The following is a 139,708-nucleotide window of genomic DNA, read 5'->3' as shown; positions in this document are numbered from 1 at the left end:
TCCTTATCAGGTCGACTGCCCGAGAGTCAAGTCGGCAACCTGGTTTGCCAGGCGCAGGGCTGAGTGGTCCTCATGGAGGTGCTCGTGGAGCAAGGGGGAGTTGTCGTGAGTACGCCCGACTCCGTTTTGTCGAGCGACGGTTGAGGTGACAGGTGAACAAGGACGGATGCTCGTCGACTCGAGGTTTTGCACCTCCTCCCGTGCTCCTTCGGCTGTGGTAGCCGCTTGTACCATGCAGATATGGCCCACCGGGGTGGGATAGTACTCCTCAATAACGGGCGCAGGCTCTAGTGGCGGCGCGCGTTGGACTGGATGAATTGCTCTGGCGAAGTTTGCTGGAAGCGGTGGAGGTGGCGGTGCACCAATGGCCAAAGTCCCTGGTATGGGAGGTGGCAGAGGTGTAGCCATGCCCGTATTTGCGTACGGGTGAGTCCCTGGTACCTGCTGAAATCCAGTGTTTGTAGCTGCCTGCTGGGTTCTTGCGATCTCGCTGTGCAGCTCTTTAAAGCGCCTGCAGTCCATAAGTGAATGACCAGGCTTGATGTTGCCTTGTTCATCCTTGTAGACGTGAAAGAGGCAGGGAGCCGCAAGCTGCTGGGCTCGGCTCGGCTGCCCTCCTTCACGTGGCTTCCGTTGCCACTGCGGTTTGCGCTTATCGGTTCCGGAGAATCCACCGGAGTGGCTCCTCCCGTCGCCGAAGCCAAAACCAGCTGCAACGAATTCCGGGGTGTTGGCTTATTCGAAAGCGTGGCCCTTGCTTTTCCTCCTACGCTCGTGGCCGCGGTCGTCATCGCCATCGGGGGATCGGCGTCACTCATTGCGTACCGAGTCTTCACCGTCGGCCCACCGGTTCGCTATCTCCATCAAGTAGTTGATGGTAGCAAGTCGGACTCGACCCAGTTCTTCTTGAGCTCGACTCGTCGGAGTCCCCGCTTGAATGCGTCGATTGCACTCTCGTTGGAGATCTCCTCGGCCGCGTGCTTGGTGTTGGTCCACCGCTGGATGTAGGAACGGATGGACTCGCCTTCTCGTTGAGAGCAAGCTCGGAGTTCCTCCAGGGAGACTGGACACTTGTATGTTGTCCTGAAATTACGAGTAAAAGCTTGCGCCAATTCGTCCCAGGAGGCGATTTCTCCACTGGGAAGGCTGTTTAGCCAAGTGCATGCCGGCCCCCTGAGTTGGAGCTGTATGCACTGCATGGCAGTGGTGCGGGAGCCACCCTGCAGTGGATTCCAGTGAGGTAGTCCTCCAACTAGGTTCTCAGCTCCAGGGTGCGGTCGTACTTGGCCAAGTCAGACGGCGGTTTGAAGTTTCGCGGCATCCGGGTGCGGCGGATGCGGCGACTGAAGCATGGTGCTCCGCATACCTCAGAGTTGAGGTCTGACTCGGAGGAGTAATCGCGACGATCGACTCGGCGATTGCGGTCGCGTTCTTTGACCCGAGGAGGCGTCTCCCGTGCTGGGCGGGGGTCTCGCCTCGGTCAGAGAGAACGGTGTTCGCGGCGGGTCGCGTCGGGAGGTGGAGTCCTGACCCGGCTTGTTCTTCGGTCACGAGGCTCCTGGCTGACGCAGGCTTGTTCAGGCCCTCCAGGATCTGCCTGTGGACGTCAGACCGCGGATCTCCTTCCGTCGGTTGGATCGTCCGAAGGTAGGTACCGGCCACGAGGATGGCAGCTTGCGGGACCGATAGGAAGCTCGACTCAAGGTTCCGAGTGGTTCGGTCGCCGGTCGGCGCCCTGTTCAGTCGGTTCCTGCGGTGAGTTTGCCTGCGAGGAGACGAGTCACGAGATGACTCGCTGAGCGAGTCCTCTCGAGTCCTTCGCCATGCTCGTTCTTCGTGCTGCCTCCTCGCCAGGTCGAGGTCCTGTCTTTCTTTGACCAGATCCCCACGGGCCTGGAGGAGCAACTGTTGAAGAGTTGCAACTCGGCGGCGGTAGGATTGGTTATGGCCACTCCAGAGTTGATGGCTTCCTGGACGCGAGCCGTCTCCTCTGGAGTGCAGTTATTTTGTGCCATCTGAGGATCTGCGGCTATCGTCATGAAGACCTGAGCAATGTTGCTCTGAGCCTCCGAGTTGTTGCCATCGTGGCAACTTTCCTGATCAGAGTAGTCGCCAACGTCGCTAGGGACGGGGCTTTCTGCTGGAAAAGACTGTTCCGAACCGGTGGAGAACAGATCAGGATCCGATTTCCTGACGCTGCTGGGGCGTGAGGTATCGGACGTCGAGAGTGACTTGACTGCCGCGAAGGGTCGAGGCTCCTCGAGTGGGGGCACGATGAGATCTGGGAATTGCAGGATTCCGGTCTCGTCGGTCTGTATGTGGTAATCTTCGAACGTGAGATCGACGCCAGACTGCAGCGAGTCGAAAGCCGCGCGTCTGGCCGTTGAATGAGCAGTGAAGCGGAAGGAGCCGAGAGTCATCGACTCCGCCTGAGTCGATGACCCGCCCGATGAAGATGAGGACACTGGAGTCGTAGATCCGACACACGTCCTCCCCACGGTCGGCGCCAATGACGAGTGGTTACCTTCGACAATGCCCATCTTGATGAGCTTTAGATCAGGGAGAAGACACGTAGAGTGCGTATCGGCGACTCCGTCGGTTAACAAGGGCATAAGGGACACGATTTACCCAGGTTCAGGGCCCTTGGAAGGTAATACCCCTACGTCCTGCTTGTCTGAGCTTGATATTGATGATGAGATTACAGTGGAGCCGCGGAGGCTAGGGTTCGCAGAGTTGATCTGGCGAGGATGGGTGTATGCGGTGTGCGCGTGGGAGTCCGATCTGCGTTGGCTCCCCCCTCCTAGTCCTTTATATATGGAGGAGTCTAGATCTCAGGGAGAGTCCAAGCCCATTACAATGGTAAGATATGCTAAGTTTAAAGCTTCCTTATCTTGAGTCGTCGAGATTGGCATGTTGACTCCAGGAGTTGTAGTCGTCCTTCTCATGGACCCCATAGTGGGCCATGATGGGTATCTTCGAGTTGAGTACGTGATTAGTCATAACCACGTCACTTGTCTACCCGCCCATCGTTGGGTCGTTGGCCACTGCATTGAACCGGCGTCTCCGGCTGGCATAGAGGCGAGGGGGGCATGTTGAGGACGTTGGGGCTTTGTTTTTGTTTTCAACAAGGTGCGTGGATCCGGTCACGACGGGCTTGCTATTATGCCATACGTGGATCGACGTACCTGATGCTGGTCAGTGTCGCTGCTTTTGGTCGCACCCTCGCCCAACGCAGATTTGGTTTGGGGATGGCAATCTCGGGAAGCCATTAAGGTGCTCCCGTGAACTATCCGGATCTGGGACTGGAAGGTGGTATCGACGGTCATCACATTCTTCACCCTTTTTTTTTGAGAAATCACATTCTTCATCTCGGTTCACCCTCGATGGTTAGTAACAGTTGCCTTGGTTTGGAGCTTGCTCATACTGCAGGATGTAATCGGTTGCTAATTAACTCAGATAGCATGGATGTCGTGGATGCTATGAATCGGGGGGAAATCAGCACCTCTCGGTGCGGCGGTACTTGATGATTGCTTCTACCTTGCTGCAGAATGTTCTAAGATCACTTTTGTTCATCGTCCCAGAGAAGCAAATGGTGTGGCTCATGAGTTAGCTCAGTTAGCTAAATTCTCCCCTCCTCTAGTTTGGTTGGATAATCCCCATGATAGTATTATACCTTTTCTCTTGAAAGATGTAAGAATTATTGAGAACGAATAAAGAGGTGTTTTACTTGGTAAAAAAAAAACAGTTGCCTTGCCGATCATCGTCAACAATACTCTGACAGTCTCCTGCAGATCATGCATCTTTCACCGAGTCCAACTCCAACCAAAAATTTCCCGAAAAAAACCCCCCAAAATACATACGGGCGCGGATACAGCCAGATCTGGAGCCCGGAAAAATAACGAGTGGCCCAGATAGCGGGAGACATGACACCCGAGACCCAAAAGCGCCTTTTCGCCCAGGCCCGTCAATCCTTCATAATCAGCCGCCCACAGTTTAACGTCTCTGATTATTATTATCGTTCCCTTCTCTTCACCAAAACCCTTGTCCCTGCGATCCCTGAAACCCTAGCCCCAACGCCGTCACATGGCGTCCCGGGGAGGTTACGACGGCGGCTCCGCCACGGGAGGCAAGATCCGTAGGCGCCCTCCCTCCCGCGCCGCGGCTGCGTCGCCCTACGCGCGCCCCGCTGCCGCTTCCGTTCCGGCGGCGCGCGGCGGCGAAGGAAGAAGCTGGCTCACCCGTCTCATCGCCAGCGGCGCCTCGCGCGTCCTCTCCTCCGTGTTTCGGAAGTCTCCTCCGCAGCTTGCCGCGTCGCCGCTTCCGGAGCCGCTCGATGCACAGCCTACGCGGCCGGAATCAGTCGAAGCACCACCCTCGCAACCGGAGTTGCTCGATGCGCCTCCCTCACCGCCTCCGCCGCCTCTAGGTTGGTGCCTTCGTGTGTTTTTGGCTTGCATTCTCCCGTACCGTTGTAGGCAGTTGATGTTTTCTGATCTCCGATTGGATTGTAGTGATTTCTATCATTTCGTAAATGCCACATCATCTCTAAGCTCTCCAGCTAATCAACTGTCTACGCGCACGGTAGATGATAAGTTGCTCGCGTGACTACCATTACTGTTTCGACCAGATTAGGGAGTTAGTATCTATAATTAGGGTGTAATCTATGTCCAGAGAATAGGAGATAATTCACACCATATGTTTTGTTATTGGTTCCGACCAAACTTACACAAGCTGTTTTTTGCATGTATAGAGGATGACATTCCGGAAGGAAAAGAATATTGTGGAGAGACTGCTAATGTAAGCTGGTTCCATAAATCTGTATTTATGTACTTGTGTTGCCTGTTGTTCTTTATCTAGATTGCTCACCAGTACACTAATTTGCCATTTATCCTGACTAAGATGGTGAGTGTAAGCTCTTTAAGTGATTATTATACTAATTTATCATTTATCCTGAGTAGAAACTTAGTCTAAGATCTTAATAAATACTATATATGAATTGCAAATACTTGATTCAGGTCGCCAAGCCAATACACTTTAACCACCATGCATGCAGAACCTTTGTATAACTAATACATTGCTTATCACTATATTTCGGAGGGATTCTCAAAAGTTAAAAGCTTTATCAATGCTACTTCTTTGAGCAGCTAATCATTTTCTTGTTCTTCGGTTACATTTTCGACATATCCCAACACTAATTATCTTACTTCTACAGCTTATTGAACCTTGTTTCCTGTACGATTGAGTTTACAAGCGTGTATTGTTTTGCATGCAGAATCTCTCTACTGTTAATCTTGAAAATTTCGTCAATGTTGGAGATGACATACCAAGTTCTGATTGCCATGGTGGTATGGATCTTGAAGAATTATTGAAGCAGAGGACCTTTACAAGGCAAGTATTTGATATTTTCAGGCTGTTATATACATATCGAGATCAGTATTAGTGTGGTACTCATCTCAATTTGATGTGTACTTTTTGAATATTCAGTTCAATGTTCTGCATGCTAAGGATAGGATATGTAGGAAATTCACAACGTGACCTTGTGATCCTGGAGTGACATGCACCAATAAGCCAATAACTAGAATGTTTCGTCCAATATGCTATAAAGAACTGTGTATTATCCTTGTCCAATTTCTTTTGATGCCCTAGTGAGATTTAATGGAATGTTCAGCCAATAAAGAAGCTTATATTTTTCATGTTGGTAGCAAATAAGTGTATTTCAGTGTCAATGCATGGGAATTAAGATGTGGAAGGTTCTCTATATTTGTTTGACATTAGTTGTTTGTAGGAAGGACAATTGCTCTTCTTGATAGGTATGTGCATCATGTTGTGTCGTTATTTGTATGGTATAGGGCATCATTTGCCATTGTTTTTGCACATTCCTCAAATCATCTTTTATGTTCTCATTTTCTCTCATGATACAGTAGAGAATGTATCCTTCTATAATTTTTTCTCACCATCCCTTGAGCACTTACAAATACCTTTTCTGCATGTCACACTTAGAATTCATGAGAAAAGTGCATGAGTATTTGGGGCAAACTGTGAGGAAGTTGTTGCATTTTATACAAAGGGAAATAAGCAAAGAATTGCTGCACTAGATTTCTATTACTTCTATGGGCAGTATATGCATTTTATTGTTGCAGTTTTTTAATCAACATGCAGTTATATATATGTAGGACATGAATTCAGTATCACTGCATTCATCTTTATAGGTTTGTCTGTTTCTGTAAGTCAAATCCATACTTTTTTATTCCCCTATCAAAGTGAATACGAATCTTTGCTTCTTTACTCTGGACATCTTGTTTTATGCATTATGGAAAGTACAAATATATAATTAATTTACGTACTGTGTTGCACATTGTTTTGCTTATCTCCAGAGTTTATAATAGATATTGTCAGAACTTACATATCTCTCTTGAATAATTATCTGTTATGTTTTGTAGGAGTGAGTTTGAATATCTGGCTGAGTTGTTGCGATCTAGAACTGTTGGATACAATACATTGCAGGAAGAAGCTAGTAATATCAAGCAAATGCGTTTAAAGGAGAAGGAAAATGGATCTAGAGACTTGCCTTTTGCTGTGAGTATGCAATTCATGTTGTCATTCTTCTCTTAAATGTTGAAACTGTTTCCTTTGTGCTGAGGACAATTGACAATTTCTAGCAAATTACCCATATACTATTGTATAATATCAAATTGCGTGGAATTTTGAACAGATACTGATCATATTGTTGATTCAGACTTTTTACCATGACCATGGATATTTCAAACTTTGGCACACTTGTTGCTTGTACCATTGATATGTCACTTTCTCTGTTAGCATGCTTAATGTAACTTGTGCTCTCCAACAGGATCAAGTTGCTTCACCTGCAGAACTTGCAAAGGCATATATGGGTTCAAGATGTTCAGAGGGGTTGCCATTACGTCTTAGATTGCATGACCCCTCCACTCTGCCTAAGAAATCAATAGATGCCATCACAACACAAAAAGCTAAATCTCCGAAGGCCCTACCTCTTCCAAGTTCAAGATCATATGCTTCCACGCCCTTTCCTCGTCTTGGAAGCAACTATATGACTCCTAATAAATCAGCAATACACAAAATGTCATCGTCTCCATATTTTAAGGTTTTATTTCTTTATTTACTTTTATTCAATACATCACCATTTTATGCTCACGGAATGCTTAAGAGTACATCCAATTTCATTTCACTCCTTATAAAATTGGAATAAGCAACCATAGATTACTTGGGAAGTCGAAGGAACAAGTAAGCTATCGAGTGTATGTTGTTCAATCTCCCTAAGAGTAGTACTGAAATGATTCAGCATTACTCTTTCAGTTGCATGCCACAATATCACCATCCTGTCTGTTTGTACTCTCCAGCGTAACTCAAGTTTTATCTGTGTTCTCAAGCATAATGTCCATCCATGTCTCATCTTTTCTAACTTGCGTTCACCAATATGTTCAGGGTCCTATTTCTTCCAGGGACATGTCTAGTACTGTATTGTCATCTTATCAGACTGCAAACAGTGTTCACACATTTGGCAGGCAGGTACTCACTATTGAATCACAATCTTGTTAAGTAGTACTCCATCTTTGCAAAATGTAGCTTGACCATACGATTTTAAACTGTGACCGTGAATTTCTTGGTACATTTTATGTTGATAGTTACAAAATCACAATCCAAATAAAGGGCTTTTGAATATGAATGCAATGCTGTCGAGTTATTATAAGCTAAATGTTTTTTTAGGTCCATGTAGTATGGGTAATTGTTGGTCAAAGATTTTGGACAGTCAAAATGCGCCCTACATTTTCCATTGGACGAAGTATATACGCTTTTTATTTGTTGTCAGGTCCTGGGCTATGCTGTTGACTTGCTGTCATACAATTTTTTATATCTAAATTTCATTTTTGGTGTTGTAATAAATTAGCCGATGAAATCTTAGTCTCTGAGTTCAACACTAAGTATGCATGTTCATTTTTATCGCTGGTTAATATCACCCCCTTCTGAATGAGCATTCATTCATAATTTCAGATTTTTGTTAACTTCACGCTGATGTCTTCATGTGTAAAATAAGCTCAATTACTGACAAAAAGTTATTATTTTAAAGTCTGTGAACACTAATTCTTGATACCCTGCAAGTCATGGTTATAATATGTATTATTGGTATTAAGGTATTAGAAACTACCGTTGTAGTCATATACTTTATAATTTCCAGGATCATTTCTCATTTATAGACTTTAAATATCTGAAGCAGCGAACTAAGTATTTCGACAAATTCACGATTTTACACAAAATGTCAAGTATTGTTCGTCTGCAGTGTCCAGTAAGACCTTTAACTCCGCCCAACTGGTAATCTGGTATTGGTTCAGTAGAAAGTTGTGAAAAGTATATATTCTCTCCCTATCAAACAGTATGTAAACATTGAATACAATAATTTTCATCACATTTACATCCAGCAATTTGGTTCTGGAAAAGGAGAACTACCTACCACTGGGCAGTGTGAGATGGATAGAAAAATTTGGACCCTTTTCATGGTTGGACAAAATGGTCTGGTTAGAAAGTCATCTAAGGTTTAGGGGTTAAATGGCTAATAGTTCAACTGCAGTTAAATTCACGAGCCTGTGTTGACAATTTAAAATAACATGACTACTGTACGGTTCTCCCAGTTTCTGTGATTAACTCATTGATATGTGCTTATTTTCTGGCGCTGCCTTTCACTGTTAGTAATTATTTATAATTTATAAATCCGCAGGTCCTGAAGAGGAAGAGTACTGCTCTCAACAATGAGACGGTCTCTGTTGGTCCCATACGCAAAATGCGGCAAAGATACAACAGAGTATCACCATTGCTGGAAACACGGCCTGGTTATCGTGGATTTCTTGGTAGTCATGCAAGCAAACTCGAGGAAAATTTTGAACACTCGTCACAAACTCAAAAGCGTCGGTGTCTGGATAAAATTGACGATGTGACTCAAGGTGTCTATGGTAACAGTTTTGGTCAGGCACCCGCTCAATCAACTGAGATGGCTGCGAAGATACTGAAGCAGCTTGATTCGCTTGTCCCATCACAGAAGGAAGGTGCATCAGAAATAATGCAAAAACATTGGAATACAATGGATGTTGAGGATTCTGTTTCCCGGAGAAAGGAAATATCAGGCAGCTTTTTGGAATCTTCTTCGTCAGGAGTCCAGGAGTATTCTTTACTGAACAACTTCAATGGTGCTGCCAAATGCACACCGGCTACAATAGATGTGAAGAATGTTGATGCTACATCAAACATATCTGCTGCTGTGGAAAGTAAATCATCCTCCGAACGAATAACTTCACCCAAGGTATGACCATATGGCTAAATATATGATGCTATCTTCTATACTCTACAGCTTCATTCTTGATATATATATATATGTATGCACTGATAATGTTTTTCTGATAGGACTCTCGGGAGCTGGACAACTACAGTGGCACTACGAAGGTTGCACTTCATCAAGCAAATGATAAAATTGAGAAAAGTCAGCCATCAATCTCAGAGCATGCTACTAAGAATTCTGCAACAATAAATAAGGAGAAGCCTTCAACATTCTCTTTGAGAAGCTATTCTCCCTCTAATCTTGTGTTATCAAGTGAAATTGACCGAAGCCAAATGTTGGCTTCATCGAATGGCTTCTCGTTCCCTGCCACGACTGCATTGGGTGCTCACTCGCAGGCCCCTCCAACGCCTACTATGGCGTCTCCGCCTGTACTACCTGTTGGGAAGCACCAATCTTCTGCTGTACCCGGTGTACCAGTTACTTCTGCGGAAACTGCTGCACGGTCAGTTTCTCATTGGGGTAGTTGGTAATGATTTTGTTGAGTTAGAAAGCATCTTTTAACACTGATGAAGTGTTTTCTTTTTGCCTGCACAATAAATAAAATTGGAATAATCACCATAAGTAGGTAGTGCAATGAAGAAATGCTACTTTTGTTTCCTCCCGTCATGTTAGAAAACCATAGTTTATTAGTCTTGAACACACCATTTGGTGTTTCACTTTTACAATTATTGGGATATCTGCTTATTTATTTAAACATGGCTCAGTTTGAACAATTAGTCTATTGGTGTGAAGCTTGCCATGTTATTCCACTTCTCCATTTAGCATGATAGGACACCTTATTTATTTAAACATGGTTGAATTGCATTGGAGCATTGACTTTTTTGTCCTTCCAGGATTGCCAAACAAGTTTCAGAAGCAGGCACAATTTCAAACAAACATGATAAGAAGTCAGATGCAGAAATTCCACCAATTTCTTCCAAGAGTGCTGAACATGTTGCATCTTTCACCAGTAACCATGTATTTAGTGTTGTCAGTTCGAAGCCTGCAACCTTAAGCAATGGGCTAGCACATTCATCGAAATCTACTACCTCTGCTGTTCTTCCATCTAATGGGTCGAACAACTCAGTTTTGTTTACAAATACTGGTGTGTCAACTTCATTTCCACAATTCTCGTTTCAATCTGGTTTCCAGACTTCATTGAATTCAGCGCAGCAATCTGGTGGTGTTCAGTTTAAAGCAGAGTCTATCATAGCAGCGCCATTCAGCATGCAGCGTAATTCAACTGGAGGCAGTCCAAGTAGTTCATCGACATTCTCACAAATATTTGCTGGCACAACTTCCCAATCTGTTGAAGCACCACCATCAGGAAGTGGCAGTGCCCCTTCCAGTTTCTCTCCAAAGTTCGGTGGTGCAAGTTTGTTAGCTGCACAGGACAAATCCAAGGAAGGAAGCAGCAGTACCCCATTTAATTTCTCTCCACAGTTTGGTAGTGTGGTTTCGGTCGCTTCTCTGGGCAAGTCCAATGTAACCTCACCTGAATCAGCATTGTTTTCTGGAAACAAGTGCGCCCAATCGGGAAATAACAATTTATTGTCCACACAGAGTTCAGCAAGTAAGTTCAACTTGGTACCTCCAGAAAAATCAAACATGGGAAATTTACCAAATTTTGCAAGTTCACCATTTGGTTCAGCACCTTTGAGCTCTAGCCCTTCCAATTCAAGCTCCATATTTCCTTTCACGGCTGCTTCTGGTTCAACCTCTCTGCCGACAACTGCGCCACTGCCTTTGCCAGCTAGTAGCTCTACTTTGGGAGCCAGTAAAGCATTCTCGGTGTCACCAATATTTGGCAGTAATTTGGCTACAACTGCTCCATCTTTGTTTGGCATGCAGAATACTGGTTCTGCTTTTTCGCCTTCCAGCTCAACCTCGAGTGCCGTATTCTCATTCACTGCGGCTACACCTACGATACCAGATCCATCACCCTCAACACCCCTATCTGGTCAAACGAGCCCAGCTGTTGGTTTGAGTACAGGAACTGATCAGATGAATGGAGGTTTAAGTACGGGCCCTTTATCGACCGCTCCACAGTTTAACTTTCAGAGCAATTCACCATCGGCTCCGGTTTTCAGCACACCAGCTACTCAATTCGCTTCCACAACACCAGCCTCACCAGGCATTTTCCAGTTTGGTCAGCAGAGTCAACCTTCCCCAGGTGGCTTCTCAATGGGCATTGTCAGGGACAATGACAAGTCTGGCAGAAGAATTATCAAAGCAAAGCGAAAGAAATAGGGCACTTTGATACTCTTTAGTTTATCAGAAGTGCATGGCATGCAGTCTATTTTGACTGGCTCGGGCGAATTGCTCTGGCTTTTCATGGCTCTGGGGCAGCGCGCAAGTATATCTTACCACATTTTTGCACAATATACACAGGAGTATATGCTGCGCTGGCGTAAGATGCCCCTGATTTTTTGCCTGTCTGAATTTTGGCACAGTAACTATGGTGGACTCCCTGTAGACTATCAGTGAACTGAATTTTGTTGTACGATTTATACCCTGATGTACCATTACAAAAAACATTTGTATATTGAAGTATTGTTTTAGGTATCTGTTCATTTTACTCGTATGATTCATATATTGTTTTAGGGAATCCGTTCATTTTACTTGCATGATTCTATCACCTCATTCATCGATATTTCTTTGATCGGACAATTGTTTTTTATTTGTACGAAAAAGATCTGATTTGTGCTTTGCAATACTGAAATCATTTTTGTTGGTTTTATTTCGTTCAGAATTCAGAATGGGAATTGGTTATTTAATAATGCTATTATTCCGGAAGTGTGGAATCGTGCCTACGTTGCTGTCTGGCGATGGTGTATTGTCCATAGTTCAGGCATGGAAATAAATAAATTTCTATATCATGAGGCTGCTTCTGTTTGCGCTGTATTTCTTCGAATCGCTCGAGTTGACGACTTGACGTAGGTTGTTGCCAGTACGAGGGGCTGCACTGAAGGTGTTAAGCATTTCATATGCTCGCACATTTCATATGCTCGAAGCTGAACGATGAGCATTTTGGAAATATGGAGCTTGTTAAGCATTTGATATGCACTGCAGGTGTTAAGCATTTCATATGAGTATTAACCGACCGTGCGTCTCCGTGCGAGGCAGGGCGCACTAGGCCACTCCCATACCCATGAGCCTTCTCTTGGATTGCACGCTCCTGTCCCCAGCCACCTCCTCTCCTTTCCCGCCAAAGCCCCGGCCTTCCAAACGCGCCCCCGATCCTGCTGCCATCCGATGCCGCGCCGCGCCCTCGGGACCGGGAGACGCTGCTCTCCGCGCCTTCCGCGCTTACCACGTCGCGGGGCGCGCCCTCGACGCCAACCCCGCCCTGATGCCCGCCCTCGCGGCCTGCGGGCGGCTGCTGACGGCCGCGGCAGAGGCTGAGCAGATCCACACCCTCCTCGTCAAGTCCGGCCTCCCTCGGTCCGTCTCAGGCGTCTACGCCTCCACCTCCCTTGCGCGCGTCTATGCGCGGCACGGCCGCCTTGCTGACGCGCGGAAGGTGTTTGACGGAATGCCGGAGACGACGGTGGTTTCTTGGAACGTGCTTCTTGATGGGTTTGTCAGGGCTGGGGACTTGGATGCCGCCTGGGAATTGTTTGTTGAAATGACGGAGCGGAATGTGGTTTCTTGGAATACTGTTATGGTTGGTTTTGCAAGGCTCGGGCGGGCGCAAGAGGCGGTGGAGTTGTTTGTTGAGATGACGACGGTTTATGGCTTGGTACCTGATGAAGCGACGATGGTTGGTTTCGTATCGGCTGTTCGCAATATAGGTCTTCTTGGACTCGGGAGGAGCGCACATGGTTATGTAATCCGGCGGGAGTTCTCACTGGACGGTGCTCTTGGTGTTGGTCTGATCAATATGTACACAAGGTGTGGGAGCATGACTGCAGCATACCTGTGCTTCTCAAGCGTCACCAGCAAGAATGTGGAGCACTGGACCTCTGCGATCGGGGGTTTCGCAGCACATGGTCACCCAGATATGGCACTGAGATTGTTTGCCGAGATGAGGGAATTAGGCATTGAGCCCAATGATGTCACCTTCGTGGCTGTCCTGAATGCCTGCAGCCATGGCGGTCTTGTTGACGAAGGTTTCAAGTACTTCAACATGATGAGGAAAATGGGCATTAGGCCATCTATCCAGCACTATGGTTGTCTGGTGGATCTTCTTGGACGTGCTGGGTTCTTGGAAGAAGCCTTCAATCTCGCCAGCAGTCTACCAAAAGATCCTGGTTTTGTGACATGGAGCTCACTACTAGCTGCCTGCCAGACCCATGGCAACGTTGACATGGCAGAGGTTGCTGCTCAGAAGTTGGCAGACGCAGAGCCAAACCATGGCAGCTCATATGTCTTGTTATCAAACGCCTATGCACGCGCTGGTCAATGGGAGGACTTGAAGAGGACGAGAAGTAGGATGGAGGCTCATAGGGCGGTGAAGAAACCTGGGCTCAGCTGGATCGAGGTTGATGGGAGTGTACATTCCTTTGGTACTGCAGACAAGTCACACACAGAAAACAAAGGTATCTATCAGATGTTGGAAAACTTGAAACTTAATTTGACATCAGCTGGGTATGAACCTGAAACATTTTCTCTTCCTGAAGTTTGATTCATGAGTTATTGCTGTTTGTATTGATTGTACATGTACTGTTTTCTGGAAGATTGCATTATCTTGTTAATAGAAATATAGCACACAGGAGATGCGTTCAAGGTCATAAGAACAAGGCACTATTGCTAGATGTTGTATTAACTTGATAAGTTTCATGTAGTTTTAAACATGAACTGCATTTACATATCTTGTGGATAGCACCTACTCAATTGGTCTTTGGTATTTCCCTCAACTATCATGAGCATGGCACATGAAAATACAGTCGTACTGTGAACTGTCACATTTGCCTATTAATAGTCACGTTATTATCTTGATCAGATCAAAAGTCTGTGATCTGATCAAGGGTCCAAGAGTCACTTATTTCTGCGTACTTTTAGGTTCTGCATAACCAATATTTCAAAGTGGACCTTAGCATGTCTACATTTGAACACAACACCCCAAATAGGGCCCAATTGTCTGATTTACACTATAAATTCCGCAGTATGCGAAAATCCATAATTTACTGTTTGACTCAAGGTCAACTTCCCTTCAAAAGAAAATATATGAGAGATCACTTCAGAGCAAGACAGAGAGAATCATCGCCTGTAGATGGTGGATGATTAGACAAACAGGTTAAATGCGTAGACAATATAACCTTAGTTTTTTCATAAACAATATAGACTGTTCTTTGCCTGTAACAAAGAGGCTTTTTAGTTTTGACATCAGCTACCTGAGTAGCTTATGAGGATCAGCCAATAATGAAGAGCCAAAAAACTAGAATGAACAATGATTGAGTTGGCACAGGATATGCTTCCCCTATTTTATACTCCCTCCGTCCCAAAATAAGTGACGTGGAATTGTAGATTCTTATACAAATCCGCGTCACTTATTTTGAGACGGAGGGAGTACCAAAGATTAATTTCCTCACCGCAAGAACAAAAAAGGAAGAAGAGACAAGCCCAACAGTATATTGTCAGAAATAGAATAAGTCTCTATTTGGATGCAAGAATTGGAATTGGTCTGTTGAATAGTAAACTCTTTGATTCTGCTCCTTCCGTAGGTTCCACATCACATAGGCTCCTAGGGTCATGACCCTTTCCTTTCGGATTCGGTGAGCCGAAACACAGTTGCCTGCACCATAGATCGACAGAGGATGCAGACAACACCTACTGCATCCCGGCCGGGAAACGATGTCTTAGACTATTGCAAACTTCCTTTGCAAAAGGGCAACGCAGGGAGAGGTGATTTGCACATTCCAGCACTTGATCACATAAACAACAGCCACTTAAACACACCTTTGCACAGAACCTCCTACGTTTATGTGCTAGCCTGGTAACGATTCTCACCTTTAATCTGAACCGTATGTTCTCGATCCGATGGACTAGTTTGCAAGTTTGCATTGAATGAGAGTTTTTTCACCGGATACGTCACCCGAATAGGGTAGGCAAAACTTTTGGCAAAGTATGTTAGTTCATAACCCGGAAGCATCTCCAAAGAGAGAGGATATCCTTGATGCCATTGATCTCTCCACCTCTCTGGAAACAAGAGCAACATCATCCGCGAATAGGGCATGCCCCGCAAAATCCATTCCTTAATTATCAATATGTGGATCGAATTTGAATTGAAATCTTGTGGTATACTATATCCATGTTGGGGCCAAGAATCTTATATCTTCTCTGCGAAAGCCACTCGGCACAGCGTGGCTAGACACCTTGCATTCAGCCCACATCCTAAAGGCACCAAGAAACCATCGCTTCCCACTGCTTTTTAGCAAAGATGGGCAAAAGCAGAGAGCAACATTAAGGCAAAGAATCAGTTGATTTCAACTGGGAATAACTTAGCCGGCGAGGGAAAGACCAGCGACTTTTTTTAATTGGCCACCACTCCCTCCCCCACTATAAATACACCACACCCAAATGCTGTTCAGACGCCGGGCACTCATCTCAGGTTACTTTGGAGTTTTTTCATGCATATCTTCGCTCCTGTGTCCACTATAGCAAAACCAAGACCACGCCGCAACAGAGCCCCTTTGCCGAGGAAACCGCCATGGATCAGTACTACAGAGGTCGTCTCCGGGCCTTCTCCAGAGCCACTCTTCTTGGCCTAGTCCTCTTCTCCGTGGTGACCTGGGTACCACACGCATTTTCTTGCCTAAGGACCTTCCTCTTCGTGTCAATCCCTTCTGCCGCCTCGGTGATCGCCACGCCGAAATGCCTCTTCGTCTTCTCCAACATCATTGTCGTCTTCCTCACCACCGAGTCGAAGCTCTCGCGGCTCTGCGCTCGATCTCTGACTTCGAGCAGTACTGTGACTTCGAGCAGTACAGAGGAGGATGGGATAGATGCGGTGGTACGCGAGCTTACGGTTTTCGCACAGCCGATGATCAAAGAGAAGCATCCTACAGAAGAGATCGTCAGAGATCAATTTGGAAAGGAGGAGGATGCATCATCAATCTCACTGCAAGTGGAAGATGAACGGGTAGAAGAGGTGATGAAGGAAGAAGAAGGTGAAGAGGAGGAGGAGGACGAGACGGGGCTGCCTACCGAGGAGCTCAACAGGAGGGTGGAAGACTTCATCGCCAGATTCAACATGGAGAGGCAGCTCGAGGAGGCAAGGATGATCGTGTGCTGCTGCTGATCTGAGGAGAGTAGATTATGTATATATATTACTATATGCATATGTTTGTGTCTGGTAGAATTTGGGCCTTGCCAAAGTTGGTTAATGTGCCTTATAGCCCTGTCACTGTAAGCAAGTTTGGAATAAAATGCTTTTGGTGTACTATGTTAATTATCGAACGTTTGCTATTATTCAGACAACTTAATTCTCAAGGATCCACGCCTCTGACGGTCGGTAATCGTGTATGCACTGTGTGTGGCGGTGGTGTACATATGTGCTTGTCTGTGTTATACCTGGTGTCTCAAAAAAGGTGACAGTAAGAAAATTTCCTTAGAGAACTTGTAAATTATACCTACCTTTTTCGCTCTTCTCCGTAAGTACGACACGTGTGCTATATGTATGGATTATATGGGAGAGCACAAGGTATGAAAAATTTCAGGACCAACTTGAATCAACTTGGAGAAAATATATATCAACTTGTTCTTCTAAGTGGGATGGAATATAGATACGGCGGTCACTAGCACACCGTAAACGCCGGAAGCAACGGGAAATTCTCTCGTACGTGCCTACACCTATCTCTAACACGTCTCCGTCGTAGTAAAAAGCCACAAGAATAATTTGGCAATGTACGATATGGAGTACGACTCCTCCACCTTTAACCGTATGATTTGAGATGGAATCTGAGTACCTGGAGCTTTCCAAGTCATGAAATCTAATCTTTGTATCATGTACAAGCTTTAAATTCCTTCGCATGCAAGGAGTTGTGTGGTTTGTGGCGACCGGAGAATAAAGAAAGGTGTGCCCTCAAAGATAAATATTCCGTCTGTTGCCGGCAACTTGCCCACATAGTTTTAAAAAATTCATGCATAAAGGTTTATGCTCTTTTGACCTCTTCAAACTAAAGTATGCTTCTGCACCTACTCATGTGAATCATGTATGGTTTCGAGTCACGTATAGAAGCATGGAAATAATGTTCAGAATGGATTCTATTTTTTACTCTCAATTTCACTTTCGTGATGCAATTGTTAAATTTCTACAAACTTAATTACCCCATTTAGACAAACTCGTGACACTGTTTTTCTATAATTATTTTTTCTGGATTTTGATAGGTTGAGCCCGCTCATCAGGCCTATTTTGCATGCCACATCCGAGGCGGTTTTGCCATGTGTCATCAAGGTCCTCGTGCAGGTGTTCCGGTGCGGGGAGGGTTTGGTTGCCGTCTCAAGCAATTGAGCAAAGGAGAAGACCCAAGTTTAATAATTACACAGAAGTTTGTACAAAGCAACTTCATGACGGCAACAATATTCACCAATGTGGAGTTTATTGGAGTTGTGTCAAATATTTTTACGCAGAGTTACAACTGGACTCAGTGTAGCAGACATAGTAGTGTTTGAGTGGAACACAGACATGTGTAACCTAGACTCCCTTATATATATACGAGGGAAACCGTGAAATGAAATTGAGATAGTCATGTCATAAATGGGGAGAAGCGACCGTAGTTAGAGCTGCGGGGATGTAGCTACAAGGTGAAACTCAGGAACTCATATCTTGTTAATTCAGATGTGCTTGTTCTTCGTACGAAGAGATGCAACCTTAATGATTATTTTAACACATACTATAAAAATTCTGAAAATAATTCATGACCTTGAGACAATGTATGTCTACCATGTCACAAATTGTCAAATCCAAATTTTGTATGTAGGTTGATGATAAACAAAAGAAAAAGTTGACTATGAATATTGCCAAAATGAAATCTGGAGCACGAGCATTACACTCGTGCTTTTCTTAGTCAGTTTTGTTGTTGTTTTTGTTTTGTGAGCTGTAAAATGAATTTGGATTTGAAATTTTGAAGCATGATAGAACTGCGACAATTAAAGTCCAATTTTTGTATTGGCGCTGTATCTGATGAAAACCACTTTTACAATGCAAAGTGTGCAAACTCTGTTAAAAAAATTCTCAAAAAATTACATATATTAGAGAAGTATGATGTTTTATATATGTGTATTTCAAGCCCACACTCAATTGCATTTAGTAGCAGTGAAAAAAAAACAAATTCAGTGTGAATAGTGGTCCTTCACTGTTTGACACTATTTATTAGTATATTTATATTTTTAGTTATTTCAAAAAGCATTTAGATTTTTATTTGAAATTTTGCACTTTTGTAGAGCGTCACACCTTCAATAAACGATATTTTTTAGAATTTTTTAAACCTCTAAACATGATTTTTTTTTTTGCGGTTTGCACCGTAAGAATGGATTTCAACGGATACGTTGACTTTTTAATCGATTTTTTGTGGGAACTTTTTTATTAACGTCGAAGGCGCTCTGCTAATCAATGTGGGCACCCCTAAATGTGCACATCCCCGCAAAAAGAGCACTAGTGCATTTAATATGCCCCCGCATTATGAGAGTTTGGAGATGGTACAAATACAAACAACTTTGTAGTGGAACGTTTCAACAAAATTATGATCCAAGTCCTCGGTTTAGAATTACGCGGTAGTCTAAACGTTTGAGTTTTTGCTCTTTCTGTAACCTCGACAAATTTAATCACGACAAAATGCTTCTGAATAATGAGTTTTTCTAAATTCAGTGGTGCCATTTTTTACAAAAAAAGAGCATAAATAACTTTAGCATACTGTCGTCCTTTAAGTAAGGGATGCAAGTGGGATCCTGCGAAAAGTCCAATTCTAATTCAATTGTCAAATCTCTTACTCCCTTCAACCCATATTACTTGTCGAAATATTACATGTATCTAGACGCTTTTTAAACATAGATATATTCATATTTGGACAAATTTGAGACAAGTAATATGAGTCGGAGGGAGTATTCAAAGTTTGAGCAAAGATTTCAGGTACTGATTAGAAATGGAGCGTTCGTGGATTCCGCTTCCGTCCCTGCCTTTGATCATGTTTCCACGGTTTCTCTCCCAAGCACCTAACCAAGTAACCATGCATTTTTATTTTTTTGCCATCGACCCATCTTTAGAACACATATGCGCCATGTTAAACGAATCATAACTCTTCTTTATTTAATCTTTAACATCCCAGGTACTAGTACGTACGTACGTACGTCGCACTGGCACTAGGTAGTGAAGCGGTAAAGCTAAAAAATAATCCAGCACAACTTTGGTGAATCTTCCCCTACCATAATATTCTTCTTTCCATGAAGTTACACGTTCTCCACTCTTCTATTCTTTGCAGCTAGGAAAAACACTTCATCGAATGTGACATTTGTGTAGAGGTCTAGAGGAGAATAGATTCTCTTTGACGAAGTAGAGGAAATAATTGGAATTAACTGGCCGATGCCGCCGATCCATTTGCGGGCCCGGGAGGAAATTGCACTTTGCCACTTTCACGGGTTTCGTTACACTCTCTTGCAAAGATTAACAGTACTATGATGATTTTATTTTTTTGCAGTTTCCATCGGTTTTTCATCTAAAAATTTGCAAAGAAGTCTAGTATTCCCTCCGATACATATCACTTGCCGCAGCTTTGTCGACATACGCATGTATCTAAACGCGCTTCATTGTGTAGGTACATGCGTATTTAGACAACTCTGCGACAAGTAATATGGATCGGAGGGAATACACCATTTAGCGTGGCTAACATCTAGCAAATCTGATGCTAGGACCCACAAGTCAGAGCACACACCTGACAACCGAGCTGAGCTTGCATGCTAGTTGCTAGGCCCCCAATCCCAGCTGGATCAGGTCTACACAAAAATCAAGTGCGGAATGTGATCTATCCTTAAACACATTTTGTTGGCCTCAAATACATTTCCAAAACGAGTGCAGAACGTGAATAATACCAGCCCAAGCAACCTAATTTAAGGTTACAAACCAAATAAATGTTGATCGACTACAAAATTCCACCCACAACCCTAATGATCTATCCTCAAAGAACCAACCTAATCGACTGAGTGCAAGAGAGGAGAACGAGAAGAGGTAGGTGAACGGCGCGAAGAAGGCTTCCCTGGGGTCCATCATCGACGAGAAGTTTGCCAAGCGTCGTCAACTCTTAAATTCTGACTACACTCAGACTCGCTGAGGAAGGGGGTAGTATTGACCGAAATGGCGGTTCTCCACATCCCACCTCCACCCTCGCTAGCCATGGTGGTTCCTCGTGATTCCGACGGCCATGGACTGCCTCCTCCAGTGGGATTTCTCCTTCGGGCTACGTCTAGCCTCCCAAGTGCGTCGTCGCTTCAACTCCTCGGTGAATCATCTTCCTGGCTCGCCGGGCCTCCCCTTCTTCCTCGTTGCTGCGTTCTCGGATTGTTCCTTTGCTCTGGATGTGGATTCTGTTGGCCTGGCTCTGCAATGTTGTCTTGGTGGTTCTGCGGAAGCTTTTGATGTGTGCCAGTTGAGCGATCATCGTTTCAAGTTTGCTGTGGCTTCAAATCGGATTGGGCATTTCATTCATGGACAGCCCGAATTTTACTTGCAGTGTTGGTCTTTTTCATGGCAAGGTTAGAACCTCGGTCTTCAATCGTATTGGTGCAGGACAATCTGATTGGTCCCCTGGCAAAACCAGATCTCATGGTAATACTGTTCAGAATGCAGCTGATTTGCTGAAAGGTTCGTTTGTGCCGGCTCGTCCTGTTGCTCTCAAATCAAAACTGGATGTCCTTGAGATTTCTCGGCAGTCAGATAACCTGGGCGTGGCCTCCGACTCCGGCGTGACGAACTTGGTCTTGGGATCCTTCTTGTTCCCGGTTTCTTCTCTGATAACGGTGATTTCTCCAACAGCCCCATTAAGATTTGGAACGTGTAATGAAGATTTGGAAATTTCCATTGATCACGTGCGGGATCTTAGGGACACAGGATATCCGCCTGTCGATATTCAAAAGATTGTGGGCCAATTTGATTATTTATGTGGAAACTGTCTTCAGCTGGGCCACAATAAGAAGTCCTGCGGAATCCTATTTGCTGTCTGGGCTGCTTTAAGCTGGGTCATGGGCTAGTTCGCTGTAGGGCTCGTAAAGCCCAGTTTGTGGTAAGGAAAGATAACGAAGTTTTGGTAACTGCGGCGTCTGAGGCGAACGCTTCGGCTTCCTCTGTATGCCCCATCTTGGATAAGCTTTTTTGCCCGCGGTGTCTGCTTGTAGGCCATGGGGTGGAATCATGTACAAGTGACCCGAGGTGTCAGTGGTGTTTCTGTTATGGGCACTCTTTTGTGGGGTGTCGTTCTTTGTTTTTTGGTAAGTCTGAGATTTGGAGGGAGAAAGAGAAAACAAAATTACCTGTTGGGACACTATGTGCCTCCCCGCTGAATACCCCTTCTTCCTCCGGCTCGAGCTCTCCGTTGGCAATCATGGCGAACTTTCCGACGAACCCCATCCCCTTCCTGCCTGGGGGCATGGCTGTCGACAACGGATCTCTGGACGGGGTGGTGCGGGCTGAGCTAGCACTCGATGGCTCTCCCCCTCTGCGCCATGTCAGGTTTGCCATTGCTGAGACCAACTTTGAGGTTTCCTTTCACCTTAGAGATCAAGCTAGAACTGCTATGCGTGCGGAGATGGAGGGCAATGGATTTGAGATCCTTGAAGTTTTTGATAGTGCTCTGGGTCTAGCTTTGGTTAAGTTCGGTGATGTGCTTCAGAGAGATGATGCTGTTCAGCATCTGTGGCCTATTGACGATTGGCCAGTGGCTGACCGCCTAGTTGTCAATTTTGTTAATCATGACGAGGGTCGAAATATGCGTGAGCCGCAGCTAGTTAGAGATACTTGGATCATGTTCCTTGCTTTTCCCCTTGATTACCAGAACAATTTTTGGATTGACAAAGCGACCTCCTTCTTTGGTAAGTTGGACATTTGGTGCAATCCACACGGAAATCCGTCTCATGTTCTGGCAAAGGTCTGGATCAAGGCTCAGAGGCTGGTCCCAAAAAGTATTGTAATGACGCAGATGGGTGGTCGTCGAAAGTCCTGGACTGTCCCTGTGTATATCTTACGCTCAAATGACTAGAACATGCAGACTCATGCTGGTATTGCTGAAGATTTTGAGGATCCCTCGCCTGCAAATGGTGTTCCTCACCCTTGGCATGGTCCTTACATCACGGCCCTGCAGCGTTTTCGCAACAGGGCACAACAGTGGCTTCAGGATCATGGCTTTGCTCCTGATGGTGGCGATGCTCAAGATGTCGAGGTTAATGCTGATGATGCTGAACTTTCCCCTGCAACTGGGCAGATTAATTTTCGTTCTTGGCTGCATGAGATGGGTCTTCAAGTTTCTGATGGTTTGGTGCCAGAAAACAATGTTACCGACAATCCTCTCTCTGCATGGCATGAGATGTTCAGTGACTCTAGTTCAGATTCTTCACTTGACATTGTCCCTACTGCTGGTGCTGATCTGGTTTTGTGTTTGGATGGGACGACAGAGTCGGCGTTTGATTTGGCTCGTTTTCAGCTGGCGTTCTCTGCATTTAAACTCTGGTTTGCTCCTGATCCTAGTTGGGGGTCTCGACAACTTCGCTGGGTACCGTCATGGCCGTTGGATTGCATCTTTTTTGATCTCCCCGTGAGTTATGCTCCTGCTCTTTTGGAACTGGCTGTTCATTGTGTTGCTAGGAGGATCTGTTATGAAGACAGTCCCACAGTAAACACATGTCTCTCTTTAGATGTGCCATCTTCCTCCTCAGTAACCATTACTGAGTTAACTGAGTCTATTGTTTCTCCTGTGGATGTCCCAAGTTCAGCAAGCGTCGCAAGTTCAATTAGCCTGCCAAAGCCCCTGTTTCACTGGATCCCTCCATGCTGCGAAGAAGTCCTTGTGCTAACAAATATGACGGCTTCAAAGTCCCTGTGGCAGGTGCTTCCAAGGCTCACTCCTCCCAAGTCAAAGAGAGACAGCAGTTTCAGGCACCACCGCCTCCTACTCCAGCGGTCCTTCTTCAGAACATTGCGACAATCTGTGTGGAGTTCCAGCTGAGGAAGTCACTATCCAAGCTCTCGAAGCTGAGGGAGATGTTGCTGATAACTCCGGCGCTGCTGTTTGAGCACTTCCCTGTGTGGCCTCTCTTTTTTAAGTATTTTGTGTTGGCACCTTTTTATTTTTATTATGCTTAAGAATTGGAGTGTGTTGAACTGGAATGTTCGTGGTTTAAATTCTGATGATAAGCGTGGTGTTCTTAGAACTCATACTGATGCCACCGGTTGCGCTATTGTTTGCCTGCAAGAGACCAAGTGCACTTCTTTTGATCACTCTTTTGTGCGAACCTTTTGCCCGAAGCGTTTGGATAAGTTTATGTTTATTCCTTCCTCTGGGGCCTCGGGGGGAATTATCACTATCTGGAATAGCAGTATTTTTTCTGGAATTGTTCTCTATGAGGAGATTTTTGGACTTGTGGTCCTGCTCACTTCAACTTAGTGTGGCACTGTTTTTTATCTTGCTAATATCTATGGACTTGTCAAGGGGAGGACCGTGAGAATTTTGTTGCATGGTTATATGGCCTGGATATTCCTCGGGACAGTCTGTGGTTATTGTTAGGTGATTTTAACTTCATTCGATCGCCTGATAACCGTAACATGCCAGGAGGATGTGCTCGGGGTATGCTCCTTTTCAATGATATTATAAGATCTTAGTTGCTTACTGAAATTCCTGTGAAGGGGCCCTCCTACACCTGGAGTAACATGCATGCTTCTCCCCTGCTGGAACACCTTGACTGGATATTTACCTCGGTTGATTGGATCTCAGTTTTTCCAAATACGTCTGCTTGTCCGCTGGCCAAACCTGTTTCCGACCATACTCCAATTCTTGTTCAGATTCAGTCCAAAGTGCCTAAGAGCAATCTCTTTCGTTTTGAGAATTTCTGGCCTTCTCATCCTGGTTTTTTAGACACTGTCAGAACTAGTTGGAGTCTTCCAGTCCGTGGACGTGATTCGGCTTCTGTGGTGGTTGCTAAGTTAAAAAAATGCGTGTCGAGGTCTTAAGAGCTGGAGCAGATCCTTGTCAAAACTCTCGATGTTGATTGCTAATTGTAATCAGGCCATCCTGCACATTGATAATATTGAGGATCAGAGGAGTCTCACGCGTCCTGAATATAATTTCAGAGTTATCATTAAGGCGCACTCCATTCGGCTCACCTCTTATAAGCAAGCTTTTTGGCGTAAGCGCTGCACAGTTAGATGGACCCAGCTGTGCGATGAAAACACCAAATATTTTCATGCAGTGGCCACTGAGAGGTACAGAAGAAATAGCATCGCACAAATTAAGATGTCTGATGGATCTATTGCTGAAACCCACATAGAAAAGGAAACTGCCTTTTTTCAAGTTTTCAGAGATCGGTTGGGACAGACCTGTAACCCAACCATGTTGTTTGATCTTCATGATCTTATTGAAAAGGTAGATGGCCTGTCTTGCTTATCAGATCCAGACTCCTTGGAGGAAATTGAGAATGTGGTTAAGAACCTCCCTGTTGACAAAGCGCCAGGGCCGGATGGCTTTAATGGTTTGTTTTTTAAGCTTTGCTGGCCAATCATTCGGGATGATGTTTGCAAGCTTTGTGCGGATTTTTTCGAGGGAAAGGTTGGTCTTAAGGCGCTCAATGACTCGTTCATTACTCTAGTGCCCAAGAAACTTGATCCTGAAACTACGAACGATTTCCGGCCAATCTCTTTGTTGAGCAGCTGCATCAAGATTATTACAAAAATCCTTGCTAACCGGCTTCAAGCTTGGATCCTTCAGCTCATACACAAGAACTAGTATGATTTTCTGAAGGGTCGCTCGATCCAAGATTGCCTAGCGTGGGCTTTTGAGTACATACATCAGTGTCAAGCTTCTGGCAAGGAAATTGTCATCCTGAAGTTAGATTTCGAAAAAGCTTTTGACACTATTGAACACTCGGTCATTCTGGATATTCTTAGGCATAAAGGCTTTGCTGCTAAGTGGTGTGCTTGGATTAAAGAGCTCTTTTCCTCCGGCTCTTCGTCTATCCTTCTAAATGGTGTCCCTGGCAGGCAGTTTCTTTGCAGACGCGGCGTGCGGCAAGGTGATCCTTTATCACCCCTGTTATTTGTTTTGGCGGCTGATCTCCTCCAAGACATTATTAATCGAGATTTCTCCCTCGTGCATTTTTCCTTGCCTATTCCTGCGGCTGGTTCAACTGATTTTCCAATTATCCAATATGCGGACGACACTATTCTTATTCTACCTGCTTGTGTGAGGCAGTTAGGACACCTCAAGTCTATACTCTCCGACTTTGCTGCCTCTACCGGACTGAAGGTTAATTTTCATAAGTCTCAGCTTATTCCAGTGAATCTTTCAGACCAGTAAGCTTCGATATTGGCAACGGAGTTGGGTGTGTCATTGGAGCAATGCCATTCACGTATCTGGGTCTCCCCTTGGGCACCACTCATCCAACAATTGCTGAATTCATGCCTCTTGTCGATCGTATTGAACGACACATGTCGAACACTTCAGCCATGCTATCTTATGGTGGCCGGGTTACAGTTCTGAATTCAGTTATATCCTCTTTGGCCACCTACACTATGTGCTCCTTGGAAGTGCCTGCGAAAATTATAGAGCATATTGACAGAGCACGTCGTCATCTTCTCTGGAGCAAACAAACTGATATTGGTGAGAAATGTCAGTCCCTGGCGGCATGGTATTTAGTTTGTCGCCCTAAAGATAGAGGTGGTTTTGGCGTTTTGAATTTGAAAATTCAGAACAAAGCCTTGCTCCTAAAACATTTGGACAAGTTTAATAACAAGAAAGATCTTCCATGGGTCCAACTATTATGGAATTCTTATTACACTGCTGTTGTACCCCATGTTGTTGCTCCTTGTGGCTCTTTTTGGTGGAGGGACATCTTCAAATTGAGTCCTATTTTTAGAGCTTCTCGAATTGCATTGTGGGAGCTGGTGACAGCTGCACCTTTTGGAAGGACTTGTGGAATGGGCATCTCTGGTCAGAGGATTTCCCCCGAGTCTTCTCCTTCACTCTCCAAGAGGATATTTCAATGAAAGATTTCATCAGTGACTTGCCTCAGGCTCGCTCTCTCCAGGCCCCTCTTTCTGTCTTAGCCTTTACTGAATTTACCACTCTTCAGCAAACTCTAGATCAGCTGGCTTTTACCCCTAGTGAGCATGATGCTTGGATCTACCAATGGCAGAAACCCTTCACTCCCAATCGGTTTTATGGTCACTACTTTGCCACGCTGCCCAAGCACCCGGTCATGTTGCATATTTGGAAATCAAAATGTGTTATGAAGCACAAAGTTTGCTTGGCTGTTCATGATGGATAGATTAAACACGAGGAACATGCTGAAGCGTAGGCACTATGCAATTACTTCCGGCTGGAATTGTTTGCTTTGCCCCTCCCCTCCTGAAGAGGATCTTGATCACCTCTTCTTCGCATGTCCCTTCAGCCAGCAATGTTGGAATGATCTGGGCATCCAGTGGCAGATGGGTTTGCCTTTGACTGAGCGCCTCCTAGCTGCGCATCTTGTTGGCATGAGGGCCTTTTTTTGGGAAGTTTTTGTCTTGGCTGCATGGGCACTTTGGAAAGTGCGTAATGCAAATCTTTTCGACCATATCCCGCCCTCTAAAGCCACCTGGAGGATCTTTCTTCAAACTGAGCTGAAGCTACTGGCCTACCGCTCCTCAAAGGAGAAATTCATAGCCTATCTTCACCACCTTCTGCAAGCTCTAGCTCTGTAATTTAGGGGGATGTTTCCCTGCTTCTTTGTTTTTTTGTTCTTGACTCACTAATGTAACTTGTACATTTCCGCTAACCTTTTAATACAAAGCGCAGTAGGAGCCTCTCCTGCTGTTTTTCCCGGTCAAAAAAAGAGGAAGGGGGGTAGTTTTGTTTGGTGTATGGATCCACCGGATCATGCTAAATCCTAGTTTGACTCGGTCACGAGAGCATGATCTAGTTGGGACGGCCAGCGTGGATAAGACTTCTCAGACCCATGTCAACCAAGCTAAATGGGGTATTAGACTTCCTTGAACTACTAATCATTGCAAAGGAGTTTAGTGAAACTAGTGAAAAGTGCAATTTCTTCATCGGCAGGGTCATTGCCTCCTCCTGAGCTCCTCCCTCTATAACAACGCATTTTCCTCCCGCTGCGCCTTCTACTCTCATGTATCATGCATAATCTTGGGTTAAGCTTGCATGGTCGGTCGAGTACATGCCACCGAGGTCTAATTATGTAAGGGCTACGGGGAATGGGTCTACATCGTTGCCATATCCAGCTCTAGTGTGTGACCAGATTCGTTGTCGCCGAACTCGATGCAGCGAGGTTGTTGCCTCAAATGTTGATGTTGAGACGCTATCGGACTTTGAGAGGCTTGATGTTATATACTCCCTTCGATCCATAATTAATAAGTGTCGCTGATTTAGTACATACGGATCGGAGGGAGTAGATGTTGGAAATATGCCCTAGAGGCAATAATAAATTTGTTATTATCATATTTCATTGTTCTTGATAAATGTTTATTGCCCATGCTATAATTGTATTGATTGGAAACTCAAATACATGTGTGGATAAATAAACAAATACCGTGTCCCTAATACGCCTCTACTAGATTAGCTCGTTGATTAAAGATGGTTAAGGTTTCCTAACCATAGACATGTGTTGTCATTTAATAACGAGGTCATATCATTAGGAGAATGATGTGATGGACAGACCCAAACCTAAACATAGCTTTTGATCGTGTCACTTAAGTTTAAGTTGCTTATGTTTTATTATGTCAAGTATTATTTCTTTAGACCATGAGATCATGCCACTCCCTAGTACCGGAAGAATACTTTGTGGGCATCAACCGTCATCTCGTAACTGGGTGATCATAAAGGTGTTTTTCAGGTATCCCAGAAGGTGCTTGTTGGGTTGTATGGATCAAGACTGGGATTTGTCACTCCTTGTGACGGAGAGATATCTCCGGGCCCTCTCGGTAATATAACATCCTAATGAGCTTGCAAGCATGTGACTAATGTGTTTAGTTGCGGGGGTATTATATTACGGAACGAGTAAAGAGAACTTGCCGGTAACGAGATTAAACTAGGTATGGCGATACCGACGATCAAATCTCGGGCAAGTAATATATCGCGAGACAAAGAGAATTGGATACTGGATTAATTGAATCCTCGACATAGCGGTTCAACCGATGAGATCTTCGTGGAATATGTGGGAACTATTATGGACATCCAGGTCCCGCTATTGGTTATTGATATTTGATCATGTCCACATGTTCTCGAACCCGTAGGGTCACACACTTAACGTTTCATGTTGCTTGGGTTAGATGAGATAAATGATGATGATATCGAATTATGATTCGGAGTCTTGGATGGGATCCTAGACGCAACGAGGAGCTCCGGAATGTTCCGGAGATAAAGATTTATATATGGAAAGTTGTTTTCAGGGTTCTGGAAAGTTTGGAATATTTCCCGGTTTTGACCGGGAAGCTTCTAGAAGGTTCCGGAGGGATCCGGAGGGTTCCACCTTGAGGCCCACCTATCCCTGGGCTAAATGGGCCTGTGAGGGAGCACCCTGGCCTTAATGGGCCGAGGGGCTAGCCCACAGGGCCCATGCGGCCAGGAGGAGAGTCCTGGCCGCATGAGAGTCCTGGCCGCCGGAGAGTCCTGGCCGCGGGATAGTCCTGGCCGGCCACGCCTCCTCTACCCCTATATAAATAGAAGGGGGGGCAAGGGAGAGAGACACCCCAAGCTTTCAGTTGGATCTCTCTCCCCTGAGCCCTCCTCTCCTCCTCTTCTCACGCGCACGGCGTAGCCCTGCCCGTGAGAATATTCACCATAGTCACCACGCCGTCGTGCTGCCGGGATCTCGTCTACCTCTCCCTCTCGCTTGCTGGATCGAGGAAGGAGGAGATAACGTGAAGCTGAACGTGTGGATACCAAGGAGGTGCTGTCCGTTCGGCACTGAGATTGATCTCATTGAAAGTTCCACTACACCAACAACGATCTCGTGATCGTAACGCTTAGCGGTCTACGAGGGTATGGTGTTCATGATCCCTCTCGTTACATACATCTAGTATATATATTCTTGGGTTTCTTCCGCACTTCTCGTAGGAAATTTTTTGTTTCCTATGCAACGAACCCAACAGTAGATTGTTTCAACATACTGAAAGCATGCATGTTTTTTGTCTTTTGCATTGTTGCCTATTCTTTTCTTTGAAAGGTGGTATTATATTAATCAAACGGCAGAGTTTTTACAATCATCCGCAAGAGATATCCTCAAAGAAGGAGGGACATCAGCACTTATCGCACCACCACAGGACACGCTAACACAGAATTTTGCTAACTCATGCGCCACACGATTATTCAGACATCCAGTGAACAAGGACCGGATGCCAGGATAAAAGGGCACCAGGTGCCGGATTTCTTTTATGATGGGACCAAGGTGCGAGCTTGTGGCGGAAGGATCAAGAATTGTGGAGATAAGAGTCTGATAGTCACTCTCAACCACAAGCAGCAGGTTACTGAATCCTCTAGCAAACTTGATGCCTTCTAGGCAGGCAATTCCTTCCGCCACAGTTGTGCAGTTTGACAATCAGCAACCCTGCTACTTTTTCTATTGCACAAGTTGTGAGCCATTTTGTCGACTTTTAGTTTGTTGCAATACATGAGAATTTGTTGCATAGATAGAATGTTTTGTTGTATGTGCCTATTTTTGAGATGTTGCCATGTCTTTGACAAACAGTGGAAAAATATAGAGCTCTTTCACGGTAGCCCGCATTTAATATGAGCCGTTTATTTATCCCGATCTAATGGTTATCATTGCTTGGTACTCCATCTCAATCCCACGGAGTACTGGGTGGAAAAACCAGGGAGTACCCCGAATTGGATGGCAAACTTTTAATTACGTTTGAACCTGAGGTCCTTGGGATTTTGATTTGCAATTAAGAAAAGAAAAAGAAATATGGTTATTCGGTCTTCCTTCCCGATCTAATCGAGGCGCTGGCGGAGGGGACGAGGGGCGGCCGCGCCGGCTGAGGGATGAAGGGGACGAGGGGCGGCGCCAGAGCTCGATGTCGCCCCGCTCCTCCATGCCGCGCCTTTCCCCGCCCCCGACAAGCCGCAACGAGTGCTCCCAGAGCTCCGCCTGCAGCCGTGCCCGACCTGCCCGCCGCCGTGCTCGAAGAAAATGGCCGGCTCTGCCGAGTGCCGCTGGCTGCCCCATGCTCCGCCCCAACGAAGCCTCCCGCCATGGCCTTCGTCTCAGGGTTGTCGTCTCCATGGTCATGGTCTGCATCGAGCCTGCCATGCCCTCCCCGCGCCGCACCAGACGCCGCCCAGCCCCCAGCAGCTGACCTTGCCCTCCACGCCGTCCGGCGCCACCAATTCCTCTGCCCCGCCCGTTGATCTGCTGCCCGTGCCTTCCGCCGCCCAGCGTTGCCCCACGCCCGCCCATGGTCTTCTTGGATGTGGATCGGGATGTGCAGGAGCGCGAGCACGGCGGCGTCGTGGGGGTGGCGGCAGCGCCCAGGCGGCGGGGTGGCGGCTGCGCGGAGGCGAAGCACAGGAGGTGCATGTCCCTAATCGGTCTGGGTCTGTGATAATCCGATCTATTTGATTAAGGGGTAAAAAAGACCAATGTACCCTTTTGATATCAGCTGTTAATGCCTTTGGTACTCCCATGTACGTTTTTGGAGGACCGGGTACCGTAAATTTTCTCAATATATATATACATATATATATATATATATGCACCAAATGTTGAAAAAATGTTGCATGTCGGATTTCCATGTTTGCAAAGAGCCAACTCGGGTATCTTGAACGAAAAAGCTATAGAAATCTCTGAAAAAATTTGAACGGTTGAATTTTTTGATTGTTTTGAATTACATTGGCGGCATCGTGTAAAGGTTCAGCTATATTGCTACAGAAAACGGTGTTTATCTACAGAACATATAATATCTTCCGACGGCGTCATGTACGTACACACATCACGGTCATGCACCACTCATCATAGCCGCAGAATTATGGATCAGTTGGTGCTTTGCCGTAGGTACGGTGGTGTCCGCCAGTGAAAAGGAGGGGACTCATGCATTTGTTGACCAGTTGCACGCGTTCTGCGGCAATATTCCAGCTACCAACTCTTTGTACTAGCTCGGTACCTCATGCACTCCAGCATGCTCTAGTGATGGGACTTTCACTAGCTTACAGCTTGCAACCAACGAGCGAGAAACTATTGGCGTGTTGTCCTAAACGCTCCAAGTTGTTGCTAGCTGCTGCATGTGCCCGACAAGATAAGGTATGTGAAATGTTGATTACCTGAAATGCTATGTTAACCTTTCTTAATTAATACAAGAAATTAACTAAATACGGAGTAGAACAAAAAGGTTACTACTGGTAGGACGAACTCCTTTTGTAGCTCGGGCTTCATGAGCCGGATTGTTTTTAAAAACTAAATCATATTTATAAGTTTTTAAAAATAATCTGAAAAATTATAATGTGCATAATTTGATTGAGAAATGTTTTTAGTTATGTTGCGCATGAAAAATATATTATAAAATTATAAATAAAAACATTGTTTTGCTATTATAAATTCACAATTAAATCTGTCGACTTATTTTTTTGTATACCATATCAGAGAGTAGATCACATCTTTCCAACCTCTCTACATTCATGCTGCCAAGTGGACACCTGTAAGACCGTACCACGGAATAGACGAAGGCATGAACGTACAAGTTTCTCACTTCCCTCACTCACTCCGAGGCCAAGCCTCGTCGTACGCTAATCGGATGACCAGTGAGCGGCAGCCGGCAAAGCAAGCGTGCAGTATAGGCACCGTAGGGCCAGCTTGCAACGAGTCCCAAAGGCAGAAACAATAAGCCGTCCATCGGTCATATCCTACCACAATCCCTTTGCGAAAGCAGCCAAAGCAGCATGCGGAAAACAGCTAGTACTAATTTTCTACTGTAGGAGTGAACAAATTAGCCGGCCGGTGAGGAACCCCTGGACAAAAAAGCCACACACAAAGATCTTCTAATAAGCTAACACCCTGACCACTGTTATATATACCCCTTCCGTGTACCACATTTAGCTTCGTGCCATCGTGTGTATTTTCTTTTCCAAGTCCTCTCCTGCACTTGCACAAAATCACAAGTTGATGAGCATATGGACATCCAAAGCTGCGTGAAGGCCTCTCTCCTGGCGCTAGGCCTGCTGTCACTGGCGACGTCGTTGCCGCACCTGTATTCCTGCCTACGGACCTTCCTCGTGGTGTCCCTGCCTTCCGTCGCCTCGGCCGTCACCGCGCCCAAGTGCCTCTTCGTCTTCTCCAACATCATCGTCGTCTTCCTCGTCGGCGAGTGCAAGCTCTCGCACGGCGGCAAGTCACCGGACATCGGCGACGACGACGTCCTGAACGACCAAAGGCAGGAACAAGAAGAAGAGTTCCACCAAGAGGAGCTGGTGATGGAGACTGCCTTAGGGGCATTGGTTGTCACCGGCGCGAGCGAACAAGAAGAGGAAGGCAACATGGCAGTTGTACAAGAAGAAGAGGGGTCCTTGGTAGTACTGCAAGAAGGTCATCATGTAGTGCAGATGGATCAAGATGAGGGGTCAATAATGGAGGTAAGAGTCGGGTTCACGCTAGAAGAGGAAGAGGAAAGCAGTGGCCTGCCGGCGGCGGACGAGCTGAACCGGCGAGTGGAGGACTTCATCGCGAGGTTCAACATGGAGAGGCAGCTGGAGGCCAGGATGCTCGTGTGCTGTTGTTGAGTTCATCACCAGATATTTTCTTTCCTTTTCTGTTAGGATCGACTTTGCCGCGTATCTCCTGCTCATCCTTCTCGATCACACTCTTCGGAGGAATCTTGAACAAAGCAGCGAGTTAAAATGACAGACGTTTAGATCACTTTGTTCCATTATTATTTTCTCCGGTAATTATTTATTTCGAACATTTTTTTTCCGTGAGAAGACGAAGGCTATATATTAAATCAACTAGCTCTTGCAGGACCATAAGTAAAACAAAATTATACATATGTCCATGCAGTAAGACGACCCCCTTTTGCTGCTGCACTCATCGGTGGCGCGTCGCGAGCAAAAATCGATGCTGTCTCTGGACTTCCGAACCACGTCGGAGCCAGTATATCGTTGTTGACATAGCAACCAAGTAGTCGCCGGTCGGAACCAAAAAAACACTGCAGGCGATAGTGATACGAGAAACATACTGATGTTTCGGAGAAAAAGGCGACAAAAAAGAGCTAGATGATCACCCCAGATCCAAAGAGAAAGATATGGGGATGCCTAGGCTCACTACATCCGCGACGGGGTCAAAGCTGACCGAGCAACGCCGACTAGAGGAGAAACACCTCTTGGTGTGGCGGTGGAGTTTGTGGGTGCATGACTCTACCCAGCAGAGTTCAAATTCTGATGCTCACAATTATGTTGTAGGGGTTTCCATTACAGTCTTTCCATAAAAAAAAGAGACTAGTGACCAGATGATGCCCTGACTTCTTGTATGCCACCGACGAGGTGGATCAAGAGCCGGAAAAACCTTATTCTTCTACTACATGGCATCTCTATATCCATTGTAGCGCCGTCTGCTAAGGAACCAAACCCTAATTCTCAAAGACCTAACAACCGCACCCCAGATTTGGGAAGTTCAACACTTGGCCTTTGCATGAAAACAGAAGGAAATATGTCTCTATGTACTTTCAACAAGCAACTACGATATATATATATATACACACCACAAAATAAAATACCCCCTCCGATCCATATGTATGTAGACACGTTTCATTATACATGTATGTGCGTGTCTAGACAAAACTGTGACAAGTAATTTGGAATCGGAGGAAGTACTTAGATCAAACACAATGCCTAGTGTATATAGATGGCAAAGGACAAGCCCGAGGAAAATTTAAATTACTAGCACAATGTATTGTTGCGTTGCTATAGACAAAAAGTGCACTCATGTATATTTAAACATGATGTTATATTATCTTGCGGAGTATTATCTTCCATCATATATCTATATTTGCTGGGTGCATGTATTGACGACCTCATGCCGATGTGAAAAAGCTTTGTACCTAGATTGAATCTTCTCCTGAAAATATTTACTAATTTTTTTGTTTTCCAGTTTGCTACTCTAGTAGCTCTATTTGGACGCATGGTTTCGTTGTGGGTAATGGAACATATAGATTGTCGTCCTTTTAGTTTAAAAAAAGGTAATTAAAAAGTTAACTCAGGACTTCTGAGTATGGTAACTCAAGACTTGTGATTACGATAACCCTTGAAAGCAATGTAAAACTTGCAAGAGTGAAAGTGTTCCTTTATGAATGCACCCACGCACATCTTGACGTGTACATTACCAACCACCGGATAAATTCTGAAATAAATCCAGGTAATGTGAGCGTCCATGTCGATTATAGAACTTTAACTTTGGTAGGTTGGTTCCACCGTCAAATCATCTGAGATATGCTCAGTTCACAATAAAATCTTATTTTTTAATACGAGCTTTTAGGCTTGTCAGTTGATAATGTGACAAAGATATTTCTTCTTTGAGTAGTGTCTTTAAGCCTCTCATAATGGGGGTTTTGAACACCTTATCTTAGGCATTTTTATTGATATTACATGCTTATCAAGGAAAAAATAGAAGAAAATTGTTTCCTTTACCGGAGGCTTAACTCTTGCACGTGAACATATACTCCGTCGAAGGACTCTAATTAATGAATGAAAGATCTTTAAAATAAAGTCCGTGAAAGGGGCAACCGTTCACGGAGTACTTCCTCCATTTCAAAACACAACTCATATAGATTTGTGCACTTGGACCAAGGCAGCTCTCGTTTCATGTGCCTGACCACCCATATTGAATTAATAATAAATGGATGTGAGTAATTATTGGCCGGGTGCAGGTACCAAGAGAAAAATGAGGTGTGTTTTGGAACAAATAAGAAAAATCTATATGAGTTGTGTTTTAGAACGGAGAGAGCATCAAATAGCATGACTCTAATTAATGAAGAAAGATCTTTAAAATAAAGTCCGTGGAAGGGGCCAACCGTTCACGATTGCGTTGGATGAATCACAACGGCGAAAAACAGATCCGACGATCATGAGCATTTTAGAAGTAGCTCTATTTTTATTTTTCTCTTAAATGAAATTTAAAGATCAGCCTGCCTTTTTCTGCTCTTCCCCACCGCCGTCTGGTCTAAACCCGACCCTGCAGTCTGCCTGCTGCCGCCATGCCCTAGAGCTGCCGCCGTGCCGTAGCTTAGGAATCACCGCCGGCGCCTCAACTCCTCCTTCTCTCGCCCGCCGCTCCCGCGACATCCCGTCCCTGCTGTCTCCGCCTCGTCGGCCATTTTTGACGTTGGTGCTTGAGGTACGAGATTTTCCACCCCGCACCGAACCCCGCAAATTCCGCACCGGCGCACCATATAGCGGTCTCCCCTCCTCCTTTTGGTCCATCTCGCTGCGGAGATCCCCAGCCCCCTCGCTCTTCTTCCTCCTCGCGCTGGCACCACTGGATTCCAGTAGCGCAAGCGCCGCCGGCGCCGGTTGATCTCCCCTTCGATTCTATTGCTGCCGAACCGTTCCTCCTCCCCGTTTTATCTCCCCTAATTCGCAACTGGGGCAAAATCAAGCTAGGGCGGCCGCCCTACCTAGCCCTATCGTGCTACTGAAGCGGATGGCCAATACCCGATCAGGAGCTGGGGCGCAAAAAGATGGAGCAGGGGACACTGGTGCTGGTACCAGCAGCACAAGGAAGGCGAGCGCCGCTACCAAAGCAAAAGCCCCCAAATCTGCAATGGCCTCCACCTCGTCTGCCAGTGAGCTGGAGTCTAGGAGCTCTGCGCGCCAAGCAAGTGATGTGCAGGAGCCAAACCTCAGGAGGTCGAGCCGAGAAACAAGGGGAAAGAACCCTAATCTAAAAGGCGCTGCCGGTCCTTCTACGCCGGTTTCACAGAAATCTACGAGGGGGGCTGATACCCCAAAATCCTCAGCAAAGAAGCTAAAAGGAGTAGCAGAATTGACAGCCAAGGCTAGTACCCCAAGAATGTCCAACAGAGTAAAGAACAGCAGTGTATCAGGTTCTACTGCTTCAAACGATTCAAATGGAATTTCTAGTCTGGTGGCTACTCCCAACAAGACTGCAAAAAGACAAATTGATGAACATGACTCAATGAAGAATAAACATGATGGCTCCGAGAGTGGTAGCAGGCCATTGAAGAAACAGAAAAGGCTGACCGGAAGGAACTATGCAAAACTCTTCAAGAAATGTTCTGAAGTAAATGAAATATCCCCAGGTACTGGATTTTCCTGTGAGTTTGAACTCATGTTTTGCTTGTCCAGTCAACTAGGATTGTAGACGCATTTTAGTTTGCCTGTCCCATATCCCAGTTGATCTGTTTGTGGCAATCAGCCATCTCTTTGACTTTGATCTTTGCTGCATGTAATGTTAATTAAAGCGACCAAGGGGAGACGTCCCCTGACATCTTTAAGTAAGTGTGCATGTCCTCGAACCTGGGTGGGCGCTTCTAGTGGTTCACAACCATGTGAGTCCACCATGCACCCGGGATACTTCTCATATAGATGCATCCTAGGTAGCTGAAGTTGCAAAGCTTGACCTGTTCTTGTGTGGCAGGTTTGGTTAGGATCAAGTGTTTTTTAGCTTGCTGAATGCTCCAAAACCAATGCATTATGGCTTTCCATGCAAAGCACACCTGTTGAACTAATTAATGAACTGTATGCTTCATTGGGGCTTACAGCTTATTCTCACCAAAATGTTAGGCACGACAATTTATGATGACATTGCGTTGTTTGTTTGTTTGTTTGTTCATTTTGGTCGGGAAGGGGGGGGGGGGTTAATCCAAATGCCATGGTCACTTTATCAATCTTTTTACTGATGTAGTTTCTGCTCCCAAAGTGGATGAGGGAAATATTTCCATGGCGCACACAGAAGATAATGTCTCTGTTTCGGTGTATGAAGAAAGTGACGCGCAAGAACAAGATAACCAGGCGCGTTTAAGTCAAGCCGTCAATAAAATTTCGAAAGGTTCTACTTCTGGCTTGCATGAAGCTCCCAACATGACATTGGAGACAGATTGGAATTCTGCTCCTGTTTCAGAGGTTTGTTCAACTATCTTCTATTCCCCAAGTTGCCGGTTTTGTGATTGCAGCCTTCATGAAATCAAGGCATTGCTGAAAGTAGCAGTGTTGTCTTCCTTCATCCACTGTTTGTCTTAACTGTGAGTCCTGACTAACAAAATAGACTGCTAGACACATTATTCAACAGATGAAGATACATCTTATGCTTTGTTTTTACCAACTTAGGTCCCTGAGTTCCTTTTTTAAGTATTATGTTTGATATCTTTTTTATCCTGTAACATGTTGGTTCCTTCAATTATGATGTTGGATTGTTTTTGCAGTCCTCTGTTTTTCTCTCTTATCATCCTTGCATGTGTATCAAATATCAAAGGACTTGAAGTTGCATCATCATTCTTGTGCAGGCGCTTATGCCTACTGATCTGTGCTCAGAAGTTAATGTGGCTGACAGCAGTCTTGCAATGGAAGCTAAAGAGCAAACTGATGGCTATTCGAAGTACTCCACTCACCCTTGCAAAAATGTTTGTTTCCATTTAGCTACATAGATGCTACCTTCATGTCACTGGACATTTATTTGGTAGCACAACTGATTCCGTCATTACGTCCTGCTTTGCAGCGAAAGCTTGGTACCAGAATCACCAAATAGTCCTAACTCCAATATTGATTCTAATGAGGTAGTTGTGTAGTACTTAAATAAGTCTTATAGCAACTTCATGCCACGCATGTTTCGTTTCATTTGTTTTTGTTTTTGTGGATGGAATTAGTAATTGGAACAAAATGTTCTTTGTATCCTACCATAGGCCAAGAAGTCAATTGAAGAAGATTATTCCATTAGGATTCAAGAGGCTTGTGCTTTGAAGCAGACTGAAGTTACCCAATGTGATGAAACAGATTGTGACGAACACATCTGTGTTGTTTGCAGAAGTGCGGAAACTCCAGGAATTCTTAAGTAAATCAATTTACACTATAATGTATCTGAGCTGTCCGTTTTTGTCCTCAGTTCCTTAATACTCCCTCTGTTTCAAAATAGTTGCACATGCAGTCTTTTAGAGATAAAAATAAGCCAAAGGGACAGATTACCACTTGATTTCTCTTTTCGTATTCCCATGCAATTTATTGCACCATGCATTTAATCGTCCTCCAATCTCTACTAAGCCCCACCTCCTTTCATCCAATAGAATTATTGCATTAAAATTGTTTGCCTAGGAAAAGTAAGAACACAATGGTTTATAGGCTTTGGAAATCTTAAATCTTAATGTACTCCCTCCGTCCCATAATTATTGTCTCAAATTAGCCCAAAAATGGATGTATCTATTCCTAAAAAGCTTCTAGATACATGTAATATTATTTCGACAAGAATTACAGGACGGAGGGAGTACAAGTATTTTGAGAAAACCTGCAAATCCTATATGTACAACTAATTTGAAACGGAGGGAGTAACAAAATAATGTAAATAGTGGCCCTAGCATAAAAAAGGAACATGATCATGCAAATTTGAAATGAAACATTTTCTTTTAGCAGCTTTTGTGCTAATTCAGTTAGTCACCCTGACAATTAATGACCCAATTCAGTTATTCTCAATATGTAAAGCTGTATTTCATTATTATTTACAATTTGGTAACAGGTCTTGTGATGGAAATGTCTGCAAAAGAAAGTTCCATATTTCTTGTCTGGGTTTTCCCTTGGAATGTTTCTCTCTTGGTATCTGGTTGTGCAGTATATGCTCTAAAGAAAGACTCCTGTCTGGTGTGTATACAGCCAGTGGGGGAGTTGAATCTTTGTGGGATGTCAAGGAGGGTATGCTTAACAAACACATATCAACTCATCTTGAATCATCTCCATCCATCTGTTAACACCATTGCTTTTCCACTATAGGAGTGCAGAACTGCAAGCAATATTTTGTGAAGTACAAGAATCTAGCTCATGTACATAATCGTTGGACTCCAGAAAGTGATATAGGTCATGATCTTGTCTCCAAATTTAGTAAGAAAAATCAAAAAGAAAAGGTTGTTACTATTTGATAAATTTATTTATTTGTGTTTGTAAGAGGAAGCTGCTAGCTCTGCACTCTGCAGAAGAGCAAAATCACGTCTGCTGATGACTGATGTGTTCCTTTTTTAATGTTATTTCTTAGACAATAATGTGGAGGCAGGAATGGGCTGAACCACACCGCTTATTGATGAAAAGATCACTTATGCCTCCAAAAGAAGCTGAAGAATTTTTTCATTCAACTGGCGATAAATTGGCATTTTGTAATGTCGAATGGTTAGTCAAATGGAAGGATCTCGGCTATGAGCATGCTACATGGGAACTTGATACTTCATCATTTTTATGTACGGGTGAGGCTGAGGAGCTCAAGAGGAACTATGAAAACCGCCATGAAGCTGCAAGAAAAGCTTCTGACACTGCAAAGATAAAGAAGGTATCCATTAGAGTTTAGAGAATAATTTTACATTTTGACTGACATGCCATAACGTTTTGGACAACCATACGTAGCCTATATATTTTGATTTGCTATCTATATATATCCACAATTGCACATAGCTTATTCTAGTCCACTTTACATAAATACTGAACCTTATAATATCTAACCCTTACAACTTAATATTTCTTTGTTCACCTGATTTTATTTTGTCAAGACGAGCAATTATGGAAATTCAGAAGCTTTAACAACTAGTTTTCTCATTCATTGTTGAAATCCACACCATTTAATTTTCTGTACAAGGATGTCTGCATGTTCAACTTATCTTTCTCTTTCTATGGTGTCACTTCACCTTCACTAGGTACAATTTATCTTTCACATATTAAACATGAGGTTTAATTCCGAATGCATTTTGTTTTAGTTCTTTACAACCTTTACATTTTGCGACTCCATACATCACACCCAGTATCAGCCTGAGTTTCTGCAATTTTGTTGTCTACTTGCACTTTAAGTTACCTTGATGAGGCATACATGTGTGTTGATATGGATACATAATTATAGAGGTACAATGTTGTCAAAAACTACACTACACGGACTGTTGGATACAATGAGTTTATGTGTACTTAGTGTAGGTTTGTTTTGAAACCAACCTTGCCCCACGAAGTATTTGGCTAGCATACTTTAAGTCAAGGTTGTGCTTGCCCATGACTTGCAATGTTGGCAAGCAAAATGAACTAGAGTGGGCAAAGAGGCATTGTCATGCCAAAAAATGGGCATCCATCCAAAAAAATATCTTTGACCGTGACTAGATGAATTAGAACGGTAGAGTTTGGCACCATCCAAGCATAGAAAGGAATGCAGAGAGCTTCTAGCCTCCTAGTTACCATGCTGTAAACCTAAATGCAAATACCCAAATCACAGGGTACTTTACATGACACAATAAATGACTAAATTACAGCTTATACTAGCAGCAGAGACATTTAGAAGGGAGAGGCAGGGGGGAGGGTGAGGGGCAGCAGCAAATGGAAGCGCGAGAACAGGCGACGACAACAGTTCAAGACAGATGAGTTCTAGGGTTTAGTAGTATTGTGTTAGGATTGGGTTTTTACTTGGTCTAAGTTACTTAATACTGGACACTATCCTTAGAATATTGAAAATTTAGTTAATTATTTTATAAATTAGAAGCCGTTGATGCTTACGGATACAGTATCGAGGAGTATAAAAAACTAATACGATACCCTGTATGGCACCTCGTGGAGCATCAGGGTAACGTAGCTGCAATTCAAATTTTCATGCTTGTACGTTCACTAGTACCATTCTGATTTACTGGCACTTTTTTGTTTTTCGAACCTTGGATCATAATGGGCTCATAATTACATAGTCGCTGCAGGGCCTAATCCCTGTCATGGCAGTGAGGCTTAGAGAACTTTTCTCACTCTATATGAACTTAATAAGGACATTTTCAAATTTTTTTCTGAAATGAAACCATGTATAGCTTAAAAATGTGACAATTTCGAGTGGCAGTAATACCATCTGTTGTCTTACAGGCTAAGCAAAGTCCATTTCAGAAACTTCGGAGGTTGCCAGACGGGTGTCCTCCTGGTTTAGATAACGTTCACTTGAGTTCGCTTAATCAGCTCCGTGAGTTCTGGCACAATTCTCGTGGCGCTATCTTAGTGGATGATCAGGTATGACCTAGCCCCGAAAAATATGTTCTGTTTCCTCCTTGAACTTAAATTCTCACTTGGAAAAAAACCTTAAGTTCTCACTGATATCGGATTTTGCTTCAATTTTATTTTTCCTACTCATTTCTTCTTGCTGGATGCTACTCCCTCCGTTCCTAAATACTTGTCCCTGTTTTAGTGCAAGTTTGCACTAGAACAGCGACAAGTATTTAGGAACGGTAGGGAGTATACCGGTAGTTGCTTATAGCCATAGGCATGTATAAATCTTTTAATTCACCAGTAAGACTATTATTCATGTAGTATTGTGGGAGACTGGAAGTTACAGTGGGGTGATTTGCCTATTCAACCCTGAAATACAAAACGGTTTGAATTGTAGGCTCTAACTATTAAAATAGTCCATTTTTCACCCTCAGGTAGTTTTACCAGTTGGTTGGGTAACATGGATGCCTTGTGTCCACGTCACTGACATGGAAAATCGAACACAAACACTGCAAGAACAAACTTCACTATTTCAGATAAAAACTGCCATAAAAAGTGCTAGACATGGAAGAATAATTGGTAGAAATAGATAACAAAAGTAATTTTATGACATGGCAGTGGCAGTGCATGGTGGACACGTGTGATCCATGCACCAAACCACTTGTGAAAGCACCCTAGAGTGAAAAGCGGACTGTTTTAATAGTTTAAGGATGTAATTCGGACGATTTTAGAGTTAAGTGGGCTTTTGCCAGAGTTCAGAGTTGAAGCTGCTGCCAGAGTTCAGTTTTGTTGTTTTCCTTTTCTGCCTCAAGGTTTAATTATTAAACTCATCTATTATACAGGAGCGTATAATTAAGACCGTTCTTTTCGCGATGTCCATATTGCCTGATGTCAGCTGCCCACTTCTTATTGTCTCTACTTCTGTCTCATTGTGGGAGGCCAAGTTCAATCGCTTGGCACCATACATCAATGTAGTTGTGTACAATGGGGAGAAAGACGTGCGTAAAACAATTCGTGATTTGGAGTTTTATGATAATGGTTCTATGATGTTGCAAGTTCTCTTGGCCCACCCTGATGCTATCCTGGAGGTAATAGTATTCTGTTAGTCTCAGCTCTGTAACTTACAATTTAATGGCATGCAAAAGATGCCTCCTGTTTCTTATTTGTTCAACATTATGCAATCCTGGAATTTAGCTATCAAATATATATATAGATCTTTTACTTTTCTTTGTTTGTTCCACTTTTAAACAGGACATCGAAACCATGAAATGCATTGTTTGGGAGGCGGTTATAGTTGATGATTGTCAAATCTCAAGAGTTTCAAAATGCCTTGAACAACTTAAGCATCTCCTCGCCGATTTTAGGATGGTTCTGTTGAGTTCCCCACTTAAGGTGCTGTCGCTAATTTTACCCTATAAAATTTCATTGGTACACAGGCCATGTTAACTCATGTTTTTTTGCAGGAAAATATTGTTGATTACATCAACTTGCTATCTTTTGTCAACTCTGAAGGAAATGATATGTCTAGCATTTCAAATGTTAATTCTATTGACACACCTGGCACCATAGCGATGCTGAAATCAAAACTCGCGCTTCACGTTGCATTTGAGCGGAAAGCAGACTCTTCGAAATTTTTGGAGTATTGGGTCCCTGCTCGGCTCTCACGAGTGCAGCTAGAAATCTACTGTTATACCTTACATTCAAACTCCTCAGCACTCCGATCACATTCGAAAACTGATAGTGTTGGCGCTCTTCGTGACATGCTTTTGTCCCTCCGGAAGGTTTGCTCTTAAATTATTGAGTATGCATGCTTTTTTTCTGCAGTAGGCAGTTAGATGGATTCTGCAATGGTACTCATTGTGCACAGCTACTGACTGTCTTACTGATCTTATCATGCAACAGTGCTGTGACCACCCTTATCTAGCAGATCAAATGCTGCAAGCCTCTCTTACCAAGGACCGCCCAGCAACTGATATCCTAGATATTGGAGTTCATGCAAGTGGCAAGCTACTGCTTCTTGACAAAATGCTGCAAGAGATCAGGGGAAAAGGGATGAGAGTTGTTATTCTTTCCCATGTGAGTTATTCATGCTACTATGCTTCAAATAAGATTTCTTCCTTCCGCTATTTGAATTTTGGCAGAATTCATGCATGTTGATTCCTGTTAAGGGTAATTTTTTCTATCCAAAGAGTTGGCAATCATTCATATTTTTTGCTTCCTCAAGCATGCATTGATGATCTCCTTCATTTCCCAATTTGCCAAATGTTATGCACAAGCATGATCAACTGCTCAAATGATGAAAGGTTTCTATCTGCGTTTGCTCTTTAGTGTGCACATTATGTCAAATTGTTAGTAATAACATTTGGGTATCTTAACTTGCCTCATTTTCAATATCAAGAGGTGCACGTCCATAAAGATTTATTAGGTGATATTTCCCTTTAACAGTTGCACACTAGAATTTTATTTAGTGTTCTACAATGAAAATGAAATATGCTTGCTTCACCATGTGTTCTTTTCCAAGTACATGTCCATCTGAATGTATAGATATTGTGGACATGGTTGCACTTGCATTTTGAAAACTTCCGCTTCTGCACTTCATTAAAAAGAATCATAGATATACAACATGTTAGAACAAAGAACTTGTGCAGATGCAAAATTTTGATTGCATGCACATTGTAAAAAAAGGAAAATGACTACTACTAATGTTGTGTAGTCCAACGTTTTATCCTTTTCTGAAATGCAGAAGTGTCACTTTTCCAACATGGTTGTCCCATGTTCACAATTTTGAATTGTGGATGTCTATATCCCTTATTTAGTTTATTGTTTAGATATTCTCTGATTTGTTATTGTTAGAATTAAATGGATGATCAGTGCAAAATGATGTTACTTTTTTCAGGTTCAGCCCGGTGCTGGTGCTGGCAACCCAATGGGTGATATTTTGGACGATTTTGTCCGTCAAAGATTCGGTTTTGAGTCATATGAACGTGTAGAGCGTAATTTGCCTGCGCAGAAGAAACATATTGCAATGAGTATGTTCAATGACAAGACTAAGGGGCGTTTTATTTTCTTGATCGATAGTCGTGCCTGTCTCCCAAGCATTAAATTATCATCAGTGGATGCCATCATCATCTATTGTAGTGATTGGAATCCAGCAAATGACTTGAGAATCCTCCAGAGGATCAGCATAGAGTCACAGTCTGAACGTGTGCCCATTTTTCGTCTGTATTCATCTTGTACGGTGGAGGAAAAGGCTCTTATACTTGCAAAGCATGATCATGTTCTTGATAGCAACATCCAGAATATAACACCCATCTTGAGCCATTCTCTGCTTAGTTGGGGTGCATCATTTCTCTTCAGTAGACTCGAGGAGCTCAAAAACAATACCTACTCTAGTAAAGATTCTGATGCTGAGAAACTGTTCATGGATGATGTGCTTTTGGAGTCCTTAACAAAATTATCCACTAAAGTTGATATCAGCACTAAGGTGAGCAATGCAGCCATATCACAAGCTGATCTCAGTGGAACCTTTTATTCTAGAGATATTGTTCTATCAGGTGAGAGGGAAGGAATCTCTGCACCGGATGGTGATCTGCCAAAGTTCTGGACCTTCTGGTTTAATTTGCTAAATGGGAAGTTTCCTCGTTGGCAATATATAACTGAGCCAGAGCATAGATGCCGTAGGAAGATACAAAACATGGAAGAACAAGGGAAAGTTCCTGCCAATGAAACTGATGAAGCAAGTACAAAACGTAGAAAAATTGCTGAAATCGTGGATCCATCTCCAAATGTTCTAGCTGGCAAAGACAAGGGATCAATGTTGCCTGAAAACTATATGGCATCTAGTTCTCAGCAAATATCAGTTGGTGACACATGGCAGGAACTAGGTATCGCTTAATTAACAGTTCTTCTTTTAATGTGAATATGCATTGTTCTAATGCAGTGCATTTTGTAGGGGTGGAAAACCAACATGGCACACAAAAAGGTCTCCATGTCCAATTGAGGCCAGAGCTCTCAAAGTTACATAAATTGTTGGAACTACCGGTATTGCTAAACATAATGACTTCATTGCTCTATTGATGTTATTCTTCTTAATTCACTAATTTTGATAAAGTAGTTCTCATGAGAGTTCTTTACCAAGTAGGATCATGATAACTTTTGCTCTGTATAACTGAAGCACTCTTTTAATTTCTATGGAGTCATGGATATCTTGCAGTTATAATTCTTTGCAAAAATTTTTTAGAGGAACACTATTGCACAACTCTTTATAACTGAAACGCTTGCTTTTTCTTGCCGTATCATCTCTAGTTCATTAATCTTTAGTAGTTTCTACTGGATAAAAAATTAGTAGCTTGCTGTTTCATCTCCAGTCCATTAATCTTTAGTGGTTGCTACTAGATAATTTTGTTCAAGTATACTTAGTACCTTTTTTTTTAGGGAAAGTATACTTAGTACCTTGTTATGACCCTGGTTGGCATCTGCAGTGTTGCTGCTGGGCTGCTGGCAATGCCCACCTGATCGATATCGTTAGTTGAGAGTTTTATTTTCACACGAGGTTTTATTTGGCAGCATTGAACTGCAGTTTCGGTTTACTGTATTAGATTCTACCTTTTAGAAACCTCGGAAGGCAAAAAAAAGTTCTACTCTACCTTTTGGAAGTGTCAAGTATATACTACTTCTTTGTCAAAAAAAAGTATCTACTTCCTTACTTCTTTTGGTGAAAAGTACTGATCTAATTTGGTAGCATTGAAACTGCTACAACCAAATGCATCCTCAGAAAAGTAAATTGTTCAGTTGTTTGGAACTGATCAGCAAATGCATCATTTTAATGGCAATACATTATGTGTAGCAATTAAACAGACATAAGTTATTTCAAAGCATTGTTTTACACTACAATATCATTGCATGTGTTAAATTTCATGAAGACGGATGATCACTTATCTATTTGACCTGATTAGATTCTTGGATAATAATGCATTTTGTAGGAGAGTGTTAAATGCTTATGTGAGGAATTTCTTGAGTATATTTTGAAGAATCACCAAGTCACTCAGGAGCCAAAGGGCATACTGCATGCATTCAACATTGCGCTGGTCAGTAAAGAACCTTTCTATAAGTTTTTTTCTACATATGCCATGTTAAATTTTATGTTCTTTCTCATGAATGTTCCCTTCTTTCATTCTTTACTTCAGTGCTGGCGTGCTGCTTCTCTCTTGAAGCACAAGGTTAATCGTCGAGAATCATTGGTCTTAGCTGCAAAGCATTTGAACTATGAGTGCAGTGAAGATCTCGCTTCCTATGTTTATGACAAGCTAAGAATCCTAAAGAAGAAGTTCTCACATAGAGCAGGCGGAACAAGCAAGCACAATCAATCGACTTCAGTAAAGAACATACCACCATACCAGGAGGAGATCTCACCTAAATCGGGATATGATGAACCAACGGTGGCAACTGTCGAGGGTAATTTAGAAAATGGATCACATCAGGAGGATACACATGATTTATTGATAGAAGCGATCGTACCAGGAGAGAAGGAAATGCTATTTGTTCCAGAGGCTCATAAAAATCAACATCTATCCAAGGATGTACTTCTTGGCAGAATCACGGAGAAAAGAATTCATTTAGTTAATATGGTTTTTACCTTAAGAGAAAAGAATATCCGTGAAACACAAGCAAACGAGGTAGCAATGTTAGACATGCACAGGCATAACAGAGTGATTAAACTGAGAGAAGCATGTAAAATAGTTGTTGAACACCTTCGCAAGAGTCACGCTGATCCAGGCAGGGATTGTCAAATAAAGCTAATTATTGAATGGTTCACTATGCTGCTATATGCGTATCTGGAGCACATCAGATACCAGCATGAGAAGCTTTACTTGCTGCAATCTAGTGTGTGGACCAAGGAGTTACAGTTGAAGGAAAATTTCCTCCAGGAAGCAAAATTTGGCCAATTAGGTGATACTTTTGATCAACACATTCCTTTACCAGATTCAGGCTTTTCTATGGAGGAATTCAGCCACTTTAGTTGCTGTGTTGATACATTTACTTTGGCAAACTGTTCGCAGTCTTTGGATGATATCTCAGCAATGGAAATTACGTTGGTTCGAAGTGTGATTCCATCTGAAGTTACCAATGCAGAAGTAGCGAGAAATGGGTCTGCTGAAGTTCTTATCCACACTGAAGGAGGGCCGGCATCAGAAGGTTCTGGTCTGACGGAGAACAGGATCCAGAGTAATTCTGATGTCATTGACTCACAAGGAGGGGCTTCTTTGACTGTTCAACACGAATTCAGTTCTAGTTCTGTATTTCACAATTCCATTAATCAGGTATAGCATGGATTATTCTTTCACATACCTGCAAAATGCTCTTTGCTTGCTTCTTCGGTTTTCTTATTCCGATACAACAATGTGTTAAATTTTATTTCTTTGGAGCTTGTGTCAGTCTTATAAGCTTATCCATGCAGGACCTGTCCTGTAACTAACTTTTTAGCAGGGAATTGTCAACATATTTCGCAGCCAATGTTCATTTGTAGGACTATAATGCATTGAAGCTTCAAATCAATTTTCAGGAGTTGTGCTTTTTTTTAATGATTGGTAGATTACTCATTCAAGTTCTTATTCTTTATGATATAGCAAAAGGAGAAAGAGATGTTTATTAAGCTTATCTAGGATTCCTCCTTTTACTCTTACCTCTTTCCACATAGCAATGGATATATGGTTACTTGCTCACTAGTGTACAACGTACTGGGCCGCAAAGGTAGAACTGTTTGTGGTATGGTTCCTTTCACACGGAAACACTCATTTGAGTGTTGCTTTACCCATTTGCTTCAATTGAGATAGTGGATAACCCAGTTGCTGCATCTTACCCTATCTTTAAATTAGGGTCAGTTCTAAGACAATAGTGTTCATGTTTCAACTGATGGTAATTTATTATTCCGTACTTCATTGGAGTCCTGTGCTGTCCATTACATACCATTACACAAATATTCCTTTTGGCCACTTTTTATTTGGTTCTAGAACAACTAATCATATGTACCTGTAACATATCTCAGGCATCTTCAGGTGGTGAGCATAGAGGGACTGAACATGTTGAGGGAGAGAGTGGTGTGGGTTTGCAGCCATTACTTGGAGGTACGAATCAACAAATAGGAGGTGCTGGAATGGAAGTCAACACCAGCAATGGAGACAGCACTCTTGCAGATACCCCTCACATTGAACCACCACAAACTATGGCCCCTGTACCCGGACAGGCTTCCTTGCAAATGTCTAAGGAAGTTGATGCAATTGCAATGCAGTCAGACCAATCAAGTGTAGCGCTAGCACAACCTCTGCAAGAAGAGGCAGAACAAGCAGGTCTGTGTGGTTCAGCATCAGCTGAGACTTTGCAATCTGAAACACAACCATCATCATCTAGGGAAATTGAAACTCAGGCAAATCTGATAATTCAATCTGCCCAACCAAGTATAACACCAGCACAACTTCCACGAAGAGAAGCCGAACAAGCAGGCCTATCTCATGTAGCATCAGCTCCGTGCATGCCAACTGGAATGCAGCCAATGACTCAGGTGTCCAATATTCTGCTCGAAAGAACACGCCCTGATCTGAGTGAACCCAGTCATCGACCAGAGGTTGCACCTGGTTCTGTGCAGTCGGCACAACTCTTTCCGGTGGCATCGATGATGTTTAGTCATCCACCAGTTGGTGACGAACCACTGAAAAATGAGGTGCACAGGTTGCGGTTATACATTGACTCGCTTAACAAAACCCACGAACTGAAGGTTTGAAACTTCTTGCTCAACACATCTTGATTGTGAATTGCTTATGTTACTTGGGGGTTCATCATTTTTTCATTTTTTCAAACTATTGGCAGCAATCACAACTTCAGACGGAGTGTACCCAAGAAATGGAGAAGGTAAAACAAAAGTATGATTTGTTGCTTCAAGAAGAAGATTCCACTCATCTTCAGCAAAAGAAGACTCTTGATGATTTATGTGAGAAAGTTCTCCTCAACCAGTCACTAGCTGACGATTTTCGGGCCAAATTCATATCTTCTTCTGGAGCACAAGGTATTTATCCATATGATTTTTCATTTTCAGCTAGTCTATCCGAAATGCCCAGTTGTTGCAGTTTTTTGATAGGCTTGTACTGAAAAAAAAGCTTGTAGTTGTTAGTTAAGTCGACTAAATTTCTATTGTCTATACTCTATAGCTAATGCTCATTTCTTTCTTTGTTCTGCAGCTAGAGCCCATAGCCCTCCAATTCGCCAGGCACCTCAGGCTTCTCAGCAAATTCCGACAAGGCCTTCGGGGGTGACATTGACTGCACCACCAATTGTGTCATCGTCACCTGGTCGATCACCATTACAGGTCGATCGACCATCCTCATTATTACAGGTGTCTCGTACATCATCGCCATCTTCACACACAGTCCGACCGGGTCCGTCCATACCAGCCAACCTTGTCAGATCTGCATCAGCTCCTTTTAGTCAAACACCAGCCGCGTCGCGTGGAAGCTATGGAGTCCAGGGTGAACTAGCACGAGCACCTGCTCCTCATCTTCAGCGCAGGTTGCCTCCACGGGCGCATCAGCAGCAGCTTCCAACTAGGCTGGAGGGCGCATCTGCAAGGACACAGTCGACTCCTGCGACTCCAGTAAGACAATCACCTTCACATGCACTTTCCCAAGGCAACCCATCACCGTCAAGTTCGCTCTCAAGTTCACACCCGATTACACCAGCAGCCGTGAGACCATCGAGTCCACATCAAACCCACCAGGGACCACCACCTCAGTCGTCAAGTTCAAATCCAACTCGCCTGCTACCGCCATTATCTTCAATTTCATGTGCATCTGCGCAACTAACACCACCACCAGGTTTCAATACATCGTCCAGCATCGTGTCCTCAGTCGCATCGAATGTGCTGCCAAGTGGGTGTGTAGGGCCTTCTGTTTCAGGCACGCGGCAGTCTGATTCTGATTCAGTATCTTTGGATAAATGGCTTAACAAAAACCTTGGCTTGAGCAGTGAGCCCCCGGGCGCAACGGCTGGCACTGATCTGGTATGCTTGTCTGACGATGATGAATGAAGGTAGCAGCATAACCGGAGGGAGTAGGCGAACAACCTGAGTGAACCCCCTTGATCCGTGGGGAATCTGACCCGGAATGCATACTGCCGTTAGTACTGTGTCGATGCATACTGCCGTTAGTACGGACTCCATAGATCGATAATAGTACGTTGTCATGCTGTTTGTGCTACTGTGACACCGTTTCGGAATTCCTGGCCACGCACAATGTCGATGGATTGCAAACCAGCGGATGTTTAATGTAGGTGTATGGCAATGGTGGTGTTTCTTTTTTCTGTTGTACGTAACATGACTGGCGTTGTATAGTAGACTTGTCTGTAGCAGGACAATGTACTCACGCCCATTCCGGTCACCTCATGATGCATAGTCTCACCATACGGCCTTGTTTGGTGTTAGTGTATTTTTTAGTCACTAGTGTTTTCGTATTGACGGTTTTTGGGTGTTTGTCCAAAACACTCAAAAACCCAAAACACCACCCAAAACCCTAAAATACCAAAACAATAGTGTCCTTTCAAAAAATTTTAGTTTGAGAAGTGACTTAATTTGATTAAAAAATGAAGTGTTGTGTTGGGGAAACTAGGGATAATTCTCTCCAAACTTTTCCTATCAAACAACCATTTGATGTTTGTAGTGTTTTCTAATTTGGAGTGGTTTATACCCTAGAAAACACTCTAAAAACTCTAGTACCAAATAGGGTCTAACACCATTCTTGTCATAATGGAGTATTCCATTCTGGCGGCATCTTTCTTGCTCCGGTCATAAAAGAAGCTTAGTTCTACCTACCTATGGAAAAAGATTTGCTCCCTGTTCGGCATTGTTGGGGGTGGGAGGAGGTTTTGCTTTTGCAAGTGTGGTTGGTGCGTCGGTTTTGTCCTGTACCTAGCTTTGTCAGGTTTTGCCCTGCACCTAGTTTTGTCAGGTAGTTTGTGTTCGTCAAGGTTTTCGTATGGCTTTTCTATTTTTTAGGCCTAGTTTTTCTTATAAACGGGTCAATTTTTTCTTCTAATTGAATCGCGGCAACCAATCATTGTGTTTTCAAGAAAACAAAACGAGAGAAAAAGACAACACATTAAGAAGCGCATCTATTTCCATAGTTTTGGTAATTTGTAATCACTTTGAGGGTTTTGGGTGGCAGGCCGTGTCATCTCTTCAGGAATTGGATCTTGGTCCCGGCGGCACTGGGTCTGGGTCCGTCCGTCGGAGCGAACCGAGGAGGAAGGGGAGCAGACTAGCAGAGGAAGAGGAAGGGAGGGCCACGGCTGGGGAAGAGGAGGAGTCGCGGCCTGCCACCTCTCGTCGGACTGGCCGCCGCCGCGCCATCTCTTCGGAATCCGGTGCACCGGGGAAGGGGAGCAGAGGAGCATGGGGCGCTGGGCGTTGTGGGCGTGAGAAGGGTATTGGACGTGGGAATTTGTACAAGCTCCGGTCGGAAAGAGAAGCACCGAAATATATGCTTGTGCAATTTCGGCTCGATTTCTGCTGGAGTCTCTTTTGTCTAGCTAGCACAAGTGAGGTGTTTGTTTAGCTCGTTGGCTTGTAGCCTTAAAAGCCAAATAATCACTGCTCTCCTTGCTGTGGCTGGCTTACCGCGGACCATTTAGCCGGCAAAGTTCTTGTTTAATTAGGGCTGCAATACAGCGCAACGTACGCGCGATAGTGAGCTAGCGCGTACGGCTCCGTGCAACCAAAGGAGCAAAGCTCTGTGCTGCATGCTGCTGCTTCCTTGCACGATAGCCGGCCGGTGGGTACCTTCAATCATCACGGGCTGTTCTTTGATGCAGCAGCTGTGATTTGCATGCGTGCACTTTCAAAGTGTGCTAAGAGCACACATGAAGGGGAAACACAAAAGGTTGATTTTTGATAATTTAAAATGTTTTGTAGCTTAAATCGTCCATCCAATTCATGGTCCATTTACGTAATTGGATTCGTATCGATAGAACTTCAAAATAATATCTCACTCAGACATTTCGACGGACCTTTTTTCGAACTCTTCTATTATCAAATGATAGTACACCAGTTACTATCCTATTTTTTTTACCATATGGTAAATTTAAACTAACACGGTCAATACGATGGCAACTTCATATATTACTGGATGGTAATTTTTGAGCCATTAAAAGTAGTTGACATGGTAACTTCATACAAAATAGGATGTCAACTTCATATATTATTTGGATGGTAATTTTTAATCCATAAAAAGTTGTCGGCATGGTAACTTGGTACAAAATATAATGGCAACTTCATATACTATTTGGATGGTAATTTTTAAGCCATAAAAAAAGTTGTGGACATGGCAACTTGATAGAAAATAGGATGGCAACTTCATATATTTACTTGGATGGTAATTTTTAAGTCATAAAAAAGTTGTCGACATGGCAATTTGATAGAAAATAGGATGGCAACTTCATATATTTATTTGGATGGTAATTTTTAAGCCAAAAAAATGTCACTAGTACAGAAATGGCTATAGGACAACCGAAATTAGTGGCGAGTATTGGGGAGCTCGTCACTAATGCTCGGTTCCAGAAACCCAATCGGGTCCAGAAATCTCAAAAATCCAAAAACCAAGTATTAGTGGCGAGCCCCCCAAAACCCGCCACTAATGTTTGGTTCCAAAAATCCAAAAACCAAGTATTAGTGGCGATCTTTCCAAGAATCCCCACTAATGCTTGGTTTCTTAAATGAGTAAAATATTCATACTATATTAGGTGATTGTGAAAAAAATTAAACGCATGTACTTTTGAATGAGTTACAATATTTTTGTATTACACCAAGCATTTAAATTCAAGATTCAAAATATTCATGCCCCAATTTCAATGATTATTTGGACATTTTGTAGTTATTTAAATTTATTAAATTCATTTAAATTCAAAAAAGTCTGAGAATTGGCATGGAGAGTAATACTACCATAATATACCTCAACAAAAAAAATTGTGTGAAAATATGAAATTAGTCATATAATTTCTTTTGTTTTGGTCCATTTGAGTAAACCTCAAGTATCGCTTCTACCCAAACTTGCCAAAATCAACATTTTCTAGGTAGAAGTTTCTTATTTCTTCTTGAATTTAATTATGCATGCTCATTATCACTAACTAAGAGTCCATGCCAAATTTTCAGCCCATTCTGATTGAAATTGAATTTTATAATTTAAAATTAGTACAAAAGGTTCATATAATCCTACAAATTTATTCACAAATTTTTTGAATTTTGGATTGAAATGTCTGATGTAATACAAACACGTAGTAACACATTGAAAAGTAGAAGTGTTTAATTTGTTGGCATCCACCAAATATAATATGAATATTTTATTCATTTCTAAAAATGCTATTAGTGACTATTTTTAGGTTAGGAATCGCCACTGATAGATAAACAGAAGACTTGGAGAATCCCCTGGTATCAGTGGCGATCTGTAAGCGTGTGCACGCCACTGATAGAATTCCTGGGGCCTACCATTTAACTGGGCCGGCCCAATAGGCCTCTCTCCCTCTCAGCCGTCACATTTTTCTCCCCAAGCTCCCTTTCTCCTCGTCTCTCTGCCCCGAGCTCTCCACTCTGCTCCTCCTAGCAAGCCCGCAGTCTCCCTCCTCCTTCCTCCTCCCCTCCCATGCTCGTGCAGCCTATTCCCTACCCCCTCCCCACCTAGGCCTGGTAATGGTGCGGATCAAGATGGTTGTAACGGTGCGGGTATTCAAACAGGTTTCGTTGGTGCGGATCCGAATGGATAGAAAAAAAATTTGGATTGGATCGGTTTGGTCTAGGTGAATATGCGGTTTGGATTGGTCTGGTCTAGTCTCTCCCCATCCACCCTGACTTAGGCCTGGTAATGGGGACAAACCCGCACCAGACCCAGATCGATCCATGCGGCAGCCAGCTCGCTCCCCATACCAATCCGCCCCACTAATCTGTTTGTTTAATCCAAACCATACCAAACCGCATGCAGGTAGCCCCCGAACCTCACCAGACCGTACGAAGTTTGCGGGTTGGAATCCACGTCTCAGACCATGGGGGCCAACGCTAGGAGAGGCGCTGCCAGCAGATGTTTCCCCAGCCTGCCTGTGCTACTATATTCAGATACACTGATACATTCACATACAGTTGAAGTGATACACGTCCAAACCAGAAGCATCATGTGATTTTTAGCTAGCACTGAAGTGATATTGGGTCCTATCCAATATGGAATTAAAACAGCAAATCTTGGACAAAATTAACAACTATTGAACCATTGTACAAGCATCATGTGATCTTTAGGTTGTACAACATATCCAATCAGAAACGGGTAGCAACCCAAAGACCTGTACAAAACAATTACAGTAACAAAATTCATGGCATCATTAGATATACATCGATGTCAGGCTCTCATGTAACAATATGATTAATTCATATCAGTGTCCCCAGATGCATTAACCGAGGATGATAATCGGTCTAGAGGTCCCGAAAAAACAGAAATAAAACACATCTAAAAGAAAACGACGCTGAGATAGTGCACATAATAGATTTACAGTTCATCAAGATAATCATGCTCTTCTCATCAAGCAACAAAGCTCTAACGACACTAGTAACCATAAAAAGGGCTGAACTCCATGGCAATGAAAATGGTTGCGGGTAGAGGCCTTCGCTTCATATCGCAGTTCATGAATATTATCAGCATCACTCCATGTCAAAGTTCAGGTGCACAGCAAGCAACAGCAGCAATGCCCGGCAGCAGACAGCAGCAGAAATATACAATCATCTGAATATTATCAGCAGAAATCAATACCATCTTCAAGAAATAAAACAGACGGATAACCAATACAGGTTTAAGAGTTGCTCTTTAGGAGCCAAAATATGGAAAATCTTTTGAACAAGCCCCTTTATTCAAGGTTCAGCAAGAGAACTTGAATAAAGATTCAAAAATGAAACTCTACACTTCAATCTAAATTTTGTACTCTCACAAATCATAAGAATTATTAGAACTGGAGGTAGTAATAACTACAGTTCAATGCAAAGCAACAGCAGCAACATCAACTATTGAGGAGCAGCAACTATGGCTTCAAAAAAAAATCGACAAGCAAGATGGCATACCTGTAGGCATTGATGGAGATCAAAGATCTAGGAGACAATCACCATTGGGTCTTTACCTACAAATGAAAATGCGTATCAGATAATATAAATAGTTGACATATTACATAACTTGTTAAAATAATACAGTTATACCTTCGTTCTCCGGAAGTTTAGTCAACCAATCTTTACTACAAACCAGTGCCAGAACTGTGAGTATCTGTCAATTTGAGTCCACAATACAAGCAGACGGCCTTTGGAATCTCATCTACGAAAACCAAATTTGGCTCAAAATGCTTCCAGACTTTTGATCTCCTAGTATTGGACACCACTAAGGTCCCATTGGCAGAATTACTAGTACTAGAACTGTCAGACATATTGCTGATATGTTTACAAGCTAGCCTGAAACAATACAACTGAGCAACTATAAACAAAACACAAACAACACTAAAAATAATTCTACCAACTAGGTGGTTATTTGTGCTGCAAAGCTACTGCACTTGTGCTACAAATCATCAAGAGGCAAAAGAAACTAGGCAAGCTGCGTACATAATCCAAAAAAATTGCAGATACCTGTACTACGTCTCCTCCTTCTGCGTAGATAATCACAAGTCCTTCTCCTTCCCTTATGAATTGTGACCCCGAGTTCTACAAGAAACACACAATGAGATCAATAATCCAAAAAAATTGCAGTTAACTAAATATATTCTTTAAAAAAGATACCTGTACTACGTCTCGTAGGATCAATAAGGAACAAAAATTCAGATTGTTACGGCGGCTTGGTACGTAGGGGAAGGAGCTCCGCACACTGAGATGGATCTACATGGAAGGGAGGCAGGGAGGGCGAGCAGGGCAGCGGGCGTGGATGAGCAACTCGGTGGAGGGTCTTGGACCGGGACAAGATGAACTCCGAGATGAGCGCCACGCTGCTGGATCTTCGTGGGAGAGGCAGCGAGATGGGCTTCGGCCTGAGTGTGGAGGAGGGTGGTGGGCGTGGTGCCGCGATAGCCGGAGGGTGGAGGGGGCGAGTTGCCGGCGGTGGATCTGAAGGGTGGCGGCGCGAATCGGGAGAGAAGAGGGAATCGGGGAGGAGAGGAATCAGGAGTCAAGGAGTCAGGGTAGACCTGGTAATGGTGCGGATCAAGATGGTTGTAACGGTGCGGGTATTCAAACAGGTTTCGTTGGTGCGGATCCGAATGGATAGAAAAAAAAATTGGATTGGATTGCTTAGCTGTGGATCAATTGTCTGCAATAGCACAACAATTTAGTTAGGCAAGCTGATAATAACAAGCTAATTCTACACGCAACTCATAGCAGGAGCAGATGCATTGACTAGGAAAGAAAGATAGATAGATAGACCTGAAAGCTGCACAAATTGAGGAATCACTTTAGGTGACAGATCACAAGACCATCTAGAGACTAAAACCTAGGCACATCAGCTAGCCAACCTCAATTGTCTAGTCAGCTTTGGCTGATACCAACACAAAGCAAGAGTTGCATAAGTGATGTGTAAGTGGGCATACAAGTTTACCCACTAAAATCTGAGCATTCATATGTAAGGGAGTTGGAATGGACAGATGTACCTTGACAAATTCCAACAGCTGAGACCAAGTGTCTCTAGAGATGGCTTTATTGTGCTTGACCTGAAATTTGGAGAATTAGAAAATAAGCAAATAGCACCATGTGACACCATAACATAATGAAATAGCAGTGGTCCAAAAAAAGATTAGATACAACTGCCATTTGAGGCGTACCTGTAAGAACTGACACCAGTGATCAATAAGAGGCCAGTGCCTTCCATCAAACAGCAACCTCCACATTCCAATAGGTGTCTCCAATGCAAGAGATTTTTGACCCTGTAAAATTATAGGAATGTTTTAGCGAAGTATTAGTATAGGCAATCTTAATACTATTTTCTCATTGAAAAATAAGGTGTCAAATGAGGCAATATTGAAATAAATATTCTGCAATTAAGGCTAACCTTTTCCCTAGCCCAAGCAAATGCAAAGTTGTATATCTCACGGAACTTATCTGGACAGAAAAAGATTAACATAGAGGTTAGAACTTAGAATACAATCATTTCCCAAAATATCTGTTAATAGCCCCATTTGATTCACATGCAGATTCTTCAAACTGGAATCCAATGTTCGATTTAAGTAGCGAGGTAGAACGAAACATGCAGTTTAACAAAAAAAAAACATACGGTCATCTTTTATCTCAGCTCGCAATGATGGTATTTCTCACGGAGCTTCTCAATTGAATCTACCCTGCAAATAATACAAGAATATAATTAGGGAGCATTGTCAGAATATGCGAACTGGCACATTCCATCCATCCTGAGGATGACATTTTGGGTAGGGAGCGACATGTGAGTGACACGTTGCATCAGTATAGGATTTTCCGAGTTCAGTGATTTTACGATAGTACTAAGCAATATAACCCAAAAACTACATGTACTAAACTCACAAGTGCAGATGAGACTCACCCAATTGACTGCAGTCCATCAAAGAATTCCTGGCGAGTAAATTCACACATTGTGGCAGCTTTCATGTGCCATGATATGACAAGCTGTTAACAACATAATCAAATGGATATCAACAATGGTGATCTCGATCACAGAATTCAATTAAGTACATAGATGATAGAATAATCAGATCACTGCAATAAAAAAGTCATCCATATATATCAAATATCAACTAGAACAAAAATTAACAAGGTAGCAGCTGCAGGAGCAGGTTACACAAAAACAAGTTTACAATCAAAAGGACATGAACATAACAGGTTGGTCCAAAAGAACAGAAGCACATACCATGACAACATCCTGAGGATCCACCTGGAAAACAAACAAATAACATATACATTAGAAAACTAGTCAAATATGATATGGCTAACTCAGTAAAAAGCATAGACCAGTAGAACTTTAGGAGCATCTATCCTAAGACAAAACGAAGTATACAATGGAACACAGAAATAACAGCACTATAATGTTGCCCCCTATAAGAGGAGAAGATTCCCCTGCATATACCAAGGTAAATGGGCAGTTGAAAACTGTTGCGCCTGGTTACTGGCCAGGAGAAGCACAATATGATAACCCAACAATGCACAAGGAAGCTAAATTTGCTAATAGATGTTCTAGAAGCCATCCCAAATGCCTAAAATCAAAACTAAACCAACATCCTGCTAACTAGTAAAATCCATCCTTTGTCACTTGCTAGACAAACTATAACACTTGCAACAACAGAAAAAAGATTCAGCTAATGTCATAAGGAGTATCCAATGTATAAGAAAAGATTTATTAAATTGCCAAGTGTGTACCATACATGCTTACATATGCAAATCAAATGAGCTAATACCAAATGAAGATTAAAAGATAAAATTAACTGTTCCTTACCAACAGGTCGTTGCAAAGTTGAGATGTGCCCTCCACCATGATCATATCAGCATCACGCTCTGGCAACAAACCAAGATCCATCATGAAATCAGAAGTAAGAAACCGCAAGATGACAAGAGAAAAAATTATACGATTAAGTAATGAAGCAAGAAAGAACATGAAATAAACCAAAACTATTTAATGTACAATCGCTAAAGTGAGAACTCATTCTAACTCAAAGGTTGGTAAATATACCTTTGTATCTGTTGTAAAGATCTTCAAGATGCCGAGAATTGGCCACGGAAACCTGTGGCTGGCTATAGAAATAATCAAAAGCTCCTTCCAAGTGCCAATCGCTAGCTTTCAGTGCCTGAAGGGCAACCTTCTCACTGCATTATCAGATAACAAAATCACTTCTTTTACAACAACGAGAACACTTTTTAAATTTGTGACAACTGATCGCCATAGGCATTAATAAATTAATTGAGCAGAAGAATTAGATGTGCTCATACACAGATGTCAACAAATGTACTCGTAAATGCAATTTGAGATATTTGGAGGAACCATTTACATATTCCTGCTCAATAATAGGTATGCACTATATTCTTTAAGACTTTGAAGTGCTGTGTTGTTTGAATCACAGCCTTAACCTCGGCAGGATTAATGTAGGGCCTTGCCTCTGGGCAGAATGCAGATAACCCTAGACTGACCAGTTCTGTTTTTTTATGATTCAGTCTATCTCTTGCTCTGTTTTTACAACATACGGAAACTAGGGAAGGGTTTAAATAATTAAATAAACGAAAGGCTATCAGTAGCTGGCAACATTTGACAAACAAACAACTGCAATGGAACCACCAACCACTACTGATGTTCTGATACAAAAAAGAAAGATCATCTGTAAATACAAGACATCAAGCACATTCCAAGAAAGGTTTAATTTGGAACAACATCACAGCCTGCCGGCATCACAAAATCACATTATGACACAACCACTAAATTCAACCTTAGAGCAAAACAGGCAAATTAGCATGGTTTTGCCGTCAATGAAATCAACACAGGTTATAATAGAGTTCTTAGCAAGTAAAAACTAACTAGATACCTATGTAGCACATTAACTTTCACCACTGGCCACAAAATTATCATTGAAAAATGATGTATTATTCACTAAACTAACAAATCACCTCCACACTCCAAATGTTTAAATAACTATACAATCTAACCTTGCGCCAGTTATGGCCATGAACTGCTGCACCTTTTCACGGCTTCCTCTCCCAAGCTTATGCTGCAACAACAAGGAAAGAAAACTAAAGGAGTCAAACAAAATCCCACAGCCTAGGTTTGCGCATTTTTCTCACACAAGAAAATGGTGACAGGCCATATATATTTTGAACATATTCTGATATATGATACTCCCTCCGTCCCATATTAAGTGACTCAAATTTGTCTAAATATGGACGTATCTATATACTAAAATACATCTAGATACATGTACTCCCTCCGTCCACGAATAAGTGTGCATTTGCTTTTGTCCTAAGTCCAAGTTTTTAAAGTTTGACCAACTTTCTAAAAAAGGTGGCAGCATTTATGACATCAAATTAGTATCAGTAGATCCATCTTCAAATATTACAACTTTGACATCATAAATGTTGCTACTATTTTCTACAAAGTTGGTCAAACTTTAAAAACTTTGACTTAGGACAAATGCAAATGTACACTTATTCACGGACGGAGGGAGTAATATTTCGCACTTAATATGGGACCGAGGGAGTGTGTTTTTCTATATGTCTGCTACACTGACACAATATAAGCTTGAGACATGGAAAAGGCACCTTAAATATGATCCTGGCAGTAAAACAGCAGCGAAAAGCCTAGCTTTCAAATAGAGACTCACAGTCTAAAATCTAGCAACAACCAACTTATCCAATCTACAACAGAAAAACCTAGCGTTCAAAAAGGAACCCGTGCGTTGCTACGGAACAACGGAAAATTGTATCAAAACGTCAAATTAAATGTTGATGTGTTTATGATATGTTTATTTTCGTGGGCTGCGTTGCTACGGATTGACAAACTTATGTGCAGGACATGAATGTTGATTTCGCGTGCGTTGTTTTGTATGAAAGCAGGTCAAATAGCAATTGGTTACTCAATGCATAGTATAAAATTGCAATCCACATATTCACTTAAACCATAAGCACCTGAATTGACTGACATCAACTTTAACTGCAACCGTCGTAGCCACATAAACGCAGTCATCGACATAAGGTCCGCCCAAGTGCGCTTCGCCGGCGAGCTGCACCCCTTGTCGCCGTTTGATGGCCCTCCAGATCTGCTCTTTCGATGGGCCTTACGTTTCGTTGACATTTTATCCCGCTCAAGGACACCCCGGTTCCAACGACGATGCCGTAGTCGAAAGGGGTCTCCGGGCTGGACGACGCCATCATGGCCTCGCATGATCTACGCTACGCATAAGGGAGGTGAAGATTCAGAATCAAGACTGCTTTCCAAGATATACGCTGCGTTTTTAGCCAAAGAAACTCACCTTGATACATATTGATTTATATTTGATTATATACGCTGCTTTTTTTGGCTAATTGGTCAGAATTGTATGTTCTTGCGGAGTGTCCCAATTAAATACTTGACAAATAAATTTTCTGTTTTTTTAATTTGTATACATGTGTTTCTTGGGTTACTTTAGTGACTAAACAACCAATAAGAAAAAGCTCAGTTGGCTGGGATTAGGCAACTCCCGTTCAGCCATAATCCGATTCATCCCCAACCTTCTCGTTCCTCGTATGCTGGCTCGGCCTGCTTCCGGTGGCCGCCGCCCGGTGTCTTCTACCTCTGGCCGCTCGCTGCTGCTCTCCTCCCGCCGGCTACTGGCCACGCGCTCGCCGCCGCACGCTCTCAGCCTCTCATCATCTCCTCTCACCTTGCTGCTCTCCTCGCGCTTTCCACTGGCAATGCGCTCACCGCCACTCTTATCCTACCCTGTTTAGAGTCGCCTCGCTGGTCACCATTGGTGTCGCGGAGCGGCGGCCGCCCTGACCGCCGTTCTTCCAATCGGCTGCCACGCCAATGCGCTATCCACCATGCCCCAACGCCTGGATGGATCTCGCGAGACGGCGGCTCGCGGGCGGAGCTTTTTAGAAGGGGCAAAGCGTTAAGATTTCGTGTCGGAGAAGAGCTCGCCTGGTATTTGGATTCGGAGAAGAGCGCGAAGGATTCGCCTGGTATTTGGGGCCGTTTATGCTCCATGGCGGCGGCGGCGGATCCAGTCTTCATGGAGGCACGCGCAAAGGAGGAGCGCGGCGGCGGCACCGGGCCTTGTGGCAAGCGGAGGCGGCACGCACAGGTGAGGAGGGCGTCTCGGATCAGTTCGGGGAGGAGGGGCTTGCGCGCACAGGAGAGAAGTCAGGCGCAGGTATGGATAGGCGCAAGGTAGGAGTTTGGACCGGGAGCGGGCGTTGGTTTTTTTCTTCCTGGGCACAGGACGAGCGTGCGAGGGTTGGGCAGTGCGAGGGTTGGGGGCAGTGCGGAGGCGGGTTGGACGTACATACGGTGCCCACCCATCGCTGCAACTCCAATTTAATGGATAGAAGAAAGAGACGGATTGGGGAGGATTCGGGGGACGAGGTGCAGAGGGAGATCTCAATCGGGTGCTTCTGTCCAAATCGTACTACATCGTCAGCATCTGCGGGTGGGAGGAAGAGGCGGATCGGGGAGGATTCGGGGACGAGATGCAGAGGGAGATCTCAATTGGGGGCGGCGTGCGAGGGGAGTGGATAGGGGTTGGGCTCGGACCGGTCGGGCCGCGTGATTTTGGTGGGGGCACTGGTTGGACGATGGACGGACGACACCCACCCATCACCACCAATTCCAATTTAATAGATAGTAATAGATACTATCGGATACGAAATACTATAAATCTAACCATGTCATTTTGTCCAATACCATCACGTATACTGTCTAAATATGTATATACATAACTCTATACGAATAGCTTTTTTCCATCCCAAGTCAAACCATGGGCGGATCCGGTGTATACTCAATGGGGGCCAATGCCCCACTCAATTTTGATACACCAGTACAAATGCTAGATTTTCACCATTGATGCCCCCTCTAATTTGAGTTACAACTTCTTAAGAACATCTAAGTGCCCCCTCTTTAATTATTTTTTCTGGCTCTGCCCTTGAGTCAAACAGTTCTATTCATCTTCCTCTTATTATCCCCCACGCGCTCCTCTATCCTGACGCTAACGAACCCTAGAAAAAGTGGAGGCAGGTACCGATGTACACGCTGAAATACATGTATTTTCTGAACAGTAATTGGTCTTAAGTGAACAAAATGGCATAGTTAGAGGTATAAGAAAGTTAGAGTGGTATTTCTCCAAGTCAAGTTTTTGTAATGGCATATTTCCAACCGGTGGAATAGAGAGTGGCATAAATCCAATTAACCCTTTTTTTTAAAGATAGGTAACGTGGTTGTTTATGTACTGTTACTCCGTTGCCAGAGAATGCTTACTTTTTTTTCTTTGAAAGGAGAGAATGCTTACTTAAATGGACCTCAATTTTTTTTAGGACAAAATGGACATCAAATGACAGCTGATGCTCGGCCCGGTCATACTCTTGATGGGCCGTCAGAGATGGGCTTGGCCCGGTCCACACCACCAAAAGGACGGATGAAAGCAACGAGTCGACAAAATCCCCTCAAACCCTCCCACCCGTCTTCCTCCTCGGTGCGTCCGCTGCCGCGCGCCGGTCCATCGGAGCACCCGAATCCGGTCTCCCTCAACCAGCGAGCGACTTGATCCGCAGAGCAAGATTCGGCGGCGACATGGTGAGCTCTGCCCCCTGCTTCTCTCTCTACCACCACACCTTATCCTTCCCCGCCGCCACCACCAAAGGCTCCTCGGCGAGCTCCCGGAGTACAAGTCTGGGCCTGCCTGCCGGCCGCTGCTCGGGTCCTACCGCTGTCGCAACTGACGCGGCTTTTCTGTGCGATGCCGCCGCCGTCGACAAGAGGAGGTACCCCTTTCGCGCATCTTCATTTGCAATGGGGTCATCTGCTTATGTTCTTAGTTTCAGTCAAATGCAACTCGTCTCTAAGATGGAGAGATGCGGTGATACCTAGCATTGATGTACCTTTTATTTGTTTAACACAATTGCTTTAGTCATGAGGTTGAAAGAATCATCTGCCGATCATCATCGTCAGGATAGCTGTTCTGCTGTATTTAAGAGATAATTGAAAACATTTTTGCCATTTTAGTGCGGCTTCTTTTTTCTGCGCCAAGCGCCAACCGAATTGTTGATACTAGCAGTGCAATGCCAATATAACATATGGTCATGACACTAGCAATTTTCGTTCTGCACAAATTTTGTATGGCATTGACCATGGTTATGGCACTCTATATTCAACAGGTGTGGATGCTTTGATCTCCATCAGGACTTGGTTCCTTTTGCGAAATCATGGGCTTGGCAGAAGTCTGTTGTTACGAGGAGGAAAGGGTTGGCAGGCAGAGATGCAGATGACTCGGACACTCTAGTCACGCTACAACATCCGCCAGTTTATACATTGGGCACCGACAGCAGGGAGGAGTACCTACATTTCAATGTAAAGGATGCTCCTATTGAGATTCATCGTATTGACCGTGGTGGGGAGGTGACATATCATGGCCCTGGACAGGTATTTTTCAATTAAATTCTTAGTATTATGTTTCATTAAATTTGTAGTATCATGTATCTGTCAAATTTGCAGTATTTTGTATCCGATAGTATAGTTCACATATTTGTATCTGTGCTCTGGCATTGTGTTTCTTGATTACTTTCTCATCAATTTAGTTTTATGGTTCTAGCTAGCTTAAATAAAAATTCTCAAAGTAAAGTAAAGAAGCAGCCAACAATATTGTCCTTTTTTTTTCTACTTCTGTAGAACCAGCATTGAAAGTTTTGTAGAATTAAGATCTTGACTAATTGCATACACAATTTTTTTGTTCTTCGCATAATTCTTTTCTAGATGTTGCCAATGAAAATCCATGCTTCTTGTAATTGTTTATTTTGCTTCCTCAGCTTGTTATGTATCCGATTCTCAATTTGCGGCATCACAAAATGGATCTTCATTGGTACCTTAGATCACTTGAAGAAGTGATCATCCGTGCCCTGCAATATGCTTTTTTTATCAAGGCATCAAGGATAGAAGGTCTCACTGGTGTTTGGGTTGGTATGTTGCTCTCCTTTTGGTTACTGCCAAGTGTTTTATTATGTTATCAGTTACCACTTCTTCTTTGTTCCTTATATATTGATATTTCTGATGTCTAAAAGTATTGATTCTTCTTTGTTCCGTTTCTTACATATGTCCTCTCTACTTCACCTCTAGGTGATCAGAAAGTTGCAGCAATAGGAATTCATGTCTCACGATGGATAGCTTAACATGGTCTAGCACTAAATGTCACAACTGATTTAACCCCATTTCAACTCATTGTTCCCTGTGGCATAAAGGATCGTGGCGTCGGGAGCATTAAGGAGATATTACAAAAGGCTTCCAGTGGAAGAGACATTGATGAAGCGGTACTGATGGATTTAGCTTATAAATCGTTGATCAAGGAGTTTGCTGAAGTTTTCCAGCTTTCCCTAGACCTCAGACCAGATTGGAATCTGCAAGAGAACTAGATTGTAGAGGTATGTGTTGCCGTGCCTGTCCATAAATATTTAGAATGATCTTAGAAATAATCAAGTATCATTAGCTGGTTCTTTTAAGAATTATTATTGCAGTGAATATGCTACATTTAGGAGATTAAACTATTTGTAAGTCGATGCACATTATGAGACCTGGTGTTACACAAAAATTGAGTGTAACTTTCCGTGTGGAAAAATAGTCGCACATTTCTAATGCTCAGTTGCTTCTAATACTAAAGTTTTGATACACATTTTCGTTTTGAATAGCTCAAATTAAGCTTTCTCTTCTATGCTGACATTACCAAACACCAATTAATCATATGTTTTCACTTGAAATATTGTGCTATTTAATTCGTTATAATTTCCAGTATATTCATACAAATGCTGTGTATTAAAGCTTCTGACAAATAAAATCTACAGAATTTCACTTCTATATTTGCCATGTGCTTCATGCCATAGGAGTGCTGAAGGCACAAGCAGTTTGTCCGTACAATGTATTTTTGCTAGGTTTCATTTTCTCATGTATAATTACTTAGAGGCTAGTGAGCTATGGAAATTCATAGTGACAAAACTAAATTGAATAGACACACGAGCCTCTCTTTTTTTATCATCCATTGATGGAACAAGGGATTGGTAGTCAGGTCAATTAGTGAGCTATGCACTTCTTCTTACAGTTTCTTCAGTTGAAATGTCAATGATACGTTATACATGTGCTATAACTTGCAGCAGAACATGTTTGCTTCCTCTCCTATGTAATCGAGCACTACAAAGTAAGAACGGAAAACTTGGGGCATCCTCGTCAAAGATGGGCATGCACTTTTCAGAAGAAGTAAGAGTGTAAACGAGGATCAGATAGATTAACACGCAGAACTTGCCAACTGGTGGTTCGTTCTACGGTAGCAAGTACTCAATCATCATACTCCATGGAGCAGCAACAGTGCGCTAGATGTGCATCTGTATGGAGCATTCATAATTTTCATTATGTCGTATGGCCCTCGAAACAATTTTTCTGCGCATACATGTTGAAGCTACAGTGCACAAGATAAATCTGCATCGAGCTGTCGGATCTCTGGTTCCCCGGTTATTATCAATCAGATGCATGCTGGATAAAGAAAAAGTTTCTGCCTATCACCTCTTGTTTACGCTGACAACTTTGTTCAAGCATATGCAGCTACAGTGCCTCGTACCCTTTGTTCAGGCTTCAGAGTTCAGACCCAGAGTTGGGGACCAGTTACGCTTCCTACTGATGTAGGAGTATCAAGTAATTCTATCTAATGGTTTCCATTTAACTTTGTTCAAGCATATGCAGCTACAAACGGAAGAAGGGACGGAGAGGGCTGCGCAAAATCTGCATTAATTCTTGAAATATAGTTTACTGAGGATAAGAAATTCTATTTTTCTTCTCTAAACAAATAGGCTGGTTCTTTCTTGGATTTGCTCAATTGCGATTTTTATTTTATTCCAAACCGGTATTACAGCAACCATGGAACGATCTCCCGCAGAAAAACTAAAAACACAAACAAACCATGGAACGACGAAGGTGTCCAAAAGGTTACACTAACGCACACCCTATTTGCAAGGTACTAGCTAAATCACGCATCTTGATCTTGGAGCGTCATCTTTTTGGGCGCCACGGCCTCTATGGCTTCTCCAAGCGGCCACGCAGCCTACAGGAAGTATTCCCCGTGCTTCACCTTCTGTACAACCGTGATCTCCTTCGTCGGCTCCAAACCTGCACATCCCGCAGACCAATCAATGTATCAACTAAAATAACTACAAACGGCACTAAAATTCCATGAATTAATGGTTAACTTACCGAATCCATCGACGAGCAAGGAGTACTCGTAGACGATGTCCATGCAGATATATGGCGCGTCCGCGGGCCGGACCAGCGGGTACGCAGCCTTGGTCTCCTCGAAGCCCATGGCGCAGATCTTCTGGGCGGTGGCCCCGAACGCCGCCGGGGTGGTCTTCCCGCTGGGAGCCCCGCTGTGGATGAACCCAACCTGAACAACAACAACAAAACAGAGTTCAGAATCATCCCTCGAAAAGCTTCCAAATCCCCATCATCAAAATGAAGTGAAGTTCTCAACCAACGTTATTAATTACCTCGAGGGCCATGTAGTAGAAGCTGGACCTGACGTAGAGGTCGTCCATGCCGGCTCCGCCGCCGCCGTTCCAGGCGCCGTTGAAGGTGCAGTTCTGGGCTTTGCAGGCTGCGTCCAGTTTCAGGGCCTTGATCACTTCGTCTCTGCACTTGCCGTATGCTGCCCCCTGTGGCGGCGCCGTCGTGTCGAATTGCTCTCCGTTGTAGCTGTATTTGCCCGTGAAACCCCGCAGCATGCAGGAGCTGAATACTTCGTTCCTCGCCTTCAGGATCTCCACGCGTGAGGCCATCGTGCCGTAGTGCAGGTAGCTGCAATAGAAAGATCATTAATTCTAGTACTCCCTCTGACCGGTATTACTTGTCTCAAATTTGCCCAAAGATGAATGTATCTATATGCAAAAAGTGTCTAGATATACATCTAATATTTTGACAAGTAATTTCGACCGAAGAAAGTAGCTGAACTAGTAAACTGAGGGTCCAAGGACAACCTGTGGGCGTAAACGTTGTAATCTGTTCCTTTGAGATACTCTTTGGTAACGTAGGGATCCTGCGCTATGGGAGCAGTGGCAGCAGCGTCTGCAGAAATGGCATAGGTCATTTGCACAGACCCGCCTCCGAGATCAATCACGCCTACCGTCTCCGTGTAGTCTCCTCCTAGTTTATTCAGCAGGTAATTCAGAGCAACCTACACGTAAGAAGAATGCGTGAAAAATACTGATCCTCGAAACAGAGTAAGTGCAAAGACAGTTCTTCTTGGGATCCCTTAAGAGCATCAGCTCGTGTAGTACGTACCCATAGGTGGATTCCTTCTTGGGATCCCTGAAGAACGATGATCTAGCTAGGATTGTACTGGAATTTGCTCTTGGTGTGGATCACATCCCTGACCTGTAGTACTGTCAGGGAATGAATCCAACAACAAGTCACTACTCTCTAGTCCTTCATGCATCGTGGTGCATGATTTAAAACGAGAGTAGAGCTAAATACTAATTAAGGTTAAGACGAAAATTACTGCGTGGAGAATTTGCTCTGCGTCCTCATCTCCGATAAGTCTGAGTCCAGCCGTCGCCTGCACACGTTTGTTTGGTAAATGGTATAGTTACATACTACTATTCAAATTGTTCCCAGATCTACATTTCAGTTGTGCTGCAATCGAGACTATACTATAAATTAAATTAAACTACGTTCAGGTGAAATTATTGAAGATACGTTTGTTAATTAATTAATTAATTTACGAACCCCTAGCTTAACGGGCGTTCTTCTTGCGAGCCACTTAGGCACAGTGCTCTTAGCCTTGTCAAGTAGAGGGAGCATGGACGTCGCAGCCTCCTGGGGCCGTCCGGCGTACGCGCTCAGCCCCGGATTCACCTGCACACCAATAACAATATAACATCCAAAACATGCATGGTTTCAAAAACGGCTAACAGATGAACAATATTATACCTTTGCGAAGACCTCGATTTCGCCGTCGCCGATGCCGACGAGCTCCATCTTCTTGTCGAACCTGAAGACGTTGACGCGGGTGCCCGTGCTTCCGGCGTCGAAGATCACGGCGTACTTCCCTCCTGCATGCCCCGCTGCCGCAAGCTCGGGATCATCCTCGACGTCGATGCCGGTGCCGGCCGCCTTCCGGCCGAGCACGGAGTCTGCGGCAACGGTGGCTCTCGGGTACGATGAGGCCATCAGGAGGAGGAGGAGGAAGACGATGCCGACGGGATGAGGCGCCATCCCGAGCTAGCTGCCGCGGACTAGAGCTAATTAAGCTAGTGGGCTAGTGCAGTGCGTGGGCAGGAGCCGGATTGCTTGAGTCGAATCGATCGCAGGGCTGGGGTTTAAAGAGAGTCTGAGACCGGACCAAAGCTTAACTGAACGGTCCGAAATTATTTGCCTTGGTACACGGAGGGGTATCGATGGATATGCCGTCGAGATCAATAAAAACTTTCATTTTCGAAAAAAAAACATGGAGGTGGTACAATTATGTGCATAATAATGGTTGTTTTCTTTTCTTCGAAAGGCATTGTTTTTTCTTTCCTGACAAGCTAGCGCATAATTGATACACATAACAATTTATTTTTACCGAATGTAATGTTGTTACAAAACGAATCAAATATATAGGACACTCGGTACAACTCATGTACGGCATAACCTAACAAAGACTAAAACATAGGACATCTGATGGACCTCATTATCATAACCTATTGTGAATTGGCCACTCAAACTGGCTAAACAAGCCTCGAACTATCTGCTGTGGACTCCAAGTATAAATCCCGTGGGTGGTGAGATAAATAACTTGCAAAAATTAGAAACTGTACACTTGTTAAAAACAATATCATTACGATAGTGTCGTATTGACCAACATACACCACATTCGCCAACCAAAATAAGCGTTCTTAAAGATTTATGCAAACCTCCGAGCCAGTTCACAAACATATTCAAGATACTAGTAGTGAACTGCACATTGGAAAGCGACAAAAATAGCCTGCCATGCTCACAGGACAAAAGGACATTCGAAGAATCCATCCTCATAGAAAAATTAAGACGCACAGTTTATCCCCTTATCTTTCATAAGGATAGCCCCTTTGTAGAGGTAACATACAATTCGTTTGGTCTTTAAGGGTATTTTTAGCTTTGAATATTTTTATGCCGAAACCAACAACCACTATACCCACCAAAGATGCATACATGACGCTCACTATAAAACTTTTCAAAGAAAAAAACTATAAAACTCATAGTTCTATTTAAACTGCAGCAGAATCTACGGGGTTGGTGGTTTAAATTGACAACAACACAACCTGACCTATCTAGCTTAGGCCCATTTAGGACTGTGGCACTGCGATTCCTAGCAAAAAAAAGCCATATATTTATGTCTCGAGAAATTATCTAGCTTGTGCTATTTGATATAAATTTAGATGGGGCTGTTGTTAAACGTTCAGTGTCAATATGGAAAAAGTTACACAAAGATCATATATTTAATCCGCATGTGTTTGTATTCGGAGGTCCTCAAATATCCTCCCTATCCTATTGTTCTTCATATTTTTTAAAAGCCGGCTCAATGGAGTTTTCGGGTTGCTAGGCCTCATGCAATACTAGAATAAGGAATTAGCTAGTCGAATAATGATTCCATTTTTTTTATTAGTGTGCTTGCTAGAGCTGGTAAGAAAAGGGAATCTTCGGTTCTTTCTTTCTTGTGTGTGTGTCCACTTCTGTGGACTCTGATGTTACAACTTTGATGAGCATCGTCTTAAGGACAGGACTAGATGGAAAGCATCAAGAGTGTAAAACCTTTATTTTTGGACTCTCAAGTGTGTAGTTCGTTTTGTGATGTAGAATATGTGTGCCCCAGCAGTCAAATTTGCCACTTCGTTAGTCAGAAATAAAGTTTATGCCACCTGCTAAACTTATTCTGGGTATTTTGGAATGTAATCTGATCCTTATTAAAAGGGAGTATAAATAAGTGGAAATGTCTCTTTGCACCTGGTGCAAGTTCACAGCGCATCCACGCGACACACGAGGTTAAGATTGGCAAGGAAAAAGGAGATAAACGCATTTAGCATATAAAGAAAATTTGTCTGACCCACTACCAATGTTTAGGTCCGGTGCACATGGAGTGCCTACTGCTAGATCTCTCTTCCTTCCAAGTTCAAATTAAATCTCTTCCTGCACAGCCGATTCTTCTAATATTATCACGCGGGTTTATAGTACGATAAATCCCTGTTGCATGTGCACGTTAAGGGCACAAAAGACAACTACGAGCAAATTAAGCACCGGGTCATACATCGGCTTTGCCAATAATACGGAACCGGATCAAATGACAATCAAAAAACGGTGAGCAAGGTTATAAGATCGATCAAGTATTATTACTTATACATAGCTGTCTTTTCAGAAGAAAAAAACATAGTTAGCAGTAGCACGCATACCTATATGTACTAATTCTGACAAATACTGATTCTGAGCGATTTTCATCAGAAATTAAGAGCAGAACCCGTGTACCGGGAATGGGTGTTGGTGGCAGGTGTGTTCATCGCCTGCGCCTCCTGAGGTTCCTCCTCCTGTGGCTCTATCTCCTCGTCCTGAGGGGGTTGCAGAGCCTGTGCTGGTGCGGTTGCTGGTGCAGGGGCGTCGTTGGTGACCTGGGCTTGGAGCTGATCATACATGAGCTGCAGGAGGTCCTTCTCGTACATAATCTGCTCCATGATCTCATGCATGTTCAGGATGACGTCTCCCCTGTGGTTCACCTCAGTTTCCTTCTGCGCCAATTGTCCATTGAGTATCCACACCTAGTCTTCAGTTATGTCCGCTCGGGTCATATCGTTGTAGAGACTCTTCCCCATGTCCACCATGTTCTGCTCCAAAGCTTGAACCTGAACATCCTCCATGTGCGGGTCATCGCCTAGGACTTCCGGTCCCACGGCGTTCCCGCCAACAACTCGCCTTTCGAAGCTACGGAAGACGGAGTCCTGCGGCAGGTCGTCGTGGTACGCCTCGCACACACGAGCTATCGCGTGCTGCATGGCGAACTGGAGTCCCAGCATGAAGTCGGGGTAGCGCACGGAGTAGGTGATGTCGGGCGTCAATGGAACAATAGCCCGTCCCTTGATCTCGGTATCGACCTCCCAACGGCGTGCTCCTCCTTGGGATCCCACCGGTTCAGCACGTCCTCGGAAGCAGGGTGCTGCCAGGTGTAGCGTCTTGCACAGAGATGTCAGCTGCCTTCCAAACGGGATGTCATCGTCAACTGTCAGGTAGTGGACGTGAGTGAAGGGGGGTTCGTCTCCGAAGTTTGGTGGGCCGTTCATCTACAAGATTTATGGTGGAAGGAGAAAATCAGTCACATGCTCAAGTAGGTAAATGCATAATTGTAACAATGACAATATGAGGTGTATAGCATGCAAACATGACGAATAATTGTAATAGTGTAAAGCATGACAGTGTAGTATGAGATGTATATACATGCATATAATATTTGAAGATGCAAGTGGATGAATAATTTTGCAGGGGTGGATGAAGTAAAAACACAAGTAGTACATATGCATTGAACAATGGTATGATTGCAAGTGTATATGAATATGAATGTAACTCAATATGCAAACTCAAAGTGGTATGAAATGCATAGAACAATCATAAGGTCTCTTTTGGTCTAATCCATGCTAGGGTCACGTTCCTACAGGCAACACAATGCTCTGATACCATCTGAAGAGACCGCCCCGTACACGGGTTCGATCTCTGTGCTTTAGTGCTAGTCCCTGGATCGACTCACTAGCACACACAGTTTCAAGATGTAATATCATAGAACAAAGGTCTCAATATTACAACACATCATCCAGAATTTAAAAGTATTTACAACTCGCATAACGCCATGGGCTAGCTGGAAATAAAACAATTGTTTAGTAACGGAAAGCGAAAGATACAAGGGCTACATCAACACCACGGTGAGAGCGTGTTAGAATATAGGCCCGTGACCCATTCAAGCAGAACGTACTCTTACTCGTCGTCGGAGCTTCCTGCATCATTAAACGATGCAGCCACTAGGGTCAATACATTGAATGTATTGGCAAGATTCACCAGGAGTTATGTTAGAATCCTACCAAGTATATGCATAATGTGGCAAAGTGGGGTTCAAGGCTATTTGCATAAAAGCTTAGTTGTTTAATCCTATCTTTTAATCAAAATAGAATTTTATCACTATTGGACACGGGGTAGACACACCTATGCTCGTATTAAACTAACGACATTGAGTAGACACATCAATGCTCCTAAACCCAAGTTCAAACCATTTATTTTATTAAGAAATTGGAATGAGTGAGACTTTCCTTACAGCTCCACATCTAGTTGCTCAATTTGTCCATTGCCGGGGACACGGCTAAGTACTTAGTTTTGACGCTCTCGAGAGTTTGTACACATTCCCCACAAAAAACCGACGGGTTAATCCCTTGTTGTCCTCAGGGTAGAGTAGCAACGGCTTCGATTAAAAGATTTTCAGAGGTAGGAGTAATTCCCTAAACCACGAGAGAAATATGCCCCCCCTACACATTCTACCTCAGTACAATTCCTCGAGTCTAGGTTCATACAACTTACTGTTGTCTCGCCAGAGCCCATATAGCATTGTGGTTGTACTGGAAGCTGCTAAATAGGAAACTAGTCCAGTCTCGGTTACCCCAGGTGGCATTCCATAGTTGCAACGTAGGCGCTCCCCGAATCCACGGGAGAGGCGTCCATGGACGATCCCTTCCCGAATCCACGGGAAGTCGACTCAGAGGGACCCATAGACATGGACCTGACACCGCTAATTCTCAAAATCCTCAAAGCAGCCCACCCAGGATGGTTCATTGAATTAATTGTTTTGCCTTACATCTAATAAAACATTTCATATATCCAAAGGCATAACAATATCATAATGTAGTAATTTCCCCCACGATACTACCATAGCCTAGCATTCAACTACAATCGATGGCAATTTGGTAGCAAGGTCATGGTGAGGGTAAACTATACTACCTGAGATTTATAGCTAGCATAGAGGTACGAGTAATATTCCTAATGCATCTAATAAAACAAGTAGTGCATAGTAAAATATTTAGGAAATGATCAAAGTGAACTTGCCTTGTCCAAGGTTGTGGTAGTTCTCGCACTCTTTGCAACAACAAGGTTCACAATCCACACAATCTAGAATAAAAGAAAGCATACACACAATGAACATGACATTCAATACAAAAACATGCTATGATGCATATGCCATGATGATGCACACTTGGGTACTTCTAATTGCAACTTGTTTAGTTTCCGTTTTGAAAAGCTTCACAAACGGTTTGGATAGAATATACAATAATAAAAAGATAATTATTATGCATGAAACAAGGATAGGCTTTAATCAGAAGCTTAGATGGTTTTTGCAAGACATAGAGCAAGATTAAACTTGTATGGTAATATCATTTACAAAATAATTTTCTCTTTTGGTCCTAATGGACAAGAGCATACCCAAATAATTTTCTAGCAAGCTAGCATGCTCAAAACTAGTTTGAAATAATTCATTTGAAAACTAAACCAAAATTAATCATTCTGTAATTTTCTTCTGGTAAAGTTGTTCAAAGTTAAACTTAACAATGCCAAAAGATTATACATGTTGTGAGGATACTAGAAAGGTATAGAACTTCAAATTTGGCCAAACGGTTTGAAAGATATGATGGTTTGAAGTTCCAGGGGCTTTTCTGCAAAGTTGCAATTTTTATTTGGCCGAGAATATGATTAAAATTACTTTGACACGTGGCAACACGGGATTGGCCCGTACCGGTTCAACCTAGGGTTTTATGCTGGCCGTTGGATTTGGGATCTACGGTGAAGATTGAGGGGGCGGTGGGGGGGGGGGGGGGTTTACCGGCGGCGCGGGTCGTCGGAGGCTGAAGGAGAAGGCGGCGGTGGCGGCGGGCGCCGACGGCTGGGGCGGTTCGGGCGCTTCGGCGGCTCGGGGAGCAGGGGGGTGGCGGCTCGGCTCGGCGAAGCCGGCAGCGACCTCGGCTTCGAGAGGCGGCGGCTCGGGGACGAAGACGGGCGGCACAACGTGGCATGGTCGCGACGGCTCAGCCGGCAACCAGGCTTCGCTGCGATGCAAGAAAAAGAGAATGGCGCGCGTCACGGCGTGCGCAAGAGAGAGGGGAGGAAGAAAAGTCGGGTGACAGGGCGAGGAACTCACCGGGACGGTGGCGGCGGCGCGAAAACGGCGGCGCCCGAAGGGAACTCCGGCGAGAAATTAAATCCTGTGCGAAATTGGATGAGCGGTTTTGGGGGAAATGGAGGAGAAAAGAGAGAGGCTCGAAGTGACGCGCGGGGTTTTGGGGATAGCGGCTCGTGCGCGGAGAAATCGCATGGAGTCGTGCGCGGCGTGGACTCGTGGACGTGGCCGGAAGTTTCGGGCTGGCGGTTGGAGGAAGAAGAAAGCGGGGGGGGGGGGGGGGGGGCACTGTTAGCGGCTGGCGCGCGGGCTGGGCCGGTCGGCTCGGTTTTTCCTCTCTTTTTTTTCTTCTTTCCTTTTCTTTTTCTATTTTCTGTTTTTTGAACCTCAAAATTTATTCAAAGCTCCAAATTACTCTATGCATTAAGTCCCTTTTTATGCCAAAACCCTCATGGGTCGAAATGTAAATACTCAAAAGTAAGAACAAAATCCAAATTCAAACAAAAACACTTTTGTATAGAGATTTTCTGGGTTAATTTTAGGGTTTTCAAATGTGATCAAATGCAAGGCGACATGATGTTTATGAAATGCAATGCATATGAAGAGTTTTGAAAATTGGGATGTTACAGTGGCGGGCGGCGGCCATTTCGCGGGCGGCCTGAGGTGCAGCGGCCAGCACGCCCGGAGGATGCGGCCGTAGGTAGATGTTTATTCGGTAGCTGCTGCATGTTCGTGAGATGAGACTTGGAGCTTCTCCTCATGAATTAAACAACTAGCTGCTGCATGTTCATCAGATTTAGGAGTAGATGTTTATTGTGCTGCAGATTTGGAGTATAGAAATGGAACTGAAGAGAATAAAATTATAAGCTCATATTGTTGAACAATTAACAACTAGTCTTTTTTGTATATATGGAGTATCAGTTCAGTAGTAGTTTAGAGTCTAACAAAATGTTAAGATGCTCTACTTTTGTTTCAGATTTTGGTAATGGAAAATAGTCTTTTGTTGGGTGTCAAATGGTAGTTACACAAAATTCTTAAAATATAGAATAGGGGAGATTTTTAGGGGAACTGCTGGAGTTGTGCAATTTTTAGGGGAGAATATTTTTAGAGGAGCCTCCCGTTTTGACATATAGGGGAGATATTTTAGGGGAACTGCTGGACTTGCCCTAACTTTATCTAAACAAAACCCAACTAGCTAAAGGGGGTGTTGGCTGCTCTTATATAGAGGGGGAGGTGGGAGAAGGTTAGGGTTGTTACATGGCCATGGGCCCATATGACGTGAAAGTGGCAGCCCAAGCATCTCTTGTCGACTTAAGTGGCTTCTCTTATCCTTGGTTGATTTCTGGGATGGGGGCGCCCGGGATGATGCTGCTTGCCGGGCCGGGGCACCCGGGAATGATGCGTCCCGGGGAGCGGCTGCAGCTCCCTGTGCGGTAGCTGAGGTTGGTTGCCGGGGCGCGTTGGGACATCACCCGAGGGCCAGGGCGCGTAATGGCCGGGGAGCCCGGGGAGTGATGCTCTCTGTGACGTGGTCCTTCATTCCTAACAACATAAGAGCATTTGATTTATGCATCATCATATTCTCATTTAGGTTGCCCGTAGTACGAAAGAACGAAAGTACCTGGCAGTTTAATTGACGAGCCCGAGCTCTTGTAATTTGTGCGTGTCTCTCCGGTGCTTGAGGTGTAGGTGATGTAGGGGTTGCCTTGTATATGTAGGTGTCATGTCCTCATCAGAAAGAGTTTTCAATACGAATTCAACAATATATCTTTTGTGCCGCAATAATCTCGTATTACCAATGCAATTTTTGGTCAAAGTTTGGCATAAAATTTCGCTCGGGTCTTTTTTTTTCAAGAATGCAACCCGGCGGGTGCATCATCAATTAAAGAAGAAGAGCTAGAAAGCTAGTACAATGCCACCAAGTGGCACCAAACACAAAAAAGACTACGTGCTAGTAAGCCACCTACTCGCCACCAAACACAAAGATACGACCCCTAAGCAGCCCGGCATGCGTCCATCTCATCAACTCATCCATGATAGTCGAAATGACCACGTGCACTGAAGGGGTTGCACCGTTGAAGACCACATCGTTCTGGTGATGCCAAATAGTCCAAAAGACCAATTGGATCGCCGAAAGGACGTCACGCCGAGCACGCCGCGGAAGGGGAAGCGAGGTCCACCACCCACGCAAGTTGGAGCTCGCATCCGGACACCAATTGCCATGGCCCCAAAGCGTGAGGAGGCGGCTCCAAACTTGCCTCGAGAGGACACAACCCAACAACAAGTGTGAGATGGTCTCCTCCCCCTGATCACAAAGAGGGCACCTCGCCGGGTGCGGAAGATCGTCTCGCAAGCCGGTCCGCCGTCCAGCAACGGTTCCTTGTGGCAAGCCACGCAAAGAACCGGCACCGCGCCGGAGCCCTCGTGTGCCAGACCACGGACGCCATCGGGTCACACACCCGCCCCGCAAAAAGGTTTGCGTAGGCGGTTTTGGCCGAGTAGTTCCCATCCTTAGACCAGTTCCAAACCACGATGTCGGCCACCCCGTCCTCCAAATGAACCTCCTGGATCCACTCCCGGAGCGTGAGAAACTCCCCAATAGCCGCAACATCCAAGTCCGGCCCCAGATCCTCAAGCCAAGCGCCTAGAAGCGCGTCGCGGACAGTAAGCGCCCGGATCCACTTGGGCCGGACCAAGCTCACAATCCCGGGAAACGCATCACGAATGCGAATCCCCCGCAGCCACCGATCGGACCAGAAAAGCGTCCTCCTACCATCTCCCACACGCGAGGACGTGGCTGCCTCGAAGATCACATTGACCTCATTGAAAGTCTCCAAGGCCAGCCCTCTCCACGGACGCGAGTCCTCAGCCCGCTCCAGCCACCTCCAGCGGACCCTAAGGGCCCAATTCAGCATGTGAAGGTTGGGAACACCGAGGCCACCGAGCGGCTTGGGAGAGCAGACCGCCCGCCACGCCACAAGGCAATGCCCCCCTCTAGCCTCTTTCTGACCCTTCCACAGAATCCAATGGCAGATCTTGTCCACACCCTTAATGATCTTGGCCGGCAGATCAAGGGACATCATTGGGTAGACCGGCATTGCCGTCAAGGTGGATTTAATGAGCACGAGACGGGCCCCCTTCAAAAGGAGAGGCGCCTTCCATGAGGCCAGCCGGCCCTCCACCTTATCCACCAAAGGCAGGAGCTGATTCGCCGTCTGCTTCCGCAGCCCCAGTGGGAGGCCAAGGTATACACATGGGAAGGCCCGGACCTCACACTGAAGGAGGCCCTCAATCAACAAGCGCTGCTCCTCCGAGCAGCGGATAAGGTGTGTAGAGCTCTTGGCGAAGTTCGTGCAAAGCCCGAAGGCCGCCCCAAAATCAGCGATGACCCACGAGCACCCCACCACGTCCTTCCAAGTAGGGCGAAGGAATGTGACCACATCGTCGGCAAAGATGGACGTGCGGTGTCGGAACCCTCAGGCCGCGAGAGGAGCCAGCAGCGCCACCTCCGCCGCCTTCTCCAACATGGAGTGAAGGACGTCCATCACTAGAATGAAGAGCATTGGCGACAGAGGGTCCCCTTGCCGGAGGCCACGGCGGTGCTCGATGGAGTCCCCCGGAACAAAGGGAGTTTAAGAAGACATTATCCTAGCACGTACAGGTTTCTCATCCGGCGGTATTACCCTGACCTGACGAGAGCCTCGACCTGACGACGGATTATATCCCTGTCGGTGACTAACGGAGTAGGCAACATGAATATATATATCTTCTGTCGGTGAACACACAGGCATATTAGAATATCCCTGTATAGATATCGTTGTCGGCTAGCACACAGGGGTGCTATTCCTGTCGGGGATTCGCATTTTCCTGTCGGTTCTCAGCCGACAAGGATATTCCTGTTTGTGGTAGTGCCTACATGTCAATATATACACAAGAGCTGTACTATGTTTTCTTGGGCCAAGACGAGTTTTGACCGGTAATCAATCCATTAATTTACTTGACAAAAGCTCTTGTGGTTATAATGATTTGTATCACGTACTTAAATCACATATTAATATATAGAGTAACGTTTAATTAAAACTTGCATGACCACTTGTATTTTCTGAAAGCACAGCTTGACAGAGATGGAATAACAAAGATGGCGACCATGGATATGCATGCACGTACGTTTATAATTCCCCGACCAATACACACGCCTGTTGGAAGGGATCGACTAGCTAGCTGCGAGCTAATAAATCATGCATCCCGGAGCAGCTTTTTGGGCGACACGGCCTCTATAGCTTCTCCAAGCGGCCACGCAGCCTCCAGGAAGTATTCCCCGTGCTTCACCTTCTGCGCCACCGTGATCTCCTTCATCGGCTCCAAACCTGCATCCAGCAACAGCAAGTAAATTGATTCGCTTGTTAAGAGTATTTTTACAGTACCCTGGTACTTCATAAGGAGAATCCGGAGTACCAAATAAATCTAACCGTTGATTTAGAAGGGCATCTTAATCAATTTTGCATGACCTTTCGTCCAATAGAACAACCTATAATTTCCAGGGACCTTCGTCTATATCGAGGATCAAGCAGATCCGCCGGCCGCCGCTTGATCCTCCCGATGTAGAAGATACCTGGGCACGTTTTGGTTTCAAATTGGATCCAACCAATGTAATCGTTAATGCAGCCATGCCCATGCATGAGCAACCCGGAGCGTAGAAATCTGCTAGACACCATGATCGCAGGCTGAGTAATTTTAATTTATGGATCAATCTCGTTATTCCCAAGAAAAATACTTCTCCTACATAGTATAGTCATAATTGCATGCACGATCTAAAATCTGCATCACAATCAAAATCGCCGATGACATGATTTCCTAGCTCGATCTGATTTATAAGGAAAGCACGTGATTTGGCCGGCCAATCAGCTGCAATCGCCGCCTCTCTTGCCACAAGAAAATAGGAACCGCGAGTGAATTAAGTAATTTCTTTATCACAAAAGTCTTAGTAATTATCCTCTTGATTACTATTTTACCCCTAAGGTCGTGGTACTCCATAGTTTTTAGTGGCGGTACTCCATATTATGTGTGATGGAGTACCAACTAAGGTCATCCATCAGATTTAAAATAGCCGGCTCATATTAATTCCGGGGTATTATAAAAGAACCCAGGTCCAAAATCAGTTGATCGATCAACAAGCCTCAAATCTGCTTAATTCATTGATGAAAAACAGAAGACCGAAGATGATATGTTGAGTGTGTCTTCTAGCTGGTGCTCACCGAATCCATCGACGAGCAAGGAGTACTGGTAGACGAGGTCCATGCAAATGTAAGGCGCGTCCGAGGCTCGGACACGCGTGTACGCAGCCTTGGTCTCCTCGAAGCTCATCGCGCAGATCTTCTCGGCGGCGGACCCGAACGCCGCAGGGGTGGTCTTCCCGCTGGTAGCCTCGCTGTCGATGAGGCCAACCTTATATAATTTCCGGCCGGCCGGACGGAGAGACAAAAAGACAAGTTCAGGTTAATTTCAAATTTTCACATACCAAATCCAAATTAGTCAAATGAATCGATGTCAATTACGGAGTGTACCTCCGATGCGACGTAGTAGAAGGTGGAGGTGACGTAGAGGTCGGCCGTTCCAGGCGCCGTTGAAGGTGCAGTTCTTGTGCTCGCAGGGCGCGCCCAGTTTCAGCGCCTTGGTCACGTCCTCCCTGCACTTGCCGTACGCTGCTCCCTGCGGCGACGCCGTTGCGTCGAATTGCACTCCGTTGTAGCTGTATTCACCTTGGAGAACATATAAATGGAGTAGTCACTTAACAAAGGGACGATATGCTGCTGGCTGCGTGCAATTAACATTAATTACCAACGAAACCGCGCAGCATGCAGTAGCTGGTCGGTCCGTTCTTCGCCTTGAAGATCTCTGCGCGAGAAGCCATCGCACCGTAGTGCAAGTAACTGCAACACGGATAGATATATTTCAGCTTTTCTATAAATATTTGTATAACCAATATTTTTCGTTCAAGCATTTTTTGGGATAAAATATACATATATTTCGTTCAAGCAGGGGCGGAGGCAGGAAAATAATATACGGAGGGTCAGAATAGAAGGATGATTTATTATAGAGGACCAAAGCATAAGAATATGAAACTCATATGATGAAATTGCAAAGATTATACAAGGGCTTAAGTAAAAATACGAAATCATGGGGGGGGGGGGGGGGGGCAGGGCAAGGGTTGGCCTGGTCCCTGCCTCCGCCACTGCGTTCAAGACCACCGCAACCACCTCTGGGTTCTCAGTATATCATGATTTAGTGTCACTATAATTATTTTTAGATTTGTTGGTACATTTCTCGTGCAAGAATATCATCATGTCCAAAATTAAGGGCACCCTTTTCGCAAAAAAAATATTTAATGGGCTCACTGACCATGGGACGATATTTTTAATGGTCAACAATTAATATCATCGTCAATTAAGCAAAAAAATTAAGGCACGATGGTCAATTAAGCACAAGCACGATAATATTTTTCAGAAAGCCAAGCCAAGCCTTTTCTCGTGCTTAATTGACCATTAAAAAACTCCACTTGGCCACTCTAAACTATTGGCTTGGCTTTCTGAAAAAAAAAAAGACCGACACTTAACTTCCTTGGCAGTTTGTGGAACGGCAAAATCGCTCCTAAAATTCTTCAAAAATGCGAAAAATAATAATCATATACTATCTAAGTTGTGACGTGAAGTATATACAAGTAACTTCTGCCAAAAAAAAGAAGTACGCCAATCAATGACTGGTGCGACACGTGTGACCTATCTATTTTTTAAAGCAAATTTTGCGGTAACAAAATTTCACACATACATACTCCAATCCGAAACCAACATGTGAATATACAGATCTTCGGGCTTTAGTAAATTCTAGGCATGATTTCGTCCTTCTAGAAAACCGCACGCCGGGGATTAAAGTGTATTCTCTGTAGACGGAACGGGTAGGAAAGAAAGTGAAACGCGAATAGTTAAAGAGAGAAAAGATGGACTTATACATAAACATACTAAATTAGCTAGAAATCATAGTGCCATGCATCATGGCACGTTGGCACTGGCCATCGGAAAGAAATTAAGGTTATCGACAACACAGAGGGTGTCCGGCCAAACCTGTGAGCGTAGATATTATAATCTCTTCCTTTAAAATACTCTTTGGTAAGTAGGGATCCTTCCCGTCGGGCACCACCGGCGCGGTAGCAGCAGCATCTTCAGAAATGTCATAAGCCATTTGCACAGACCCGCCTCCTAGATCAATCACGCCTACCGTCTTCCCGTAGTCTCCTCCCAGTTTATCCAGCAAATGATTCAGAGCAACCTGTATGGTACAATGTATCAGAAGATAACTCAGATCAGTTCATCTAAATGTGATTATGTACGGCTGTAAATATTGTAAGGTCCGGTCGGGTAGTACAGTAGTGTAGTACCCATAGATAAGATCCTTCTTGAGATCCCTCAAGAACATTGATCCAGCTAGGATCGTACTGAAACTTGCTCTTGGTGTGGATGACATCCTTGGCCTGTATTAGAAAACAAGTCACATTTTTGTTCCCTTTGTTGCTTCAAGCATCGTAGATGCCATGGCAGCTTCCATCTTTATTTAAAGGGAGTGTCTATTTCTCAGTCGCCTAAGAAATAGTTATTTCTCACTCAACAATCGTAACCATTCAATTAAGATTTTCTTATCCATCGAGTCTACAATAATCTTACATGAATCTCAGTGATTGAATCAAAAGGTTGTTATTATCGATTGAGAAATAGTTAGTTCTCAATCGCCTAAGAAATAGCAAAACCGTTATTTAAAATGGGAGTAGAACATGTGTGGGTAGCTTAAGTTGAAAGCTTTACCGCTTCAAGAATTTGCTCTGCTTTCTCATCTCCGGTAAGTCTGAGTCCAGCCGTTGCCTGCACATTTATGCAGATTTTGGGTGGGTCAAGGATTTTTGTTTCGTATATCTGAATTTCAGTTTTGTCATGATATATAAACCATGTTCAGACACAAGTATTTGTTCATTAATTTGTTTGTTACGGACCCCTAGTTTGACGGCGGTTCTTCTCATGAGCCACCGAGGCACGACGCTCTTTGCCTTCTGGAGCAGAGGAAGTATAGAGTCGGCAGCCTCCTCGGGCCGTCCGGCGTACGAGCTCAGCCCCGGTTCCACCTGCACGTATAAACCAGCCAAACCGATGAATAAAAATGGCTGACATATATATTTCTCTGTTTCATAATTTTTGTCGTTATTTTAATACAAATTTGCATTAAAACAACGACAAGAATTATGTACCTTGGCGAAGACCTTGATGTCATCGCCGATCTCGACGAGCTCCATCTTCGTGTCGAACCTGAAGACGTGCACGCGCGTGCCCGTGCTGCCGGCGTCGAAGATCACCGCGTACTTCCCTCCTGCAACCGCCGCCAGCTCGACGGTGCCGGCCTTCCGGCCAAGCGCCGCCGCCTCGGCGCTCGAGGCCAGCAGGATGGGGAGGAAGAGCGCTAGGCACGCCATCATGCCGACTACGGCATGAGCCATAGCGAGATCGATGCCGCTGCGCTGGTGAACTACTGCGATGTGGGTGCCTGAATCCTGATTGCTCAGAGTCGACTGCAGGGGCAGGTTTTAAAGGGCCTGAGACGGATTGGCAAGCTAGCCGGCGGGCTATTTTTTTTTTGTGTGTCTCTGATAGGATTTCAATGCAACGGAGTCTTTAACTCTGAACTGAGCTATCCAAATTCGATTGCCTTCGTAACCAACAACGTTTTTGACGATACGATTTTCTGTGTTATTATCGCTGTGTCGAGAAAAGGTTGTATTTAAAAAACTAGGCCGGAAGACACCTCCGAGATTTTCTTTAAGAAGAAGACCTTCTCACGCAGGTTTATGAAATTCCGAACCTCATGCACCACCCATACACAACAGCACCGCAGCCCACGTGAGACAAAACCGGCCTTAGACATGTGTTTTGGTACGGGACAGACGAGGTGATTTTTTTAACCTCTGGCCTGAAATTCGCCTCCCAAAGAAATCGAACCTACAATCAAAGAAGTGCTATTAGAGCCTCTAACCACAACCACTGGTCGAGCGGTTTTTTTTTTTTAGGAACGGGAAGGAGGGCTGCCTTTTCATTAAGAAGAAAGAAATGAATAATTACAAGGGGGAAAAGGTTGTATTTGGTGGGGATGTTTGATCTATAAGTTAAGTTAAGATCTGAATGATCAAGAGTTTTACCGGTGCTAATGGTATATTCTATCCTTGCTCCGTATGTGGAATGATGTGCCACGTTGGCTTATCATCAGATGCGATCAATCGCTCTCCACGCATAACACGCCTCGTGTTTATATATTCTAGCGGGGCCGGACGGTGCGTGGGTCTGTAAAATTATTACGAAAACAGAAAACAGTTTAATTTGACCGGTGCGATGTGCACTCACTGAAAAGGCCACGGAACTACTGCAACGTTTCTTTTTGGCATAGACACGGTGAGGAAAACTAAACAAAATCAATTGGCCAACACCTCCATAAACTTCCATGCCTTCTGCTTTCAGATTACTCTTGCGGGGCCATCTTGGAGGACTCCTTCCCTTTAGGATTGTAAACTTTAGTTTTGTTTTCAAGAGTTATTCTCTTTTTTGTTTGCCTATTTTCAATTACATTTTTCTGTGGCACGCGGTGTACATTTTCTTTTCTTTCCTTCTAGCACTGTGTTTTGTTCCTCCCTGGTAGTTGTGCCAATGTCCCTTTTGTTTGTGCACACTACTACAAAACAGTGTATATGTGACGAGTCATCAGTGACGGGCCTTTTTTGCCCGTCACTGATGACACATCATTAGTGACGGTCACGTGCAGGACCCGTCACTGATGACCAATCATTAGTAACGAGCGCGGAAGACCTGTCACTGATGTTCAATGTGAAAAACAACAAAATTCGCAAGAACACACATCAGTGGCGGGCTTTACATTTAGACCCGCCACTGATGTCCACTCATCAGTAACGGGCGCAGAAGGCCCGTCACTAATGTTCAATGTGAAAAATAACAAAGTTCGCAAGAACACACATCAGTGGCGGGCTTTACATTTAGGCCCGCCACTGATGACCACTTGGGCCCAACCCATTTGCGGCCCAAACTGTCCAGCCTATATAAACAACTCTCACCAAATCCCCCAAACCCTAAGTTCATCTCCTCCTCTCAGCCGCCACTCTTCTCTCTGCCGAGCGCCCCTCCTCCCCCCCTTCTCTTCTCTCCCGATCTCCCTCTTCTCATTCCCCTTCCGATCTCCCTCTTCTCTCCCTCCCAACCTATCCCCATTCTCTCCTCCTACAACAGCAGCAGGAGGCCGAGCCCGGCAGCAGCAGGCGCCCAAGCCCGGGGCCTCAACCACGGTAGCAGCAGGCGCTTGAGCCCGAGGCCTCAACCACGGCCGCCCTTGGATCCGGCGACCTCAACACCGGCCGCCCCCGACCGGCCCCGCCGCCATGGATCCAACGACCTCGGCCCCCGGCCCTTCTCCTCTTGTAGCAGGCGCCTCCACCATCCTCCCGACCCCACGCGCCGCCGTGGGAAGCCGCCGCCGGATCCCGTCCCCGGCCGCCTGCCTCCTGCCTCGCGCCGCCGTGGGTCGCCGCCGCCGGATCCCGTCCCCGGCCGCCTGCCTCCTGCCTCGCGCCGCCGTGGGTCGCCGCCGCCGGATCCCGTCCCCGGCCGCCTGCCTCCTGCCTCGCGCCGCCGTGGGTCGCCGCCGCCGAATCCGTCCCCGGCCCCTGCCTCCTGCCTCGCGCTGCCGTGGGTCGTCGCCGTCGGATCCTGTCCCCAGCCGCCTGCCTCGCGCCGCCGTCCAGATCCAGGCTCCCTCGTCGCCAGCCGCCGGTAACCCCCCCTCTCTCTCTCTCTCTCTCTGTGTGTGTGTGTGTGTGTGTGTCTCGTTCTCTCTCTCTCACTGTCTCTCACAGGCCCCGACCATCGCCGCCGGATCCGGCCTCCCCTCGCTGTGTATAGTAGATCATGGACATCGGCTTTTCTTTCGTGATTTGTTTTTGTAATCTCTGTTGTGAATGGATGCGACCATGTAAATTTTGATTTCTAATTCTATTCTGCTGTGAATGCACGCAACTTGATTGCTAATTATCTTCTGCTGTGAATGCATTCGACATTTTGATCTTGATTTTCCCGTACTGCTGCTACTATCTCTACTGCAGAATTTGTACGCAATTAGAAAAAGAAAAGCATGGCTAGCATAATAATATGCTGGCCATGAGCTTTTTTTTAATTTCGCTCAAAACTCATCGTTGTCGGTCACCAAGTAGGCCGCCCGCCACTGATGATGTACATAACGGTCAGAGCAACCGTTATATACCCATCATCAGTAACACGAAGTTAGTAACGGTTGCCCCGACCGTTACTGATGTTATTTTTCGACCGTTACTGATAAGCCTTTCTGTAGTAGTTGCAGCAATTAATCTGACATGTCCTTTTCCAACAAAGAGAAATGATGGGGATGAGAAAGATAGGTGAGGACAGAGAATAGGAGATAGCGCAATGACGAGATTTGAAACGGTCGAGAAGGGAAGAGAAGAATCAAGAGGAAGAGTGTATCCATCATTTGTCGCCTATTCCGCTGACTCTCAAGCAATGCTAAACCTCCTGATGATGCGCATGTCATCTGCACCTACCGTATCTATGAACCATCTGTTCACCTCTTTTTCTTAATCTTCTGCCATCTTATTAATTATCCCAGGCAGCTAGGCTCCCAACTTGAGAAGGTGAAAAAATTAAGAGGAATAATGTATACACCATTTGTCGCCTATTCTGCTGACTCCCAATCAATGCCAAACCTTCCGGTGATGCATATAGCATCTACATCTACCCATCTACCGTATCTATCAACCACCTGTCCACCCCTTTTCTTAATTTTCTACCATTTGATTAATTATCCCAGGTAGTCAGGCTCCAAATGTTTCTCTCTCTTCTCAGGATATGTACCCCCTCCAATCAATTTCTCTGCCCTAGCTTAGCCCCAGGTTCCTCTCTCATCTGTCTCCTTCTAATCCAGCAGTCGTGTCTCTAATCCTCCACTCGCCGCCGGCTACAAGTCCCTGCAGCGGCAGTCCTACTACTGGCCCCGACCCCGCTCTGCCGAAGCCGAGCCCGTCCAATGCGGCCCCGCCACTCCCGCGCAGCGCTACAGGGCAGGAGGACCTTGAGGCGGCGATCTAGGGCCCAGAGATCCGGTGAGGCCCTTCCACTGGAATTATGTGTATTTTTCTATGGAACAATCGACTACAAATGAATCAGTTACAATCAGATTTTATTTTCCACCGTTTTGCTCCGCGACTAGATTTTTTGTGAAAAGATCACCGATCTATCAATAATTATTAATAACGGTACAAAAAGTTCTAAAAGTAATAGGATATTGAACCACCTACCAACGGCATCAAGAGTTTCTTTCTTTCTTTGTCAATCATGCCCTTTTCTTTTAGGCTTTTTTGTGTGGTCTGTGAGTGTATTATCATAGCTCGCACAGAACACAAGAAAGACATACAAAAGGAAGTTTTATTATGCATCACAAGGTCCAAGGAAAAGTCACCCAACGAAGTTTTGTACCGTGGGGCCAATCCAGCCACGTCGTCGATCGTTTAACTTCATTTCCTCTCGTTTGAATTTTGTAGTCTAGGAAAAAGAAAAAGAACACTAGTATTTTCTTGGTTCCAAATATAAGAAGTTTTCATTTTGTGCTAAGCCATTTTTTATTTGATTAATTTTATAGAAAAGTCTATTAAAATTTATTAACATATATTCTGTCTGTTCCTTAAATTAGGGCATATATAATCTTTGACCGAGCCTTTAACCAAGATTTAGTCCATTAACATATATTTTTTGTGAAACAAAATTGATTTCATTGGATTCGTATTCAGAAGTACTTGTTTATGATTATGATTTATATCGCATAAGTCGCACGTTGATGGATTAATTTTTGGTCAAACGTTCGGTCAAAGGAAACAATATAGGGCTTAATTTGAGGAACAGAGGGAGTACCATACCATATAATTTTTTATAGATTTTTGTAGACTTTCTATAAATTTAATCTAATTTGAATAAGTTTGATTTGCCATAAAGGCAGAACTTTGTTTAGAAACGAAGGTTATGCGGTGCCTGCGAGAAAGAAAGAAAAAAGAACGAAGGACAAGGTCGGCAGCTGCCTTCCACGTCTCGACAGCGGCGTCTACGTGTCGCGAAGCCAAGCTCCCACCCGTCCATGCAGAGCGCAGAGCGGCAGGCCAAAACCCCCAGCGAGCGGCATCCATCCCCTTCCAGTTCCATCCATCCACGCTTGCATCGCACCGCAGCTCCTCTTGCCAAGCACTATCTATCACAGCTCGAGTTTCTAGTCTGATCTGATCAGGAGGCCCAGTGTGTGAGCTAGACTGTGAGCTGAAGTGAAGAAAGATCGAGGCGAGCGATGATGGATCTGGTGAACGGCGTGCTCAACTGGGTGGCGGCGCCCTCCATGGTGGCCAGCTTCCTGCTCTTCTACCCGCCCTACTACCTCTTCAAGACCTGCTACTCCTTCCTCTCCTACCTCTTCCCCGAGGACCTCAGCCGCAAGGTCGTCCTCATCACCGGCGCCTCCTCCGGCATCGGCGAGGTCAGTAGTACTAACAAACAAGCCATCTGATTTTACATTAGCTGCTACTCTGCTTCTGCTTACGAAAGCAAAATCAGATGCATTTCTGTACGAGCTTAAGATATACAGTTAATTAGTGTACTACTAGATGTAAAGATGCCAGCGAATTAGATGCTACTCTGCTGGTCTGCCGTTCATCTGTAGTTGTACTGCTCATACTGATAAATACTGAATGCGTTTCTTTACTGTACCCATGTAGTGCATGAATATTGTTAACTTCAAGTTGGGGTCTTTTCTGCAGCATTTAGCCTACCAGTATGCTATGAAGGGGGCATCCTTGGCCCTTGTTGCAAGAAGGGAATGGAGCCTCCGGCAGGTTGCCGATAAAGCACTCGAGCTCGGGGCGCCAGATGTTCTGATTCTCCCCGGCGATGTATCGAACTCTGAGGACTGCACAAGATTTGTTCAGGCCACAATCGATCGCTACAGCCGATGCATGTCTCCATCACAACTAAGAACTTTGCTTGATAGCATGTTTCTGCAGAAATTATCATGTATTGGGTATGTGATTGACATTTTAAACTTGTGTTTCAGTGGACCATCTGGTATGCAATGCTGGAATCGCAAGCGTGGGGGCTTTTCAGGAGATTCCTGACGTCACTAACTACAGCTCGCAGCTTGTAAAAAGACTACTGCTCTTCTAGTTATTGTGGACACCCTGAGTGTCAAATTAACATCGGATGTACTCTTTTGGTTTGCAGGATGTCAACTTCTGGGGTGCAGTTCAGTCAACTTTTGCTGCTCTTCCTCACCTGAAAAGGAGCCGAGGAAGGATCGTGGTCACCGCCTCGGCGACTGGATGGAATCCTGTTCCGCGAATGATCTTCTATAATGTAACTTGTTTCATTTCACTGACTTTGTTATTGTTGTTCGATTATACTCATTGATGTTTGGTTTGTTCCATTGATTCCTCTGTTTAGGCTGCCAATGCTGCTCTGATAAACTTCTTCGAGACACTGCGGACAGAGCTTGGCAGTGAAGTTGGAATCACGATCGTGACGCCTGGGTGGATCGAGTCCGAGATGTCGAAAGGGAAATTCCTGAAGGAGCACGGCGGAGTGGAGGTTGATCAAGAGTTTCGTGATGTGAGAACAATACTGCCACTCATGCATGGTTTTCTGTCACTAATATTCTGTTACAACAAGAAAATTTCACATGTGTGCAAAATAAATAAATCACATGACCACAAACAGTCGATCGTGATGAGCAATACTTCCATTGAAAGGATGCTGACCTTGTGGTTTCCTCTGCCTATTTTTCAGGCACAAATTGGTATGTTCCCAGTGGAGTACGCGAAGAACTGCGCGAAAGCCATGGTGCAAGCAGCACGGCAAGGCGAGCGTTATCTCACCGTGCCAGCATGGTTCAGCACAATGTACCTGTGGAGGGTGCTGGCGCCGGAGGTCGTTGAGTTCTGCTACCGCCTTTTGTACATGCACGGCCATGGCGCCGACCAAACTGACGCTCCGAGCAAGAAGATGGCAGAGGGCGGCGCAAAGCAGCTGCTGTACCCCTCCTCGCTGCACTCTGCGGACGTCAAGAGCGACTAAACAGTTAACAGTGCTGATGATCCTTTAGGTGTGTCCCCATCTGAATAAGATAGCAAGTGCTGGCAGTAGTAGTGCTGTGTTTCATGTCACCGTAATATGGAAACTTTAGTGTCTTCGGATCGAATAACGCGTGTTGAGTTTCATGTGACTGTATATATGGAGTCGTTGGTGTCTTCGAAATAATGCTCTGCACTTCTCCTGTTGGGACTTCTGTATATCAGCAGCCTCTAGTCTGAGACTTGAGTATACTGTTTTTAAGGCTTTCCGTTTTAGTTCCTGGGAATGGTTTGATGAAGTTTTTGGAAGCTGACTCCTGGTTTGATAGTTCTATTAGCACCGAGTTCTTGTTCTCCTTCCTGGACGATAACAACTCCTCGTCTTTGCTCATCGCGTTACACTGCCATGTCGAGTTTAGCCTATCGCCATCGAAAAGAGAAGGAGAAAGAAAAAGGGAAATGGATTTGGTGGTACAGGACTAAAGTCCGGATGGCTAAACTATTGCTAAATTTTGATGTTCTGCTACATAGATGAAACGGCACCGAAGGGCATCATAGCGGGGGAAGAGTGGTGAGAGGGGCTGTTCGTCAGCGTTGACAAAGGGTTTGCTTCCACCCTTTTGTGTTACCGACTCACGGAGGCTGCTTCCGTGCCGTACGACCCTGCCATGACAGTCACTGACACGTAGATCTGGTCCCACGCGTCAGTGACTGCGTCGTAAACGTCACCCAAGCGCAGTCCCCGACTCATGGTAGAATTCTTAAAATGTTTTTCATATAATTGAATTTTCTTTGAATGATTCCGTTAGTTTTTTGCGGGTGAATGATTTCATTACGTAGTTTAGAATCTAACAAAAATTCAAATCCAAATACCTTATACCTGTATAGAGAAATAGAGAAGACAAAAACACAAAAGGAAAAATTAGACACTATTCATGTTTCGATTTGTCATTTTTGTTTCTCTTTGTGTAAAATGAATTTGTATTTGAAACTTTATGGGATTCTAAACACATACTTAATGTACTCATACATTTTTTCTAACTGTTATTAGAACCTTTTAAAGTGCTACCACACAGCACGTAGTACCCAAAGGGATGGCAGCATATGATACTCTCTCCTTCACGCGTCCCCTATGGCACGGGGAACAACAACGAGGATATCAAGACATGGTCGATATCTATTCCTTTTATTTAACAACGTATTTTGTTGTAATTTTTATTGTTAGTGACTAATTAGTATTTACTAGCTGCTACTAGAATCACCTTAATCTATTTTTATGTTTATGTGGAGGAAAACTTTGGAAAATCAGAATAAGGGTCCCAGACCACATTGGGGGCCAGAGGTCGTCCCACGAGCCGGCGCGGTCGCGGCCGATCGAGTGGGCCGTTGAGCTCTCTGAATTCGTCGTCGCTCGAGAAGGCCAGGTCGATGCGGCGCCACAGCGCGGGCTCGTGGCGCGCGACGCGAACCCGGCGCCCCGCAGGAGCTCGCTCTGCCCGGCCTTGAGGAAGATGACCCACAGAACGTACGTCCGGCGGCAGCGCGGCCCAGTCCCTCTCCGCCGGCGGGGGAGGTGTTCATGGCGCGACTCGATCCCTAGATAGGGATTTTGTTTCTTTTGGAGAGTAGTGCCTTCTGTTTCGTGCAAGAAACAGATTATTAATTTATTATTATGGGATATATGGACTAATCACGTACAGACTAATAGCATCTTCGGCAGCACCTAAGCAGGTCCGTATCCCGTTTTTACGGGCTTGAGCCAAAAAAAGCTCTCGGTCCCTACTACTATAGGTAGGTCCCTAGAAGAGCCTCCCGAGCCCCCAATCCCACGGGTCCGCAGGGGAGCCCCTACTCGTGCGCGCGCTGCTTCCATCCCTCCCGCGCTCCGTTCCTCTTCCTCCCGCCATTTCCTCAAGCCAGCCGCATCGCCGGCGACCGGCACGTCCGCCGTGCCCCCGCACCTCCCTGCCGCCTTCCATCTCTTCCCGTGGCCGCCGCGCGCCTTCCATCTCCTCCCGTGGCCGCCGCCGCCCCTGATCTCCCATCCCCCCCGCTGCCTCCTCATACCTCGCCGCCTCCGACCACCGCCCAGCGCAGCCACGAACGGCGCGCCCCTGCGCTCGTCCCCTCGCCGCCTCCGACCGCAGCCACATCCGGCGCGCCGCGCCCCTGACCGCCTCCCCTCTTTTGCTCTCCACGCGGCCGCCTGCCTCTCCTCCGCCACCCGCCTCCGGCTTGCCCAGCTCCGCCTTGCCTAGTGAGTGATGGAGATCGGAGAGGAGCTCCCCCTAGCTCTGCGGTACCTCCAATCGAGAATATCGGGAAGAAGAAGGTAAAGAAAATAAAAAAAGCAAAAGGCAAATCCTAGTCCCTGACGTGTAGGTCCCATGTGTCATCAAGAATCTAGGGGCTGTGGAATAGGGACCATTGCTGAAGACACTTGCATTTTTTTAGCCCCTAAAATTTAGGAAGAGTCCCTAAATGCAGTGCAGGGACCCTCTTTTAGGAACTACTGCTGACGATGTTCCAAGGACCGTTGGTGGTGTAATCGCACTCTGTTTCTTTTTTTTCAGAAAGAAATCGCAATCGGTTTTTTCCGTGCATTTGTTTCCTGCTCCTCGTTTCATAAAGATTGACAGGGTTTTGTCTTAAAAAAAAGTTGGCGTGATTTTGTCCTAGAGTTAGTTCAAAACCGTGTCAATCTTTATGAAACGGAGGAATTAGTTCCTAGCATGCCGTATGCACACCCTGGCATGAGAAAAGCAAGATCTGCCGGTCAACTGGTCAAGGCTGAGATTCCACTCCACCGGCAAATAAAGCATATATAACCTGCGCGGTGCAATTCAAGAAAAAGAACATCAAACAATGGAAGAACTGATTTGTGGAACCTAGTTACCCATGGATGTAGTTTCATGCAATCCCGCGGCCGTTGAGTTTTTTCCGGCGCGGCTAGCTCCCAATCCCCTGTTGGCACAAGGATTTGGTTGGGTACCGGAGAGAACATTTTAGCAGAGGACTCAAAAGCCGTATTCTTGTTTCCATTGGTTTGCCACCTGGTAAGCTGGTCTGGTCTTCTTCTGTAGGATCAGGAACTGGCCAAGGCTAGGGCTTGTTTGGTTTCTGCCCGCGCCCGCCACGCCAAAGCATCGGCTTGCCCAAGATTTGGCGAAGTTTTCGCCGCCAGCATTTTGCCTGCGCATGGGCACAAAAGTGAACTGACACGGGCAAATAATTGCGGATCGACGTCACGCTGGCGCTAAAGCAAACAATAGGCAGGGAATCTCGGGCGCACCAAATATTGGCTGGGCTCACAAAGGCGCTAAACCATACAGCCCCGTAAACATGCCAACGACTGGAGCGAGTGGCCAGGGCCTAGAACATTTTCATTCTATATAGAGATGGTGACCTTGTGTGCATCTTGGATATAGTGGCCAAGGGCATATTGGTACTCGTTTGTTTGTATCAGTTTGATGTGGCTTTGAGTCAATAAAAGATTCCTTTATCAAAAAATGAACGGAAATTACTGTCCATTATTCAGAGAGAATTTGCGAACGAGATTTGAATTTGAATGTAATTGTTTTCATAAAAATAAATGAGCCATCCTAGGCTCCTAGCTGAAGGAAGACACGATCTCTTGCCACTGGGCTGCACTTCAATTTTTCAGCTGCTAGCCTGCTAGATTCATTCGATGGCTAAACATCCAACACATTGACTAATTTTTCCCCGAGAAAAATGGTCCACCACTCCAGAAATATGTTTAGTTTTACTTTCGCAGGACTGCTGCAACCTATTCAGCATTCGTAAGAAAATGATTAAAATCACAATAGAGAAAGGTATTAAGTACCCAATAGTCAGGAAAGCATATATTTTGGCCTCAATCTTCCTTTTTTCATGAGTAAATATCAAAAACCCCTAAAATTGAACAAAGTGTACAGAACTACACATTTCGGAATTCTTGTCACTTAACCCGGACTCTTGTACTAAAAACTATATCAGAGAACTCCTAATTTGGCCATTAGCTCGACTAATAGAGATTCTGATTGGGGTCCCACCTTCAGTCTCAGAATCATAAAAGGGCTTAGGTTTAGGTTGTTTGGTCTGGTTCTTGGCCGGTTCGGACTAGTTTCACTCACCTCTGTTACGTTGCTTGCTACTCCCCTTAGCACTCTCTAGGGACCTCTTCTCCTAATCGGTGTCACCGTCATCTGGGATCCGGAGCGTGAACCGACGATTATCCTGGGGAAGTGGGCGCCATGAGAACCCCAAGGACTGACGTGGTGACCCCATGAGCTCATAGTGGATGGTCACTTGCAAGTATACCTGGACAAACCCCGGGTCGGGCTTCATAAAAGCCCGACGGTCAAACTTGAAGCCCGAGCCCGACCCGGCCCGAATCCCCGAAAATAGGTCATTTAAGCATTAAAATAATTATTTTCAGAATAAATAAATGTATTGTTATACCTATTTTTCCTAAAAAATACTCAATTTAAGCCATTTCAGGCTTTTTCGTGCCGGGCTTTGGGCAGAAAAGTAAAGCCCGAGCCCGGCCCGATACACCAGGCTTCGGGCCAGGCTACCCATGCCCAGGTATACTTGCAAGCAAGATGCAAAACCGCTCAATATTGCTACCAATACTTCTTTGAATGGCCCAATGAACCAAAATTTGTTTGGTTTTAGGAACTGAGGGACAAAATATGTAGAAAAGGAAAAGAAAGAGACCAAATGTATACTATCATGACATTTGGGTGACGAAAAATATTTTATTCTAGCTCTTTGCAATTATATAACGTCAAATAATTTGCAGGTATCCTTGTAACTCCTCCGTCTATAAATACGTAGAGACCATGAGTCGTCAAGGTACTCCATACACAAGGCCACCAAGAAGCATAGCGCTGCACACAACGATGGCCATGGGGCGGGACACCAGGCTCCTCCTGGCAACTCTCCTGCTCCTCACGCTGGCGAAAGGTAACAATCAAGACTACTTCCAATTCAGAGTACATAACGTATATAAATCATACTTCTTCAGCAGCCACTCCAGTTCCTAGTTAAACAACGGTTCAAAACATACTCACATTTGATTCTGACGATGAAACTATATCCATCTTCAGGGAACAGCTGCAAGACGACATGCACCACATCAGACCTGGAGATACAGCAGCATGTGGTACACCTGCGCGCCCACGAAGAGCCGAACTCCACCACCACCAGCCCACGAGCCTGCGGGGAAGAAAAACTCTGTCTCCGCCTTCTTTTCCTACCCTTGGTACAGCCAGATCGAGCTAAAGCCTGCGTTCCTGGTGTCACACTGCTAGATCTGCATCCCAATGAGAATAAATCAAAATAAGAGCTTTACATGTATGATGTATCCAGGATGATAAGAGAGAATCTGTGGAATCTGTGTTTAGAAGACAAAATGTTTATGTTCTCAGAATTTTCATGAGATAATATATAATCGGAGGCATTTTTGATGTGGAGTGGAAATTTTATGACAAACTGTTTACATCCACATGGAAATTTACATTACTGTTTTTGTTAATAATGTTTTCAGTATGTTTCGTGGAGCAGTCTGGAGGCTAGTGAGAATTACTTGGATTAATCAATTATGTTTACACATCAATGTCAAATACTCATTCAACAAATTAATGCTTCAATTTCCCTGTCTGTTATTATCTCAAAAAACAGACTCCTGTGTTACTGTGTACATATATGGTGTCACTTACAGCGCTTATGAATGCGTCACCCGTTTGGTGGAACATGCAAAAAATGGAAAGTTGAAGATAAATAACTCTTCGACTGGGAAACCATGTGAATGGAAGTTGCATAAGCAAGGACTTTATATGCAGATTTTTTTTTTATAAAGACTTGCAGAATATTTTCCAATGGTAAAACTGGCCAGCAACAATAATAGTGCTTGGCAAGAATGCCAACTAAAGAATTTTTCCAAAAAGGGCACCAATAATGCAGCCATACCGGCCAAATATAGCTTCTACGAATGCCCCATGGTTGCTTTCTTGCTAGCTATCACTGCTTTTCCTCTATTGGAGGCATATCAGTCTGAATATAGTTTGGAAGAGAGAAAAGGGAAACAGAAAGCAACCTTCGTTCTCAAGGTAAGCCAGAAGAAAAATTGAAAAGCACAAATAAAATTACCAGAAAGGTCTTCCGTGTGGAGATTAAGTGAGCTTCTATTCGACTTGGCATTCATTCAGAAAGCAATACCTGTCATGGAGGCTTACATATATCAGAACATTCATTAACTCAGATGTGATTGCTGTAAATTATATTCATACCGAGAATAATATGGAAAGCCCTTTTACAGAGAGACTATCATGGAAGACATGATTGGAGAATGGACACAGGGTTTACGTGCAAATGAAGTTAATCAATAATCCTACTTTTTCGAAACCCTGTGTCCACTCGTGCTTTTCCGATAACAATAAACCAAAAAGTCAAAATGTTAACTCATACTTTTTCAATCCGACATCACATGGCTTAGCGCCCATGGGGAAAAGAAGTTGAGTTTAAGTGTGATTAACCCAAAGCAATATGCATGGCTGGTGTGTCCAACCCAACTCGTCATGTTTGCTTCTACAATTTTGACAACATTTGAACTAAAATTACACGAGGTGAGCTTCTATAATTTTGAGGGCTGAACTGAACAATGTTGAACCAACTGATTTAGTATTTTTCTAGAGCCGATTAACAGACTAAAAAGGAAAGTTTATGATCCCGCCAATGTCGTCTCCGCTTTCCTCACATGAGCTGGAGTCATCATCTTGAAGCCTCAGATCCTTTATCATGGAACACTTGGCCATCAGCTCCCCATCCATTTTCAGGTAGGCAGCATGAGTCAGGTCAAGAGACTGCAGGTTGGGGCAGCTGCCAACGATACTCAGCACTACATCTCGCGTGAAGGAGCTACCAAACAGCTTGAGGGAGTGCAGGCAAAGCATCGTCAGGATTGCAAAATCCTTGGGGCGCTTGCCCCAGTAGTAAATGTTAGCGACCCCTTTGGGCCCATCATGGCTCACTGCAAAGTGTCTCAGATGGCTGCAGGCTTCAGCAGCAGACCGGAGCACCTCTGCCCAGGAATTGTCGGAATGGCACCGGCGGTTGGACTCAGATTTGAGAACAACATCGAGCTCTTCAAGCAAAGGGAGCTTCTTTATAGCCTCAGAGAGTACGCTGGAAGACACGTCGTAGCGCGAGGTTATATGCAGGATTCTTAAAGATGGTACCCTGCAAAACGATGCATGGCACGGATTAGAGTAAGGATTTTATCATCATAAGGAGCAGGATGAGGCATAATTAATCTGCAACTGCAATCATATGAGTTCTATAAGTTTGTGTGTAATCACTTGCTTTTATATGAGATAGAGAGAATGAAACGAGCAAGAAAAGGCTAAGTTGAGCTGGCAGCACTTTTGTGGTGCTTTAGTTGCTCTTGTTGTGCATGTTCTCTCTTGGACTAGAGTGTGCGATACAAGTATAGCCATTAAACAATACAGGAAAGTCTAAAATTCCCCTAACAGGCGCTCCCACGGCAGCCCAGGCGACCGCTAGCCCCCCCACCGCTGCAGGTGGCCTTCTTGGCCACCGCCACTACTACAAAACATCACAGTATGAGAGAGACAGGAGGGAGATGCCCGCGGTCGAAGAGGAGCCGCAGGAGGAGCTGCAGGAGGAAATCGCCGTTCTGCCGAACGGGGAGGAACGCCTCATTGTCCCTGATGAACAAGACACGCCCGCCTCCAACAGCCGCTCCAAGAGGATGACCATTGGAGCCAGCGCTTACGCCGCCCTTTTTCCGTCTTAGATCAGTGACCACCAAACTATTAAATTTATTACATACTTCGTGCGTGTTAGTCATTGACCATACAGTCTCTTGTGGTATGGCAATGTAGTTCGCGTTTTGGTTGCAACTATTCGCTTTCATCCTGGGCTTGAATGTCTCGTGAGATATTTGCTTATTGGATATTAAATATTTAGTGACTATTTTGGTTGTGCTATTTGCCTTGGTTGAGTTATGATTGCTATGTTTGTGTGATACAATTGCTATATATGCTTGTGTTATATCTGCGTGTGTTGTTGGGTTAAGTTATCCCTAGATCATGTCTATCTATTGTTCTTATCTATGCTGTCCTAAATAGATGCTGCCGAGACGCAACACTACCCGTAATGCTGACAACAACTGTGGCAACAACGAGGATCAAGACAACAACACTGCAACCATGCAACAGCTGCTGGCAGCCCAAACCCAATTATTTCAGTTGATCACTCAGCAAATGGCCAACAACCAGAATAACCAGAACAACCAGCACCACAACCTGCCACCCCAAGTTGACATGCTTACAAGATTCTTGAGGCTCCATCCGCTGACTCAATCTCATGGAAGCTTCACCCATCAGGAAAATACTCCGCAGGCTCAGCCTACCGTATTCAAATTCTTGGAAGAATTACATATGCGGCAGCCCCTCTAATCTGGAAAACTGAAATTCCTGCCAAGATCAATTTTTTTGCGTGGACTGTAACCTAGGAAAGATGCCTTACTGCTCATAGAATGGCCCTAAAAGGTATCCCTCACAACCCGATATGTCAATGCCGCACTTCGCCTGAGACCGTCAGCCACCTCTTCGCACACTGCTACTTTGCCATGCAATTCTGGACTACCCTCTTCACCAAGTCAGATATTCACGTTCATGTGCCTCCTAATCACTCCGGGTGTTCCATCGCTGAATGGTGGACGGGCGAAGATCAGTGTTGCCCCTCTGATAAGCACCGGACTCGACTAAGAGCTATTGTCATGTTCAGGTGGTGGCAGATTTGGCTTGAGCGCAATCAAAGGGTCTTTCACTCCAAGCAAAACTCGGTGAGCGGGCTGTATGAGCTAGCTTTTGACGAACTCCTTTCCTGGAAGACCGCGGGCTGTGCTGCTGTTGCTTCCTTTTAGATGATTGAGCAATGATGGTTTCATGGGGTTCTCCCCCCGAGGACCTGTCCTCATTTTCTCATTAGCTCTAGTTCTTGTTTTTAGTCCTCTATGTTGCTGTTGTTGGCATGTACTCCCTCCGATCCATATTAATTGTCGAAATATTACATGTATCTAGACGCTTTTTAGACATAGATACATCCATATTTGGGCAAATTTGAGACAATTAATATGGATCGGAGGGTGTAATTAACTTTCTCTACCATCTTAAGTAATGAAAAGCAGTGGTGCTGCGTTTTCGTCAAACAAAAAAAAGTATAGACATGAATATAGGAGCGTAATAGAGGGCAAGATGATGGAGAAGGAGTTTCATAGAGCAACTTCTCCAAATCCTTTGAGCTAGCTAGTTAATTGGAGATTTCAACAAAAGTAAATTTGTGCATGTATCTGAAAAATCCTTTGAAGGATATATAACGTCGGAACACATTTTTTTTCTTCACAAGTCTATCAAATTCGTCGGTCATCCAAAATCTAGGAAATACCAGGTACCTTCACTTGATCAAATTTTCTTAAAACGTTTTTTTAATCAGAATTTATATCGAGATAAATAAAAGAAACCTAAATCATGGCGCCTCTGGGGATCGGGGTTTGCTCTTGAACTATAAACAAAGCTTGAAAGCCTAATTTCAAGCTAGCAAATTTCAAGTCCCAAAGTAAGTCGATCGAGGTGGAATGGAAGCAAAAGATCAAGAATTAACCTATCAGCGATGTAGAGGAGGAGCTCATCATTAGCACGGCTGCAAAAAGAATCGCACTGTCCGGCGCTGCGGTCCACGGCAGCGCGAGCCATGGCCTCCCATCCCTTCAGATCGAATTGGTCGTCGGGACGGGACGAGCACCCGGAGGTGCCACCTTCGTCGTCGTCCAGAAGGGAGCTTCCGAAGGCGCCATCGTCGTCGTAGTTACCGAAAAGATCGTCGTCGGTGATGACGGAGTCGTTGTCGGCATTGAAAAGGGATTTAGCGGAGATGATGGAGTTGTCGTGCTCGACTGAATCTTCCTCAGGGTTGACGGTGTAATAGCTGATGGTGCTATTAGCATCCTCTTCCGGCTCCTCTCTCTGTTTATCGTCCAGCGAGAAGTCCAGGTCGACGAGCCGCCACAGCAGGGGTTCGTGGCGCGCGAGGCGCCACCACGCGGCGCATGCGAAACCAGCGCCACGTAGGAGCTCTCTTTGCCCAGCCCTGACGAAGACAGCCCATAGGACGTCACGCGGCAGCGCGGCCCAGTCCCTCTCCGGCGGCGGCGGCGGCGGGGCCAGGGAGGCGGAGGGATTCATGGAACTAGCTTTCTAGGGTCTTTTTTTGGGGGGGAGCGGAGATGTCCCAGGTTGTAGAGGTGTGGAAAAGAAAATTCCTCAGGTGCTGGCCTGCTGGGCCTGGGCCTGGGCCTGGACCTTGTCCAATATTTGCTCAACCGACAATCCAAGGCAGGTGACGGCCAGGCGGGGTGGTCGAGCGGGGATACCTTGGCAAACCCTCGGCCGAGCTGGGCTCCGGCAGCAGAATGCCAAGCCCAGACCTGGGCCAAGGAATAACAAAAAGTTTAGTACCGATTCTCGCTCAAAAAATAAAAGTTTAGTAGTACCAGTTTCACATTTTTTAAATGAGTATATTTTTCGCATAATGATACTCACTCCGTCCAACAAAAGATGTCTTAAGTTTATCAAAATTTGAATGTATCTAGACATGACTTAGTGTATAGATGCATTCAAATTTAGTCAAACTTGAATGTCTGGATATATCCAAATTTTAACAAACTTGAGACATCTTTTGTTGGACGGAGGGAGTAAAAGTTGAGACATCCTTATTGGACGGAGGGAGCAGTACATTATAAAGTACTCCCTCAAATCCATATTAATTGTCGAAATGTTACATGTATTTAGACGCTTTTTAGCATAAATATATCCATATTTGGGCAAATTTGAGACAATTAATATGGATCCTATTTATTTGAAAATACATTTTTTTATCATTTCAAGACGGTTCAGGGCTAAAAACTGGAGCTCAAGTTTGTTCTAGGTGTCGGGCAGTTTGTGCTTACATGGAAAACTGATTTAGTTCCTCGGTGCTAAATCGCATTAGCTGATTGGATGTTTTAGATAAGGTATATGTGTGCTTTTTTGCATTTTGTGAAGTAAGACTTGGAACGATGATATCGGGCATTGAGGTGTTTGGTGCTCGCGCGAAATTGCTATACCAAGAATTTGACAACCTTTAATGTTTTGGTTTTTGTTTGGTTGCCACAATAATTTTGCCAACCATCCCACGTCTGTTTTCACAAATCCTACGGACTTTTGACCAACAATAGGTCAACAAATTCTAACAGTCTTTTTTGCTAGCCAATCGTTGACAAAAATTAGTATGGTTCGAATGGGAAGAACCAAAACATGTGCATATAATTAAAATTTGTGTAGTATTGGCTTTGAAGAACATCCAGGTCATATTATCAATTTCTACCAAATGTTAGTTAGATTGCAGTATAGAAAAATAAAATAAACAAACATCTATAATTCTAAATTGAGGTAAATGCACCATCGGTCTATTAAATTGGCGCGTATGTGCAGATTAGTCACCGTACTTGCAAAATGCTAAATTCGAGTGTTATAACTTGTCACGTATGAGCACGCGAGGTCAAAGATACAAATCTGTAGGTTTCGAAGCTGACGTGAACAACCACGTGGACATGCCGCCATGTAATGTTTGCAAATAGCCCCTCCTCTTCTAGCCTCAACATGGAACACATCCTCAAACACGAGGCTGTCCGTGGCCACGGCGGGCTCATCGGTGCTGCCGCCGTCGAGCCATCGAGCGAGCATCTCCAGGAAGGCGTACTGCAACGACTTCGTCTCAAAGTTGGTGGTGAAGGAGAGGAGGTAGAGGTTCCAGAGCAGGTGGCCGGCATTTCGACGATGGGGCCCAATGCCGGCAACGAACTCGCTGAGCTTGCATTACTTGCGTTGGGAGATGTAGGCCAACACGATGCTGCAGGAGGTCAGCATGGTAGGTAGGCGCCACCGAGGGTGGTGAAGACGGTGGTCACGCGCTGCAGAAGGTCCGCCACCTCGGGCCTAAGAGGCCTCATGCTAGGGATTTGGAAGAGGAAGAAAATGAAACCTCTTTTTTTTTCATTCATCGTGATTTTGCAATTAACCCCTCGCATATTAATTCAAGGTGTTTTTTTAAATAATTCCAATTGTTTAAATAAGTTGAATTGTTTTAGTCCACGTCAGCGTAGAAACATACGAATTCGTAATTTTGACCTCACGTGCTCATACGTGTCACGTTATAACACTTGAATTTAGCATTTTGCAAATACAGTGACTAATCTGCATATACGAACCAAGTTAATAGACTGACGGTGCATTTACCTCTTCTATATTAGTTTTATCCATCGATCGGATGCTTTGGACAAAAATTAATCCTGTGGCAAGGAGGAAGGAGTCCGATGGGATGCGAGGCTAGATCCGATCCCTACTGCTCCTCGCACTAAAATAACTGACACAACAGAAATACTACCCGTCTACTTCCATGGCGGCGGATCACTTATCCGAAGAAAACAAAAAGAAGAGCAAAATCAATAGCGTTGTAGACCTTTGGAGTGTGGACACAGCATCTTCCCCACCGAGCTCCAGTGACCTTTTGTCTGTCTCACACTGGCCTTCGAGCCCACCAACCACTGTCATCCTCAGCGGCGCCTCGGTTGTTCTTTACCTTACCCACAATCAGCTCTTCGTAGGTTCCCATTGATCCCTTTCCCCCACAAATTAATGGCTACGCAGGTCGGCAATCCCTCCGCGGCCATGTACTCCCTGCTCCTCCTCATCGTCATCCTCGTTCTCTCGGGCAGCTCGGCCTCTCAGGCCGTCAGAAGCCATGGCCGTGGCGGCTACGTGTCGGTGGTCGGCGACCCCGGCATGCGGCGGGACGGGCTCCGCGTGGCCTGGGAAGCGTGGAACTTCTGCAACGAGGTCGGCCGAGAGGCCCCCGGCATGGGCAGCCCCCGCGGCGCGGACTGCTTCGACATCGGTACAAGAATCTTTCTTTCTACCTCTGAATGCCCATTTCATTTCAGCAAGATAGGAAATTCAGCAAATTAAATTGGATTCGTTGTCGATCTGTCCCTACATTACATTCTTGTGAAACTAGCAAGATCAATTGGATTAGTTGTCGATCGGTCGTTGAACAATGAACAAGTTCGGTCAGTGATTTTGCAGACAGCAGCGTGGACGAGCAAGGCCGGGCGACGTACGAGGTGGCGCACCGGGTGACGGACGCCGACAACGACCTCCGTGCCGGCGACCCGTTCCCCGGCAGCAGCACGGCGGCGGCCACCGTGATCACCGACGTGGACCGGTACGCGGCGGCGAAGGAGCTCTACCTGGGAGACCGGTGCCAGGTGTCCGACAGCCCGGCGCCGCCGTGGCAGTTCTGGATGGTGATGCTCAAGAACGGCAACCTGGACACGACGGCCGCCGTCTGCCCCGACAACGGCCGCCCGGCGCGCCCCTTCGCTCCGACCTCCCGCTTCCCCTGCCCCGGCGGACCCGGCAACTGCATGAACCAGCCGCTCGTGTTCCACAACCGCACCGCGTTGTCCGACGGCCGGTGGCTCCGCGGCGGGCTGTTCGGCACCTACGAGCTGGACGCCGGTCACGCCGCCACGGAATTTGGGAGTAATCCCAATGTGTCGTACTACTCGGTGATGTGGGAGAAGCAGATCGACGAGCCAACGGGCAGCGGCTCCGGCTCCGGCTGGGTGTTCCACCACAAGCTGCGCACCTCGCCCAGCTACCCATGGCTCATGCTCTACCTCCGCTCCGACGCCACCAAGGGGTTCTCCGGCGGCTACCACTACGACACCCGAGGCATGACAAAGATAGTAAGATACTCCTTTCCTCATCTCTCTGTCACTCATTTCCCAAGAGACTGAACTGATTAACAGAACGCGGGGTGTTGTCTGTTTTATTAACTGTTTTTCCTGTCAGGTGCCGGAGTCACCGAACTTCAAGGTGAGGCTGACACTGGAGGTAAAAAAAGGCGGCGGCCCGAACAGCCAGTTCTACCTTCTAGACATGGGCAGCTGCTGGAAGAACGACGGCAGCCCCTGCGACGGCGACACCACCACGGACGTGACACGGTACAGCGAGATGATCATCAACCCGGACACTCCGTCCTGGTGCACGCCGGCCCGGACCGACCAGTGCCCGCCGTGGCACACGTTCCGGAACGGCACTAAGGTGCACCGCAACGACACCGCCGGCCGGTTCCCCTACGCGGCGTACCACGTGTACTGCTCGCCCGGGAATGCGCGGGGCCGCGCCGAGCGGCCGACGACGTACTGTGACGCTTACAGCAACCCGCAGCCGCAGGAGATCCTGCAGATCGTGCCGCACCCGGTCTGGGGCGAGTTCGGGTACCCGACGGCCAGAGGGCAAGGGTGGGTTGGGGATCCCAGGGCTTGGGAGCTGGACGTCGGGGCGCTGTCCCAGGCGCTGTATTTTTACCAGGAACCCGGGACGGAGCCGGCCAGGAGAAGGTGGACTTCGCTGGATGTTGGCACGGAGATTTACGTCAGTGAGCACGGTGAGGCGGAGTGGACGTTGAGTGGGTTCGACGTCATTGTTCCCGACGGTTGTGTTGTTGGGTCAAAAGGGGGAACCATCGCTAGCTGTTGGTAGCGTATCTCGCTCTCTTCGTAGGTCCTTTGTTTTTTGGATGGCACACGCTTGTGAAATGGAGGGAGTGATAACCTTTGCTGTACAAGAACACAAGCCAAAAAAAGGTTACTCTTAAACCCGTGTCGAGTTTCAATATATAACAACCCTTCATACAAAACCGAGCATTCGGTCATTTGTAATGGTACTACGAAATAGCCTCCTGCGGCTAAACCATCATACGTACAAAACTAAGCAGAGCATGCATCCTCGCCCAAGCAGTTCCAGAGCTTGCCCATCAACAGGGGGCTCTGGCTCTGGGAGCACAACTGTATAGAACTGATTGCTTAGCAGCACAAATTTCATTGAGATATCAAACAGTTGGCATCCGGGATACACTTGTTGCAAGCACTAAGTTTTTTCAGACGTCAACGCATCAAACAAGAGCCTTCCAAAATTTGATTCGACAGAACTACAGATCAGAAAGCATCCTTGCTACTAAAAGTTTCTGCAATCAGGAATACGAGTGCAAGTAACATTTAAACTTGAGATTGTCGAAGCCCATCCACAATTTAGCTTTACATCATACAGATGCAACATTCTATACATTGTCAGAAACATGAGCAGCTAACTTGTTTGCAACTACCTGTTTACAGCCACATACACACGATAAATTATACTCCCTCTGTTCCTAAATTCTTGTCATGGTTTGAGTTCAAGAGTTCAAACTTGAACTCAAACCACAACAAGAATTTAGGAACGGAGGGAGTATCTTTCAGACTGGAGATAAGTTGCAAGCCGATGCATCACCAGGCCTTATCTCCAAGTTTTGAATGTGCTCCTCAATCTACGCCACTTCACCTGTCTTATCTAGAGTTTAGATCAAATTCCCCCGATCGACGCCAGTCCTCTTGCATATCAGAGTTTCCATTCTCTGGTTCATTCTCGTCATTGAGGAAATCCTCGGACGGATCATCACCATCCCTTTGAGCATTTTCCCATCCTTCTTCACCCTGTTCTTGCACCATGTCATGGCTAGGGCCATCATCGCCTTGGGATGCTGCAGCATTGGACCTCAAAGGGCCCTGACCAATCATATCAGAGTGTGCTTGGGCCTCCACTCGAGCCTGCTCAGCCATTGCCATGCGCATCTTAGCTTCAGCAGCCTCACGACCTGCTTTCTCCCTAGATTCTATCTCTGCTCTTAGTTCCATCATAGCCTGCTTCTCCTCCTGTAACAAAGCTTGCTCTAGCATGAGTCGCTCCTCCGATCGAAACTCGCCAATGGCCCTTTTCTTGGTCATTATGTTGTATGCCAACACTTGCTTCTCAAAAGTTGTTGTAAACTCAGCAATCTTTACCAGAATGTTATGATCCCATTGCTGCAGGCGAGAAGGAATCTGGCCAGTTGCATCACTGTCAAGGATCCTGTCATCTTCTTCAGCCTCGTAGTCGGCAACAACATGGTAAGGCAACAACCTGGTTTTGACAGCAACAGGACAGAGTATGTTAAATTTGGATATGGAAGTCAAGTCATGAAGAGATCAACATGGTTTCTTGCTAACTGTGGATAATTAAAGAGCAGATTAACTCATATAATGCGTATATGAATGCTTCACACCCATTAATAAAACATTTACAAGTTCTACCATATGTCCTGACAAGACTTGCTGTGTCTGACACATATGTAGTCAAGTTACAAGCTACTCCGTATTTGCTTTGTTCCAACCAAATATGGTAGATATAGATAAGTTGAATAGCAAAAATTTATCATGTAACAAGCAAAAAATATTCATGTTGTCACGTAAAATTCACTTTAAAAGATTTTTTAACCTATCAAAATGTCCACCGATCATTGTTACTCCCTCTGTCCCATAATTCTTGTCGAAATATTACATGTATCTAGACGCTTTTTAGGAATAGATACATCCATATTTGGGCAAATTTGAGACAAGATTTTGGGACGGAGGGAGTATATAGTATTGAAAGCCCTATAAGATACATACATGGTAATATGCTTCCATTTCCATATAATGAATCGCTACTTTCTAAATATAATTTTCCATTTTATGTTAAAACTAGCATGGTGTGCTTTTTTTGTAATTAAGGGACTGTTTGGGATTTGCTTCACCTAAACTCCACTCCACCTAACAAATGTGTTTGGCACACAAACTAGCTCCAGATCCTCCTTTCCTTACTTTCTGTTCCCTTTTCTTTTCCTATCGATCTGATAGCAACTGTACAAGAAGAATAGATCGATCTGAAATATACAACACCTGATTGGAGGAATTGCTTGGGTGTCTGCATGTTTTTCTGTACTAGAATCGATTTGCTCCTTCAAGAAAATCAATTATCAATGATCACGAGCTGTTCGGCCAGCGCCGGAACTGTGCCTTCCCCATCTACCTCGGCTCACCAGGAAGGCCACCATTGACGCGTGGTGAGCAAGCCGGGTGGACATGTGTGGCGAGGTTACCGCCGGCTCGGGCACCACAGCCACTAGCGCCAACAGCTGGACTTGCTCCTCTGTGACGCGCAGCGCCGGCCATGATGATACAAGTGCTCCCTGCAGGTCAGCGAGCTGATGCGACTGGGTGCCCGAAAGCGGGCCGTGCACACAACAGTGGCGAGATGACGACGACGGAGGGCGCCGTGAATCTCAGTGGCGCGGCTCAGTCCGGAGAAGTGGCAGCAGCTTGAAAGAGATGGATGGGCCAGCTGAGGAGTGCGGGGTCATCGGATATGTGCCGGAGGAGGAGCGTGGGCTCGTCGGAGGAGTCGGACGGGCTCTGCTAGGGCCAGAGATGCGCCGCCATGGGAAGACCAACAGAGGGGCACAACTCATATAGGAAGAGGAGGAATCGGGGGCTGGGGGTTCGGGTGTGGCGGGTTGGGAACGGGGTTATTCAGTGGCATTGGTGGGTAAATTCTCCCTAACTTTAGGTGAAGTGGAGCAGGTGAAGCACCTATTTCTTTGACTCCAGTGAAATGAACTAGAGGGTTATGCTACTCCACTTTACCTAGCACATGGAGTTTGGGGTGTTTGGGACAACACCTGCTTCACTGGTGAAGAAGTGGAGATGTCCCAAACAGGCCCTAAATTTCCTCATGCAGCATCGGTCTCTATAGCTTGGCTGTTGGCTGTCCTGAAGCCATTGGCCAATGCTAGTCTGTAATAATATGAACAATATGCTGCTTGTATGCACTTTAGCATGTAAATACTTTTTTTAAAACGCCCACAACAGTTGCCTGCTTCATTATATAAAACGGAAACAAACAAAGTCTGCAAACACGAAGGTAAAGCGAACTACGCTGCAGCTACAAAGCACAGAAAGCAAGAACTGGGTGACTGACGACAGTTCACATCAGGCTACTTATTACAGACCAAATAAGAAAGTGAAGCAGTCAACTGGAACCCCAGGAGCCTTCACACAGCGGCAAACAAGCACCCCCAGGACAGTTATGAGCTAACAAGCTACGGAGCACACAGTCTGCCCAACCCTTCACCAACGCAGCCCATCAGTTGTCAACATCCTGACCACCGGACGCTTGCCCATCTGTCAGAGCCAGAGTAGATGCCACTCGCTTCGGCAGTCGATCGTAGGAGCATATAAATTCATGCATGGACATGTTATCATATAGGAGCATCATAGATCAAAACACACGGATTTGTGGCTCGGATTTGTGGCACGACTTGCTGCAGTCAAGCTCGCCACGAAATCATGACGTCTGCCACTTTGTTTGGTTACAAACAAACAAAAATGGTCTAATTCCATACGTAAATAGGCAAGTAGTGTTCAGGTCCAAATACAATAATTTTGTTGAAAAATTTACGCATTGATGAGCATATAGTGCTCTTCCAACAAAAAATAAAAAAGAGCATACAGTGCTCGCAAGCAGAATTTTTATCTGATACGTTTGTGTGCGGTATTTTGATTTATTGTTGTCATAAATCTCTACCGTTAATTTGGTCCCATGGTAACCAATGGTGTAGATAATTTAGCCTATGTGGACGAACATGGTGACGTTTTGTCCACTTGTTTTAATTATATAACAGATTCTAATTATAGTAATTAGGTTATCTACAACAATTCCGAAGTTATAGGCCACCATATTTATTGAATCTAGGCCCACAGGTCAAAACATGCAGACGGTCCAAGACAATTTCAGTATACCTTAAAACTCCTCTTGGTTTGTGCCGAAATCGAGCACATAAAATGAAGCCAAACATTGTTGCAAGTGCGTTTAAAAAAAATGGGAGGCCAAATTCTTCGCTCAAAGAACTAAAGGGAAAGAAAATGGAACCATACCAATGTTTTGCCACCAAACCAAAATGTAGCCAAATCTAGTCAAAGCTGCCAAAATGCGGTAAGGCAAACCTTTGTTCTCGTAGCATGAAACCAAACAGTCCAGAGGTCACCAACTAAACGCTATGGGGCAACCCAACTTTGTTATCAAATTGGTGAGCAAAAGTGCCCTACTAGATACTAATATATCTGTCATCAAACTGGTTGTAAATTGTTCAATAGGCCAACTCTCAGTCTCTCCTACGACTAGTGTTGCTGGTGCTGTGGTGCACTCAAAGCCTTAAAAACAGAATCCAAGAGAAAACATAATCATATAAGTAGGTGAATATTTCAAAAAGAGAAGTTTGAATGACCAGAAACAGCTGTTGTACAAATATCGAGCATGGCGGTGGATCCTGGTGCTAAATGTGTTGGAGTTTCCTAGGCTGAAGTCAGACTGTCGGACATGAGGAGGGAGTTCTCAGAAAGCAGCATTACCAGGCCCTTCATGAACTTATCGTTCTTGCCAGCATCAGCACGCTTGCGGAGCTTGTACCAAAACTTACGAGGTTAATCACCAAATCAGTAGAATTTCAATAAAAAACTACAGAACTTCCATTACTAGCTAACATATTCAAACTAAAAGTAGTCACCAGCTCAGAGACCCAATCCACATCAAGTGTAAGTTTGAAACTAATTAGAGAGTCAAGTCATCTTGGGTAGCTAACTCCACCGAAATTTTTTGCATCCAGTGGAGCAAACCGCACGCATCAATCCTAAACAAATCCACCACCGATTCCAATTCTACATCACATTAAGGGTTAAGATATCTTGTTTGGGTATATATTTACAGAAATCCACTAGAAGGTGGAACCCAATGCTCTTCATTTCCGTCAAAACGTTTTTCCTTTTCAGTTATTATGAATTTTCGTTTCCTTACGGCTATGTTCCGTGCACTCCCTAGTTACAAAAAAATCGTAGGTGAAGAGATGTCCTGATTTCACCTATCTTTCATGGTTGGCAACCCATAAAACCCACACAGCACAACATGGGAAATGCCCTTATCCTGGATAATAAAAACCCTTTCTCAACAATATATAACGACACTCAACCCTAGATACTGAAAGATCCGGCCAAAAATCCTACAAATCCATCCGTAAGCACCCACTTCCACCACCTCCCTTAGGCCGCAAACCTTGCGTACAGGGCAAAACAATCTGGACCGATATCACAGCAAATCGAGGAAACAAAAAATGACAATTTGCTGTGCCTCGGGCGGAAAGACGCACCTGCTGACGGCGTCCTCGAGGGACTGGAAAGGCGTCTTGATGTCCGGGTTGCAGACCCGCATGGCGTCCTGAAGCGCCATCTCCACCTCGGGGCTCCGGCCCCTAGCCTGTGCCGCCAGCTGTTGCTGCGGAGGCGCCTGCGGCTGTGACTGCGGTTGCGGTTGCGATGGGCCCTGCGAATGCGGCTGGGGCTGGGGTTGCGATGGCGGTGGCTGCTGGAAGCGGTGCGGCCCAAGGGGGCGGAGGTGAGCGTCGATGTTGGAGGGGAAGCGGGACATGGCCTGCTGAGACAGCTGCTGCGCCGGCGGGTGGGACTGGGCCTGAGCCTGCGCCTGCGCCTGTGCCTGCTGCATGAGGAAGAGCTGGCGCTGGAGCTGCTGGTGCTGAGCCGCCGCAGCGGCGGCGGCGGCCGCGGAGGTGGAAGATGTCTGGTTGGGGTTCGCGGCGTCCTCCATGACGGCCGGGGAAGAGGAGTAGGACGGGGAGAGTCGAGGAGTGAGATCTGGGGGAAGCGGTGAGCGTTCTTGTAGTCGCTAGGGCGCCGAGCGCCTGAGATTGACACGTGGCAGGGGGCGAGCGTGTCAACTGTCAAAGGATATCGGACCTGGTCAACCGCCGTTGGTAAATTGGCAAATTTCGAGAAACACTAATACCATTACACTAAATCAGTGACAATTAATTTTGATCGGAGATACTAATATATTAAATTAGAATTGGTGGTGACGATACGAGCGTCGTCTCCGTACGTCACTTTACCAAAATTATTGATATGCCAGTGAGCACGACCAAAATCAGCCCGAACAAAAATCCTAACCGACATCGACCCTGCAAACCTCCTATCGGTGCCCATGGCACCCTTTCCCTACTTGCCTCCTCCATCCACCGCCTCATCTCCCTAGCTCCCTCTTCCTTCGCCCGGCCACCTCATCATCGTCTCCACCGCTTTCTCATCTCCCACGTCGGCCACCAGACCAAGCCCTCGCCGCATCGCCCCTCGCCGGCCTGTTCTGGCGCCACCTCCGCCCGCCAACCGGCGCCTCTCCTTCGGCGCACCGCACTCATGTCGCTCGTCGTCCGATGTCGTCCCTTCTTTGTTTCCCTCAACGAGCTCGTTTAGTCCCATTCTTTCCTCTAGATCGGAAAAAAACAGTCCCCAACCTACGCATACACGATGCGCCTCCTCCACCCCTCCTGAATTAGATCGCATTCATCACCAAACCAACCTCCCCTCCACAATCCCAAAACGCATCCATCACCAAACCAACCTCCTCTCCTCGATCCCAAAGCGGTAAGGGGCTAGCTAGAGGGGACTTGCTAGGCATTAATGGCAACGGTTTTCAAAGGAAGATCAAGAGGATGGAAGACGAAGAATTTATGGGCAGGATCGGTCGTCAATCAGTGGGAATTAGTTTTCCAGTTTTAGTTTGGAGAGAAACGACCGATTTGGTGGGATTCAAACCCGCAACGCCATGGCTGCACCTGCGTCTGCGTGCCCTTCTCTATTCTTGATCGTATGCCAGTAAAAAGACGAAGAGAAGCCTCGTGCTGGGGTGCAGAGCGCTCAGCCAGGAGATGGGCTAGAGGGAGAGAGCCAGAGAGATGGGGTGAGCAGTTACCAAAGCATAGCCTCATGGCAGATAACACACATGGTAATCGTTCATGAAACGTCAAACTTTAAATTGGTATCTTAATACATTTCTCGTTGTTCCGTACCTACGCATGAGTCTTTTGCTAGTAGGAGTATAATACCCCAATTTCGTTAAGAAAACCTTATATATCAGCACTCCTTTTGTTTCTACCCCCTCCGACCCATATTAGTTGTTTCAAATTTGCCTAAAGATGAATATATCTATGTTTAAAAAGCGCTCAGATACATGTAATATTTCGACAAGCAATATGGATCGGAGGAGTAAGTAGTATTGGCACATTTTGTTCTAGGTCAAACTTTGAGAAATTTTAATACTCCCTCGGACTCATATTAAGTGCCAAAATATTATATATATCTAGACATGTTTTAGTATGTAGATATGCCCGTATTTAGACAAATTTGATGTTGTAAATCTTGGTATCTTGTACTATAATAAAGTATTTAGGCAAATTTAATATTATATATATATAGACATGTTTTAGTATGTGCCCGTATTTAGACAAATTTAATATTATATATATCTAGACATATTTTAGTATGTAGATATGCCCGTATTTAGTATGTATACAATAAAACTGATTTGATGTTGTAAATCTTGGTATCTTGTACTATAATAAAGTTGATCAAACTTAGAGGTTTGATTTAGAACAAAGTAAATATAGTATTCCCTCTGACTTCTAAAATTTTGTGCACGCATTTCGAGTTTAACTTTGATTATCGACTAGACCGATGATATGTGGCGTGTAATATTTTGTATACTATTGAAATCATTTTTTAATACAAATCTAATGATTTTTTTTGTTTGTTTGATGTAAACCATATATCAGTGGTCTAATTATTGGTTTGAGCAAACACAGTACAGAGCGAAGCACAATGCCGGTTAAATCCTAAAATAAATCCAGGAAAATACGAACACCCATGTGAAGTCTGGGACTTGGATCTGGGTGCGCTGGTTACATCACAAGGAACCAACCACCTGAGTTAGGTTCGGTTCGCATCATGCATTTTTTTTAGATTTAGGTTTGACCATTGATGGGCTAACAACAAGCATTTTGTGTGGCAGAAAAAGTAATCTACTTTCTTCCAATTTTGTAAGAGCATCACCGCCTAATAGGTGTCTAGAGAAACACGCGACTGGAAAGGCTTGGATTTGATATCGATACTTGCGATGATGAGACCAACGTGATAAGCCAGTTATGCGCACAAAAAAAATGTGATAAGCCAGTGAAGGTAGGTCATCATTGCCTTGATGATCCCGGCAAGGCGGCAACAACGAGTTAGTCGAATGTGCAGCAGGTGTTGACGTTAATGTTGGAGACAGTGGTGAACTAATTGTCAAGGATTTCTTTGACTAAGATGAAGAAGAAAAAATGACATAATCTAAAAGACGGCCCGGAAGTTCCGAACATCGTTCAAGGATGTTGCAAATCAATATTCAGTGACCTACTTGCTAAACGTGATTAATTTGTTCATGACTCCGGCGATGCTGCAGGCGGACGCATGGCGGCAATTATTCTCATTATGTTCAACCCTAATTTTCTTGAGCCACATGGAAGCATCTTTTTAGTGACAAGCAGGCTGATTGAGTCAAGTCATCTTGTTGCTTCAATCATGTGTACTATCGTCGGACAATTCACATGAGTATACTGTTGCTATGAAAGCAATATAAGTTGATTTTGGTGCAATTTCACATGAAGGGTCACCTTAATTTGCATGCAATGCAACAAGATCTGGATGCTACGGAAAACTATTTCTCAACGAATCAAAGAACACAAGATATACAGCCATTCAATACTTCATAAACATAAAATAAACTGCTTACTCTCATCATGCAAAACCTCATCTTACAAAGTCTACTTCGATCACATCATGCAAAACCCAGAAACTACTCTTGGATAGAAATGGACTGGCTTCATTCCCAATTTCTACTGGAAACTAATAGGAAGCTCATCTTTCATCTCTGGCATCCCCTTCTTCATGTGTGGGATCAGATGGATGGTGTCGGCACCCTTGTAGCCTTGTAGGGTCGAATCTCCCTCGCGCAAGATTGGTGCATCAATAACATCAATTACTTTGATCAACCAGATAATTGTAGTTTAGGTATCGTATACTTATTTTTTTTAATTCAATAGTACTCGTATTTTGTGACAGCCATTTGTCGGAACAATTTATTTTTTTTGACAAAGTCGGAACAGTTTTCATTCTCAAACGAGCCCGCGTATGCGCGTACATAGACTAGTCCACTAAAAATCAGATGCGTTCTTTCTCGGCACGGATAGACCGCCACGGGCTCTCCCGTGTCCGCTCGGCGTGGCGCCATGGCCCCGGCACTCCTCCCCCTCTCCCCTTGGCCTCCTTATCCGAAACCACCACCGCTGCACCACAACCCCAGCCCCGCCCGCCCGCGCGGCCGGTGCGGCGCCTCGCGCCGCGACTTCGCCATCCACACTGCCGTCGCAGCCGCCTCCGCCGCGGCCGCAATGAGCCCTTCCACCGGCGCCGCAGAGGAGGCGCCCCCTTCGGTGGCACCGCCGCCGACGCCTCCCCCTCCCAAGAGCGCGAGCCCGGTGCTGGGCGGCATCGCGAACACGAGGTCGTGGTCGCAGTACTACGGCAGCGGCTTCTCCATCCGCGTGCCGCCGTCCTTCGACGACGTATTGGAGCCTGAGGTGACCGGTCTTGTTTCCTCTTGCTTTCCGCTGTTCGGAGATTTCGGAGGCGAGCTCAAGACTTTGTTTTGACTTGGGATTTTTCAGGATTTCAGCGCCGCGATGACCTACTACGGCGACAAGGCGAAGATCAGGGCGTATGCTGCTCGGTTCGCATCTCCAGATAGGTAGGTAAGGTCCCTTTCGACTGGACGATCTTCAAACGTAGCATTTAGAGAATAGAGATGTGAACGATGTTTTATATTATCGAGTGTTAATCCTACAGACAAAGGAAGGAACTGCAGGACAGCAGAGAGGAATTAAATTTTGTTTGTGCTTTGTGCATTTGAATATGCTAAACGCAGAGAGCCCTCTTCCTCTGTTTAATGTAGGTCAGAACTTGTAAGCGTGGTAATCAAGCCATCCAATCAGCTCAAGATCACATTCCTAGAGGTCTGTAGAGGAAGTTGTCATTGTTATAATCTACCTTTTGTTGTTTACTACAATTTAAGTTGGTTTTGTTTGTACGTAACGTAAGTTTTTACAAAAAACAGAAAATAAATCTCATGTTCTTACACAGATACTGGTTTACAGGCCAAAGATATAAGTGAGTTGGGCACTCTAAAGGAGGCATCAAAGTTATTTGTACCTGGTAAATTCTATCATCTTGGCTTCAAAGCTGCATCAATTTTGTAAAGAACTTGTGCTTTTGAAATGAAAATTATCCTGAAATATTCACAGCTTTCAAATATCAGACAACTTATTAAATAAGAACTTAGTACATAACTTAGCTTATTGTGGGGATGTCACTCTAGATGTGGTGATTCATGGTCTGATCAACACATTGTTTTGCAATTAAAATTTATTTATTATCATTATAGTATTAGTGCGATGTAAAGTTCTATTTTAGTGTGCAACAAGCATTTCAATCATAATAGCATCGTGTGATGTAAAGTTCTGTTTTAGTGTGCATCAGAACTGGGAGCTAAATGCTTTATGAGTTCTGCAATGTGGTTACATTATTCTATTTTATATTCTGTTTGGTATTACATGTCCCTAATTTTCTAATGCAGTAGTTTCCGCGAAATATTTTTGTTCTTTGCTGATATTTGAATTGAAAACCTTTGGTTAACAATTTAGTCTGTACATTTACAATGTTTTGTAAAAAAAGATATGAAGTGAATCTGTGAGCATAAAGTTTTAACATGAAATATTTGTTGGGAAAAGTCTTCTTTAGACTGTCCTAACTCCTAAGTCCTAACTTGTTAAATCTTTTTGTTTCATTTCGTAGGTGGTGCAAAAATACACTCAGCTCGAACAATTAAAGTTAAGGATCAGGAGGATATTAGGTTATTTCTATTAACTTTCAAGAGAATATTACAAAAGACAACTGTTCCTCTAGTTTAATTTTTTTCATGAGAAAATGTTCTTGCAGGACATATTACTTCTATGAATTTGGTTTTGACAAACAACATGTTGCTCTAATGGCTACTGTGGATAGTGGGAAGGTATCTGCTTGTCACTTCCTATTTACTCTTTTGTTGTAAAAAAGACAAATGATAAAGTTTTTTTTGCATTACGTCATGTGGTTTTGTTCTAAGATATCTATTTTTGTTTCTTGTATTTGTTTTGCTGCTTTCCTTAGGACAGCCCTTTAGATTCTGAAACTATAATTTATCCTATTAATGTCCCCAAGTGTTAATTCCTGAATGTCACATGCACCAATAAATAAACATAAAAAGAATCCATGAACTGTTTGTTGACTGTAGATAAGTTATTTTTGTTATACTTGGTCAGTTGGCATCCAATTTTTTTGAATGTATGGGGTTGTAATGGTGATAATGAGATGGTCTATCCCATGCGTCTGAGGAAAATATTGTGATGTATTGTCAGTTTACTTGGTCAGAATTCTTTACTTGTGGAGTATGGAAAAAAGGTCGTACTCGATATTGCTTTCAATGACAACCTTCCCTTCGCTACTCTGTTTACCTGACTGATAGTAAAGTTGTTGTTGCAAACTTGCAATACCAGTATAAGTACTAATGCTTGCCAAGCACAAGACGTGCACAAATATCGACATGTTTTGCCGAAAGATTGTTGTAGCTAGATCTTGTCGGAATAATTTCTTCTGGCGAAACTTACAGAACTAACATCATCACCTTTGTTTTCTTGATTCCTCAAAACAAAAAATTATTCCTAAAATTAGTTTCCTTGTTTTTCTGGGAACTAATGGATTTTCTTGTTACTGGATTTCTAACTCATATTTCTTTTTTTTTGTTTTTTAACCAAGATTTCTGCCTCATGTTTGTGCTGCACTATTTAACTTGTATGGTCATGTGGTGACAGACATATATTGCTGCTGCCACAGCTCCAGAGACGAGGTGGGAGATGGATGGCGTGAAATTGCGTTCGGCTGCTGTATCTATGTCTCTTTCATGATTTTGCAAGATAGAACACCAATCATTATACCAGAACTGCGGTGTTGCAGCATTGTTGGGTAGAAGTATCCTCCTTCAATCTAAAACTGACTCCCATTTCAGCACTCACGCTAACCAAAACGGCAGGTAAATGAGATTTGAGGGAGGAAAAGTCTGTAACTCGATAGCTTGCTCATAGAAATTTCCATCACGGAAATTGCCTAAGTAGATCAAGTTTCACGCAACACTCTTATATATACGAGGGTAATGAGGGTTGTGGATTTAAAACATTCTAAACCGTTGCTTCAATTCTTCTCCAAATAATTACTGCCTCCGATCCTAAATTGTTGTCAAAGTATTACATGTATCTAGACACCTTTAAGAATAGATACGTCCATATTTGGGATTTGAGACAAAAATTTAGGATCGGAGGTAGTTACCAGCTTAAAGCATAAACGTGGTGGCTGTTCCAATCGACCTACCTTGATGGTAACTTTTATTTCGGAACTCGGATAACCTGTAACTCTTGCTTCCAAGGAGGTCTTGTAAGCATGGCAACACCATACAAACAGCGGCAACACTGACAGACAAACGGAACAGAAATTGTCCTGCGTACATCTGCCAGTCTAATCCTCAGCAGCAGGAGAGGTTATGCTTGAAGAAATAGCAAGGCAGATATCACAATTCACAAGTGGTTCATCCGCTTGGGGAGGTTGATGCCAGCTCGCACTAGAAGGTCGGTTGCTCTTTCTACTGCCGAAGATATTATCTCATCCTAGACCACAGAAAGATTAAAATTAGAAGCAGCGGAAACACCATCAATGATGTGTCATCATTCTTCGGCCAAGAAAACAGTAAAGCATGGATACCATTTCCATTCAATTTGTAGTTATTCCAGTGCATGTATGTTGAAACATTGATTTTTATAAATTATTTCTTGTCCAACCCGTTGGTGTTATGCCGAGGAATTGACACAAAATCTGGTGTCAGCGTAAAATTGTGTCACTGAGGGTTTTTTCAGATGAGAAGGGACCGTCTGTCTGTCGAACAAAACAATGCATCAATGGTACGTTAAGTGGAACATGTCTGTCGAACATAGAATAGGCTGAGTACAACGCCAAGTATAAGAAAACAGAAGAAACATTCTATCGAAACGAGTAGCATCTATAGACAAAATGTGGAACAAAACTGCAGCTTAGGTACGCTGTCAAAAAAAAAACTGCAGCTGAGGTACAATAACCCTCCTAGCCGTTTTGGAAAGTGCAAGGTTTTGAGTGAGGAATAATCTAGGTAGTTTTCTGTTAATCTCTATATGCCTTAGGAACAAATAATACGAACCAAATTACCTCACTGAAATTCATAATCTTCTGATCCTTCATAATCCATTTACCATTGCACATGACAGATTCAATATTTTCTGTCCGCATGCAATAAACAATGTTGGCAATGCTGCATAACGAGGAAAAATGTCATGATTTCAAATTTCAGTTTTGTATTCTAGAAAAGAAAATCAGTTTTTATTGCCAAATTTTCGTTTAAAAATAGAAGCATGTACAGGTTTTGCTTATGTGCCATAATGCGGAGTTGCATTTCAACAGTTTTACAACAATGCATTATAGGTAGGCTACAGAACTAAAATTATATCAAGCAACAATTCTATGTATATTATGGCAATCCTCAATATAAAAGGTCAGAATAAACTGTAATTAATGAATATGAGCAAAAGCTATCACAATATCCTAAATGCCGATTGCGTACAAAGGATGCTTGGTTACTGATAAAAATAAAGTTGGCTAACAATGGAATAGTTAAATCTTAGGATGATAAGTGGTGCATACGTGTCATGTAACGGGAGCATGGACCATTTAAATGGATTCACCACAACCAAGTCTGCCTGCAAAAACAAGAAAAAATAAGTGTCATGATCTAGCCTTTATTTTACTAGGAAATCATAATCTGGACAGAAGATTCTTATGTAAGTTATGCATGAAAATATTTTGTATTAGGATATTAACAATGATTAAAATTTTAAGATGATTGGAATTTGGAGTCTAATATACTTCCAAAGTGAAAACGCACACCCGAGTTATCAAAAGCTACAGATGACAAAAAGAGAGCTAGGGGCGACACCTTTTTCCCAACCTCCAGCGATCCTATTTCATCATCCCACAGAACAGCTTTCGCACCATTAATGGTAGCCATCTTCAGAACAGTCTCAGAAGGAAGAGCGGTCGGGTTTGTTGTACCACCGATGTACACCTCACGCCCTTTGTTAATAAGGGAGGCTAGGTACATCTCATCAACTGTATAGCACAGGGTAAATTATCAAGTGGGGCACATTATTTTAGAAATGCTATTTGAAAAATGATACTCCCTCCGATCCATAGTAAGTGTCTCAGACTTGGTACAACTTTGTACTAACTTTGTACTAAATCTGAGACACTCATTATGGATCGTAGGGAGTAATCAAAACCATGCATATTTAGTGGATACATGAATACTGAACATAGTAGCAAAAAATATATAACAGACAAAATTCAAAGAATAGAGGATATGCCATAGCCCATAGGATGCCATACAGAGTGCATTATATATTTGAGTATTTCAATACATTTCCAGAAAGAACAAAAGAGGGGGGAAACAATTAGATGCAGAAGACAGAATTTTCAACTGGCTGTTAATGAGTATCAAAAAACATAGGCAGACCAAATAAAGAGGGAAGCTAAACGCAAATTCATATAAAAGTTTGCGCTGAGAAATTATTAAACAGACCAATGCTCATTCTATTATTGCTCGGTGCTCCATCTGTTCCAAGAGAGACACAAACACCAGAATCCAGCATTTCTCGAATAGGAGCAAACCCCAACAACCGCATGGCAGATGCTGGGCAATGCGAAACCTTGACACCAGCCTTTGAAAAATGGTTTATCTGCATGCGAGAAGCTCAAATGAGAAGTTTGGCAAGGCCCTACTACCTACTAGAAGCTCTACTTGGTATTCCAGTATCACAACCTAGACAGAAGGTAAACACTGCACGATATCACAAACTAGCTTTCAAGTTTGCTGATTCCGTATAGTCATGAACTCATGATGACTTCTGGCACAATTGACTGAACATGAGACAAACTTTCTTAAGAGCTATGCAGTTTAACCTAGTCTAGATTTTTTTTTAAAAAAAATCCCATTCTCAGACTAGAAGCAAGGTAATGTGGAAGGTAGCATTTGATTGTGGAAAAGATTACTCACCTCAGGCTCATTCAACCAAACAGAGTGGGCAGCCAGTAAATTACTCCTCAGAAAATCTATTTTCTCTAAATATGTAACTGTCCCATGATCAATTCCCTTGGTCCGCATTACAAGTTGATTTTCATGTGGTATTTCAGCAATATGCTGCAAAACAAATGAAAAGTGAAGGTTTAACAAATGTATTGCAGTTTGTAAACAACAAAGTTGTACTGGAATCAGGAATAGTGAAATACTATCAAAGAACCTTTCCTTTTGAATTTGGCACCTCTCTGGGAGCCCATATCATAGATGTACCCAACTTAAAAACTACTCCCGGCAATCCTATGAGTATGAATAAATGTACAAATCAAGGTTTTGTTTCATAAAGTACGAATCAAATGATTCAGCACTATCAGAAAACAGGAGAAAAATGAATTCATCTTATTGTTCCATGTTTTCATATTCCAATGTCGAAACAAGGAGAGAAGCAAATGTTGCCGCAAATTTGTGCACAACATAAGCTCTTAGCATTGACCCCCCCCCCCCCCCCCCCTCTTTACTTTGATATCATCCCTGGTTTTTATTGACATCGATCAGATTGTGATTGTCATGACGATTAATAAGGAGCTATGGTGAGAAGATAAACTTCATGGCACCAACAAGTTTCTTTCAAAAAAAAAAAGTTACTTTCCATAAGTAGTACCATATGGATTCCAGTATTCAGTTCCTGTGCAACATCTCTTGTTTCAAGCAGTAAACGATCTGTCGCATTCATGATCTGTCTCAACCCAAACCATATCCTGATACGCCCATCAGCAGTGTTATGATGCTTTGCATACAGATCCTTCTGTGACTGCATAAAAGAAATGCAAGTCATTCATGTCATGTAGCAGCCAAATATGCAGAGAAAAAACATATGTTTATTTAAATGTAGATGGATCTTAACTTGTGCAAACATAAACCACTCAACTAGGAATTAAACACACTTGTTGTAGCACAGGATAAACAAACAATGAAAAACTGAGCAACAGATGATATAAAAGGTAATAATTTGTTAATAACCTTTTCCAGTTTCTTCTCTACTTTGATGTGCACGTCGAAATTTTACCAAAACTTGTAGTCTACTTGAGTCATGCACTATCTGTTTTTTTCCTAATTTAGCAGTCCATGACATTTCCTTGTATATTTTTCAAGGGCATCGATTTTCCATTAGGTACCAACACGTGCCAGAAGTAAACGTAGTATCTAATGTACCACATGTTCTCAAAAGAAGATAATTGTGATAAGCAGATATTGCCACAATGGAATCTGTCCCATAAGCTTTTGCTATTGAAAATACTATGTGTGTCGTGTACACTAATACATAATAGGGGTAAACATCCAGCAGAAGGAGGTCGGACAGCGAGCGCTTGAGATAGAACCATCCTAGGTGGAAGAGGGTCCAGGTTAGGGGACAAGTTGAATTAGGATAGCAGGTCAAGGGAAAGAACACAGTAGGACTTTACGGACAAGATTTTGCTTAATCATTTCTGCTTACATAGGGTTGTCCCTAGCAAAATAATGATAATTAATAGAAGTGATAAGCTTAACAACTAGATAACACATAAGATACTGGACACGAACAAGAATGATCAGCTGCTGTGTTACCCTTCGTATGGGCCACCTGACATGGTGAGGCAGGGCCTCCTGAAGTGCTGGCTGCTGCTGCTGCCGCGACTCAACTGATATAGCTGCATTGAGCATTTTATGTTGCACATGACACATGCAATGTTGGGCATGTGCATTCCTAATATGATGAGTAGAAAAAATGACTCCCATATATGATATAGCCATCTCACAATGTATATTTGGAACTAACAAGGCTGGTGTTCGACGAAATGCGGAAAAATATTTTGGAGGCATCAGAATTCAGGAGGGCCTGTCAGACTCAGAGTGTCTTTGTTTCATATCTTCAGGCGAAAACCATTTACGATTTCCACCGAGATAATCAGGTCTTATAATGCTCATCATATAGATGATGTCAATAACTACAGGTATCCACATCATTGCAAATTAGGGAACAATAAACTGAACCTAAGGTGCCATGTGTTCAGTTTAATTAATCAATACTACAAAGGCTTGAAAGGGGTTAACAGAGCAGGTGACAGTGTTCAAGAAAGTGGTCTCTAGTAGGGCAGGGAAAAAACCTGAATGCAGTCATCAGTGGAACAGGAACTCCAATTGGGAGGCAACCCGTCGCCACAATCCATTGTTGACTTTGTCAAGCATGCACGCAAACCCAGCAGTTCCACTGCCCGTGCCATTTCCGAGACATACTGCCCACCTGCTTCTGCAAAGCATGTTACCTACAGTTGAATGACAAGGAAAACAAAATGTCATGGTATTGGCACAATCACACTAGTGATATACAAAATCTGTATCAAAGACATCTCTCACAGTGTCAGCCTGTCAGACGGTCCAACAATATGAAGAATAAGGAAGGCGTGAGAGTCATCCAGCACCAAATGGATCACATGACATCTAGCTCCAAGACACCCAGAGCGTTCCCAAGGAGAGTAGGGAGCCCTCAACAAGCCTACAACTACAAGGCCACCCTTGGCATCAGACAGCTAAGAGGAAGCTACTTACTGACATAAGTGGTAACGGTACCAATGCTATCAAAAGATTTGGGGATTGTTCAAAGCAAACACCACAGACCCTATACAGTTTGCTGGTGGAATGGAACCACCCTTGGTTCTTCACATGGAAGCAAGCTTGATCTAAAATAGCACAACCAAAAATTTGTATTAAGAAACCAAGTACTCCCTCTGATTCATAAAAAGTGTTGCCCATTTTGTACTAAGTTAGTACAATTTTGTACTAAGTGGACGACACTTTTTATGTATTTGAGGGAGTACAATGCAACACTGGAAACAACAAACTTCTGAAACAGCATATTTTATCTTTAGTCCTATAAAGGTCTCAGTCAGTAGCGACGGTCCATCACATTCAGATTATGGCACTGTTTAATTTGACAGAAACTGTTGAAATGAGAATTCATAAAATTTGATTTGAGACAATAAATGATAGCACAACATTCTTTAAACAAGTACTCCATACTACTCCGTATATTAGTAGCGCTAGGTTGTTTTAAACAAGGGAAACAACAAAGTTTTCCAAATCACTGAAAATCCATGAAAACATACTCTACCTCACCATCAAGCATTAGAGCTGTAAAACCAAACAGACGACTCCAATGTATCAACTGCTGAATTCTCCAACTGACGCTTTATGCAACATATCCAAAACCATGCAACCGCAATCAGGCCGTGAAATTGCAGATTCAGGGTTTCAGCAAACACGTTTGACAGTCAATCACCTCACCATTGACCGCAAACTTGTATGAACAGAGAAACTGACTGATGCTAGTGGACGATTAAGCTCACCCCAGACCGGATGAGCTCGATGCAGCAGAGGAGGGTGGAGGCGTAGGAGTCCTCCTCGGTCATGTGGGACTCGTAGGGCCAGATCCTCCCGTGCAGCCAAGTCATCAGGTCGACGTCGTCGGCGATCCCCCGCGCCAGCTGCTGCGACGTGTGCACGTGCGTGTTGACGAACCCTACCAATTGAAGCAAGCAATCAAGCAACAAAAATAAGAATCAACCCAAAATTAGTGAAAACTTTGGGAGGGGGAGGGCATAATCAAGCTGGGGGGACGCGCGGGTAACGACCGGGGATGAGGATACGGCCGGCGAGGTCGAGAGTCTGCGCGGCGCGGGGGAAGGCCGCGAGGACGTCCGCCGAAGGGCCCACGGCGGCGATGCGGTCGCCCATGACTGCGACGGCGCCGTCCCGGAGGACCGCGTCGGCGCTGTCCATGGTGACGACAAACGCGTTGTGGAGGACGACGTCGGCCGACGACGCTGCCGCCATGTTCTCGCCTCCTCTCCCCGGAGCAGCGTGTGGCCTGATGACGGAGGGAAGCACAGCAGAGAGAGAGAACTTGAGAAGGGGGAGACTGTTCCGATCTTCGAGTGGAAGGTTTGCTGAGAGAGACAGAGATAGAGCAAAAAATGCAATGCATCTCCGCAGTTGGCACCCACTTTCACTCTGCACGTAGGAGAAAGTGTTCTCCTTTTTTTCAAATCTTTGGAGAACTTTACATGGGAAACAAAGGTAAAAAAGATCAAAAGAACAAGAAAGCCGACTCTCTGTTTCATGATGTACACATTGGAAACCTCAAATAGGCTGGAGAAGGTTTGGGATGATGTCCTCCGGAATTCTTGTTAATGTGCACATATTGCAATCTCACCCACGGTCATTAAGTTGTTGCACTATGAGCCTCGAGTCAATGTTAATGTTGTTGGTCTAGAGGTCATGAACCATGGCTTTATTAGAGAGTAAATTTTTGAGCTTTGAAATCGTGAAGATGGAGGGATGATATCTTTGGGCTTGTGGCGATCTAGCTATAAGGAGTGACAAAAGAGCCATGCGTCCGTCTCCAATTGATTTTGTAATCGCTGCATGCAAAAGGTTCATATCTTCCTCACCACATATATATATATATATATATATATATATATATATATATATATATATCCAGTGAACGCAAAGGGCTCTCGAAAATTTGTCCATATCGAGAATACCAAGACCTCCTTTATTGGTAGGTTTACACACCAATTGCAAGCTCCGTTCCGCCTTGCATTTTTCTTCGGACACTCTGTATGTGCTCGACAACGAAAAGCTCTCAAAGCCTGTCGGTGGATTTCATGAACTCACTAGGTAGAATTAGGGCGGTGAGATAATAGATACCTTGTGGCATACACCCCCCCCCCCCCCCCCAGTTTTAAAAATTCAAAATGTGGTTATGATTTTACATAAGTCATGTGTTGATGAGCTAGTTCTTGTCAAAGCCTTCTTCCAAAAATAATGAAAATGCCATTGGGAGACTCGTATGAGCGGTCAGGAAGCCGTGCATAATGCCATAAGAGTGAATTCCTTTTTTACACTCTACTTTCACTTTGTGACAGAAAATATGGTTTGGCTTGAATTTACAGTTTTGAGTGCTTCCAGACGGAATAGATTCAGTAAACTCGTTCCATAAAAGCTTTTCGGACCGAGTTTGCAGCATCTGTTCTGCCCGGGTCAAATTGGTACCCGAAAGCATGAGTAGGGTAGACTGAACTCGCGTTTTTTCAGATCCATCTTTTCGGTAGAGATGCTCTTAATGTTGCATCAGGTGTTTTCCATACGCTTGCCGGGTTCAATGATTATTAAATCTCACGAATCACAGGTATATACATTTCAGAGAGACAGAGCATCGAAATCCAAGGTGTACAGTTCCACCTCACACAAAACCTGCAGCCGCGTGTCTTATGTATGGAGATTTTCTGGTCCTGGTAACGCGGAGGCTGTAGCGATAACGCGATCTAGCCGTACCGTCTTGAGCGTCCGATGTCGCGTTGAGATGTGTGCAAGAAATGGTCACAATTGATTCTGAGAAAACATAACTGAATTAAAATGTCACTTCATAGCTGTCGACATGTGGACAAGACAGCACGAGTAGACTAGGTGGCCCACGTAAAGTCCTGCCCTGACCGAGACTGACATACTTCACTGCGCGGAGAGAGAGTAGCGAGAAAGAAATATCTCGTCCTGTTCATCTTCCCTCCCAAAAAGCTCCGACGATCCTGGTACGGCACCCATTTGAGTTTCTGTTTTCTCAAATCGAAGTACCGCCCCCTCGCAGTGTCATAGTTCTTACCAGTACCTTTGGTTCGTCCTGTCAGTCGACAAAGTCCCGAACCCAACAGATGAGAGCTTTCTGTTCACTAACCAAGGTACATCACGTACATGTATGGAAACCTCATGTCCTCATCCACATCTTTGTATCTTTCGATAGTGATGTTTTGGAACAAAGCATTTTTCTTCAGATTAATGGAAGCGCTGCTCCGAACGTGAACATAGTCGGTGGACGAACAAATGGTACAGATGGAGCAATTCATCCCCCACCATTTATGGAAGGTTCTTATGAAGAGTGGAGCGAGATTGGGGCATCAGTTGATGACAGTGGTGTTTCCGCATGTTCACGCAGGTCAGAAGTACTATTGTACCTATGTTTTTATTTGAACCATACACTATGATTGAGTAGTTAACAATGTGATTGAGTTCTCAATAGGAGTACCTATTTACTTTGTGAAATCATACCGTGGGTTTGAGTATTTATATTTTTGATTCGGAACTTAATATTAGTACTGATGCCTCACTATTTGATCTAGTCAGTAGCTGGGGAATGTAATAGATACATTGTACTTTTATAGACATTCTGTAGCCCAGTATGGAGAAAATACATGTACATGATGTACCAGATAGAAATGTGAACAGCATGAGTCTCCGAATATTTAGCACATGATTTACTGCCATGCAATGTTCTCAGCAATTTGTAGACAACAAAATACTATGAACATGTCAAGATTTTGATTGAGTACTTAATATTAGGATTGAGTACTCAATATTAAGATTGAGAACTTTAGGTTGTGATGGAGTACCTATTTAGTTTCTGAAAGCATACAGGCGGATGTACCTTGATTGCAGTTAACACATTTGTACTTGTTAATTTGCTCTGTTTGTTTTTTTCTCGTTTACATCCTTCTTCTATATTACTGCAGTACTAATTCAAAATTTGACCTGGCGCCTTAGGAAAAAGTTTGAAATTGGCCCTTCGGCGCGTCCTACGGTACCTGGCAGAGCTAGCGCTCTTGAAAATTCACTTAGAGGTTTCGCGCACAGGACGACTGATAATATTTTATGTCCAGAAATTGGTCTATGCTTTGACTATTTGCCTGAGGCTTACGAGTACTTCAATTTGTATTCTTGGGAAATTGGTTTTGGCATTCGTTATGGAAGGAGCCACAACTACAAATGTAAATATGGGCCAAAGAAGGATGTCATATACAAAACAATGCAGAACATTGTCTGTGGTTGTGAGGTAACATATCATATTTTCTTGGAAAGGAACAATTTTCCTGTCAGTATGTACTTAAGTAGTTGAATTTTTGCTTCATGCTAATTAGTAAATCTAAATGTATTTTAGGGATTTCCAACGAAGAAAAACACATCCTCTGTTAGATGTGGCTGCGGAACATTGATAAGACTCCTGAGGAGTGATGACCATGGTTGGTACATTAAGGATTGCGAGCTTCAACATAATCATCCGTTATCTCGAAACATTGGGGAGAAGTTGTGTTGGCCATCTCACAAGCATATAGATCGTTACACAAGAGATTTAGTTCGAAACCTTAGACATAACAATGTACCGCTCACAAAGGTTTACAACATAGTTGGCACATACTTCGGTTCAACTGATGACGTACCATTCAACAAGCGATCCCTGGAGAACCTTTGTAAGCAGTTGTCGAAAGAAGAAGCTAACGATGATGTACGGAAGACAATGAAATTATTTACAAAAATGAGAGATGAGGATCCTTCGTTTGTGTACACAGCTGATCTCGATTCGGATGGCAGAATTTGAACATTGATTTGGGTCAATGGTAAGAGCAAGTTGGATTATAGATATTTTGGAGACGCTATAACCTTTGACACGACGTACAAAACAAATTTGTATGGGATGCCATTTGGACTCTTTGTTGGAGTCAACAATCATTTCCAGAGTATCATATTTAGTGGAGTGCTGATGAGACAAGAAACCATTCAAAGTTTTGAATGGATTTTCCGCGAGTTCACATCATTGATGGGTGGAAAAGCTCCTCGAACTATACTCACAGGTATGTACCTTAGATGTACCGGCTTACCTTGATCTTTTATGACAGTTGTTATAGCAAGTACCTAATATGTACACCATCTTGATTATTTCTTATGGTAGATCAATGTAGAGTAATGGAAGTTGCGATTGAACGAGTCTTCCCAAACACAACTCACAGATGGTGCAAGTGGCATGTTCTAAAAATAGCGAAAGAGAAGCTTGGGTCAGTTTACAACAAGTACAATAATTTTAAATCAGAGTTTCATAAACTGATTAATCATAGAATCACTATTGTTGAATTTGAGTCTACATGGGAAGAACTTATTGAGAAATATGACCTCAAGGAACACCATTTTCTGACTCCAATCTATGAATGCCGTCATCGTTGGGCTAAACCATATTTCAGTGGTGTTTTTTGTGCCAAAATGACCAGCACGCAACGTAGTGAGAGTGCAAATCACATGTTGAAAGGATATGTACCTCCAGGTGCACCAATGCATTTGTTCGTAAAACAGTACAACAAACTTATTGCCGATAGAATTTCAAAGGAAGATGCTGAGAACCAAAGAACTCGAATGGTACGGAACTATATTGTACTACTCTAATAGTACCATATCATACAATTGAACTATGTTTAATACATGTTTTCCTTGTTCTGCAGGGTGGTGTTGTTCTCAAAACAGGATGGCCTATCGAGAAACATGCGACAACAATTTACACGAGTGCTATGCTAGAAATGTTTAGTGATCACATATTCGATAGCGCTGCGTACAATGTCATTGAAGTGGCACCCAATAAGAAGTATCTGACAGTACATTCCGACGCGTCGAGGAGACAGAAGTGGTCTAAAGTACATTACGAGATCACTATAAGTGACGATGGAGGACACTATCAATGCGAGTGTGGTCTTGCTGAGCATATCGGCATGCTGTGCTGTCATGCTATACGGGTATGATTTAAGGAAAATGTTTTAATTGATGAAGTTGATATATTTTGATATTTACTGCGTTCTGAACTTTTATTACTCTTTGAAAGGTTATGCTGCAGTTTGGGATCGATAAGGTACCTGATTCCCATATTCTTAAGCGATGGACCAAAGAAGCAAACGATGTTCTTCCTCATCATTTGGCACATCTACAAAAGGACAGAGGGTCCTTACATTCACAGTCGTATCGTCACGCATCACTGCACGTAGCAGCAATGGAACTTGCTACCATTGGAGATAAGAATATTGAGTGCTATCATCAGGTGCTAAAATATATAAGTGATGGGAAGGATAAATTTAATGAAATGTACCAACACACTGATGGACGCAGTTTACAGGAGATTATTGCACAAACAGAACTGCCTGGTCCTGCACCCGCTGATTCAGGGCAACTTCATGTGGGAGTGATTGCACCAGTACGTAATCGACCGGAAGGAAGGCCAACGAACACAAGAGAGAAACCATGTTACGAGCTGAAGAGAAAGAGAACCAAGTTCTGCACGATTTCCAAGCTGAGTGGCCATAACCGAGGAGCCTGTAAATCAAACATAGATAAAGTACCAGGGAAGAGAACGGAGTCAAAGTGTGGTAAATGTGGTGTAGCAGGTCATCGAAGGAACGTGTGTGGTACAAGTGTTGATGTGCAGATGGTGGAGTTTCAATTAGGACTCTAATCAGACTATGTTATTCTGCATCAAGTGTTGCAATGTGGTCCATGTATGTTACCTATGGAATTGTTTGTTAATGCATGTGCTATGCTTGTCAATGTCAGGGAGATTTCTGTATGAACAATTACATCTGTTCTGATGTACCCGTTTTAAGTTGCAACAGACTTGATTATGATAAATTTATGTTAATTGTAGTTGTTGTCATGCACCTGTAAGACAGTACACCTCCGGTACGTAGGATTATTACTAGATGGTACCATACTTATGTGTGTACACAAGTACAACAATGTACCATACATATTTTCATAGTGCTTAGTACGGTGCTAACTAAGTACTTAGGGTACTCCATTAGAAGTACCGCGGAAACAAAGGACCTTAAGTACCTGAAGTACTGGCGAGGCAAAATGATGCGAATATATCAAGTTGAATTAAATTGAAGTGTATACCTGCGTCACAAGCACAAGGGGACCAGGGGTCCCCTCCACGGCAGCAGCAGCAGTCGCAGCTGCCACCTCCACCTCCTCGGCTGTCGGCAGACAACCGGACGAGGGGGCCTGCGGCTCCCAGCGCCGGAGCCAGCCGCACGAGCGGCCACAATGCCACACGCGCTGGCCCGCGAGTCCACTCGCGGGCCGAAGACGCGCCGCGGCAACTGCGCCATGAGCACCGATTGTGCCTACGGCGTGATGAAGATGCCGTCAACGTACGACGTTCTCTCCATCAAGTGCGACCTGAAGGACGCTGCTTGGTGCGTGGGCGAGGTCGTAAAGACCTCCGCAGTGGCAAATCCCGGCGACTACGATTTTGCTGGGAACGAGGATCCACTTGCGGGTGAACAACCCGCACAGAAGAAGGCGCGACCCGCTCCCGGGCAGGATGCCGGGGGCAGCTCCAGCTCCAGCTCCAGCCCGCATGTAAGCAAGGGTACGAAGCTGAAGGAGGAGGGCACCAAGGTCAAGAAGGTGCCCCTGCATGCCGGCAACGAGGCACGCACCGTCTCCATCGGTACGAGACTTGGCGACAAATAGGAAAGCGCTCTCGTCGCCTTCCTCTGGGAGAACTCTGACGTGTTCGCTTGGAAGCTGTCAGATCTTCCCGGAGTCCCTAGGGAGGTGATCGAGCATCGGCTGGCGGTGCGGCCAGATGCGCGGCCCGTCAAGCATAAGGTTCGCCGGCAAGCACAAGAACGCAAGGAGTTCATCCAGCAGGATGTGGAGAAGCTCAAAAACGCCGGGGCGATCAGGGAAGTGTTGTACCCTACTTGGTTAGCAAACCCTGTTGTAGTCCCTAAAGTTGGAAATAAATTGCGCATGTGTGTAGATTTTACTGATCTTAACCGTGCATATCCTAAGGACCCTTTCCATGTATCCCGTATCGATCAAATAGTAGATTCTACAGCGGGTTGTGAGTCTTTGTGCTTCCTAGACGCCTTCTCCGGCTACCATCAGATCAAGATGGCAGTCGAAGACGAGGAGAAAGCAACGTTCATTACCCCGGTTGGCTGCTACTGTTACATGTGCATGCCTTTCGGGTTGAAAAACACGTGCTCGACATTTCAGCGCGCCTTGCGCGAGTGTCTGGGACCCCAGCTAGCCGGAATATCGAGGCCTACATGGACGATATCGTCGTCAAGTCGTGGCGTAGGGACTCGCTCGTCGGCAACCTGCAGGAGACGTTCAACAACCTCCGCAGGATGAAGCTCAAGTTTAACCCTGAGAAGTGCACGTTTGTTGTGGACTCGGGACAGTTGCTGGGCTTTTTGGTCTCTCACAGGGGAACCGAAGCCAACCCACAAAAGATCAAGGCGATCGAGAAGATGGAGGCACCCCGCCAGGTTAGAGACGTCCAGCGCCTCAATGGGTGCGTTGCGGCGCTTGGGCGTTTCATCTCAAGGCTGGGCGAGCGATCCCTGCCTTTCTTCAAGGTGATGAAGAAGATGGGTCCAATCAGTTGGACCCCCGAGGCGGAAGCGGCGTTCCAGGACTTGAAGAGGTACCTGAAGTCGCCGCCGGTCCTCGTCGCCCCCAAGCCGGGTGAGCCGTTGCTGCTGTACCTAGCAGCGACGGACCAGGTAGTGAGCTCCGTGCTCGTTATCGAGAGGGAAGAGCAAGTCCCAGGGGCTGAGACGGAAGGGCGGGGGCTCCCGGCGAGCCTAAGTAACCCCCGGCTACCTCCTCTGCCCCTGGATCCGAGGGACAGCCCACGCAGGCTGCCCCCCGCAAGCGGCTAGTGCATCATCCTGTGTACTTCGTTAGCACGGTGCTGCGCGATGCTCGGGAATGGTACCTGCAGGTCCGGAAGCTTCTGCTTGGGATCCAGCTCAAGTTCGTGATACAGCTTGACTTCGCCAACTCCATCAACAACATGGCAGAGTACGAGGGACTGCTTGCCGGGCTGCGCGCGGCAATCGCCCTCGACATCAAGCACTTGGTTGTTCGCAGAGACTCCCAACTTTGATCAACCAGGTAAACAAGAACTACGACTGCCCTCAGATGGCAGCGTACGTGGAGGAAGTGCGAAAATTGGAGTCCAAGTTCAAAGGACTTCGATTTGAGCACATAAAGCGCAAGGACAACTTTGTTGCGGATGAACTGTCCAAATGGGCAGCGGAACGCAGCAAGGTGCCTCTTGGGGTGTTCTTGCAGAGGCAGTCAAAACCGTTTGTCGACCCCAAGACAGTTGCTGGGAAAGCCCCTCCGGCAACTCAAGGTGACCCTGCAGCTGCAGGGGACTATGCCGCCAAGTTGGTGGCATATGCTAGCCGGGAGCCACCACCCTGGGGGACGGATATTATTCGCTACCTCAGGGACGGGACCCTCCCGGAAGAAGACATTGCCGCGGAGCGAGTAGCCCGGCAAGCTAAGATGTATGCCCTGGTGGACGGAGAACTCTACCGAAGGCGTCCTAACGGAGTCATGCTCCTCTGCGTGCCCCAGGAGAAAGGGCGCGCGTTGCTGGAAGATATACATCAAGGCACATGCTCACACCATGTGGACTCCATGGCACTAGCTGGAAAGCGCTCCGGCACGGCTTCTACTTGCCGACAGCACTAGCCGATGCCGAACAATTAGTCAGGACCTGTGAAGCGTGCCAGTTTCACGCCAAGAAGAGCAACCAACCAGCGCAAGCCCTGCAAGTCATCCCATCCTCGTGGCCGTTTGCAGTCTGGGGGCTGGACATCGTCGGCAAGCTTCCGAGAGCAGTTGGCGGCTACGAGTACCGACTCGTGGCCATCGACAAGTTCTCGAAGTGGATAGAGGTGGAGCCTGTCCGAGCCGTCACGGCGCAAGCGGCCATCAAGTTCTTCAAGGGCTTTGTGTGCCGGTTTGGTGTGCCTAACGGCATTATCACCGACAACGGCACGCAATTCACTAGTACGGTGTTCCAAGCTTACTACGAGGACATGGGAACTAAGATTCACTTTGTCTCTGTTGCTCATCCGAGGAGCAATGGACAAGTTGAGCGAGCCAACACAGAGGTGCTGCGGGGGCTCAAAACGAGAACCTTTGACAAGCTCAAAGGCCACGGGAAACACTGGGTTGAAGAACTTCAGCCCGTGCTGTGGTCACTGCGGACCACACCGAGTCGGGCGACGGGTCAAACTCCGTTTGCCCTCGTCTACGGGGCAGAAGCTGTGCTACCCCTCGAGCTCAAGTATGGGTCACCTCGGGTACGCGCGTACGGCGACAAGAGCCAACACACGCAAAGGATTGATGACCTTACCTTCATCGAGGAGATTCGATGCCGGGCTGCTGTACAGCTGCAAGCTACCAGCAAGGACTCCGTTGTTATCACGACAGAAGGGTCTGTCCCCGAGGGCTCGAGGTTGGAGACCTCGTCCTGCGCTGGATACAAGGAACGAAGCCCGGGAACAAGTTGACTCCAATCTGGAAAGGCCCTTTCCGGGTAGTGCAGGTGACCAGACCGGGGGCTGTCTAGCTAGAAACCAAAGAAGGCTTGCCGGTGCCCAATAGTTGGAACATTGAGCACCTACGCAAGTTCTACCTGTGAAACGGTGGCGCCTTACCCACGGGTGACGCTGCAGCAGCATGCCTCTTTAAGCTAGTGTAGCCGGGCAAGGCCCGATTGTAATCAGCTAGCACAAAGTTGAATAAAGATAAGTGTTGCATTGGTAACTATTTTGCTTTGCTGTTTGTGAATGCTTCTCTGCTCTAGGTGCACAGAGTTGTCTCCTCATCCTTAGCTGTGAGCAGGGGGCTGCCGGAACCCCGAAAACCAAGCTCGTTGCTGGGACAACCCAGAACGAGCACTAACAGTTGCCGGACCCGTCCGCAACGTGCTACGTGCCAAGCGAGGCACCATGGAAATGTAAAGATGCTCAAAACCAGGTCTGAGATCGACTATTCTGTGCCCGGGGGCTGGGAGGCAGGAGGTTATCCAGTTTATACTGTTTTTCATACATTTCGAAAAAAAATTCCTATGTACCTTGGGCACTGCCGGAATTTGACATGCAGGATAGAGATAAGGCGAAGGCACACTGTGATGCTCGTGGGGTGGTCACGGGCGTCGTCGCCTTGCGAGTAAGTTGTACATATATGGCAATTACTTCGAGGCTTGATGCAGGAAACTGAGACAGGGCCAGTGCCTCCAACGCGGCGACTGGTGGTCCCGGGCGTGTGGAGGCAAAAGCAGCGCTTTGGCCATTTCAGGAAACCAGAGCAAGTGCAACACCAGCAACGGGCAAGAAGGCAAGAGATGTCGCAGAGAGGCGATGGTGGTGCATCCCTTTGCGCTTGTTGCTGAGGGTGTTTCCACCATCGCGGCCCTGCCACATCTCTTACGAAACGACACCAGAAATGGCGGTGAGACAAGCGAGAGACGTCGTAAAGACGCGGTGGTGGTGCATGCCTCCGCGGCCCCAAGGGTGCTGCTGGAGGGTGCACTGCCACTGCGTCCTTGCCATGGCTCTCAACAAGGTGCAGCGAGTCCAAAAGAATGGGAAGCTAAGTACCTCACTTTGGGTCCTTGGTTTTTCCTTTAGTAACACCGGCTTGCTGAGGTAAGCTCGGTCCCCGTGTTGCCGGAGCGTGGGAAGGACGCTTGCGGGGTGAGGACGCCCCCCACACGTGTCTCGCGGGTCCGTCCCGGAGGCGTGCGCGCTGGGGTAGTTAACCCGCAGGCGGAGTGACCAGCCGCTGTTGTTTGGTCCTAGGTCGGCACCGCAGGTCCGTCCCGGGTCCCTAGACGGGCCAAGCATGTAGTTCGCGAGTCCCCGGATACACAAGGCTAAAGCACGAGAAGGACAGATCCCCTCCCCGGCAAGCTAGTCTTAGGCAAAGAAGCAAGTAAAAATAGCATCGGATATATATATTGAAGCTTGAGCCAAAGAATTTACCGAGTAACACTGATAATGACAAGGGAAAGCTAACATAAAAAAGCTCTAAGGCGCCACGCGCTGTTTGCAGGAAAATAAAAAGGAAGGAAGGTAACTACGCGGGAGGTGCTCCCAGGGTGGCTGCGTCGGTGTCAGGGGCATCCTCGGCATCGGGGGCTTCTCCGGCAACCTCCTCAGCAGCGGCTTCGTCTTCGTCGACCTTGCCCTGCATCCACGCCACCATCTCGTCCACGACGCCCTGCACCGCCTCCCGGTGGGTCTTGGCCTCTTCCTCGTCCGACCAGGCGTCGAAGACCGACTCGAACGGGAAGTCGGGGTGGGCGGAGTGGACCTGGGTTAGAATCTGCCCGGCGACCTGCTTGGCCGCAAGGCCGACTTGCCGGTCCCCGAAGGTCGTCACACAGCTCTCTAGGCCGCTCAGCCGGCCGACGAAATCTGCGAAGAACGAAGTGAAGCTCCCCATGTCTGTCCCGTCGAAGGAAGCCACAGGGATGTCGAACCCCTGCCGCGCCTCAACCGTCGAGTCGGCCAGCTTCTTCAGCCTGGCCACCTCCCCTGTCATGCGGGCCCGCCGCTCAGTGCACACACCGCGAGCCTCCTGGGCCTGCAGCTTGTGCTCTCGGCACTCGGACTTCAGCCTACCGATCTCCGACGCCTTCTTGGTGTTGTCGTCGTCGACCAGCCGGAGTTCCTGCCGCACTATGTCTAGCTCGCCCTGAAGGGACGAGCTGGCATCTTGGGCGGCCTTGAGCTGCCCCACAAGCTCGCGCTCCTGGGAGCGGGCCTGGTCCTACAGCTCCTTCTCCCGGCACACGGAGGCTTCGGCTGTTGTTGCAGCCGCCGTCTCCAGCTCTCCGACCTCGCGGCGGAGACGCTGGATCTCCAGGGAGTAGCCGGACAGTAAGTCCATCTTCTCCCGGAGACGCCCTTGGAACGAGTCCAGGGCCGCCTGGTGCTCCTCCTCGTTCGTGGCGTGTGTGGCCTTTACCAGCTCGAGCTCCCGCTGGTGCTCTTGCTGGAGATCCTACAGTTGCTGGAGGACCTGGGCCTCTGGCACCCCTTGTCCAGCAGGCGCTGCCCCAGCTTGCCGCTCATGTAGGAGCACCTCCCGGAGCCGCTGCAGCTCGGTGCGCTGCTCCTCCGCCTTCCGTCACGCTGCGCCTAGTTCCGCCACTACGCGGGCGTGGTGCTGCTGCGCGTTGTTGAAGAAATCGACTAACATCCGCTGCTCCTGGTGCTAGATGTTCCTTGCTAGAACACGCTGGGGTCCAAGGTGATCCGACCCCAAGTCCGCCCGGCGAGCTCCCCTTCTCCTGGGCTGAAGGCGGCTCCGACGGAGGAGGAGGACCTTGCCGCGACCATCTGTGACCCCGAGGGTGCGTCTGGATTTGATGGCGCGCCCCCAGCCTGGCCGAGCCCCGCTACTCCCTGCTCGTCCGAAGGGGCGAGCTGGGGGCTCGGGGGCTTCTCCAGAGCACCACCGCCCTCCCCGGCTGGTAGGGGCTGCTCTGTGTCGCTCGCCTCAGACAGCGCCCCTTGCGTGGCGTCGCCTGTGGTAGCAGTCACGGCCTCGGCAGGCGCCGTGACCGATTGCGGAAGAGCTCCAACAGAGGCAACCTCCGCCGGAGCTTCGTCGATCACCCACACCTCTGTAGGCACGGGCCCAGCCGGAACCCCTCCGGCGGTTGCACGAACGGCACCTGCGTCAGGCGTGGGGATTGGCCCGAATAGGTAAAGGAAGTGTTCGAACTTGCACGTACCTGCCGCCGGGCCGGTACCCTTCGAGCTCCTCCGGAGGAGGTCCGTGCGCTGCAGCCGGGTCTGATCGCCAGGCCCGGTGTACATCCATGCCGGATGCGAGCGGCGCTGCAGGGGGGCCACGCGCCTCCCGATGAAGTGGCGCGCCACATCCGTGTCCGTGAGCCCAGCCTCACGGACAGCCTTGATCTTCGCACAGATTGGGGCCAGCTCCTCGTCCTTCTGGTCGCGGAGCGGCCAATCGTCAGAGCCCTTCGGAGGCCCGAGGGGCTCCTCGTGGAACTCCTGGAGCTCGTCGGTGTGCACGCAGCACCAGTTGCGGCGCCATTCGTGCTCGATCTTTTTCTTCCCCAGCTCGATGAATTCCGATTTGATCTTGTTGCGGAATCGGAACACTACCCCCTACGACAGGGTGAAGCGACCGCCCCCGTACAGGGTTCGATCTCTGTGCTTATAGTGCTAGTCCCTAGATCGACTCACTAGCACACACAGTTCAAGATGTAATATCGAGAAACAAAGTTCAAGTAATTTTATTACATCGTCATCATCCAGAACTTTATAGTACTTACAACTTTGCATAACCACTCGGGTTAGCATTTAAAAATAACATAAATAGTTTAACAGCGGAAAGCGAAGGAAAAATTGAGCCAAAATCAACGCCACAGAGAGCGCATGTTGGAATGCAGGCTCGTAACCCAACAACGTAACCTTACTCGTCGTCGGAAATCCCTGCAACAGTTTAAAGGTTGCAACCACTATGGTCAATACATTGAATGTATTGGCAAGTTCACCGGGGATTATAACAGATCCTAACAAATATATGCAATTATTGTCTATGTGGAGATCAGGCTTTTTGGCGTGGAAGCAACTAACATAGCATTTTTATCCTACTACAACTAAATTTTTCAGTATAATAAATCTATTGGACATCGGGTAGACACACCGATGCTCCTATTTAAATCTAAGGACATTGAGTAGACACATCAATGTTCCTAACCCCAGTTTAAACCATTCATTTTATTTAGAAATTTGAATGAGTGAGACCTTACTTAGTTTCCATATCTAGCTGCTCATAATTCGTCCATAACCGGGGACACGGCTAAGTACTTAGTTTTGACACTCTCGAGAGGTTGTACACATTCCCCACAAGAAACCGACAGGTTAATCCCTTGCTGTCCTCAGGGTAGAGTAGCAACGGCGTCGATTACGAGATTTTCAGAAGTAATTCCCTAGACCACGAGAGAATCACGCTCCACCTACACGACTACATCATTACAATTCCTCGGGTCTAGGTTCATAAAACATACTCTATTCTCGCCAGAGCCCATATAGCATGTGGTTGTACTGGAAGCAATTAAACAGAAACCCAATTCAGCCTCTGGTTACCCCGGGTGGCATTCCACATTTGCAACGCAGGCGCTCCCCGAATCCACGGGAGAGACGACCATGGACGCTCCCGAAACCACGGAGAGACGACTCAGCGGGCCCCATAGAAATGGACCTGACGTCGTGTACAACCATAATACTCAAAGCCGCCCACCCAGGATGGTTCATTAGTAGTTGATTTTAGCTATACTTCAAAAATAAGGTTTACATCAGCAATATTTCTAGAATGAAAGTGGTTCCCTCCCACGCATATTTACATAGCACGGCTAAGCGTAACTACTAACGATGGCTATTGGTGGGCATATGACGGCGAGGAAAATCTATTTTAGTAGGACGATATAGCTAGCATAAATTTGATAATTTAATCCTAATGCAATTCTACAAGCAACGCTAATGCATAAAGGATTAAAATAAGTGCGATAGTAGGTGATTCATGATCAAGATGAACTTGCCTTATCCAAGGTTGTTGTTGTTCTCACACTCGTCGCAAAGACAGGGTTGGCACTCCATAAAATCTAACCACAAAACGTATAGTAGAAATAAACAACCATCCAATACATACAAGCAATCAAATGAAATATGCCATGATGCCATGCACATGATGCAATCCTGAAATTTGTTCCTGTCACAAATAGCTCGTTTAATAATTCAAATCTACGTGGTGACATGTTATGATCGAGTTCATGGGGTGTACATTGGAAATCAATAAACTAAGCCACTTTAATCCATTTTAAGCTAGCTTATACTAATTTTGGTGATACATTAATTTTTTTAACATGAACAATTTTTCTTCTGGCTCCACTGGGTAGAGGGTGCCTCTAAGAAATTTTAGGAGTGGATAAATC

General features: G+C 45.0%; 12 protein-coding genes, 1 long non-coding RNA gene and 3 pseudogenes across 22 annotated transcripts; 9 read left to right on the top strand and 7 right to left on the bottom strand.

Annotated features, from left to right (window-relative positions):
- The first annotated feature begins 4,021 nt into the window (after nt 1-4,021).
- LOC100842057 (nuclear pore complex protein NUP1) lies at nt 4,022-11,964 on the top strand. Its single transcript, XM_010238969.3, has 9 exons — nt 4,022-4,426; nt 4,751-4,797; nt 5,273-5,388; nt 6,441-6,576; nt 6,848-7,120; nt 7,462-7,545; nt 8,750-9,328; nt 9,430-9,806; nt 10,198-11,964. Exons 1-9 carry the CDS (start codon nt 4,084-4,086, stop codon nt 11,591-11,593), a joined length of 3,351 nt encoding a protein of 1,116 aa, XP_010237271.1. The 5' UTR covers nt 4,022-4,083; the 3' UTR covers nt 11,594-11,964.
- A 530-nt stretch (nt 11,965-12,494) lies between these two features.
- On the top strand, nt 12,495-13,970 carry LOC100841758 (pentatricopeptide repeat-containing protein At3g22690). The gene has a single exon (XM_003575492.4). It carries the CDS (start codon nt 12,495-12,497, stop codon nt 13,968-13,970), a length of 1,476 nt encoding a protein of 491 aa, XP_003575540.1.
- A 1,893-nt stretch (nt 13,971-15,863) lies between these two features.
- LOC100821957 lies at nt 15,864-16,744 on the top strand. The gene has a single exon (XM_003576402.4). It carries the CDS (start codon nt 15,996-15,998, stop codon nt 16,584-16,586), a length of 591 nt encoding a protein of 196 aa, XP_003576450.1. The 5' UTR covers nt 15,864-15,995; the 3' UTR covers nt 16,587-16,744.
- Nucleotides 16,745-32,553: 15,809 nt separating this feature from the next.
- On the top strand, nt 32,554-33,441 carry LOC100830658. Its single transcript, XM_003576294.4, has one exon. It carries the CDS (start codon nt 32,641-32,643, stop codon nt 33,244-33,246), a length of 606 nt encoding a protein of 201 aa, XP_003576342.1. The 5' UTR covers nt 32,554-32,640; the 3' UTR covers nt 33,247-33,441.
- Nucleotides 33,442-35,652: 2,211 nt separating this feature from the next.
- Nucleotides 35,653-51,141, top strand: LOC100840452 (CHD3-type chromatin-remodeling factor PICKLE). Of its 3 annotated transcripts, XM_024455049.1 has the most exons (21): nt 35,655-36,776; nt 37,382-37,599; nt 37,980-38,071; nt 38,192-38,249; nt 38,376-38,524; nt 39,200-39,372; nt 39,451-39,581; nt 39,710-39,997; nt 41,545-41,685; nt 42,504-42,749; nt 42,913-43,053; nt 43,125-43,442; nt 43,564-43,737; nt 44,558-45,545; nt 45,614-45,702; nt 46,644-46,748; nt 46,848-47,981; nt 48,707-49,163; nt 49,242-49,432; nt 49,525-49,720; nt 49,893-51,141. In XM_024455049.1, the coding sequence occupies exons 1-21, from the start codon at nt 36,158-36,160 to the stop codon at nt 50,735-50,737; spliced, it is 6,753 nt and encodes a 2,250-aa protein (XP_024310817.1). In that variant the 5' UTR covers nt 35,655-36,157; the 3' UTR covers nt 50,738-51,141. The 3 variants fall into 3 exon arrangements, with proteins under 3 accessions (XP_024310818.1, XP_024310817.1, XP_010237268.1); XM_010238966.3 differs by having other exon boundaries at nt 48,707-49,432; XM_024455050.1 differs by lacking the exons at nt 48,707-49,163; nt 49,242-49,432; nt 49,525-49,720; nt 49,893-51,141 and having other exon boundaries at nt 35,653-36,776; nt 46,848-47,610; nt 47,721-47,866.
- A 3,885-nt stretch (nt 51,142-55,026) lies between these two features.
- On the bottom strand, nt 55,027-56,508 carry LOC112268546. Of its 2 annotated transcripts, none has more exons than XR_002960346.1 (4): nt 56,495-56,508; nt 55,928-56,173; nt 55,796-55,851; nt 55,027-55,463 (listed from the first exon to the last, which is right to left on the bottom strand). It is a non-coding gene; the product is annotated as an uncharacterized LOC112268546 (long non-coding RNA). The 2 variants fall into 2 exon arrangements; XR_002960347.1 differs by having other exon boundaries at nt 55,928-56,039.
- A 368-nt stretch (nt 56,509-56,876) lies between these two features.
- On the bottom strand, nt 56,877-62,700 carry LOC100840145 (annotated as a pseudogene).
- Nucleotides 62,701-63,844: 1,144 nt separating this feature from the next.
- On the top strand, nt 63,845-67,104 carry LOC100839847 (annotated as a pseudogene).
- A 141-nt stretch (nt 67,105-67,245) lies between these two features.
- LOC100839543 (probable apyrase 3) lies at nt 67,246-69,724 on the bottom strand. Its single transcript, XM_024455197.1, is given in 8 exon segments — nt 67,246-67,544; nt 67,629-67,818; nt 67,922-68,228; nt 68,408-68,604; nt 68,712-68,804; nt 68,929-68,985; nt 69,156-69,284; nt 69,360-69,724. Coding segments are annotated over 8 exon segments (1,323 nt in total). The 5' UTR covers nt 69,645-69,724; the 3' UTR covers nt 67,246-67,479.
- Nucleotides 69,725-79,633: 9,909 nt separating this feature from the next.
- LOC100821846 lies at nt 79,634-84,163 on the bottom strand (annotated as a pseudogene).
- A 3,400-nt stretch (nt 84,164-87,563) lies between these two features.
- On the top strand, nt 87,564-91,117 carry LOC100832888 (11-beta-hydroxysteroid dehydrogenase 1B). Of its 4 annotated transcripts, none has more exons than XM_024462846.1 (7): nt 87,564-87,808; nt 88,699-89,223; nt 89,504-89,696; nt 89,797-89,882; nt 89,964-90,095; nt 90,183-90,347; nt 90,525-91,117. In XM_024462846.1, exons 2-7 carry the CDS (start codon nt 89,038-89,040, stop codon nt 90,810-90,812), a joined length of 1,050 nt encoding a protein of 349 aa, XP_024318614.1. In that variant the 5' UTR covers nt 87,564-87,808; nt 88,699-89,037; the 3' UTR covers nt 90,813-91,117. The 4 variants fall into 4 exon arrangements, with proteins under 4 accessions (XP_024318614.1, XP_024318613.1, XP_024318615.1 ...); XM_024462845.1 differs by having other exon boundaries at nt 88,695-89,223; XM_024462847.1 differs by lacking the exon at nt 88,699-89,223.
- Nucleotides 91,118-95,430: 4,313 nt separating this feature from the next.
- Nucleotides 95,431-101,126, bottom strand: LOC100838930 (putative F-box/LRR-repeat protein 23). 2 transcript variants are annotated; one of them, XM_003575483.3, is made up of 5 exons: nt 100,499-101,126; nt 97,569-98,050; nt 96,962-97,030; nt 95,884-96,125; nt 95,431-95,766 (listed from the first exon to the last, which is right to left on the bottom strand). In XM_003575483.3, exons 1-3 carry the CDS (start codon nt 101,077-101,079, stop codon nt 97,017-97,019), a joined length of 1,077 nt encoding a protein of 358 aa, XP_003575531.2. In that variant the 5' UTR covers nt 101,080-101,126; the 3' UTR covers nt 95,431-95,766; nt 95,884-96,125; nt 96,962-97,016. The 2 variants fall into 2 exon arrangements, with proteins under 2 accessions (XP_003575531.2, XP_010237267.1); XM_010238965.2 differs by having other exon boundaries at nt 96,962-98,050; nt 100,499-101,125.
- A 2,252-nt stretch (nt 101,127-103,378) lies between these two features.
- LOC100838619 lies at nt 103,379-105,637 on the top strand. Its single transcript, XM_014902083.2, has 3 exons — nt 103,379-103,828; nt 104,017-104,681; nt 104,788-105,637. Exons 1-3 carry the CDS (start codon nt 103,570-103,572, stop codon nt 105,478-105,480), a joined length of 1,617 nt encoding a protein of 538 aa, XP_014757569.1. The 5' UTR covers nt 103,379-103,569; the 3' UTR covers nt 105,481-105,637.
- Nucleotides 105,638-105,961: 324 nt separating this feature from the next.
- On the bottom strand, nt 105,962-111,541 carry LOC100827606 (general transcriptional corepressor CYC8). Its single transcript, XM_003576223.4, has 2 exons — nt 111,032-111,541; nt 105,962-106,935 (listed from the first exon to the last, which is right to left on the bottom strand). The coding sequence occupies exons 1-2, from the start codon at nt 111,484-111,486 to the stop codon at nt 106,323-106,325; spliced, it is 1,068 nt and encodes a 355-aa protein (XP_003576271.1). The 5' UTR covers nt 111,487-111,541; the 3' UTR covers nt 105,962-106,322.
- Nucleotides 111,542-114,933: 3,392 nt separating this feature from the next.
- LOC100839022 lies at nt 114,934-118,032 on the top strand. Of its 2 annotated transcripts, none has more exons than XM_010238964.3 (7): nt 114,934-115,348; nt 115,436-115,515; nt 115,720-115,780; nt 115,922-115,979; nt 116,619-116,676; nt 116,763-116,835; nt 117,696-118,032. In XM_010238964.3, exons 1-7 carry the CDS (start codon nt 114,998-115,000, stop codon nt 117,726-117,728), a joined length of 714 nt encoding a protein of 237 aa, XP_010237266.1. In that variant the 5' UTR covers nt 114,934-114,997; the 3' UTR covers nt 117,729-118,032. The 2 variants fall into 2 exon arrangements, with proteins under 2 accessions (XP_010237266.1, XP_003576242.1); XM_003576194.4 differs by having other exon boundaries at nt 114,938-115,348; nt 117,674-117,927.
- A 2-nt stretch (nt 118,033-118,034) lies between these two features.
- On the bottom strand, nt 118,035-125,031 carry LOC100843193 (5-methylthioadenosine/S-adenosylhomocysteine deaminase). 2 transcript variants are annotated; one of them, XR_732116.3, is made up of 11 exons: nt 124,680-125,031; nt 124,395-124,567; nt 123,156-123,314; nt 121,673-121,822; nt 120,991-121,134; nt 120,517-120,673; nt 119,875-120,047; nt 119,583-119,638; nt 119,091-119,193; nt 118,614-118,784; nt 118,035-118,519 (listed from the first exon to the last, which is right to left on the bottom strand). XR_732116.3 is itself a non-coding variant. In XM_003576150.4 (10 exons), the coding sequence occupies exons 1-10, from the start codon at nt 124,879-124,881 to the stop codon at nt 118,430-118,432; spliced, it is 1,407 nt and encodes a 468-aa protein (XP_003576198.1). In that variant the 5' UTR covers nt 124,882-125,029; the 3' UTR covers nt 118,035-118,429. The 2 variants fall into 2 exon arrangements, 1 of the variants encoding a protein (XP_003576198.1); XM_003576150.4 differs by lacking the exon at nt 118,614-118,784 and having other exon boundaries at nt 124,680-125,029.
- Between the last annotated feature and the right edge of the window lie 14,677 nt (nt 125,032-139,708).

The sequence above is a fragment of the Brachypodium distachyon genome, chromosome 4 (assembly GCF_000005505.3).
Source record: "Brachypodium distachyon strain Bd21 chromosome 4, Brachypodium_distachyon_v3.0, whole genome shotgun sequence".
NCBI lineage: Eukaryota > Viridiplantae > Streptophyta > Magnoliopsida > Poales > Poaceae > Brachypodium > Brachypodium distachyon.
The sequence above is the reverse complement of the archived record's forward strand: the minus strand, read 5'-3'. Positions and strand labels throughout refer to the sequence as shown.

What these genes read in the sequence shown, in the direction of transcription:
- LOC100830658 (XM_003576294.4), top strand. Translation starts at nt 32,641, where the DNA reads ATGGACATCCAAAGCTGCGTGAAGGCCTCTCTCCTGGCGCTAGGCCTG.
- LOC100839022 (XM_003576194.4), top strand. Translation starts at nt 114,998, where the DNA reads ATGGCCCCGGCACTCCTCCCCCTCTCCCCTTGGCCTCCTTATCCGAAA. An exon ending in ACGACGTATTGGAGCCTGAG is followed by an intron (nt 115,349 to 115,435) that starts GTGACCGGTCTT and finishes GGGATTTTTCAG; the next exon opens with GATTTCAGCGCCGCGATGAC. An exon ending in CGGTTCGCATCTCCAGATAG is followed by an intron (nt 115,516 to 115,719) that starts GTAGGTAAGGTC and finishes TGTTTAATGTAG; the next exon opens with GTCAGAACTTGTAAGCGTGG.
- LOC100843193 (XM_003576150.4), bottom strand. Translation starts at nt 124,881, where the DNA reads ATGGCGGCAGCGTCGTCGGCCGACGTCGTCCTCCACAACGCGTTTGTC. An exon ending in TCGAGCTCATCCGGTCTGGG is followed by an intron (nt 123,315 to 124,394) that starts GTGAGCTTAATC and finishes ATTCAACTGTAG; the next exon opens with GTAACATGCTTTGCAGAAGC. An exon ending in ATGCTCCCGTTACATGACAC is followed by an intron (nt 119,194 to 119,582) that starts GTATGCACCACT and finishes CTCGTTATGCAG; the next exon opens with CATTGCCAACATTGTTTATT.
- LOC100838930 (XM_010238965.2), bottom strand. Translation starts at nt 101,079, where the DNA reads ATGAATCCCTCCGCCTCCCTGGCCCCGCCGCCGCCGCCGCCGGAGAGG. An exon ending in CTCCTCTACATCGCTGATAG is followed by an intron (nt 98,051 to 100,498) that starts GTTAATTCTTGA and finishes ATCGTTTTGCAG; the next exon opens with GGTACCATCTTTAAGAATCC.
- LOC100840452 (XM_010238966.3), top strand. Translation starts at nt 36,158, where the DNA reads ATGGCCAATACCCGATCAGGAGCTGGGGCGCAAAAAGATGGAGCAGGG. An exon ending in ATTCTGCTCCTGTTTCAGAG is followed by an intron (nt 37,600 to 37,979) that starts GTTTGTTCAACT and finishes ATTCTTGTGCAG; the next exon opens with GCGCTTATGCCTACTGATCT. An exon ending in ATCTTCTTCTGGAGCACAAG is followed by an intron (nt 49,721 to 49,892) that starts GTATTTATCCAT and finishes TTTGTTCTGCAG; the next exon opens with CTAGAGCCCATAGCCCTCCA.
- LOC100842057 (XM_010238969.3), top strand. Translation starts at nt 4,084, where the DNA reads ATGGCGTCCCGGGGAGGTTACGACGGCGGCTCCGCCACGGGAGGCAAG. An exon ending in AAGCAGAGGACCTTTACAAG is followed by an intron (nt 5,389 to 6,440) that starts GCAAGTATTTGA and finishes TATGTTTTGTAG; the next exon opens with GAGTGAGTTTGAATATCTGG. An exon ending in CATCGTCTCCATATTTTAAG is followed by an intron (nt 7,121 to 7,461) that starts GTTTTATTTCTT and finishes CAATATGTTCAG; the next exon opens with GGTCCTATTTCTTCCAGGGA.
- LOC100841758 (XM_003575492.4), top strand. Translation starts at nt 12,495, where the DNA reads ATGAGCCTTCTCTTGGATTGCACGCTCCTGTCCCCAGCCACCTCCTCT.
- LOC100821957 (XM_003576402.4), top strand. Translation starts at nt 15,996, where the DNA reads ATGGATCAGTACTACAGAGGTCGTCTCCGGGCCTTCTCCAGAGCCACT.
- LOC100832888 (XM_024462846.1), top strand. Translation starts at nt 89,038, where the DNA reads ATGATGGATCTGGTGAACGGCGTGCTCAACTGGGTGGCGGCGCCCTCC. An exon ending in AATCGATCGCTACAGCCGAT is followed by an intron (nt 89,697 to 89,796) that starts GCATGTCTCCAT and finishes CTTGTGTTTCAG; the next exon opens with TGGACCATCTGGTATGCAAT. An exon ending in CTAACTACAGCTCGCAGCTT is followed by an intron (nt 89,883 to 89,963) that starts GTAAAAAGACTA and finishes TTTGGTTTGCAG; the next exon opens with GATGTCAACTTCTGGGGTGC.
- LOC100827606 (XM_003576223.4), bottom strand. Translation starts at nt 111,486, where the DNA reads ATGGAGGACGCCGCGAACCCCAACCAGACATCTTCCACCTCCGCGGCC. An exon ending in CTCGAGGACGCCGTCAGCAG is followed by an intron (nt 106,936 to 111,031) that starts GTGCGTCTTTCC and finishes TGTCAAAACCAG; the next exon opens with GTTGTTGCCTTACCATGTTG.
- LOC100838619 (XM_014902083.2), top strand. Translation starts at nt 103,570, where the DNA reads ATGGCTACGCAGGTCGGCAATCCCTCCGCGGCCATGTACTCCCTGCTC. An exon ending in CGCGGACTGCTTCGACATCG is followed by an intron (nt 103,829 to 104,016) that starts GTACAAGAATCT and finishes GTGATTTTGCAG; the next exon opens with ACAGCAGCGTGGACGAGCAA. An exon ending in CCCGAGGCATGACAAAGATA is followed by an intron (nt 104,682 to 104,787) that starts GTAAGATACTCC and finishes TTTTCCTGTCAG; the next exon opens with GTGCCGGAGTCACCGAACTT.